At 34.7% G+C, this 144,179-nt stretch overlaps 1 protein-coding gene across 6 annotated transcripts; it reads right to left on the reverse strand.

Moving 5' to 3' along the window:
- Nucleotides 1–33,767: 33,767 nt before the first annotated feature.
- Nucleotides 33,768–78,186, reverse strand: LOC131152060 (uncharacterized). 6 transcript variants are annotated; one of them, XM_058103661.1, is made up of 7 exons: nucleotides 77,254–77,436; nucleotides 76,903–77,083; nucleotides 66,951–67,212; nucleotides 56,876–56,963; nucleotides 34,239–34,305; nucleotides 34,067–34,143; nucleotides 33,768–33,927 (listed from the first exon to the last, which is right to left on the reverse strand). In XM_058103661.1, the coding sequence occupies exons 2-6, from the start codon at nucleotides 77,053–77,055 to the stop codon at nucleotides 34,090–34,092; spliced, it is 624 nt and encodes a 207-aa protein (XP_057959644.1). In that variant the 5' UTR covers nucleotides 77,056–77,083; nucleotides 77,254–77,436; the 3' UTR covers nucleotides 33,768–33,927; nucleotides 34,067–34,089. The 6 variants fall into 6 exon arrangements, with proteins under 6 accessions (XP_057959644.1, XP_057959645.1, XP_057959646.1 ...); XM_058103662.1 differs by lacking the exons at nucleotides 76,903–77,083; nucleotides 77,254–77,436 and adding exons at nucleotides 77,691–77,823; nucleotides 78,050–78,186 and having other exon boundaries at nucleotides 33,768–34,143; nucleotides 66,951–67,207; XM_058103663.1 differs by lacking the exons at nucleotides 76,903–77,083; nucleotides 77,254–77,436 and adding exons at nucleotides 77,691–77,913; nucleotides 78,050–78,167 and having other exon boundaries at nucleotides 33,768–34,143; nucleotides 66,951–67,207.
- Nucleotides 78,187–144,179: the final 65,993 nt, after the last annotated feature.

The raw sequence follows: 144,179 nt of genomic DNA on the forward strand, positions 1-144,179 counted from the left end.
GATTGCAAAGCTTGAATGACCATAGACAGACCTTAGGGAACCTAACCTTTCATGAAAAACCGTTTTCTAAAATAATAAAATCTTACAAAGGTTTTTAAAATGGTTTGAAGTCAAAAAGGGACTTAAACTTAAGTTGTTCAAAGGCCCCAGTCAATGGGCCTCGGTTAAATATAAATGGCTGAATAGACCGGTTTGCCTATTTGGCCAGGCTTGTACGTGCCCAGCTGACCGACATGTTAAAAGGCTTTAAAGTCCAATCAATCGACCATACTTTTAGGCTAGAATTATAAAGATCGGCCGATCGGCTCTATTTTACCCTTTAAACCCCGGACAACCAGTCGTCAAGGCCCAGTCGACCGGATCATTTGGTCGGCAGACCGTTTCTAACGGTTTTGGAAAATCGCCTGAGGCCAACCGACTGAAGCTTTGCCTAGTCAACTAGACCTTTCAAACTTTTGAAGATAAGCCTAAGGTCAGTCGACCGGCGCCTTCCCTAGTCGATCGGACCTCTCAGGTTGGACAAATTTTTAGTGCAAAACGGTCATTAATTTTGAATTAAATAAATTTTAAAATGCCTAGCGTGTCCTTTAATATTTATATGCTCCAAAACTTTATATGTAAGCACAAGATCAACTACATATAGTACAATTATTACATACATCTCATTCTCCTTCATTACATATAAATTTGCATAAGAGGTACTTCCACAAAATCCATAATTGGCGAAAAAAGAATCAATCCTCTGGTACGAAGCTCTGGGGGCTTGTTTCAACCTATACAAGGCTTTCTTCAACCTGCACACTTTGCTGTCTGAATTTGGCAATTCAAATCCAGGTGGTTGCATCAGATAAACCTCCTATTTAAGATGCCATTAAGGAATGCAAACTTCACATCCATTTGAAATAGCACCCAGCTTCTGAGTGCAGTAGTAACAAAAATCAAACGGATTGTTTCCATGCGAGCTGTTAGTGCAAAGGTTTCAGTAACATCAAAACCTTCCACCTAAGAAAATCCTTGTGCAACAAGGCATGCTTTGTACTTCTCTAAAGAACCATCAGCTTTATATTTTACCTTCCATATCCACTTTGCGCCGATTACCTTCCTATGAGGGGGACGATCCACATTCTCCCAAATATTATTTTTCATGTTACTTTCATATTCAGCTTCCATAGCCATTCTCCACTTTGGATCAGCCAACGCTTCATCTAGGCTACTTGATTCCTTAACTATACTGATTATATCAGCCATTAAGGCCATATTTACCAAGTGTTCTTCTGATCGTTGTTGTTCCTCTATTCTCATTGACCTTCAAGGTCCATAAGGTTGTGAACTTTGATTCACAGGTTTTGGATTGCCTTCATCAAAAATTTGTTGTACCCACCTAGGGTGTGGCTTCCGAACAGGTGCTACAGGTACAATAGGCTAGTTTTGAATTTCTTCATCATCCACCTCAATTTGCTACTCTGAGTGACACACATAGTGGGTTACTTTATTGGTTGATGATAAAGTGGGCTGATCTCTATCTCCTACTGAGTGTGGTACTTCATCAAATACCACATCTTGTCTTGTGACAATCTTATTTGCCTCTACATCATACAGACGATATGCCTTTGATTCTGTACTATATCCCAAGAAGACGCACTTGCGACTCTTGTCATCTAACTTCCTTCGACTGTCATCTAAAACATGCACAAAACATCTGTAACCAAATGTTCTAAGATGAGAAACAGAGGGTTTCTTACTAGAGTAAACCTCGTGAGGTGTTTTATTCCTCAAAACTTTAGTGAAGCATCGGTTGAGGATATACACAGTTGTATTAACAGCTTCTGCCCAAAACGATTTTAGAAGGTCTGGTGCCTTCATCATTGCTCTGGCCATCTCCATCACACTGCAATTTCTTCGTTCCACAACGTCATTCTGTTATGGAGTTTTTGGTACTGACAATTGGCGCTTGATGCCAAATGCACTGCAATAATTGTTGAACTCCCATAATGTGAACTCATCTCCTTAATCTGTTCAAATTTCTTTAACTGAAAACTTGTCTCATTTTCAACAAGTTTATGCCACACTTTAAATTTTACAACAGCCTCAGCCTTATCATGAAGAAAGTACACCCACATATTTCTACTATAATCATCGACTAACATCATAAAATAGAAAGATCCTCCTAGTGCAAGAGTAGTCATTTTACCATAAAGATCTGCATGTACCAGTTCTAAAGGAAGCTTTAATTTGTTGTTACTCTCTTGTGGAAATGATATACGATGTTGCTTGCTCAACATGCAAGCTTCACAAGGCTCTATAGTATCAACTACTACAGGCATATCAACCACCATTTCCTTTCTCTACATCTCCTTCAAAACTACATAGGAGATGTTTCCAAACCTTTCATGCCAAAGTTTGCTTGTTGTATCTCTAGTTGTTACGACAAGTGCCACAAACTCATACAGGTTATTCTTTTGAATACCTTCGCCCACAATGCTACCGTTGCTATTAATGATCTCATCTTTTGTTTTCATAAATCATACTTCATAGTCATGGTTAGTGATAGCAGCTACAGTTAAAAGATTCCTCTTAATTTGAGGAACATAAAGGACATCTGAAAGAGTTTTACCTTGGCCATTCATGGTTTTTAAGGAAATGGATCTAATGCCCTCTACTGGACACTATGCATTATTTCTGACAATCACATTCATAGGTTCATGTAGAGGCTTAAGGGAACCATACCCGTCCTTTTTGTTGGTTATGTGTCAGGAAGCTCCACTGTCAAGTACCCATAAGCAATCTCCTAGTACTATTTGAGCGATTGAGCTCATTTCTTCTGTAACCATGAAAAGATCTAATTCTGGTTTAGCACAATTTGCTACCTATTTGACATTCCACGTAGGCTTCAATGTGTTGTTCTTTTCATCATGGATACATTTTCTACAATCATTGGCTATATGCCCTTTTTTGTTGCAGTAGTAGCACGTACCAGAAAATCTGTTCTTGTTCTTTCTCTTTTTCTTTTCAACATTTATTGTCCTTGCCTTTGATTTGCACGGTGAAAGCATTGCAGCTTTCATTTCCTCTGGTTCTCAGCCTCATCTCCTCTAGCAGTAGAGCACAAAATTCCGTAAAGGTTAGTGCAGGAGTTCTAATCTGCATGTTAAGAGTAGTTACCAAACTGTCATATTTTGATGGCAACACTCGAATACATCTTTAAGCTAACTCCTCACTGGTCTTTGCTATGCCCACTGCCGCCATCTGATCATACAAATTTTTTATTCTGGTGATGAATACTTCTGCCAATTCTCCGTCATGTAGCTTTTCTGTAGCAAGTTGATTCTCTAATTTTTGAATGCATGTCTGGTTCCTTGTTTCATATTGATTCTTCAGACCATTCCAAGCATCTGCAGCCTTGGATCTATACTGGATCAACGTAACTACAGAATCAAATACACTTATGACAATTAGGGGTGAGCAAACGGTCGGTTCGGCTAAATTCGGTTAATTAACCGAATTAACCAAAAATTTTGGTTAAAGAATCCTATTAACCAAACTGACCGAACCGTTTGGTCTCACCGAACCGAACTCGACCGAATTTATTTTCGGGTAATTCGGTTAACCGATTTTAACCGTGAAACGAGGAACGGAAGGGGGAAAGGTGTACTGGACTGTGTATCCGTCTTAAACAAGGAAAGTTGGGGGAAGGTTGAAACCTTGAAGTCCTGAGTCACTGAGTGTTGATCCATCGCCATGCCCACGCGAGGGAAGAGCCGATCGAAGAGGGATTCGGGATCAGGACGGGTCACGAACTGGGAAGACTGGAAGAGGGGCTCAGGTGAAGCCGCGAAGCCAGGAAGAGGCGATTCGCGAAGAGGGAGAACCGGAGAACTGAGAAGTGGAGATTGATGTGGAGGAAAGGTGGTTGGTTAGGGAGACGATTGGGCTCAGGCGAGCTTGATGTTAGTGAGGAGGAGCCGCCGAGCCGGGGTGGTTCTCAGTGAACTGCTCTGTGCGCGAGACTGTGAGAGAATAAAAATGAGAATGAGAGGGAGCTTGTGTGCCGGTGATGATGACCAGCGACGATGATGGCGATGGTCGCCGGCGATAGCATCGCGTGAAGATGGTGGTGCGAACTGCGGTGGATTGAGCTCGGGTGAGTGAGAGTAAGGCGGCCTTCTGACTTCTGAGTTTCTGAGAGCACTTAGAGTGAGACGGAGAGTGAGAGCCGAGAGGCGGAGAGGGAATGGAAATATAGAAGATAACAGGAATTTTTCTAATTTAAATTTAAAATTTAATTAATTATTAATTCAGTTAATCGGTTAACCGAATTAATGTTTTCTATTCACCGAACCGAAACCCGATTCCCCGAAATATTGGAATGTAAAACCGAACCGACCGAACTGGTTTTTTTAACCGAACCGAACCGACCAATTTTGGTCGGTTAATTCGGTTAATTCAGTTTTCCCCGAATTATGCTCACCCCTAATGACAATAGCACAAAGTGCATCTGCATTCCGAATTTTCCATGCTTTGACAAGACATCTAGAGGGATGATTACCTTAGGATTGGTGGGATCAGGCATGTCAATCAGTTCTAGATCTATACCTTGAGCTGTATCAAGTAGTTCATATGAATCCAGAATAGCACTCATCTTGAACTTCCACAAAGTGTAGTTCGTGCCATCTATCTTTCTTTCTATGAATGCTGGTGGACGTATTTGAAGTGCTGGTGAAGATGCAGTAGTGGTTGATGAAGTTCCTGCCATTGCAACATCTCAACAATTATAGTTGTTTGTTCTTAGTAGCCTTCAGCTTTGATACCATGTAGAATAACAACACCAAGATCTATTTTGAAGAAACGATTGAAGAGATAACACAATTTTTATTACAAACATCTGTCCAACCATGCACTCACTAAATGAGTTTCAATGGCAATAGGATAACAAATAGAAAAACAAAAGAGGACACAATCATGCAGTCGAGATGTGTGTAGTGCCCTAGTTGGGGGGGGGGGGTCTTATTTATAGCCTCTGGTCCGTGGTAGAAGCACATGGGTGGCTCACCTACCATGGTAGGTGGTGGTAGCTCACCTATCATGGTCGAATTAGACATTAGTGGCTGACTTTGACATTAGTGGCGGTCTTTTACGTACCGTTCCCACCGTTCATACTGGATAGGCCATACCATCTCGGGGGCGTTGCCCCCGAACCCCTATATCTTGGAAGGGAATCTCTTCTATCTTTGTAGTACCATTATGGTCTACCACTTCGACCTCATCTAAACCATATGTCAAGTAAGTGTGCCAATTAATTCGTGGGAGGTGGGCAGTGCACACATATACACCAACAGTAAGTACACTAGGTTCACTCATATAATAAACTCCCTCAATGCCTTAGGGAAAAACTACTTTACATATGAGATAATTCAAAAAATTCTTAGAGGACTTCGACCAATTTGGGAACCTAAAGTCATAGCAATTACGGAAGGAAGAAATTTCAAAAATACCTCCCTAGACGAATTAATTAGATCACTTCTTACCTATGAGATGGCTATGAATGAAAGGAATTTTGAAGATAACAAACAAAAGAAATCAATAGTCCTTAAGGCGGAAAAAGAAAACTCTAGTGAAGAAGAAGATGATAATGAATTAGATGATGATGAAATAGTTTTACTCACTAGAAGACTTGGAAAATTCTTCAAGAAAAATAAGAAATTTTCCATAAAGTTTAGAGGTGCAAAATCTAAAAAAAAAAAAGAAAAAAAAAAAAAGAGAAACAGGTAAAAAAGAAACTAAGAATGAACCTCCTATTTGTTTCAATTACAAAAAAGTTGGACATATTAAATCTGATTGTCCACAACTGAAGAAAGACAAGAAGAAAAAAAAAAGAAGGCAATGAAAGCTACATGGGATGAAACAAGCTCAAGTGAATCGGAGAACGAATCAAGTGAACAAATGGCAAACATATGCTTCATGGCTCACAATGCTGAGGTAAACTCCTACTATAGTTCATCTGAAGAATCTAGTGATGAGTCATGTAGTGATTCATGTGATAGTATGCCTTCATACAAAGAAATCCAGACTGAATTATTTGCCTTACACAATAGGTTTATAAAAGTAACTAAAAGGAATATAGCTTTGAAAGAACAAAATGAAACACTCAAAAATCAACTAGAAACTTCAAAATTAGTTGAAAAAGAAAAGGAATCATTCATTGATGAACTCATGAAGAAAATCAACAAAATGTCTCAAGAGTTGGTAAAACTTCAAGTAAATGGTGAAGGCAAGAAAGAGTTAGAAATAAAAGATCTTAAAAGTAAAATTGAGGATAAGGATAAAATCATCTACAATTTTACAAAAAGAAAAGAGAATTTTGAAAAGTTGATTGGAACCCAAAGAATATCATTAGACAAAGAAGGAATTGGATATAATGGAATTCAGAACAAAAAGAAAAAGAATCTATATATGGGATACTTTGTAAAGAAATCAAAGTATTACGCAAGCACATCTTCCACAAATATGTATGAACACACTACGTGCTTCTTGTGTAAGAAAAAGGGACATGTAAAATTTAAATGACCATTTAAAAGAAAAAAAATGTTAAAGTCAAGAAAGTATGGAAAGTCAAAGAAAATAAATTTGAAATAAAAAGACCTAAGAAGGTTTGGGTACCTAAAAAAAATAACACATTAAATCATTCTTGTAGGTATGCTTTAGGACCACTCCATCAAAGGACAAGTGGTACTTGGACAGCGGGTGCTCAAGACACATGACTGGGGATAGAACAAAATTCACCACCCTAATGCAAAAAGATGGAGGGCATGTCACCTTTGGCCACAACGCTAAAGGTAAAATCATCGGAATCGGAAAAATAGGTAAAGAACCTTCCTTAACTATAGACGATGTTTTGTAAGTAGATGGATTAAAACATAATGTTTTAAGTATAAGTTAACTAAGTGATAAGAGGTTTGACATAATCTATAAACAAGATATTGCATAGTTGAAAATCCGGGAAAACATGAAGTCTTATTCACTACTTATAAAGTTAATAATGTATATTATATAAATTTCAAAAATTTAATTTCTCAAGAAGTTACATGCTTAGTTGCCATGATCAAAGCCAGTTGGCTTTGGTATAGAAAGACCCTTAGGGATCACCCTTCGGTTGACTGACACCAGATATTTGGGTCTAGGTAAAAAGACCTTAGAAAGACCCTAGGATCTTGCACAGACACTTAGAGTAAGTCCCCATTTTCATATATGCTATCAGGGAAATTAATATTCAAAATCTGGAGTTAAATGCACAATTTTAATATGCTCAGTCGACCGAACCCAAACCTACAGAGACTATTCGGTTGACCGAACCTCCTATGGTCAACTGTTGACCATTTGGTCGACCACTTTTAAAATGAACTTGCACCGCACGGTCGATCGAATTAGCACATGGCTGATTCCCAGCGCCCTGGTCGACTGAACTTCTAGTTGAAAAATGACCTGGTTGACTGAACCTATGAATTTGGTCAATCAAACATATCCAGATCGGCTGAAACTCGGAGGGTCCAAAATTGCCTAAATATGATCGACCAAAATCTTAGTTCATAAATGCCATGGTTGATTAAACTTAGTGATTTTGTCGACCGAACCTCAAATATGGTCGATCGAAACTCTCGGGTTGCTCGATTTTTACCGAGGTTAAAACGAGGTTATTTTTATTAAACTCGTTTAAAACAATTTTAATAATCCTTGTGGTATCCTCAACGGTTATAATTTTGGATCTGTCTATAAATATAGGTTCATTTGCTCAATTAAGAGGCGATTAGAATTTTGATTAACAAAGAAATCCTCTGAAATTTTCCATACAAAGCCTATACCATCACATACTACTACTCTTTTGTAAAATCAAGCCTTGTGAGAGTATCTTGAGTGATTTTATATTATTCCTAGTTGCTAAAAACTCTCAATGAGTGATTGCTTGGTTATTTTTTATTGAGAGTTATAGCTAAAGTTTTCCTCTGGTTTAACTCAATAAATTCATTGTGAGGAAAATTTTAAAGCTTGTGGGTCTTAGCATTTGAATTGCAAGACTCCTTAGCTTGTTTTTTTTTTTTTTTGGTTGAGCAAAACCTTTTTCATAAGCATATTTTTCAAATATCTCTTGTGCTTGAATCTTGAGAAAATTATTTTAGAGATATTTTGATTACTCTTGTTGGAAATCTTTGAAATTCTAAACTGTGATTGAGATTTACATCTATACGTAGTTTCAAAGATTAGCTTGTTAATACACTAATTGCACTTGATTGATCATAGGTAGTATTTTGAGTGTTGTTGCACACATATAGAACTGAGCTTATAGTTCATATATTATTGATGTGCATTGATTGATACTGGTACAAATCTGCTTGTTGAAGAAGCATATATTTTGTACACATCTTATATTGTGAATTGGTTGTATTCCAGGCATGGCCTAAGGGGGCGTTAATCTAGTATGGAAGGATCGGTTGTAAAGGTTGATGTCAGCCCTGTGTTAACTTGACCTGATTGTATTAGGTGCCGCTCAACCCGTTAAGTGAGCCGTAGTGGAATCCTTATGCTTGTGAGCCAAGGCGGATACATAGGCAGTATTGGCCAAACCCCGATAACATATTTTGTGTCGGCTCTCTATTCATTTTTCTGCACTTTCAATTCCACACATATATGCTAGTACTTGAACTGCTGTGAATGTTTTAATTGCTTTAAATATTCGCATACACACTTGCTTGGGGAATTGAGTTTATCTTAAAAAGACCCTAGTTTATGTAATATTGTTGCTGGACTAGTTGAACTTATGGGAGAAATTTTAAAATCTCCAATTCACCTCCCTCTTGGGATTGCACCAAAGTCAACACAAGCTTTAAAAAGAAGAAACGTATTTCTACTATTAGACCCTTAGAACTTATTCATTTAGACTTATTTGGTCCTACTAGAATACAAAGCATAGGAGGAAAGCAATATGCTTTTGTCATAGTTGATGACTACTCCACGTTTACTTGAGTACTTTTCTTAGCCTCCAAAGATGAAGCATGCAAGGTGAGAGTTATGGTGTGATCCCAAGAGGGGGGTGAATTGAGATTTTAAAAAAATATTTTTCTAATTTAAACTTCGCCGATTCACCACATTAAATCTCATTTAAAAATTAAAGCGTGTATGGAAAATAAGAATGACAATAAATAAACATTCATACACATGTAAAAATTAAAGTGCGGAATTTAAATGAGAGAGAGAGAGAGAGAGAGAGAAGACCTGTTATCCAAGTTCGACCAATCCTACGTACGCCAATTGGTGCGAGCTTGAAGTGCATTTACAACTTCCATTTTGCATCCTTCACTTGTGCTTCCAGAATTGTAAACCTATATATTCACTAAGTACAAAAGTGAGATGCTATTGTTTGCCATAATCAAAACAGGGACCATGTTAGCTTTGGTGTATTCCCAAGAGGGGTGGTGAATTGGGTATTTAAAAAATTTGTCCCTAGGTTAACCAATCTAGCAGTAGCATTACACAAACTTAGGGTCTTTCTATTTAATTATAAACTCAATCAACACATGTATTGCATATAATGAATCAAGCATACAACATACATGTGCTGCAAAATAAAAGCACGGAAAATAAATGTGGAAATATAAAGAATACACACGATATGTTATTTGGGTTCAGCCAACTATGCCTATGTCCCCCCCTCTAACTTGCAAGCCCGAGGATTCCACTAATGCTCACTTAACGGGTAGAGCGGAACCTAAGACAACCAGGTTAATTAGCATAGGGCTGACCTCAACCTTTATAAATTCTCCTTGTGGGGCGGAGAAGGCCTTAACAATCCTTACGGGCTGGATTACCACCCCCTTAGGCCACGCCTGAAATACAATAGTATTTTTCACAACATAACTGGTATAGTGATTATGCTTCTCAAGTAAATCATATATGTACCCAATATAATATATCACATGTACATCAACAGTATAGGTAATGTAAGCTTAGTGATGTGAATATATGTGCAAATAACACTCAACAAGATAGGATCACAATAGTGTTCAAGAGTGTTCTAAGCAAGTTGTATCTTTGAAACAAGATAAATGAAATCTCAATAGCAAATCAGGGTTTCAAAGATGTTAATCAAATATTCAAACTTAACTCAAAATATTTTCGTTCAATGTAATGAGCACAATAGTAGTTTGAAAATAGTTTAGCTTGTAGAAAAATATTTTGCACAACAAAATCAAAGTTATATGAATCTTGCAATGACAATGCAAAGATCCTTAACCTTGTTAGTTTATCTCAACACAAGATTTATGATGTTTAAATCTGTGGGATAAACCTAACTAAACTCTCCAAAGCAATATCAAACAATCAACCAAACAAATGAGAGTATTGGCACTATCTAATAAACAAAAGAAAAATCAATAAATTCTCACAATATCAAAATGTATCTAGGGAATGAATATTTGAGAGTATTTTGGACAAAATGAGATTATGAGATAGAGAGGATTTTTGCTAATGATTTTGGCTAATCTCCACTTAATCTTCACAAATGAACCCATATTTATAGACAAGGTAAAAAAAATAACCGTTTGGGACCTACTAGGTATTCTTAGAAAGTCTAAAGACACTTAAGAGTAATTAACCCTTATTTACCTCGCGTAAAATAAATTTAACCCGAGAAGGTTCGGGTGGCTGAACCGAGGTTCGGTCGCCCGAATAGAATCATTTTAAAAAATGTTTTAAAATATTTTGGTAGCCCGAATATTAGCTCGGTAGCCGGAACCAAAGTCAATAGCATCGTAGGTTCGGGTGCCTAGTTCCAAGTTCGGTTAACCGAACCAGCCAATTCGGTCGCCCAAGCCCATTTTGAATGTGATTGTTCGGGCGCCCAAGTAATTGAAAAGGAACCTGACACCGGTTTGGGTGCCCAAGGGAGCTACACTCAATATAGGTTCAGGTGCCTAAAACATGAAGTCAACAGGTTGATTTGTTTGGTCGTCCGAGCCGTTTTACATAACTTGGGTTCGGTCGCCCGAACCCACTCAACCTTTTCAATTACGTCTAAATTTTTTTCTTATTTAATTCCCCTGATATAATGAGTGATGTTGGAGACTATTTTACGTGTAAGTGCTGGGACCTAAGGTCTTTCTAAGGTCTTTGAGGACACTAAAAAAATCCGGCGTTAATCGACCGAAGGTTGACCGAAGGGTGCCCTAATGACATTTGGTACCCTATGGTCAGTCTATGGTCATGTTGAGGTTACAAAACCTACATGTATGACATGTAGAGATTATTAAAGACCAATATAAATTATTACAGACCCAAATAATATAAATTACAAAAAAAAAATAATTTTCAGGGTCTTCAAGCTTTACTTCATGTGTCATTAATTGATTTGCTAATATAAACCTACACACAAATTTGAAAGCTATCAAATACTAGAGTATTTGTCAATATCAAAATTGGGTGAGACCTATAAGGTCAACATACCAGACTCAAAAAGTCAACAATCTCCCCCTTTTTGATGATAACAAACACAAGAGCAAAATTGGGTTCGCCTGACAAGGCTCCCCCTGACACTGTGCATAATTTAAAAGATATTCAATAAAGTTCTTTTTCATAGATGAAGACTTTACAAATTTCCAAGTTATACATTTAAGCTCAGTGGTTCAATGTGCAATATATGTTTGAAGCTTACGTAAAAAATATTCAATTAAGCACATTTATCAATTTCCATTTTTGTACAATAAAAGCAGGAGAATAAATGAATTTTAATTTTGCTCATAGATCTTTGTCCCCTTTTGTCATCAGCAAAAGGGCCCAAAAAAAAATATCTTCTTTGAAAAGAAGACCATTTAAAACTGTAAAGCCCTTAAAATGTAAAATTTCATGACACAAACAAATTTTAGTAAAAGATGTCATGAATGCATTTAAGCTCACAAGCAAGAGATAAAATTTAGAAATTATAAAATCATTCTTTCCATAAAAATTTAAAAATGAATTCCCCCTTGGATATTACTAATAAGTTATGGGGACAATGCTTGTTGAAAAAGAAACTTTAACCTAAGGACTCAAACAAGCAAAGAATTTTATGGTATATATTTAAGAACAGTCCATAATATAACCAAAAAACTCAACCATATAGATCTAAAATTTTTTTTTGAAATTTTAGATTAAGATCATATGGAAAATTTTAAAAGATTGTCCCAAGCAACAAGTTGTCACTTAAGTTTTTCAATAAAATCATCATGCTTTAAAGTACACAAACCACATAGAATTTCAAAATAGATCTAAGCCAAAAATGTTGGTGAGCATAATAAGATAGAAAATTATTTTTAGATGCTCCCCCTTTCGATTTGAATCCTAACTTAGATGCTTTTATCTACTTATACTGATACCAATGGTGCAAAATTCATTATGACAGTATAAGCAACAATTTTTTAAAAAAATTACTGGATAAAGATTTGGCATTTCATCCAACTAGTAAAATCATTCCATAGAATTTACATGCATCAGAAAATTGAAATTTAGTCCTAGAATGATGTTCATATATTCAAGAATGATCCATATCATAGTATAATTCTATAATGAACTGGATATGATGTTCATGGATCCATAAAAGATTAGGACTCAAACACAAAAGCAATGATACATATGCTACAATAAAGCTCTATTTTAATTTCTAATGATGGGGCACAACTCCCCTTTATACTCTCAAGCATACATAAGCGCATTTATAGTTAAGGATGAATTTCATTTAAAAACATTCATCATATGTTCATCCTTTATAATAAAACTTAGCATGCGAGAGATTATAGGCATTTAGCACACAAGGTATTCCAGAATACCATCAGAACTCAAAGATAAAAATAATGGAAGAACAGTGCATATGAATCCATAATGTAGGTGCTTTTAAATTCTTTTTCATAAGGATAGGGCTTAAGCTCCCCTGTATTTTTTTTTGGATTACGCACTGGGTATCCACGTGTCTGTTTTTACGGTCCACATGACTAATCATGTGCCCCTTGAGCTCCCCTGTATATTTGCATGCATACATGAATGCAACTAGTTCAAGGATGATATTCATTTACACGCACTCATCGTATATTCATCCTTTCAAAGGTTTTCGGCATGCAACAAATAGTAGACTTTTATCATATAGGCATGACATATTGCATTTCAATTAGCGCTTGATAACCAATCAAGGCCATACTCAAAAATTATGCAATAGGAGTTCAATATAAAGATGGCACAACTCAAAATACATAATGAGTGTGTTACAAATGAAAAATCCCCCTATGTCATGCATTTGATCTAATTTATGGACCATCATCAAAATATGTGTCGTTTAAATACAAGGAAGATGTTTTCCATTTAGGTCCTAAGTGAAAGTATATAACCCAAAGATTTGGATCAAATGGTGTTCATGAACTAGAATTTCCTACCTAAGATTATAGCATGTGTACATGTTTTCAATTTATATAGCATTTTGGATTTAACATGTACTAATCTATTCAATTAATTTGCATGCATTAAATATATTATTTTTGTCCAACCAGCATGTAGTGGATTTCAAGCCATGATAATTCAGCATGCATCAATAGTGAATATTCAATAATGGAAAAACACATATAACATTGTAAATGACCACTTAAGATAAAATATTATGTTCAACATGGTCACAAATTTTAAACTGCATAAGACTTGTGAAACTATTTAGAATTCAAAAATAAGTCTTATGAAGTCATGATTTCAGTTAACTAGATGGCATGTGATTATATGATAATTTAATTCAACATGCAAGATCCTAACTAACTACCAGCATGCAATTCACAATACTGCATCAGCCATGCAGTTGGCATTCAGAACAAGCATGTATACCAATATGGTTTAAATAACAATTTTTGTTATAAATTATCCATCGATCAGATAATATAATCATTAAGTAAAGAATGGATAGTAATTCAGTTCATGCAAATCATCTAAATAACTATATATTCACTTAGCAATATTTGACATAGCTAATATTTTCTACTAGGGGATGAGTTTTAAATGCATTTGAATATGATTGATCATTTAAGCTCAATGAAGAGTTTAGGGATATATGATACTTAGCATTAATTGATTCCTTAAAACTCAATTTAATGTGATGGACAACAATTAGGACTTTAAGCATATATATAGCTTTAAGAAAATAAGAACACATATGTCCACTTGAGAAGAGTTTCACTTAAGCATGCTTCTAAGATTTCAAGAAATGATAATTTATTTAAGCATGCTATAGCCAATATAATCAAATACTAACCAATCATCATGATATATATATTAAGTTATTAGATTGGATATTTCACTAAAATTCTTTTATTGGCATGCTCTTCTATGGTTCTTAATAAAACAATAGTGTATATTAAAATTTAAAATTTTAAGCATAAAACACTACTTAAGCATTTAAAGTATTATAACCCCTTTTATATTATTTCCTAAAATCTTATGAGTATATAAAATATTCCTATGTAGCATCTCATAAGATGGTATACTAATATCATATGTGTAACGCTCCAAACTCGCCAAGTGGGGCCCAGGATGTTATGAGACTAATTAGGTGTCTCTGATACCATTCACACAACAAAACTAATTAAACAACCTTAAACAATATACTAGAGTTCTATATACATATATAAACAAACCCTTAAAAGAGTATAACCAAATCCTCCATATTACATAGCTAGGAAAATTTAACATAAAACTGTATATAAACCTATTCTTTTAACCACTCACAACCAAACCCCGCCCTAGATCTGTCTAAGCTCGATCAACTGAAGGACCTGAAAAGAATAATAATTCAACGAGGTGAGACACCTCTCAGTAAGGTAGAAAAATCTATAACAGTGTGTGACAGAGAGTTTAATACATACCAAGAATAATTATATGATAATAAATAACATAAAAAGCTGAGAAATCACTTCATCAATAACAACACTGTCATATGATATTATACACACAATCAAAGTTATTTTTAATTATAATTCCTGAGAATAAGGAAGTTTACCTGCCTATACAAGTAGCTTCCCTCTGCTCTAACACTAATGTTAGGGCACTCACCTTACTTAGTAAGTCATCGGGTTATGTATCCAGGAAAAGTCTCCGAGAATAGAGAAGATTACCCGCCTATACAAGTAGCTTCCCTCTGCACTGGTACCACAGAAAATTACCAGGGCACTCGCCTTTCTCAGCAAGCCTTCGGGTGGAGAATTCTACTTGACCATAAATATTTATGTAATTATAATTACATGCATCTAATGCCATCATTTCACAGAGTTTTACGTATATACGCATACCACAACCAATCCACATAGAATATACACATACTTCATTCACACCCACACAGGGTTCATATCTACGCAGAAAATACAATCCACACAAGGCTCTTATTCAGACGAAACACACTGTCACACAAGACTGGTCCACATAGCACTAGCACCATCAGAGAATACACGGTCCACACAGGACTAACACCATCACAGAATACACAGTCCACATAGGACTGGTCCGTACAACATTAACACTTTCACAGAATACACGGTCCACATAGGACTAACATCTTCACAGAATGCATCGTGGCCCACATAGGCACCACAACCACACAGGTTACAAATCCACACACATAACCCCGTTCATAGTAAATCGATAAAACAAATTCCTCATTATACTGGTAATGTTTTACCCCCTTAATATAAATGGCCATATAACGATCTTCTTATACCACTGCCAACGTTATATGGCGATTTATATCAGGTATGATATAAAGGCCTCCTCATACCACTGCCAACGTTATATTGTAATTTACATGAACCATAGCACAAAACACATCCATAGCATAACCAATCATCCAGGCACATCAACACATTCACCACAATATTTACAATCCAACAATTTTCACAGCTAAACAGTATTCACAACCAGGCAGAATTTATAACTTAATCAGTAACCACATGTGAACAACAGTCATAATCAAGCAGTACTTGCAAACATTTAATTATAAGAGTTATCTTTATACCATACAAATTTTTTATAAATACAATATACATTATAAAAATCATTTTTGTTCCAACAACCTACCCATTCAGATAATTATACCTAAATATGTATGATTTTATACTCATATTTAACCAGTTTAAAATTAATTAAAAAGCTGCTATAACGTTTTGCCCTTACCTACTCCTCAAATTTCTGCCTAAGCCAAGCGGAAAACGAGACCCTGTATTCCAAAAATCTCAACTTACTCAAATCTCAAAACAATATTTATTTAATACTTCCTAGGTTCCATATACTTCAATATAATAATAAAACTTTAAAATATCTCACTTACCCTGATTTTAGGATGGTGCCCTAAGATCCCAAATCAATGCTTTGCTTCGGTAGCTTTGCAGAGAATGATCCCACAAACCTCATGGTGGTTCCAAATCATCAAAATAAGTTTTAATGGAGCATGAAATAGAAGAAAATAAAGGGAAGAGCTGTAGGATTTAGGAGAGGAAGAAAAAGAAATTTTGATTTCCTTGAGGAATGCTCGTAGGAATTTCTTTATAGCCACCTCTACGCAGAAAACCGCCACTGGTTTCCCCAGGCCTCCAGAAAACCATTGCCGATTTTCTCTTTAACCGACCCAAATTTACCATTTACTAGTTACCATCCCGTAGTAAATTCCAAAAACTGTCGCCAATTTTCTCTCCTCTCTAGAAAATCGTCGTCGATTTTCTCCTGAATCGGCCAAAATCCATTTTTTTTCCAAATTATATTTTTCATTTATTTCTTTCTTTTATATTTATTTTTGATTTTTGGATTCAGGTTATTACATTCTCCCATCCTAAAGAATTCTGTCCTCGAAATTCGTCAATTTCATATTTTCACAATTTTAAGAACTAGCTAACCACACTCATACATTTTAATTAATTCTAACATATGGAGCATCAAATCACTCAAAGTCAAACAAGATTATTACTTATGCAAACATAAACATATTACCTACGCTCTTAGCATTGTCTCCCTCTGTTGTGCCAAGCATATAAACATGTGTCGGGTCGTCGCCGCCACGAGGCACCTGGTTGTTCCTCTAATTCTGATGTGGAGTAGTTGCATTGTTCGGCAATTTTTGACACTCCCGGGCTATATGGACATACTTTCCACATCTATAGCACACGACACCCCTATCCCCGCATTCTCCCCAATACCTTTGATTACATTTGGAATAGTGGGGGTGTGACGATTCTCCTTATCATCCTCGATCATTCCTTTCTGATTTCTAACCTGTAGTATCCCTGTCTCTTCTCCATGACCCCTGTCTAACATTTTCTTGGGGTCTAGGAGAAACGGGTCTCCTCCTTCGTTCTGACGCCTCTACACCTCTTTGCAGACTCAACTCTGCAACGGTGGCTTTATCCACCAGTTCTGTGAAGTCTTGTATCTGCAAACACACCATATGCTCATGAATCCTTTTATTTATGCCCCTTTCAAACCATCTTACCTTTTGATATTTATCTGGGACCATGAAAGGTGCAAAATAGGAGAGGTCCAGGAACCTAGCAGCATATTGCTAAACAGTGAGACGCCCCTGAGTAAAGTTGAAAAATTCTCCGCCTTCTTATTTCTGGTGTGGCGGGAAAATATCGGTCGTAGAAGACCTACATGAAATGACCCCAGGTCATCGCTATAAGTATTGCTCGCTGCTCTTCCAACAGCTTCACTGCTTGCAACGACCGTTCAGCTTCTCCGGTCAGCTTAAAGGTGGCAAAAAGAACTTTTTGCTCCTCGGTGTAATTCAGCATTGCTAATATCTTCTCCATCTCTTGCATCCAAGTCTCAGCCTTGATCAGATTAGTGTCACTCTCAAAATATGAGGGTTTTAGGCAGGTGAATTGATCAATCGTACAACCCTAGTTCACTGGTGGGTAGTTCGATCCCCCAAAATCTCGTCTCATCTCTTCCTTGACCTAACGAGCTATACCTCGCAATAGTCGCTAGGTTTCAATCTCATCACCGCTGGAAGCTCCCAACTCATTTCCTCCTTCATCGTCCATGCTTTTAGCTCTAAAATCCATCCTAAACATATATAACAAAGGCAATTTTAAAATTTCTACATCTTAACATATCTAACATAATCATAAAATAGGTAACGAAATTAATATCCAAATCCTCAATTAAACATCCAACACCCAATTATCCACAATCATCTTAACCTTCAAGTTAAAATTCCAAGTTTCAGTCTCTCTTCTTGGAAACATCACCATCGATGGATTTACCGTGGTTTTCTAAAACCGTCGACTGATTCGAAAAATCACAAAAGTCTGTCAAGGGATTTCTGCCTCCAAGCTACGAAACAAAACTCAAATCCCTATCAATATCCTAATCTACCCATTCATATCCTTATTCAACTCAAACCTATACTCTGGTATTAATCCTTATAAATTCTGCAGAATCTATAACCTAAAACCCTGATACCAACTGTAACGCCCTGAACTCGCCAAGTGGGGCCCAGGGTGTTATGAGACTAATCAGGTGTCTCTGATACCATTTACATAGCAGAACTAATTAAAAAAACCTTAAACAAAATACCAGAGTTTTATATACATATATAAACAAACCCTTAAAAGAGTATGACCAAATCCTCCATATTGCATAGTTAGGAAAATTTAACATAAAACTATATATAAACATGTTCTTTTAACCACTCACAACTAAACTCCGCCCCAAAGCTATCTAAGCTCGATCACCTAAAGGACCTGAAAAGAATAATAATTCAACGGGGTGAGACACCTCTCAGTAAGGTAGAAAAAGCCATAACAGTGTGTGGCAGAGAGTTTAATACATACCAAAAATAATTATCTGATAATCAATAACATAAAAGCTGAGAAATCACTTCATCAATAACAACACCGTCATCTAATATTATACACACAATCATAGTTATTTTTAACTATAATTCTCAAGAATAAGGAAGTTTACCCACTCATACAAGTAGCTTCCCTCTACTTTAACACTAATGCTAGGGCACTCACCTTACTCAGTAAGTCATTGGGTTATGTATCCAGGCAAAGTCTCCAAGAATAGGGAAGATTACCCTCCCATACAAGTAGCTTCCCTCTATTCTAGCACCACAGAAAATTATTAGGGCACTCCCCTTTCTTAGCAAGCCCTCAAGTGGCTACTTTACCATAAATACTTATGTAATTATAGTTACACACATCTAATGCCATCATTCCACAGAGATTCACGTATATACGCATACCATAACCAATCCACACAAAATACACACATACTTCATTCACATCGACACATAGTCTATATCCACATAGAAAATACAGTCCACACAGGACTCCCATTCATACAAAACACATGAACACATATGACTGGTTCGCACAGAACTAGCACCATCACAGAATACACGATCCACACAGGACTAACCATTCACAAAATATACGGTCCACACAGGATTGGTCTACACAAGACTAACATCTTCACAGAATACATCCTAGCCCACACAAGCACCACAACCACACAGGTTACAAATCCACACAAACAACCCCGTTCATAGTAAATCGGTAAAACAAACTCCTCATTCCACTACCAATGTTTTACCCCTTAATATAAATGCCCATATAAGAATCTCTTTATACCACTGCCAATGTTATATGAAGATTTATATCAAGTACGATATAATGACCTCCTTATACCACTATCAACACTATATCGCAATTTTCATGAACCATAGCACAAAACACATCCATAGCATAACCAATCATCCAGGTACATCAACGCATTCACCACAGTATTTGTAATCCAACAATTTTCATAGCTAAACAGTATTCACAACCAAGTAGAATTTATAACTCAATCAGTAGCCACATGCAAACAACAGTCGCATCTTGCAACCATTTAATTATAAAAGTTATCTTCATACCACACGAATTTTTCCTAAATACAATATATATTATAAAAATCATTTTTGTTCCAACAGTCTACCCATTCAGATAATTATACCTAAATATGTATAATTTTATACTCAAATTTAATAGGTTTAAAATTAATTAAAAAGCTGCTATAACGTTTTCCCCTTACCTACTCCTCAAATTTCTACCTAAACTGAACGGAACATGAGACCCTGTATTTCGAAAATCCCAACTTACTCAAATCTCAAAACAATATTCATTTAATACTTCCTAGGTTCCATATACTTCAATATAATAATAAAACTTTAAAATATCTCGCTTACCCTAATTTTAGGATGGTGCCCCAAAATCCCGAATCAACGATCTGCTCCGATAGCTTTGCAGAGAATGATCCCACGAACCTTGTGGTGGTTCCGAATCTTCAAAATAAGCCTTAGTGGAGCGAGAAATCAAAGAAAATAAAGGGAAGAGTCATAGGTTTTTGGAGAGGAAGAAAAAGAAATTTTGATTTCCTTGAGGAATGCTCGCAGAACTTTCTTTATAGCCACCTCTATGAAGAAAATCGTCGTCACTTTCCCCAGGCCTATAGAAAACAGTCGTCGATTTTCTTTTTAATCGGCCCAAATTTACCGTTAACTAGTTACCATCCCACAGTAAATTCCGAAAACTATCGCCGATTTTCTTTTGTCTCCAGAAAATTGTTGCCGATTTTCTCCTGAACCGACCAAAATCCATTTTTTTTTCCAAATTATATTTTCCCTTTATTTCTTTCTTTTATATTTATTTTTAGTTTTTGGATTCGGGTTATTACAACATGATTCATAAAAAAATTAACGCAAAAATATCACATGAATCATGGCATAGAATATTTAATAAAGTTGGAGGAGGAAGATGTACCTATTTTGATTTAACTCCTTTGTCATTCAAGCCCAAAATCCTTGAAGTGGTGTTCTCCTCTCTCTCGGTTTTTCCACGCTTCTTAATGTTCCCAAAATACCTTAGCACTACTAGTACAAGATATAAACCTCTTTAAAAAACATTAGTAGCATAAAGCACAATAAATAATGCATGACATGCAAATGATATGTGTTAAAACCAATGTCATGCTCATTCATTTCACATTCAAACTTGGAAACTATGAATTTTTAAAATCATTTTTATTGAGATAAAAATCCTTTGACAAACACTTTCCAAAACTTCCAATCAATTGATTTTACAAAAATCATTTTCAATATTCAAATGGTAAAATCTATAAAATAAAAGTAGTGGAGGATTTGCAAAGGTTCGACCCTCAAAAGAGGGATACACCAAATATGAGTCTTTGCAATCTTTATGCAAAAACGGTTAAACTTATTGTAACCGGGTTCTGATATCAATTGAGAGTTATGGTGTGATCCTAAGAAGGGGGTGAATTGAGATTTAAAAAATATTTTACTAATTTAAACTTCACTGATTCACCACATTAAATCTCATTTTGAAATTAAAGCGTGCATGAAAAATAAGAATGACAATAAATAAACATTTATACACATGCGGAAATTAAAGTGCGAAATTTAAATGAGAGAGTGTTGACCTGATTGGTCACACCTAATTTTGATTATGACAAATACTCTTGGTACTGATGGTTGTACTAAGACTTGCATGCAGGTTCACTAGGCACGTGTATTTGGACTAAAAGACATACTATGATGGCGTGCGGTGTTCGTGCCGATGAATGAAGAATTTTGTGTTGTATTTGTATTTATGATTCTGTTTCTTCATTCTGAGATATAATTTTATTATAGACTGTACACTAATATGGCTTGTAATAATTTGCATCATGCATGATTGGTAGGTTTGCTCAAATCGACCTTAGTTGGACTTTAGGTACCTACACAGACTATAGAAAGACCTTAGGGAACACCATTCGGTCGACCAACACCGGATTTTTTTGGTGCACTCAAAAAGGCTTAGAAATGACCCTGGGACATTCACTATTGCACATGTATGGATTAGACTCTTGAATAGGGTGTTTGGTGCATGAAATAGGACCGAATTGTACAAAATGTGCACACTTGGTCGACCAACCCTTTATGTTTATTTTGCCCCCGATCGACTGAACCTGGTTCGGGTCAACTAGTTGACCACAGCCCAGTCGACCAAACCCTGATAGTTCATTTGACCTCAGTCGACCGAAACCCCTTGAAGTCAACAGTTTGACTTCCTAGTCGACCGAGACAAATTTGTACTGCACCAACCTGGTCGACCAAGTTCCCACGTGTGGGATCCAACGGTCTGGTCGACCGACCAACTTAGTTCATTCTAGCACTAGTCGACTGAACCGCGCTAATTTGTAAAAATCGCCTCGGACATACCTATCTGGTTGACTGACCCTGAAGTTCAAATTTGGCCCAATTAACCGAGCCATAAGAACTTCGGTCGACCGAATCCATCCTAGTCGACCGGTGCTCTTGGGTTGCCCCTTATTTTTTACCGCGGTTATCCTTTTTAAATGGGGTTAATTTTTGTAAAATTGTTTAAAACTTTTTTAATTATTTCCATTGGGTCCCCAACGGTCAAAAATTCCTCTTTGCCTATATATACTTATTCATTTGTCATAATTAGCAAGGATTAGCAAACTTGATTAGACAAAAATTCTCTCAACACCCAAAATCCTTTATTAGCCAAATAATACTTCCAAACACTCACATACTCCTCATTCTTGATTTCTGCAAGCATTGTGAGTATTTTCTAAGGCTATTGTGCTTGATCTCTATAGCTAGAACTCTTATTTACATTATTGTTTAATTGATTTTTTGTGAGAATTTAGCATTAAGGTTTTTCCACCAATTTCATTTGATAAATTTAGTGTGGAAAAACTTTGAGGGTTGTGGTTCTTGCATTGTTGTTGCAAGTTACCTAAACCTAGATTTTTTTTATGTGCAAAAACTTGTTTCAAAAGCTAGTGCTTCAAACAACTCTAGTGTGCTTTGAATATTAGAATATTGTATTGAGTTTGTTTGTTTAAACTTGCTTAGCACAATTTGAAACACTGATATGATATTATATTAGTCACATAGTGTGTTTTAAATATTGCTTGGGTATACACTCTAAATCTGAACAGAAAACTTATACGTGACTGAGTGTTTAGCACACATTAGAGCACTGAGCATATTTACATATCATTTGTGCTTACATTATTGATTGAGCTGTATTGGTGCACACATCTACTTTTCTAGAAGCACATTTCTGTATACAAACATTTTATAACAATTGGTTGTATTTCAGGCATGGGCCTGAAGAGGGAGACTAGCCCTGTGGAATAGTCACGGATTGGCTTAGGCCCGGTTAGGAAAGTTAGGAGCACCATCCTGTTAAGGCATGTTGGTTGAGGTCAACCCCTTAAATTAACCTGGTTTATATAGGTGCCGCTCCACCCGTTTAAGTGAGCATTATAGTGGTAACCCAGTTGTATTTCTTATTGTTCTTTCTCCTTTGATTTCGTAGGTTGTACATTATAGAGTATATAGTGTTTAGGGTCCTTAGAGTAGGTCATATGTAAGTTGGAGGTGCTATTGACTTAGATTAGGCCAAGGCTAGTTCTTGAGATTTTCTTTTGATGCACTCTCTGTGTATATATTGTCTTCTTCTTCTTCTTCTTTTTTTCATTTCTTTTCGCTTATTTATTTATTTATTTATTTTGTCTTGCACATCACCATGCTTTTGGAAGGGTTGTACTTGTTCTCTTGATGATCTATATACATTGTACTGCCTATGAATATAAATGAAAATACATGGTGTTTTTGGTATCTCCATGTCTTTTGTGTTTCAGTGTATTATTGCATGCGATGTCTGGATTTAATGTTTCTTACTTATGCAGGTACTCTAGTTGATTTTTATTGCCCCATGTCGTGTTTTCTCTCCCATAATTCCTAGGTTCTTTCTTTCCACACTTCAATGAAGACACTGAAGTTTTAAGTTAGGGGTAGGGGGTAGGAAACCACTACATGACACATTTCAAAGCACAAAAAATGACACCTTTTCTAAAATATTTTTGTGAACACTAGGTATTTAATGACATGTTAACATCTATTATTATCTTTACATACGCTTATATTACCTAGACATTACATGCATAGGCTTATTAGTTATATGACCTTATTATGCTTACTAACAAAGTAGTGAGTTATTTATGCGTAGTTTCACATAACATAGCCTATGTGCAAATATAACAATTTATGTGGGTTCACTAGTGATGCATTTGTGTTAATGTGGTTATGTAAACTCTTGTATTCACATGGTACGTCACGAGGCTAAAAAGGCATTTACACGTGATTTGTAGCACTTAGGGTTCCTTGAAAGCATTGAGAGAACAACTTTGGAGACTATGACACCTTGTGAAGCACTTTTGAACCATTCATTCATTTCTTGAGTTGTTGACGTCAAACTTTGAGTTTATGGAACTCAACTTTCCCTTTCTTTTTGGATTTTATTTACTCGTTAGTCTCGGTTCTTGCATTTGCTAGCCTAGAGGTGATGTATAGTGGGAAGATATAAACCTAGGTCTTGTAACCTACTCAAGACGTGAAAATTGAGCCACCCCAAGAAACAGAATTAATTCATGGACCCCTTTTCGAGCTTAACATCCCATTGGTGATATAAAGACATAAAAAGTTGTGAAAAATGTCAGAAGAAAAAGAAAAAGAAAAAGAAATAAAAAAAACTATGTAGAATACAAGCTAGAGACATAACACATAATTCTACAAGACTCTTCAGTTGTCCGATGCATAAGTTGTATTCACGCCTGATATATGAATAAGTCAATCTAGGGTGGCCTTGATTGGACGTGGAGAGTAGGTGAGAAGATGTTAGGGTGAAGGACCCGACACCTCGTGTTTCCCTGGATCCCATTCTGATGAGACTAGTTTACTCCATGTTTAACATCGGTTCTTCAAAATATGTGGTATGTTTGATCATGACATTCTTCCTCACATATAAGAGAAAACCTATCTTTCTTGAGTATTTTTTAGGGTATACTAGTGAGGCTAAGTCAAGACAACCATTTTGTAGGTGTCTAAGGGTATCCTAAGTGTGGCAGATCATACATTTTACACATGCCTTGCGATGTAACCTATCTATGCTTGAATTTACATAATAATATTAGCTTTGAATTGCAATTGCTAGATGATTCTCTATGAGTGTATTGTTTTTTATGGCTAGGTATTGTAGAGACTTGCATAAGTTAATTGCTACGGAGTGTGTGTATAATGGAGTCATGTATGAAAAGGCCTATATGTAACTAGGTTATATTCTTGTATGTAAAATGGTATGACTGTGTTGCATGCAATATTATCTGATGTTCACTAAGTTGGTGTTTGTAGGTATTGCCTTGGAAACCCTCACGAGACTACAACTTGTCCACTAGGTTCAACGTAGGGGTTTAAAGTTTTATTGCATATAGCAAATGCAACTGTGTTTCCCATGAAAGAGGAGGTAGATGGGATTTCCTTAGTTTTCTTAGTTTTTGCTTTGCTCGAGGGCTAGAAAAGTGTAAGTTGGGGGTTGTGATGAGTCCCTAAAATGCATGATTTTAGGCCCTCATTTACCTTTGCTTTGTCTTCATTTATTATGTATATGCCCTTCGTTATCATATTTCGGAGTTATGTAATGTTTGTTCGTGTTTCAAGAAAAATAGGTTAAAACCGAGGAGTTAAGCAATACGAGAAGCCAATGGAGTATTTAGGATACTTAAAGCTCAAATCAACTGTCTAGTCAAGCTCCTAATGCCTCAACACACATAAAAGAGAAAAATACTCTGTTTGACCATGTGATCCTCAAGGGTGACCAAGTCGAGATACTGAAACTTATTGAGCCCAAAAATACCAAGAGTCTCGACCAAGTGCTCGACCAAGAAGACCTTGAGGGGCGATCAGGTCGAGTTCCTGAGCTGAACTAAAGATTGAAATACTAAGAGTCTCGACCGAGTGCTCGACCAGCAAGACCTTAAGGGGCAACCAAGTCTAGATCTCAACCAGCATCTTGACCAACAGCTCGACTAGAAAAAATAGGGGTGCGACCTGGTCTCCAATGACGATCTTCTGCGCGAGATTTTGTGCTAAAATTTCCTATTTCGAAATTCAAACGTTGTAAACCCTAATGGGTATAAATATTAGCTACAAATATGTTCTAGGGTTTCCTCTTTGGCTGATTTTAGGTTAGTGACAGACTTAGAACACCATTGAGATCCAATGTACATTAGTTGGATTAGATTTCAATATCAGTTCTGGATTGTGCAAGAGGTGTTCGATGGCCTGTGACAATCAGCGGCACTCTCGTATTTTTCGAGTAGATTAGATGGTCATTCCATTGCAGGGACAGTTGTTTGTGAGAGACAACTCGAATACCAAGGGATGATTTTTACATGCTTTCACTTTACTTCTTTCATTTATATGCTTTCTTTTAATCGCTTTCATTACTGCTTTCAATCTACTGCTCTGATTCTAACAAAAGATTGCAGATAAGGATAAGCACTACTACAGTCTCTACCAAATAAAAATAGTTGGCTACGGAACCGTGGAGGTGTTCGTGATCTTTGAGACAGGGTATACTTCGGTTCCCGACCATGATCCAGATGGTTGGTGCACTCTTGCTACCTTGTGCTCTCGAATGACCCTCTCCCTCTTGGCTTGAGATTCTTGGGTTAGTACTTCTATGGATAGCTAGTGGAGTGTAGTCAGAGGCAAGGCGTCTAACGTCTGATTCAAGTCGAAGCATCACTTTGTAGGAGTAGGGCACTTTAGATTTTATATGCTTTCCATTAGTTATTAGAAACACCACAAAAATCCCACCTTTACACTTCTTTTTATACAAAGCTTTAATAAACTAATCTGGAAAAAGGTTGATAACTGCACTCTAATCCCCATTGATTGACATCCGACTTCTCCACTTTCTACTGAACTTGGGATTAAGTTAAGTTTTATAAACATTATTTTTGGTACTTAAGGACCCAAGCCTTGGCGAGCCTACCAATAGATTTGTAGGTATCTCAAACTGCTTATTGATAATGTCATCTGTTGGAGCATATAGTTCATTTTCTTTCCAAACCATATAACTATGGTATCTTAGGGGGAGTTTTTTTTTTATGTCTAATACCCTATTATCTGCAATGCTCATCAAATAACCCAGAATACTCACCATTTTTGTTAGTACAAATGTATTTAAGATTTTTTCAATATCTATCTTTCAACTAAAGCTTGAAATTATTTTAAACTTATCAAGCACTTGGTCCTTTGTCATCAAAGCATCTACTGGGGTTCTATTTTCTACCTTCCAAACTCAATGACAAATGAGTTAAACAAAAGACTTAAATCTCTCTTGTGGCAAGTCAATGATTGGAAAACTTCTGGCTATAAGGTGAAATAAGCTAATGTTTTTAAATGCTACTCAAAAGGTGGTTTGAATATATATGATATCTCTGAATGGAACACTGTTTATCCTCTAAAGTTGTTGTGGAAGCTAATTATCAGAAAAGATTCTATTTGGTGTTCTTGGATTCACGCTTATAAACTCAATGATAGAAATATTTGGGCTATCAAACCCCCTTGATCCACTCAGTACCTCTACTTGAAAATCTCTCTTAAAAGTGAGAGAAGTTATATTTGTTGACTTTTTGAGCCTGATCCATATTTTGATGCTAACAAGGCACTGGTATCTCATCTGTGTGTTGAGTGTTTGAACAGGTTTATATCTTAGCACACACATAAGGATGAAGAGAAATGGAAACCACGTGGAACTAACAGATCATACAGTCTGGCGTATTCCATGGAAAATAGAAAAGTAAAGAAGAAAGAAGACATATATTATTTCATTTGTAATTGCATTTAGTATTTTGATTTGTAATAATGCATTTCATGCATGATGGGAATTGAAAACTCAAACACGGAACCATAAACTGACTTTAGGGAACCCAACCTTTCATGAAAAATCCCCTAACTAAAAGGTCATACTCATACATATAGGGGTAAAATTTTTTAAGGGCATATCTTGGTTTTTCAAAGACCTCGGTCAACCGACCTTTAAGCGTTATAAACACCTTAGTCGACCGACCCTTCATATCTAACATGTTTACAATGCCTCAGTCGACCAACCCAAAATGAACATAACTTCCTCAGTCAACCGACCATTATACTCAACCATTTTTTGCATGTTCAGTCGACTGGCCAAAATAAACTAATTTAAGCCTTAGCCAACCCAACCTACGAAAGTTCGGAAATTGCCTTTGGTTCAGCTGACCGGCCACTTCCTCAGTCGACCGAGCCTCTCATAATATTTTGAAAATTACAAGGGTTAGTCGACCGGCGCTTTGGTTAGCCAACCGACCCTCTTTGAAAGGCTTGAATTTTTGTGTGGTTGGCAGATCGACGCCTTCGTCAATCGACCGAACCTCTCATGTTGCCTAATTTTTCAGTGCTTAAACATAATTAATTTTTGTTTAAACATTTCTAAAATACTCTTTGTATCCCTAATGGTCATATTTTGTCAAGACTCTATAAATACCCCTTCATAACTCACTTTTTAACTAATGCTTAGATCATGAATCCTCCCAAAAAATAATTTTTGTGATTCATTCAGTTTTACTCTCCTTCTCTCAATTCCTTTGAAAAATTATTTTGAAAGAGAGCTTTTCTTGTTCTTTTACTTCTTTCACTTGCAAAGTTATTGCATTTGAGAGTTGTTTAAGAAGCATTCATTTGGGCACATATATATTTTAAAAAGCACTTACTCTCTTAAGCCTTTACTTTTGAAAATCATCTTTGAAAGTAAGATTAAAGGTTCTTCACATAGTGTTTCTTTGATGAATATTTTTGTGAATAATTTATTTATAGGGTGTGAATCATTGCACATTCATTGTAAGATTCATAAGTTCACTTGTGTTTATTTGTAAAAATATTTTTTAGCTAAATACACTAGACTTCTCTTACATTTGTTTTGAAATTTTTTTTTTTTTAAAGATCTTTAAGAGTACCTTGAGCATATTTTCATATACACAATCTTTGCTTGAAAGGTCTCTTATATTTATTCGGGCAAAACTTATTTGAAGGCAAAACCCTAAGTTCTCCTATTATTCTTTTAAAAAAAGGATTGGAGAAATATTTATTAGGATTCAAATCTTTGAAGCACTTTATCATTTACATCATTTTCAAAGATTACAAAATTATTGTGAGAAAATACCTATACTCACTTGAGCTTTAATTCATATCTTGTGTGAGTGCATTTTAAAGTTTCAATTTGTACATCTTTGCTTTTGTAGAAGCATTTTATTTGTACGCAAATTTTAATTTCTTTGTATTCCAAGCATGGCCTAAAGAAGGAGACTCACCCTGTAAGAAGTCCCGATTTGGCTTGAACCCGGTTACATACACTAGGAGGTGCATCATCCTGTAAAGTGTGTATGACTTGGTTAAGCCCGAAAAGTGAACCAAGGTGTCTCCGCCTCGTAAGGAGAACTGGTTGTAGCTCAACCCTGTAATTGAGTTGAGGTGACTCAAATTCGTAAGGAGTACTTGTTGTGGCTTAACCCCATAATTGAGCTAAGGAGACTATGCCTCGTAAGGAGTATTGTAAACAGCGTCACTCCGCCCGATTAAGTGAGCACTTAGTGGAATCCTTGAGTTGTTGACCTAAGGCGGGGATGTAGGTACGATTGGCCGAACTTCGATAACAAATATTGTGTCTTTCTCTCTCCCTACGCTATTTAATTTCCATACATGTATGTTTATTTATTGTGATTGATTATTTTACATACATGCTTTATATATTTCTAGGATTTGAGATTATGTAGAAAAGACCCTAAGTTGTGTAATACTGGCTGTAGTTTCAAATTGAACACACATAACCTAGAAAAAATTTTTTAAGTATCCAATTCACCCCTCCCTCCCTCTTGGGAATACACCATTCACATCACTATACTCATGTATTAAACATATAATAGTTAATGGAAGATCTACATCCCTATTATATGATAATTGGCATGTTCATAACCCATTAATCAGACATTATGGATATTCTTTTCAATATGATATAGGAGCCCAATTAAATGCAAAGGTAAATGAAATAATTGAAGGAAGGGGCCTGAAATGGCCAAGGAAAGGCTTAGGAAGAGCGGATAATTTAGAACATTCTATAACTTTTACTCCTAACTCAGAAAGACAAGATATTATAAAGTGGATTCCTACTTCAAATGGTATTTTTACTTTGAATTCAGCTTGGAATCACACAAGGAAGTAGAATCCTACAGAAAGTTGGGCTAGTATCATGTGGTTCAAAGGTAACATTCCCAAGCACTTCGTGATAAGCTGGTTGGCTGTCTATAATAGACTCAATAATCTAGAAAGCCTTCTTTTTTGGGGGAAAATACAAGATAATACTTACAAATTATGCAACAAAGTAAAGGAAGATAGAGATCACTTATTTTTTATATGTAAAATTTCAGAGCTTGTTTACTTTAAGACTTTCTCTTTAATGAACCTACCTAAAAGGTGCTCAAACTGGAATGAAGAGTTACTCTCAATCTCATCACCAACTAATAAGAAAAATGTCTCCAAACTCATCTGGAATTCAGCCATTTATCAAATTTGGAGGAATCAAACCAATTTTCTTTTTTAACCTATCTCTATGAATGTAGATAGTATATAGTAAACAAAATTTTATTTGATGTAAAAGGGAAGCATTATTGTAATCAACCATAAAGTTTCTGTTTGAACTTTTTGTAATGTTTCCCTCTGAGCTAATATACATTCTCACCTTTAAAAAAAAAAAAATTAGTAATAATCACTTTAATGGAAAAGAAGCAAATACTAGATGAGGAAAATGAGAAAAGAAAAAATTTTCCAAATTATTGTTTTCACGAACATAAATGACCGACCTAGAGGTGTCCAAATAAAAAAAGTCACACCCTTCAAAATTGAGAACTAGTCGTCCTTTACCTTTTATTTAAATTTTAGTCAAATCAATCAATGAATGACTATCCATTACTTCTCAAAATTTTACTCAAAAAGCATTTCTAGAAACGTACTTTTTACAAATAAAACAAGTCAAAGATCACTTTTTTTTTTTTGTAAAAGTATTTATTTAAGTGGCAAGTATAAACACTTTTTAAGCTCTCTTAAGTGAAGGCTTAGACCCTTCTCCACATAAAAAGAGAATCGAAACCCAATAGTTTTTAATGGTGAAAAAAAAGGAACAAGCATCTCACTAAAATTGTTCTTTTTTTTTTTTTTTATTTGTTTCTAAGTTTTTTTTTACCCTATATATGTATGGCCACGAGCTTAAGATCATCCTAAAGAGGAGGCACAAGTTTGGGCAAACCCACAAGTTGCACCTATCCAAAAATTTACATTTGTCTATCCAGAAGATTGTGTTTTTTAAATTATTCTTTGCATTATTCATGTTCTTTGCCTATAATGATCCGTAACAATACTTTATTAACTAATAATAATGTGTTTGGAAACTTAAATTTAAAATCTTAGTGTAATTTGTATAAATTTTTTTTTTAAAAGTAATATATTTTTATATTATAAGGTTTATATTTAATTAAAAACCTCAGTAGTGATACACTTTAACATCATAATATTTTCATACACAACTCGTCCCAAGTTTGGATAAAGGAGGAGGGTTGTGTTAAGGAGCTAAAAACAAACTTCAATCTTATCATATCTATGATATGACTTCTTACAATTATTCGATGGGCTCGATCATCACCTCAAAGTTATGTGCAGTGTCGCCACCCTGAGCATGGTATCAAATATACAAGGATTTCCGCATCATTCTAGACGTGGGTGGATAAAAAAAATAAAAAATAAAAAAATAATTCAATAGACTAGGATTAGATTAGCAACATATAATATAAAAACACTTATAGGTAAAAGCATGGAGATTATGAATACATTGATTAGAATAAAAATTATTCCAATATGCCTTCAAGAAACTAAGTTAGTAAGGGAGAAAGAAAGAAAAAATTGAAAAAATTTAGGATTCAAACTTTGATACACTAGAAAAGTAAAACATAAGAATTGGGTAGGAATTACTGTTAACAAAACTTAAAAGATAGTGTTGTAGATGCCAAAGAGTAGATGATAAAATTATAAAAATTAAGATGATATTTGGCCAAGAGATAATAAACATCATTAGTGCTTATGCTCCTAAAATAGGCTTAGCATAAAACTTTGAGTGACAATTGTGGGAAGATATTATTATCCAAGAGGTATTAGGGACTCAGAAATATTCATAGAAGCATATTTGAATGGGCATATTGGAACGGATAATAAAGGTTTTGAGATGATACAAGAAGGATATGAATATGGAAATTAAAATGAGTTTGGGGAGATGATCTTTTATACTTCGCCATATCATATGATTTTATTACATAGAGTACTTGCTTTAAGAAGACAGGAGAACACTTACTAGCCCTCACAAGTGGATAAAATAAAAACCAAATAGATTTTTTCTTAACTGGGAAGGTAAATTGTTTTATAAGAATAACTACACGCCATAAAGTTTAAGTGTTATATATAAATATTAAAAAATAAAAAAAAAATGATAAAATAAACCAGTCTAAGGAACTAGGTGGTTAAACCTGAAAAGATAAGATATAATAAAATTTAATGATCAAATGTTCAAAGATGTCCATTGAATAACAAAGGATGGTGCAGACACAAACACTCTTTGAAGTAGGATAGCTAGTTCTATTAAAAAGATAAACGAGATTTTAGATGAATCAAAAGGAAAATTCTAGAATATCAAAGAAAATTGGTGGTGAAATCAAGATATGCCCAAAAAGTTGTATATGCCAAATATATATATATACAAAACATGGCAAAAAAGTAGAAACATGGAAAACTTTGAAAAGTACAAAGAGGCAAGATGCAAAAAAGGCTGTAGTGAAGTTAAACAAAAATCATATAATAATTTATATATTAGATTAGATATAAAAAACCAAAAAAATAAAAAGGAAATGAGACATTTAGAGTAAGAGAAAAAAATAGGCAATGTAAAATGTATACAAAGTGAGGAAGATACAAAAGAAGATGATGAAGTTACTTAGTAATATAATAAAAACAAAGTAGAATGCTAAAACTTAGAATTGGCAAAGGAGAAAAAGGTTAAAAATATAAGATTTATAACAAAATTGGAGTTAAGGAAGTTAAGACCTAATTTATTATTGTTGCTATTATTTGTATACTCACATAAATTCAAACTCAAATTTAAGTCAATCACAACCTTCCTGATACTCCAAATTGGAGATACATTTTCAAGGGGAAAAAATTATGAATAGCCGGCTTGACTTCTTATAGCAGCATCATGGCACGTTAGACACTTTTTCGTTCTCAAGGACTAATAATATGGTTGAACTGTAAAATACCATCTATAGAAAGACTATACAGCCCCTCATTGCCTTGAAAAGAACAACATCACTGAGCCAAAGAAAATCCTATAAGCGTTGAGCCAATTGGGGTCCGGCAAGCTAGGACTTCTGATTAATAGATTATCCCAGATATTGCCCTAGGAATGGAATAAAATCAAGTGGAATAAATAAAAAAAAAAAATTTATTATTTTAATTCTTTATACTCTTCCGATTTTCATTGTATTTCACTCGGCAAACATTATGTGGCGGGGACTTTGAATTAAGAATTGCAAGAAGTAACACAGCTCGGCTTCCAGGAGCAAGGGGAGTACAAGAGTAGAGTTTTTGTCTGACTAACCCAATTTCAAACTCAAGCACAAGGCCCCCAAATGTGAAAATAAACATATCCTCAATTTTGACTTCCTGGAGAGTGGTTATATTGCTACTCAACAACAAATGCAACATTTAGTATTAGGCCGTCCAGGAGTTTTGGACGATTAAAGAATCGAAGCATGCAGGGTAATGTTACCTTGTGCTCGTGCTCGTCCCTGTATTGGAATTGGAATTCCAAATAAAATTAACAATGATGGGCGAAGAGTCTGCAGAAAATACATTCTCTGGTGGGTCAAAGACTCGGAGAAAGAAACCAATCAGACAAATCAAAACACAAGAATATTAAAGTTGATAACACAAACAGACTGCTCTAATCATTTTTTTCAGGGCCAAAGCGAGATATACATGTTACACTCCCCCTTGATTGGTCAGTCATACAATCCCTCCTGCTCCCAAACATCAACGAGAAAATCCACCATTTCCTGTCATTTGGGATATCACAAGCAATGACAAACAAACTATTAGGAAGGGTTAACAGTATCAGTAACCAAACCACCTAAAACATGAGAAGACTTACAGGGAGAGGAATGCGCTGCGGAAAATGCTTGCTGGTCCCAAGCAGACTCTCATAAGTTGCATTCCAACTACCAAAACAAAATGGATGAATCATACATTGAAATTAGCCATGAAGACAGATGCATGAACAAAATCACAAAAATTAAGGCTTAGAGCCCTGTTTAGTAGAACCTTTGCCTAGTCAATGTCTGTTGCACGTGTGCATACACATGAGAAAAAAAAAAATGATTTGCAAAGGATGATGTGTAATTTTTGAGCCATGGGATCCTTCAAGGAGGCCACTTGGCAACTTCTACATTTCATGTATCAAAAGTGATTGCTTGGGAGCTTGGATAATTAGTTATCTTGAATAAAAGATTAGACACAGGGCAGCTCCCAGTGACAAGGACATCCCCCACCCCTGCCCCCTACCTTCCGCCCCACACAAATCACATGGACCAAAGAAAAAAGGGTTTTCTAATGTCATGCTTGACCTAAAAGCTTAAGCTGTTACTAGGTTCAGCACACTCCCTCACATGTGACCCTCTTGTAGACATGGAGGAATGAACACATTCAATTTGAGCATGCAGACAAAAATCATATGACACTACAAATATATCAAAGAAACTTAGGACCTCATGGAACCAGGGAAATAATACCATCATGTTAGATCACTCATTACCCCAAAAGCTCAGGGTAATAAGTTGTAGGCCAACAATTAATTTAAGAGTTTCAGCATTCCCCGAGCATGCAGCCGCAATACTTGAAGAGATATAAACAATGAGTAACACTGATATTAATCAGTAGTTTATGGCATAACAGCTGTTAGGTAATGAAATTGGATGCAAATGATGCATTTGAATGTGAAGAAAAAAAAAACCAACCAGTGCACAAGGATGGGCTGAGAGAAGGGTTGCACCATCAATTTTCATGCAAGCATCGAAAATAGGATGGCCTGAGAGATGGGTCGCACCATAACACAAGTGGTGACGTAAGAGGATGATCAAATTCATGAAGAGAATACAATCAAATAATACGGTGGTGGCATTAACAAAAGCTTTATATTATAGACGAGCAAGCTATTATGACTTGTTTGCAAGTAGACTAAGAATCAAATTTTGACCATGAAAAATAGAAAAGCTGCTAATTAGTTTGCAATCATCTGAGAAACCCACCAACATCAGAGGGCCGTAAAGAATGTGTGTCAGGCTTGGCAATAAATAGCCCACAACCACAAGGAACAGCATTTCACATATCTAAGCAAGTGTTTTACACAGCCAGTCAATGAATGCCCACTGGGGAATACAGTTTTTTTCACAATGAGTAAAGATAAATGCAAGTCCCAGTTGGGTTAGCATGGAATATTGTAAGGCACCCACAGTACAGCAATAGACATGCAGATCCTGCAAAGGAGCACCATGAAAAGCTACGAGAAAAGGGGTGGTTTCGTGGTGGCCATAGTTGTTTTGATGAGCTTGGCGCCATGTGAGGGTGTATAAAAGTCCATCAAGCCTGCTTGTGAGCCACTCGGACTCGACTCGTCCTCTAACTTGACTTGACTTCATTCTACTCAAGTTCGAGTTGAGTTTGAACTACTCGAGTATTTTAACAAGTTGAGTTCAACTTGATAATAGTACTCAAGTTGAGTTTCAAACCTAATCGAGCTTTTTAATTTTATTATTTTTATATAATACAAGTCATTAAATATATTTTTCATAAATATATATAATATTACATGTACATTATATACATTTATATATGTATTTAATATTAATTTATAATTAAGTCAAGTTTGAGTTTTAATAACTTTTAGTCAAGTCAAGTTCAAGTACAACAATTTTGATTTTCAAGTCGAGTTGAGTCAAGTTCAAGTATTTCATTGTGTCGACCTGACTCAACTCAAGCACACCCCTAGCGCCATCCGTTCTAGGTTCATTGATGCAGTCTATGGAGATATTTATGCTGAAAAGGTTGAGTCCTTGGGGATGAGGAAAGACAAAAACAGTGAAGAGGGCTCAGATCACAAATGGAAAAGGCAGCAGCCAAGGACTGAATTAGACTGACCAATCATAGTGGAGCAATAGCTGGTAATAATGTTATTGTCCATGCACACCAGAATATAAATCAAAACCTAAGAGCAAGGTCCAAATTTCAAGTTCGAATCAGATTTTGAAGCTCTAAAAGTACGAAAATTTTGACCAAAAATTTGGATTTTGATGTCAATTTTGATTTCGATTTGAAAATAATGGAAATCAGTAGAAGAACATGAAATTCTTTTATGAAACTTTAGAAATGGTTAATAGATGTAATAATATAAGTTCTAGAATTTATATATTACAAGTTAAGTACATTTATGTGGTATGAGCTAGAAAAGTAGTAATATAATTTTTGTATAAAATATATTTGTAAGATAATGTGCATTAGGCATATTCAATTAATACAAATGAAATATCTAAATCATTTTTACATACAAATAATAATAATTTAGACATGAATGGTTAGATAAAAAATGTTGTAAGTTATTTTTTTCATACAATTTTAAAAGCCCTTGTAATAATCCTTTTGTTTCAATAAAAATAAATAAATTAAAAGAGAAATTTCTTTTTGCTCCTAAACCTTTCATTTGCATTCCGAGCAAATTTTGTTCTATAATTGAAATTTTTGACAAGTTTTGCTAAAATTTTGAGATTTCAATAAATTTTCGACAACTCATTGAAATTTTGATGGAAATTATGTAAAACAGAAATCGACTGCCATTTCAATTTCGAGGGAGATGAAATTGGAAATTTCGAAAATTTTGTGTAAATTTAAGGCCATGCCTAGGAGATAAATAAGGAGGGATTCATTTGAGAACAAAGAAAACCAAGAGGAGATAAGAAGTTGCTCAAGCATTGGAAAAAAGCACAAGAGGCCTATTTAAAGCCATATAAGGACTGTTGCAATACAGAAAAAGAGAGGGTATTGAGAGTCAACAAAAATTTCGGGTTGATGAATGTAGAAGCACTGATGGAAGATCGCTTGTAGATAATTCTCGCAGTCATATTTTTTTTGAAGATTTAAAAATTAGGAAATTTGTTTTGAATTAGTAAATGTTGATATTTTATAAGTTCAGATGATTTAAATTTATTTTATGTACTTTAAGTGCTTAAGAGTTGTTATGTAATTATTTAAGTTGTCATGTAGATAAGTACTTTCTTTTGTATTAGACAATTATATATTTGAATTCAGAACTGGTTCCCTCTTTCTCTCTCTCTGTTCTATTCCTCTCCCTCTTCCACCTCCTTCCCTCTGTTTCTCTCTCTCCACTAATTCTATTTCATGTTATGTCCTGCATCAGTCTCTTTTACTTTCTATCTTCTTCTTCATTGTTTCACTATCTTAATTCACTTTCTCTGTTTCTGTTCCTCACCATGCTAAATCATCAACTTTGTTAGATTCCCATGAAGGGATACAACGCTATCTCCAGCTAACTAAGAGGCGTATCTCTGGAGACAGCAATAACAAGCACAGTCCAGGCTTTAACACCGAGGCTGAAGGTGATAGTATAATTAAATCCTAGATTGTTGAGTGTAATCTCTGGCAATGAGGCAAGCCTTATTATGGTGGTTGTTGTCACACCCATTTATTGACCACAATGCTTGTATTTTTTGAGGGCAGGCACAAGAACCCATATTCCATTTTTTTTAGGGTCTAAAGTTTCTCAGCCATGGCAGATTGCCACACAGCACACTTATTTGCCTGTGGGAAGGATGTATGGCAGCAATGTGACACGTTTGGTTTGAGTTAAGAGTAGATAGTCATAGTTGCATAGGACAGGTATGTTTGGGTGGAGAAGAATTAGGTTGGATGACCAGATGGAGTGGGAGAGCTAAGGTCCATAATAAGTTGGATTCTGCAGAGTTCCCCAACAGCATAGAGCTTGGAATCTCAGACCTGGTCAAGATCAGAAGCAGCACTCAAATACTAGTCTAGTCCAGTAGTAGTGTTTTTCTATTAGTTGCAACACAAACAGGTGTTTACTCATGAGATTAGTTGAGTAGGTATGCATTAGTTGTCTACTATACAATACCTAGTTTTGGGGCTTCCGACCGAAAAAAGCCTATCCAGCTTTGCTGCTCATGACTAGCATTACAGTCGCATTTCTAATCCCATTTGTCCCCTAGCTGTGTCATTCAGCATAGGTGTTGATGTCAGCCCAGTAAAGAGATTGTGCCATTGGTATGTAATATAGCCGTGGTTCGAGAGACAGCAGGGGAAGAAGGGGGACACTGGGTGAGAACTGTCAACCACGAATTCTCCATACAAATAAGGTTGCCTATAAAAAGGATACTATGAAGGCTTCGGGATCGAAGTATAATAAGGTAAAGAAGACCATAGCCAAATCCACACATGGCCTGCTTGACAAACGTCAACAATGAAGACACTCTAAATTGTTCCACAGGCATCACAATAAGTCCTCTGTCCTACTGCCACAATAACCTTTACCAAGCTTGAACAATTGTAAAAACCAGATCTGGTTTCTCATATTCACCCCAGCTCACAAGCACAAATCTGCCCATTTAAATTTTGAACATGAAAGGAATAGGATTTGTTGCATGCTGAGTGACAAGGAGAGTGAAGGAGGTAGAGTTGGAATTAACTTTATCCAAAGAGAATCTGAACAGAAGTTTGACTTGGAGTGTGCTGGAATATTAAGTGCTGCTATAAGGGAAGAGATTAGGTGGTTGCATGCAAGTAGTGTTTTAAAAGGCGTTCGTGAGGCGTGCCTCATGATGCATTTTGAGTATAAAACACCCTAAGGTGTAACTTAAAAGGCGTAAACCCTAAAATGTGTACGCCTCAAGGGAGAATGCGTATGCCTCAGGAAAAAAGGCGCGCCTTTTATGCCTCAGATGGGAAGGCGTATGCCTTTTGGGAGCAGACTGACTTAAAATATCAAAAAAAAAAAAAAACAAAAAAACAAAAAAACAAAACTGATTGGGCTTTGACGAGCATCAAAACCCCCCTCTCTCGATGAAGTCTTCTTTATTTCAAGCTTCCGTCCATTTCCGACGACTCCTCCAACTTCTCGTCTCTCTTTGACGAGTCGACAACCCCTTCTGACATCTCGTCTCTCTTCAACGACCCCTTCAGTCCTCTCGTCTCTTTCCAAGCTTGTGCCTGGCTTCAAAGACTCCTCTAGCTTCTCATCTCTCTCCGACGAGTCGATGATCCCTTCCAACCTCTCATCTGCCTCCGACGACCCCTTCCAACGTCTCTCTCCAACAACCCATTTGGACCTCTCGTCTCTCTCCAGCGACCCTCTACAGCCTCTCATCTCTCTCCAAGACCCCCTATAGCCTCTCTGCTTCAAGGTCTCTTCTCAGTCTAAGGTCTCTCCTCGAATTAATTCAAGTATTCAACTCTCTCTCCAATGCTATTCGTCGCAGACTCCCAGGAGACTCTCTGCTAGTGTCTTTAAAAATTATGTTTTTATTATTTTTTTCTCCATTATTCGAAAATTTTTCTCATTTTTATACTATATATAAATTTATTTTAATGATGAATTATTTAAAAAAAAATACAATCCCAAAATGCTTACGCCTCACCTTACGCCTTCGCCTTTTAAAACAATGCATGCAAGTGGGTAGACAACAAAGATGGTTAGGCGATAAGGATAAGTAGGAATTTGCATTGGAGTGGGAATATGTATGTCAAAAGTGGATAGGAGATAAGGATGGCGGAGAATTTTCATGGGAGTTGGGGTGTGGACATGGTGTATAGTGTCTGTGGGAGTCGGTGTATGCTCATAAAGTTGCATGTGAGTCCCATATATGGTAGATGTCTTCAAAATGGGCCCAACCACGTATAAGAGCATGGTACTAACCATTAGCCATACGCAATTATTTGGCATTGTAGGCAGGCAACCAAAATTTAAGCAAACATGGAGGAATAATATGAGGAGCAATATACGAAAGTACTATATTTTTGTGGTGAGATCCATACCCTTAATGACGAGGAGAATCCAAGGAAACATATCAATGAATGCAAAAATAAAATTTGTGAGTATTATACGATCAAAGAAGGGGGATAAACTACCCACCCAAAAACCTTAAGAATGATTGGCCACTCAATTGACTAATGTTAAAAGGGAGATTGATGAAATGAATTGGGAGATGGGAGACAATGAATAAGGAAATAACAATTTGAAAGGAACTTGGGCATAAGCTAGATGGGCTAGACTAGTATTAACAAGACAATGAATTTTACATTCAGATATACCATTTTCGCTCATGGTCTAGGGGCATGAGAAACAACTAATAATCCCACACATTCAGAAATGGGAAGTCAAGTTAAGATATTTGCCTCCCAAATCTGAGTGAACTATTCTATCTGTGGAATTAAATTGGTGTTCCAACATAGCTTCAAATTTTAAGAAAATAATAAGGACATCGTTCATGTAAGATAGAGAAAACAACCAATAAAATTTGAGAAATCATCAATAAATAGCACAAAATAATTCTGTCTACTAGATGAAGGGATAGCAGCAGGGTTCCAAACATTGGGTTGAGATACATCAAGTGGGGCAAAACTTATCTAACTTGTTAAAGCAAGACAATAAGTTGAACATTTAATTTGAGGAACACAACTACTATAAGAACAAGAGAAAAGAAAATTTTTAACAATAATTTCTAAAATTCAGATGACCAAGCCATGCATGTCAATATTCTATGGAGATGTTCTCACTAAATAAGGCAAATAGGTGGTCATCATGACTTGGCAACACAATTCCTAGAAGAAGCTTGTATAGACCATTGAAGAAGTGGCTCCTTTGTTGCCTAGCCCTCACAAAAAATGAGAATGATGGAATTCAAAGAGACAACGATTATCTTTTGTAAATTGTTGAACAAAACGTTAGATATTTACTAATCGATGCCACATGCCAAACATTCGATAAACTAAAAGTTGAGGGCTTAAACACGCAAATACCAATATAGATAAGGTTGTGAGTGCTAGAAAAAAATTTATGGCCCACTTTCCATTATATAACATCCACTGATCCTGCTTTCTGCTACACTAGATAACATTACACTACATTAGCCACTACCACTATATAAAAGCATGATGCGAAGAAGATTATTTCTTTTATTTTATTTTATTCCTTTTAAGGGTGCGATGTAGGACAAGAAGCGAGTATTTGGATGGATCATTTTGAGTCAATGTGGAGGCCTATGTCAAAGAATAGGGTCAATGGATTATTGGGTTCTAAACCTAGATGTGCTTAGTTAGTTAGTTGTAGACCTAGCAAAGCAGATCAAGTTGGATAATCTATGGCAAATTAGACAGATTATGGAGTGAGAATATTACAATCCATATCCAACTCAATTAAGATGCAGATTTATGGTGGTTTGAATCAGATAATCCATGGCAGATGGCGGATAATCCATAATTCCCATCTCTAATATTATTTTTTTTATCATCTGATGAACAATTTATTTTGTAACATAATAAATGAAGTTATTTTTAAAATTATAATTTGGTAATTATTAAACATTTAATAACCAATCAAAAAATTATAATTTTTTAATTTTTCAGACCATGAATTTAGGGACTTCTATTTTGATCACGAGAAAATTGAGTATTTGGGCTTGAATTTGAATGTGGGGATGGGGCAGACACAAAGGCACACATAGTAGTGCAAGAGTTTGGAGTGTGGGGCTAGGCCTTGGCCAATAGAACATATGCTAATTGAATTGATGCCTAATAAGCATGGGCATAGGATTATCAATGTATTTAAACATTAATTATTAACGTATAGGCGAATATCCAACTGATAAAATCCTAAATTCACCAACCAACTCATTTAGAGACAGATAAAAATAGTTTAAACCCTATTTGATTCAATTAATATGCGGATTGATTATGATTTGGTTCACACAAGTCGGATTCAGTTCATATTAACAGATTTTTATCCATTTTACCAGGTCTACATTGTTGTTTAATTATGTTTGTTTTGTTTTCTTGTATTAGGATTATGTATTCTAGGGGATTGTCTATAATATTTGAGTATTGTGAGGATATGTTTGTAATTTCATCTAGTTTTAGGGGTAAATGTGTAATTTCATGTATTAGAGGCTTTCTTATAAATAATGTGTGAAAGTCATGCACAAGTTGGTTGCTGGATTCAAATTGAGAAAGTGAATGCATGTTTCCCCTTTGCATCTCCTCTCTTCCCTCTTCTTCCCCTTTCCTCCCATCTACCTCTCAAGGCTGTAGATCATTGATGCTATCCCTGCATCATTTAGTATCAGAGCCCAAATTAATATCCAATCTTCCATTTCCAACCCCCAGATTTACCTCACTCTTCATCTCTTCTGTTCTTCTTCCTCCTCTCTAATTCTTCTCTCTCTCTGTTTTGTTCTCTTTATCTATTTCTGTTTTGTTCTCTAATTATGTTCTCTTCATCAAATTTCTCCCTTTTTCCATCTTCTTCCCTATCTCCTCCATTCCCTGACCCATGTATCTATTTAATTCTGATTTCTTGTTCTCTGCCCTGAAATTTCAGTCCAAAGAAATATCGAAGAGCAGATCTGAACTTTTTTTGAAAATTCGAATCATGTCCCCAAAATTTTGAACACCCCATTCTTGGAAGGTTTTCTCAACACCTCCCACACCATCACAATCAAAACCCACAAAACCACTTCCCCTAAAATTTCATCCCCCGCATGCCAGCCAAACATTTTCCAGCCGTCGACCCCTTCAAAATCCAACCTTGCCGGAGTCGTTTTGACATCCCACCACTACCATTCAACTCAACACCCTTAAATCTAACACTTTCCAGAAAATCATTGCCAGAAGGTCACAGCTGGTGGCACATGCGCCCCACATGCCAGTGACACGAATATGACTGATCCCAGACTATCTGCATTTTCCAGTTCTGTGAGATATTGCCTCCACCCACAATATCTTGGGTTTTCTCCATGCTATTTTGACCTGCAACAAGATATTTTGATCGTGGACATGATATTTTGAAAGCAAGCAGGATAATTTGATTTGAAATGCTAGAAATTTGATTATTAACATCAAGAATCAGACCAAATTGCTGCCGTTTGTAAGTTGTTTATGCGGGTTTGTTTTACTTGAAGATTGTTCTTAAGAAGTTGAGTGTGAAGTTCGTGGTTTGCATGAATAGAATGAGGATTTTTAGCAAATTGTCTACGAATCCTTGGTGATATAAAATTACAACATGGTGACCAATGTTGAATTGTCTGCGAAGGTGGAATTATTGTCCTGTAGGGTACAAAACATGGAAAATGCTTTGTTGGAGACTATTACTAATGCTTTGAATGGGCTAACAACCAATGTTGCAGCCTTAGGTAAAGGCCCATGGATTTTTCCACCAAACAAGAAGGTGAAATAGCTGCTGTCCCTCGTACTTCTGAGTTACGTCAAGGACAAAATGATCATTGGGTAAGAGAATTAACTATAAATCTCAAATTTTAATGGTGATGGTTCTCCAAATGAATTTAATGATCGGGTGCATTCCTTAGAGTACTATTTCGAATGGTATGACATAAATGAGGATAGAAAAATGCATTTGGCTGAATCAAAATTGAAGGGAACTGCTTGAATTTGGTGAATTAAACAATAGGAGATCTTTAGAAGAAAGAGATTTCATGAGATTACAACATGGGATGAGATGAAACAAGCTATGCAGGAGCAAGCAATTTGTACCTCCCAATTATCAGCAGCATATTGATCTCCTACTCTTTGATTTAAAGCTAGAAGAAAAGACAGTGACAAAGTACACTAGCAGATTCTATCATTTGGCTACTCGTGCTAACATAGAATGGAAAGAGGATGTGATGATAGCTTTGTGCAGGAAAGGATATGCAGTATAGGTTGCCACTCAGACCGAGGAGGATATGCAAAATAATCCTCCTAGAGCTACATCAACCCTTCAGTTTGAGAAGAGTACAAGAGAAGACAGTTGAGCAATCAGTAAAGGAGTTCAGACTAATACCCATTGGAAGACTCCTACACATTCCAGAACAACTTTTAAAGGCCAACCATCACTCAAATGCTTTAAATGTCAAGATTTTAGGCATCGAGCTGCACAATGCCCTAAGTCATGGCTGTTGCAATAAAAGAAGATGATGATGATGGCAAATGTAAAATCTGTTTAGTGCTTTGACATATGAACTCTTCTACAAGGTTGAAGAAAAAAATGATTGGATGTGGACCAACATATTTCAAACTCAAGTGACTTGCCGAAAGCAGATTAGTACTTTGGTTATTGATCCTGGAAGTTGTACAAATGTAATTTCTAAAGAAGCTGTGAAAAAATTTAATTTGGATGGTGAACCTCATCATGATCCATACAAAATTGCCTGGGCGAGTGATACCAACTTGAAGGTCCATGATTTTTGCTTACTTGCCTTCAGGATTGGTTCCATTGTAGAGACAGTGCAATGCAATATCCTTCCTCCAAAAATTTGTCATATCCTTCTGGTTCATCTAAACCCAAATGTGCTTAGTTAGGCAATTGTTTAATTATGTTCATTTAGTTTGCTTGTATTAGGATTATGTATTTGGGGGTTTGTTAGTAAGGTTTGAGTAATTTTGGGGGAATGTGTGTGATTTCATCTAGTTTTTAGGGGTAAATGTGCAATTTCATGTTTAGAGGCTTTGTTATAAAAAGTGCATGAAATCGATGTAGAAGTTTGTTGAATTTGAATTGAGAAAGTGAACATGTTCCCTTTTTGAATCTCCTCCCTCCTCTCTTCCCTCTTCCTTCTTCCTCCCCCACCCCCAACCCCCCCCCCCCCCCTCTTCCATCTCTCATGGCTGCAGATCATTGATGCTGTCCTTGCATCAAGGTGACACTCCTCCAACAAGAAAACAAAAAAGAGAGCTCATCCACCTCCCTAACATTTAAATTTCTTCAAAAACAAAAATGCAAATTACAGTTACTATCAATAAAGAAAAATAAAAAATAAAAAAATATGACAGCATTATGGACCAGGAAAATACGATATATATATATATAAGGAAAAATAATAGCTAAGGCAGAATCCCCTAAACATATATCCTTCGAAATGCAGATGTGAGAGCCCTAATCAATTTTTACTCAAGGAATAAATAAAGGGTAAACTTCTGAAATTAACCTACTCTCAAAAAGGACATCTAATACCCTAATTTGCATCCCAATCATTTACTCGCAAGACAAACTTACTTCTTATAACTCTTTGCCACAAAGAGTTCATTGCCAAGGGAAACCACCATAACCATTTATCAAATAGGGTCATGCTTTTGGATGCCAACTATTCCAAGACCCAAGATCCCCCCTCCTCCTTAGACTCACAAAGTACCTCCCAACTAACCAAATGATCCCTCTTCCCCCCTACACTTGGCCAAAGAAAATCACTCATAATTTTCTTAAATCTTATTCGCTACCACAAGAGGAATTCTAAACACAGGAAAATAGAAGGAATAGTAGTGACACATGCCTAAATGAGGGTTAAAAAGACAAACTATTAAGGGTAAAGTGCCCTTGAACCCATCCAAGGACCTACACGCTGTTGGATCCCAAAAGCCTAAATACCTAGGATTACAAACCAAAGGAACTCCTAAGTTATAGGTCAATCTAGTACAGCACATACAACTAACAAAGTCAACTCCAACACCATGTCAAAACTAAGACTAATAGTCTAAATCCCACTTCCCAAATTAATTCTTACCCCAAACATCTACTCAAAAACCTAAATATAGTGAGGATATTCAAAAAAGGACTCATCTATGATCATCCACGACGACAACGATATCATCTGCAAACAGTAAAGGGGACACTTAACACCCCTTATTCCCCACCCCAAAACCCCTATCCACTGCCCTATCTATCATTATACTCAAAGCATCCACAAGACGAATGAACAAAAAATGAGATGACAAACCCTCTAGCCTAACACCCTTTGACGAGCAAAACCATGTGGTGGAGAACCATCAATGGAGAAGTTTAGATGCTCGCATTGAAGCTAAAGCTTTTGAAGAAGGAATTCTATTTTAGTTTGGACAATTTTGGTTATGTTAGAGGTTTAGTTAATTTCAGGGTATTTTGTGTATTTTAAGCATTTTGGGGTTGTTTTTTAATAGTTTACTTCCAGGCATCATTTCTCCACACTTCCATCACCACTGAACACAGAGACCACTAAAAGGCCTTCCCTTGAAATTTCATTGCCATCTGACCATTGCAGAACCTCCACGCACCACCTGAAGCTACACCAGCCGTTTCCCCTTCAAAATTCCTAACTTCCTAGTATTTTCTCTTCACACCGCCATTGCCACAGAAATCACCACCCCTTGATACACCGCCATCTGAAAGTCCAATGCTGAAGGACACTTGCTAGCGGTGCATGGACACCACACGCCAGCAATGCTCATGCAAAAAGAATTCCAGCATCTTCTCCTGCTAGCAGAACTGCGAGAAATTGATCCCAGCATGAGGACTTGAACAACTACAATCAAAGATAAGAGCGGGAACTTTTTCAACTACAAAGTCACTTCCATGCCGCAGCAAGTACATTAAACCTAGTAAATTATAGGGCAAAAGACACTGACCTCCCCCGATGTTTAGCAAAAATGCAATGACCTCCCCTAAGGTTTTAAAAATTCAAAGGATCTACCCTGAGATTCAAGAATTCCATGGCTAAGGTTTGCCAAAAAGACACAAACCTCCCCTTGTATTTTGCGAAAAGACAATTTTTTTTAGGGGAAGCCTGTCTTTTTGGCAAACCTTAGGCAGGAATGTGGTATTTTTGAAATCTCAGGGGAGGTCTCTATCTTTTTGCCAAACCTCAAAGGAGGTGAGTGTCTTTTGCCCAAAATTATAAATTTTACTAAAGGAGGATTTATGCTAATTATATTACTACTTTTTCAGGCTTTTTCTTAATTATTCAATTCCAATATGGTGGCATTACTAGTTTTTCAAATTATTTCTTAAATATTCAATTTTAGTATGGTGGCAAACTTTCACAACACCATGACGTTATGAATAGAGTTAAATCGATGATTACAAGATTGGAACCCAATATGGACACCATGGCTTTAAATCACAATAGGGGGTAGCTTAACATAATGGTAACGGGTGTAATGGGAAGCGGGAGTAGTAGATGTCACATAACGGCAAGCAAAAACTTTATGCATATTAGTGTACTTGCATGTGTTAAGCTTTTAACCCTTCTTAGAAAGAGTTTTAGTGTATTTTGGATCCTTTAGCTCAACTAAGTTGTTTGGTAAGGGCAAGAAGTTTACATTTGTTTTAAACCACCGTTGACGGAAAAAATTGCGTGTGTGCGCGTACTTAAAATTCTCATTATTCTTATGTGTGATAAATTCTTATGAGTGCTAAATTAGTTAATAAAACAAAATACATTATACATTCCATTAATCTATTAAACACATAAGACATATGAATAATACAAATATAAATAACTAGAAAAGAAAGAAGGCTAAAGTTGAAAAATATAGAACATATATATCAAATTACTAATATTATCAAAATAAAATATTTTCCTAACTAGTTAGTATTTTTCAAATTGTTAATTAATGCATCTCTTATAAGCATTTTAAAAAATAGTAAATTTTGTATCATTATCATCCTCATTATAATGTTTTCCTCCTCTAGCCACATAGCATATTGAGAATGATTTATGAAAGGGGAAAAAATGAGAAGAAGAGGTAAAAAAATAATATAATTTTTGTTAAAATCCCAAGTATCATTGTAAATAATAAACAAATTGGGAAAGTGGGTAAATGTGGGGGATTTGATATTATTCGGTAAGGGGATTGTTTCCTTGTTTAGAATAGGTGATTGTATTATATAAGATTGGGATGTACATATGAAAAAATTAATTCAATGTAATTCAAGGCTTCCGTTTACATGGTATCAAAGCTAGGGTTACTTAACCTTAGCTAACAATGGCCAGCAACACAAGCAAAGGGGCAACCTCATCTGGAAAATCCGACAAGGATTCCAAGGTTATGTCCGCTGGGGATTTGAATGGGCTAGACAATACAACCTTTCCACTCTCAGTGGAGAAATTGAACGAGAAAAACTTTCAAGAATGGGCTCAATCCATAAAGTTGGTGATCGAAGGAAAAGGGAAACTAGGTTACCTTACTGGAGAAAGGAAAAAGCCCGACCATACTGATGTTGTCGCCTTGCAAACATGGAGATCCGAAAACTCCATGGTCACGGCTTGGCTCGTTAACTCGATGAAGCCAACAATTGGTAAAATATACTTGTTCTTACCCACGGCGAAGGATGTCTAGGACGCCGTTACAAAACCTACTTCGATGTTGAGAGCTATTCACAAATCTTTGACATCAAATCTCGGTTGTGGCAGATGAGGCAAGGTGATAGGGAATTCAAGGAGTATTTCATGGAGATGACCCATCTCTGGCAGGAGCTCGATCTGAGCATCGACGAGGAGTGGGAGTGCTCCGGCAACAGCACACGATACTGAAGGAGGCTCGAAAACGAAAGGGTCTTCGAGTTTCTTGCCAACCTCAACCGAGATCTGGACGACGTGAGGGAACGCATCCTTGGCCGGCGACCTCTTCCTTCAACCTAAGAGGTCTTCGCAGAAGTTAGGAGGGAGGAGAGTAGGAAGCGTGTGATGCTGAGGCCTCAAGGTGATTAGGTTAGGCTGGACCTATTTGTATCCGACCCAAATTCAAATGGGAACACTAATAGGCCTGATGTCTCAGCCCTTGTATCAAAAGGCCCAGGGGGATCCAGTCAACGATTGCAAAATAGGTCATTCAAAAGATACCTGCTGGGAGATTCATGAAAAACCGGCATATTGGAAGGCCAAGACAATATCAAAAAAATCGTGGGTATCAGGCTAGCACTGACGGGTCAACTGAAAAATTACAAGGAGAAAAAACCAATAATACCTCCCCAAGTAGTGCATTCAGTCCTGAGCAGTTAGGAAGTATTCGCATATCTGACTCTGTAACTTTAAAATCTGTCCTACATGTTCCCAAGTTATCTTGCAACTTGTTATCCATCAGCCAGTTAACAAGACTCAAATTGTTCTACTAAATTTCTTTCATCTCATTGTGTTCTTCAGGACCTATCATCGAGGAAGACGATTGGCACTACTAAGGCATATGAGGGACTCTACTACTTTGAGGAGGCAAGCTTGAGTGAACTATGTAATACTGCAATTTGTGATTCTGCATCTATTTCTAGAGATAGTGAACTTTTGTTATGGTATTCAAGGATGGGTCATCCCAATTTCCAATATTTTAAACGTTTGTTTCCTTCTATTTGTTCAAATAAAATGTCTACTGAGTTTCAATGTGAACTGTGTGAGCTTGCAAAACACCCCTGTACTTCTTTCCCATCATCCACATACAAACCATCTCGCCCATTTACTATGATTCACAGTGATTTTTGGGGTCCCTCACGTTCCCTCAATCGCCCCAATACAAAATGGTTTGTTACTTTTATTAATGATCATACTCGTCTTTGCTGGGTTTACTTGCTGAAAGACAAAACTGAAGTCCGCTCCATTTTCATCAGTTTTCATTCCATGATTCATACACAGTTCTAGACTTATATTCAAATTTTACGTATTGATAATGGTACAGAATATTTTAAGGGGTATCCACACAAGACAATCCCATTTTCTTCAAGATAAGTTCCCAGAATAGTATTAAAATATTAAAGAAAGTAACATCAATACTAACAAATAGCCTTTTTGAGATAGGATCATAGCATTTGTAGCCTTTCTAGGTAGGGGAATAACCAAGGAAGACACATTTAACGGCACGGGGATCCAATTTATCCCGGTAGTGTGCTTGAACATGAACAAAAGCAGTACAACCGAAGATTTTCATCGGGAGACTGGAGGGGAGTCGAGAGGTAGGAAAGTGTTTCTGGAATTTCTGAAGAGGAGTGGCAAAGGAAAGTAATCAATTCGATGTGTCTTCCTTGGTTATTCCCCTACCTAGAAAGGCTACAAATGCTATGATCCTATCTCAAAAAGGCTATTTGTTAGTATTGATGTTACTTTCTTTGAAACCACTCTTTATTTCCCAAAGCCCTCCCTTCAGGGGGAGAAATGGAGTGAAGATCGGTTCTTTGACTTCTTTACTACTGAATCCACGCCATCTAAACCCGTACCAACTATTGAGTCTCCCATTGCTTCATTCCCTAATCCATCTATCAAGCCTTCCATTGCATCACTTCCAGAACTGCCAAACACAACAGAACACTTAACCTCGGGGGGAGATACAGGAAAGCAAAACAACGCAGACATACTTGTTTACTCAAGAAAGTCGAACACAAAGAATAGGGAGAATCTCATACCTGAGGCACCAAGAGCGTTGGACTAGTGATGACTCCGAATAACCATGAGTCCACGCCCAATCTTGATCTGGTAATTGAGCTTTCTTCTGATAATCCTGCACCTGATGATATCAATTTACCTATTGCAATTAGAAAACAAGCCAAGTCATGTACTCAATACCCATGGTCTAAATACATGTCTTATAAAAGATTGTCTATAGGATATCGAGCTTGTCTCTAACCTTGACAGAATGAGAATTCCAAAGAACATTCAGGAAGCTCTAGAAATACCTAAATGGAGAGAGGCAGTCATGGAGGAAATGCGGGCCCTAGATAAAATGGAACTTGGGAGTTGATAAATTTGTCGAGAGGGAAGAAGCTAGTGGGTTGTAAATGGGTCTTCACAATGAAATATAAATCTGATGGGACAGTTGAAAGATATAAAGCCAGACTTGTTGCAAAAGGATTTACACAGACTTACGGCATTGACTATACGGAAACACTTGCACCAGTGGCAAACTAAAATACAATTCGGGTCCTCTTGTCCTTGGCAGCCAACCTAGATTGGCCACTACAACAACTTGATATTAAAAATGCATTTTTAAATGACGAGTTAGAAGAAGAAGTATACATGACTATAACACTAGGATTCAGAGGAAAAGGTGAAGAAAACAGAGTGTGTAAACTCAAGAAGTCCTTGTATGGACTCAAACAATCACCCATTGCAAAAGTAATAAAGAATCAAGGTTATTGACAAAGGCAATCAGATCACACCTTGTTCTTCCAACAGTCTAAAAGAGGTAAGAGAACAATTCTAATAGTATGTGTTGATGATATAATCCTTACTGGTGATGATACAGTAGAGATGGAGAGATTGAAGAAAGTTCTGGCTGCTGAATTTGAAGTTAAAGACTTGGGACAAATGCGGTATTTTTTGGACATGGAAGTTGTGAGAACGAGAAAGGGAATTAGTGTTTCTCAGCGAAAGTATGTTACTGATCTCCTAATTGAAACTGGTATGCTTGGATGCAAACCCAATGAAACCCCGATTGAAGCAATAAAGAGGGTTGAAGACTGTGGAATATCAGTTGAAAAGGAAAGGTATCAAAGATTGGTTGGCAAGCTAATCTACCTATCACATACTAAACCAGATATTGCATTTGTAGTCAGTGTAGTAAGCCAACACATGCATTCACCAAAAGAAGCCCACTTAGATGTCATGTACAAGATCCTTCGATATCTCAAGGGATCCCCGGGAAGAGGACTCTTCTTCAAGAAATGTGAAAGCAAGGAAGTAGAGATCTTTACAGATGCAAATTGGGCAGGATCAGTGGAAGATAGAAGGTACACCACAGGTTATTACACATTCGTCTAGGGAAATCTGGTAACTTGGACAAGCAAAAAACAGAATGTAGTAGCTCGTAGTAGTGCTAAAGTTGAATTCAAGGCAGTTGCTCAAGGGATATGTGAAGGACTGTGGTTACGGAAACTCTTGGAAGAATTACAGGTCCCGATGAAATTTCCTATCAAACTCTATTATGACAATAAGGCAACTATCAGCATCTCTCTCAATCCAGTTCAACATGATAGGACTAAGCATGTGGAAGTGGACAGACACTTTATCAAAGAGAAAATTGAAGAAGGAATTATTTGTATGACTTATGTACCTACCAAGGAACAAACTGCAGATATCTTCACTAAAGGGTTGGGACGACAGAACTTGGATGATCTCATTAGCAAGTTGGAGATGATTAATATTTATGATCCAACTTAAGGGGGAGTGTTAAAATCCCAAGTATCATTGTAAATAATAAACAAATTAGGAAAGTAGGTAAATGTGGGATTTGATATTATTTGGTAAGGGGATTGTGTCCTTGTTTAGAATAGGTGATTGTATTATATAAAATTGGGATGTAAAAATGAAAAAATTAATTCAATGTAATTCAAGGCTTCCGCTTACAATTTTTTTGGTATTATTGTACTATAGCGTTACGTAATGGTCATAGTAGCCTTTACGTAATGGTCGTAGTCTGTAACGGCTGCTACGGCCGTGATTTTTCTTCCCACCAATTTCGCAATGTGTAACAGTATTGGTAACCCAAAAAACCGTTACATAATGTCGTTATGTAACGGTCGCGGCCGTTATTTAAAACCATGTCACAATCAAATTGAGACAATCTACCAAGTAAGAACATGTATTTGATTGCTTAGTTTGAATAATTTATTTTAATAACCATCAAGTTGATGAGCTTAAACTGGATTCTAGTAATTGCATTTTTTACACATGTTGATTTCTAGGATAAGTGCAAGAAAGATTCATTTGAAACCCCATTTGCACAAAGAGTTGGAAGAACAAATCCCAGTTAAGTGGTAACTTTGATTGGTTGGAGGATGAGCCACTAATTGTATATAAATCATTCATAGCTAAAGAATGAAAGATTTTGACAATGCAGCTAAACTGTAGATCCATTACCATCCAGCAGACCTGAACTACACTGCATTGTTGGGAAGTCATTAAGCCAATCAATTTCAAACTATGAGTGTAATTTGAGTGCTCAGCCTTGTTCACACCGACAAAGAAAATAAGCAATAAGTGAAGGCATGCCACTTTAAAAACAGCTCAAAAAATAGAAAACCTTGACACCATCAGCCTTGAATACATTTTTAGGATGATCCATTAAATCCATAGCTAGAAGAAAGGGAGGCTTTTGTGTTAGATGGATTAACAATTTTGATTGGTTAGAGATTGATTATGATGATCATGATGATGATAATGCTAATGTTGGTACTGTAATTCAATTTACTCAAAAAACTTGCGACACGGAAGTCTAAAAGATATAGTCCATCTGTAGCTTAGAGGGATAACAGAGGTGCTCCGCCAGGTGGTGATGATAGTTTTAAACATTGCGCTAGAGGTGGTGGTGGTAAAGGTGAGCAAGCCAAGCTTGGTGGTGCTTTTGGAGGAGATTATGTTCTAGCAACTTTGCCTCATGACTTTGATATAGATGTACCCTCACTTCTACTTCTTAGATCACCTGTTCCTCACAAACCTAAGGTGGTCAATCAAAGCACTGGGCCAGTGCAACAAGTGGTAGTGAACATTGAATAAGTTAGTGAGAACATGAAACTTTTTCAGACTCATATGATATGGGAAAAATCTTTCTAGATTGGTATTGGAGAGTCATTCTCTTATAGCAGTCATAGTCACAACAGGCAAAACTATACAGGCCATATCAACATCCTCCACATCCACAACCCTCACAACATATCCGCCTTATCGTCCAAGCTACATACACTATCCTATCCTTACATATGCTTACTCTAAATCCAATCTTTACACCCTTTCCTGCTTATCCTTCATATCCACATCCTAGTTAACCACCACCATACATAACACAATTCCAAGTAGGGTACGATTAACAACAGTCACTTCCCTACTCTTAATATCCTTCTTCACCAACACGATATTAAGAGCACATCAAGATGAACAAAATGTGCATTCCTTTTATTACCTGTTTGAAGGAATTGAAGGTAGCCCTAGAACTAGGGCTACTAGCTCTCAAACTCAGGTGATGAAAGAGATGAAGGTTATGATAATCATCCACACATTCTGTATTGGAATGGAGAGAGAGAGAGAGAGAGATACATTAAGCTCTTCCGTGATTCTACCATGTTTTATGCACTCTCTTGTTTATGCTTACATGTTCTATGTGTTTATATGATAGTATGAATAATGATGCAAACTCCAGAATACGAAGTTTTGAACCACAAAACATATAAAATCTGTGTTTTCAACATGTTTCCTAATGCAAAACAATGTTCTAAAAGGCAAAGGAGTGATAAGGCATTTTAACCCTTAAGAAGCGAGGCATAAGCCTAAGGGGTTGAGGCTTAAGCCTTTTGACAATTTTATTTTTAGATAAAAATATGCAAATAAATTACATATTTTGAAAATAAAATGTAAATATAAAAATCACATATAATTTGGAAACTACTTGGCCATTCAAAAAATACTAACTTGAATTCATTAAGCAAATCTTGACACATCACAAAGTTCAAATTATTTTCAAGATCCAAGATACAACTCCCAATGACTTTGGAAAGGTTTGAGGTTCAAGAGTTTTAGAAATCAACTTATATTGTGACATTCCTTTTATATAAACATGTAGTAAAAAATTTTCTACGATTCTATCCAAATCTAACTTGAGCTCACACACCTAAAATGCATAATCCTCGTGTAAAAAGGCAGTAAATGGCATGCCTTTTGCAAAAATGCATAAGCCTCACATGTCATGTATTAGACTTTTGGGGTTGCTTAGACTTTGCCTCAAGGCATTTTTAGCATGCCTCTTCAAGACTTGACTGAGCCTTTTCAAATATTGATGAAAAAATGGGAAAAAAAAGAAGCAATAGTGCATTTTCTGCTACCTACTAAACAAAACATCTATGATTGTTGCAACTGTTACATTGCGATTGTCCCCATTATTTAGATCTTCTCTATTCTTTTGAGTCATTGTAACATCATCCACAAGGGGAATAGAAACACGCCTAACTTTGGATCATCTAACAAATAAACATACACACAGCCAACAAGATATACACCTAGAACCCACTGACAAGTAACTACATGGCTCTGATATCATATTGCACATAATGGATAACCAAAAAACCTCTCATACAATGACAGAAACAGGAGAAAAATATTCCATACACAATTGGGCAACATACTAACTGAAGAATTGGAACCTAACCTAAACAATGAAATTATTAGGCGGACATATCCAATTAGTTTATAAACCCATTACAAATCCCATTTCATTCGTGATGTGGATTCAGCAACAGCTCCCTGCAGTTCCAAGAGCAATCCAAACAACACCATCAGGCCTGCTATTTGGAGATCATTACCAATACCACGTGAAATCACCACTTACCCTAAAAGTTTAAATAGTTAGGAACTGACCTCAGCAGAGAAGGGGAATACCTCTTTTTTTTTTGGGTGGGGGGGGGGGGGGGAGGGGATTGGCATGGTCTTAAATTTACACAAAATTTTCGAAATTTCCAATTTCCATCACCCTCGATATCAAAATGGCAGTCAATTCCATTTTATAACTTCCATCAAAATTTCAACAAATCATCCAAAATTCATCGAAGTCTCAAAATTTGTCAAAATTTTAACTATAGAACAAAATTTCCTTGGAATTCAAATGAGGGATTTAGGAGTGAAGTGAAATTTCTCTTAATTTATTTTATATTTTTTATTGAAACAAAAAGATTAATACAAGGGGCTTTTGAAATTATATGAAAATAAACTTACAAGAACATTTTTTTATCTTACCATTCATGTCTAAATTATCATTATTTGTATAATGAATAATATTTAAATTATTTAGGAATTCCGTTCGCATTAATTGAATATGTTTAATGCGCATTATCTTACAAATATGTTTGATACACAAATAATATTACAACTTTTCCACCTCATACACAACATAGATGTATTTAACTTGTAATATATTAGTCCTAAAACTTATGTTATCACATCTATTAACCATTTCTAAAGTTTCATTGAAGAATTCCATGTTTGCTTTATGTACTAGTGAGCTTACCATGTTTTTTGTGCTGTGTTTATGCTTACATGTTTTATGTGTTTATGTGATCGTAGTATGAATTATGACACATGCTCCAAAGCATGAAGTTTTGAACTACAAAACGTGTGAATCTGTGTCGCCAACATGTTTGCTAATGCAAATAATAACAATAATAATAAATAACAAATAAGAGTGTGCTTTCCACAACCTACTAAAAAGTGTCCATGGTTGTCACCAGCTCACCATTATTTAGATCTTCACTGTTTTCTTAAAATATCATAACACGATCCACAAGGGGAATACAAACAAACCTAACTTGAGAATATTTAACAAATAAACACAAACACAACCAAGAAGATATTTACTTGGACCCAATTTACAACACCTCGCCCCACCCTTGCTCAAAATATTAATAAATAAAACTAAACATGTTCTTCAATACAGATGACAATTTACACTTGATTAGACCCAAATAAATTAAATCGCATTTGAATTAACAACAGAGTATTTGAAAATTCAAACAATTTCAATTATTCAAAAGGATGATTAAGTAGCTATTGGAGTTGGTAACCTTGGGCCTATATGCCTGCTTTTTCTATATAGAGGGTCAGGAGGTAAGCAGGTCCAGCACCAAAAGTCTTTAGGACAATCAGACAGCATAGCTGTCCCAACTCCCATTGCCAAGTTTGGGCTCTGTGTATTAATTACTAAACTGTGGATAATTAAGTTATCTACCTTAATCTGGGTTCTTGAACTTGTTTCTGATTTTGCAGCCTTTTGTTTCCAATCCACTGTTGCCTTGTCTGATTCCAGAGATGGAGACCTGCACTTAAAAAAAAAAATCACGATTACAAAGTAATTGTGGTCAATATATTTGAACAGCAGCAACAACAAATGAATGAGGAACTGAAGGCCCACCCATGGTGTAGGAACAAAATTTTAAAAAATCCTTGATTGGCCACTTCTATTTTTTATAAGTTCACTGATATATTGAAGGGCAACAAAGCCATGCTAGCCCAAGTACAAATCTAATCATTTACAATACAAAAATTCAACAAGGTCTAAAATATGCGCACCAGTCATATTCTGTCCACTAGTAAAAAATTCAGAAGGGGCAACTATTTTTTATAAGTTCACTGATATATTGAAGGGCAACAAAGGCATGCTAGCCCATGTACGAATCTAATCATTTACAATACAAAAATTCAACAAGGTCTAAAATATGCACACCAGTCATATTCTGTCCACTAGTAAAAAATTCAGAAGGGGCTTCTGGCTTGGGTTACCTTAAATGCTCTCCTGGCATCACTTTTCTAGGTATTATACCCAATAATGGGATTAGTATTACTACCTCGCAGGAATATTCTTGTTTAACTACCCCATCAGGATTCCTGAACAAGATTGTAGTGTTTGGCATAACAGGGGTATTCTAACGTTATTTCAATAAGATTACCCCACTAAACCTATAGTACTAACATTTTATATAGTCTTGTAATGCACATATGCACAAATAATAAATATTATTATTATTATTATTATTATTATATAGTCTTGTAATGCACATATGCACAAATAATAAATGTTATTATTATTATTACGTTATGCCAATGATGAGATTGATTATTTTGATAAAACTATTCTTTAATAATAGTCATAATTGTTAGCCTCAAGGTTTCTTGACTATCTTGATGATATCAAGACATTGTATTATTGTGCATAATAGAATTAGTACTCTTAGAAATATTTTATTAAAGTCCTTGGAATATTATTGTTCTGCTTAAGCTATTAATAGATACATTGATTTCTGTGTTAAATTACATAACCAACGTTATGGTGATGGTTTTTTATTATTTTCTTTAATTAAATTATGCTTCTTTAAGTTAGTATTGATTAGCCATTGAAATAAAGTAACTAGAAGATCGGTCAATTTTTTGATACTATATTAAGTGCTATATTTAAAATTTTGAGAAAGCATGGATTTATCCTTGTAGCCGCTAAGTTTTTTTTAATAAATAAATATATATATATATATATATATATATTAAGAAATAAAGGCGTTGCAACCAAGAACTAAGATTTCGATTTCAACGGCAGTTTGGAGGGTCTCAAATTATGGAAATTTTGATTTCGATTTAAATAAACACTGGACACTTAAAATAAATTAAGGAAATTATGAAAGGAACTTTGGAAAATATTAAAATATATGATTGTGAGTAATTTACAAACAAAATAAAAATACTAAATTTCTCACCTTTTTTTTTTCGTTCAAATCTCCAAAATTACAACTGAAATTCCCAAAATATCTGGCATTTCTACTGACATTCTGACAATTCCCAAAATTTTGGCCAATTTTTTTCAAAATGGACTCTCAGATCCAAAATTTCAAAAAAATTTCTGAAATTTAAGACTTTGATTACAACCAAGAGATGACAACCAAGGTTCGTACAAGGCAGAAGGTATTGGAAAAGTGAAATCCTTGTGTTGATAGACAAATAGTTTTGATGTGGGAGTAAGTATGTTTTGAAAAGAAATAGTGATGACATTAATTATCGAAGTTCGGACTCAAAAACAAAGGCTAGTGAGGAAAGTCATCCGAAGGAGAAAAAGGAAGGGCATAATGCGTCAGAGGATTAGAGTGTGCTCAATAGATTGGATGGTGATTTAGTTTGTGATGGGAGGCCTAAATTTCATATGGGACTTGCAATCAATTTGTCTATGTATCAAAATCTTCTGATTTAATGGGTGATATTTCTGACGTGCTTCCATTTTCGCTGGATGTTTAGAGGGTCCATATATCTTTGAGGATAAACAAATAGGCAAGGAGAGGGAAAATGAATAAGCAGATGGAGACTCCTGTTTTGCCCATCCCTGTTTCTCATTGTGTGCGCGTGTGGCAGGGGGGAGGGGGCATAACAGGAAAGACTTAGAAGCACAACAACTGATGGACAAGGTGGGCTTGTAGTGGTCCAATCTAGTGGGCAAAGAAGTAAAGTGAAGAAAAGACAGCAGGAATTACCTAAGTTGCATTGTTGCATTGATCAATATTTTGAAGGCAAGACATTTTAACCCTTAAGATGTGAGGCGTAAGTAGGTACATGTTCGAGTCGAGTTGAGTTGAGAGTCAATTCGATACAGTGAGATATTTGAACTCAACTTGACTTGAAAATTTTAAGCTGGAAACTTGACTTGAACTTGATCAATCTTAAAGTTGTTGTAACTCAAACTTGACTTGCCTGCAAATATTTAAAACGCGAGCTCAATTCGATTATAAAGTAATATTAAGTACATGGATAAAATAAATAACATATATCATATTAAATATATGTATAAAATATATATTGTATCACTCGTATGATATCAAAATAATAAAATTACAAAAGTTCAGTCAGGCTCACAAGTAGTATTACAAAACTCAAACTTGAATCGTTAAGCTATTCGAGTAGCTGAGCCCAACTCAAAGTTGAGGAGAATCTAGTCAGGCTATAAACCAAGTCAAGCCCAAGCTTGTGAGTTGGCTTGACTCACACAGTTACATCCGAAGGTGTAAGTCTTAAGGCATTGAGATATAACTCTTTCAAAAAAAAAAATTTGGATAAAAAAATGTAGATAAATTGCATATATTTTAAAATCAAAGAAAAATTTAGGAAAATTACAAATAAAATGTTTAAAAAATCAAATATAATTAGTAAACCATCTGTTGGCCATTCAAAAAATATTAACTTGAATTCAATAAGTAAATCATGCCAAGAGAATGGTAACTTTACAAAGTTCAAATTATTTTCAAGATCTAATAAGCAATTCTCAATTATTCTCAAGATCAAATAATAATAATAATAATAATAATAATAATAATAATTTATTGTTATTGTTATTATAAGTATAGACACAGTCCTTCTCTTTAGAGTAGGATAATTAGTTCTACTGAAAAGATAGCAAAAAAAAAAGTTTTAGGTGAATTTAGAGGAATATTCTCAATTAGTAAAGAGAGTTAGTGGTGGGATCAAGATGTTCAAAAAACCATGAAGACAAAAGGAGTGTAGTTTAAGACATGGCAAAACTATCAAAAGTATAAAGAGGCAAAAAAAAATGAAAAAATAAAAATGTCATTAGCAAAACTATCACAGAGCAAGTAATAACTCATATACTAGACTAGATACAAAAGAAAGGACAAGAGATGTATTTAAATTTGCTAGAGCTAGATGGAGAAAGATCAAGGACTTTGGTAACATTAAATGCAAGGTCTTAAATTTCGATTTTGACTAAAATTTTGAAGCTCCAAAAGTACAGAAATTTCGATTTCAATTTGAAAAAATAACGAAAATCAGTAGTAAAGCATGGAATTCTTTGTGAAACTTTGGAAATGGTTAACATAATAATGTAAGTTTAGGACTAATATATTACAAGTTAAATACATCTATGTTGTGTATGAGGTGGAAAAGTTGTAATATAGCATGTGTATCAAACATATTTGTAAGATAATGTACAGTAAACTTATTCAGCTAACACAAATAAAATTCATAAATCATTCAAAAATTATTTAGATAAATGGTTAAATAAAATGCTGCAGTAAGTTTATTTTTTCATATGATTCCAAAAGCATTAGTAATAATATTTTGTTTCAAAAAAAATATAAAAATAAATTAAGAGAGAAATTTCACTTCAATCCTAAATCTCTTATTTGAATTCCAAGGAAATTTCATTGTATAGTTAAAATTTCGAAAAATTTTGCTGAAATTTACAGATTTCAATAAATTTCGGGATGATTCGTTGAGATTTCGATGGAAATTTTGCCAGACAGAAATCGACTGCCATTTCGATATCGAGGGTGACGAAAACTAGAAATTTCGACAAAAATTTCGGCAATTTTGTAAAAATTTAAGACCATGATTAAATGTATAAAAAATTTAGAAACATAGTGTTTTAGTTAAAGAAAAAGACAGAGAAGAATGATCGCAAAGTTACTTTAGTAAACAATTTAATGAAAAAAAGTAGAAGGCTTAACCTAATAACTCACAAATGAGGATAAGGCTAACAATTTGAATTTTATTCGCAAAATTAGAGTAAATGAGGTTAAGTTTGCTTTAGAAAAGATGAAAAATGGAAAAGCAAGACGAGATGACATCCCAATTGAAGTTTGGAAATGCTTAGACAATAATAGAATTATTTGGTTAACTATTTGTTTAACACAATTATAAGAACTAAGAAATTGTTGTAAAGGAAAAGGACTTTAATGCCTATATATGAGATTAAAGGAGATATTAAAAATTGTAATAGTTATCGTGGACTTAAATTTAAGTCATATTGGGAAAAGGTAATTGACAAAGCCCAAGGCTAGAAATGCGGTTTTCAAAATATCAGTTAGGTTTTATGGCTAGATGATCAACTACAAAGGTATATATCTATTAAGAAGATTAATAAAAAAGTTTAGGGAAAATAAAAGGGACTTGCACATGGGTTTTATTGACCTAGAAAAAGCCTAATGTAAGGTTCTAAAAAAAAAAAAGAGCAAGTATGCAGTAGGTATATTGATGTCATTACAGATATGTATGACAAATTAATAACTTAGGACTACAGGTGGAGAGTCTAGGGATTTCCAATCACAATAGGTGTACACTGGTCTTCGCCGAGTCCTTAACTTTTTGCGTTAGTGATGAATGTAAGAGCATCCAAAAAGAGGGCTCATTGTGCATGTGGTTTGCACATGATATTCTCTAAAATTGATGAAACTAGAGTTGAAGTACAATATAAGTAGAACTCAAGAGAGAAGCTTTAGAATCTAAAGGTATTAAAAAATAGAAATATGACAAAATACATGAAATGTAATTTTAGTCATGGTACGATGATAAAGGAGAAAAGTTTAAACTTGGTAGTTCAAAGAGTTAATAGCACTAGTAGAGTTTGATATCTTGGATCTATTATGCAACTTGAAGAAGAAAGTAAAGAAGATGTAATACATAAAGTTAAAGCAGATAAGGTAAAATGAAAAAGTTCTTTTGGTGTGTTGCATGACAATAAAAGGAAAGCTGGGGAACTAAGAAACGACATTTAAAAAGTAAAAAATAATCGAAATGAGATTGCTAAGGTGGTTGTGCCGTATAACTTTAAAAAGATACATTAAGGGATAAGCACATTCGTGATATGTTAACCATAACAAGTGCAGGCAATAATATAATGGAGGGGTGACAAGACGGTTTGGGCACCTTCGCCAAAATATGCACCAATGACAAGGAGAGATCTAGTTGGTGGCATTACGTAGGGTAGGGATAGACATACAATAACTTGGAATGAGATGGTAAGGATTTGCTGGCCCTCCATTTGGCAAAGTACATTGTCTAAATTGGCAAAAATAAGACTCATGTAGCCAACCCCACCAAGTGGAATTTAAGGTTGGTCATTGTTGTTGGGCATACGCCTTCTCTCACTTTCAAAACCCTAATTCTAATTTTAGGTATTTTGAAATAATAATATTCAATTAAATTTATATACACCAATCACGTCTCATTTTTAATTTTAGTAATTTTTTTAAATATAAGAGGACCATAAATAATTCTTTTCTTTTTGATTTGATAAGATTTTTTGAAAAAAGAAAGAATCATTTACTATGTTCTTTAACCAAAAAAAACTAAGTGCATGTTCTTGTCAAATTACGTTAGTAGCAAATAAAATCCACAAGTATGTGTGTCCTTTGCAAATTATTAAACAATGGTAAATAAAATCCTGTAATATACAACCATTATTATTATTAAGGAAATGTTTATGGGTCTGTGAGATATGAAAATGCTTCACCTAGATTTTATTGCAATTCCCATTTCCCACCATTATTCATGAAACTAACTAAAGTTCTCATCCTTCCCTTTTAATCCCATTCCCTTTTTAGATCCACAAGCCCAACCCACACCTAAATAAGCCTCTCCCAAATTTTGTTGTAACCTAACCCCCACGCCCAACTACGAGCCAAGCCCAAGTTAGCCACAACTAAACAGGACCAGCCTAGCTTCAACATATTTAGGCCCAGTTCAGTTTTAAAAAACAAAACCCCACAGAAAGCAAAATAAATAAACAAAAACAAAAAGCAGTACAAAATCAAAAAAAAAAAAAAAGGTGGAGAAATAAACCATGGTGACCAAGGACCAGTTTGAGCCAGTTCATCACTGACTATAAAGGCTGGAGAGACCATGTCCATTGTCTCATAGAGCAGACTAATACAGCTACCCAACACTCCAACAGCACAAATAAGACATCGCAGACATTCATACAGACGTTGGAGATCTCCACAGTAATCTGTCAACTGCGTTGGCTTACCTTGATACACTGATAAAAGGGGAACCAAAGAGGCGAGTGGTATTTCAGGCTCAACTACAATTATGGTCGAGCAAATTCTGGAGCTCCATTCAAGTAATTTCCAGCATACCTTGGAACATGTCCATTGGAGGTTTCACATACAAAAGTTATGGGAATTAGGGGGTGGAACGACTATAATCCCACAAAAAAATATTCAAGAATCCTTCACCATAAAAACTTTTCTGTATCTCATGGCACAATTTACCACGAGTGAAGAGTGAACTATTCCGGCAGTACCGAGCTAAAAAATCAACCAAATATCACTAAAGCTCATGACAGGATTGACACACAAGAATTTCTTGTTGAAGAAGAGAGGTCAGTTGAGATGTTTCGTGAGTCATTGTCAAAACCCTGCTGCAACCAATTCTATTAGCAACAGAGAGACTGGAGATGGAAACTACAACCATATAATCATAAATGGAGGGTAAATCTATAAAGTTCAAGACTAAAGATGCGAGTGGGATTGCACATTTGGAATTTATCATTCCTGACATATTTGTCTTCAACTCCATCCACTTCCCTCCATATTTATTTGGGAAGCCTACCGATTACTTCATACAACTACAAGTTTGCTTGACTTTTCAGTTCTTCATCCTTCAAATGTTTTGAATTCAGGGCTGAATTTTCTCCAACCAGGGGGAGAATGATGAAGAACATCAAGAGGTCACATATGAGCAAGATTAAGGCACTTGGAGTCAATTATTAAGTTTTAAGCTATGTCAGTAGTTTTTATTCGTATTTTCATGATATCTAGTGCTATTTTTATTGTCCTAAATTAAAAGATTTTACACATCTATATATTAGGATAGTAATTTTTTAGCTTTATTAAGTTTCATTATTTTATTTGCTTTATTCCCTAGCATATTAGGCCTATAAATATATGATCATACAAGTTATTAAGTGGAGTTGAATATTATGAATTGATTTTGAGCAACTAGGTTTATCCCTTTTTGTGAGGATGTATCGCACCTATTCCAATCAGTCCATTCTCAGCTATCCCTTAGTTTTTTTCTGCCAGAAAATCCAGAAAAAAGTCGCCCAAGTATAGCTAGCACCAATCAGCATTAACACACAATAAATGTATTTCTCTTTGCGGTGATTGGATCCTTCTCTAACTTTTATAACTAAAACTTTCTTCTTTTTTTTTTTGGCTTAATCTCTGGTCAAAGGAAGAAGTGTTAAGAGTGTTAGCATTTTAAAAATGAAATATGATTTCACAATAATTTGATGGTTCTACACTTCTACCTGAAGATATTAAAGAAAATAGAGCAACAACCATGAACAATGCTTTGGTTGGCAAAGTTTTAATTGTGCTGCCGTAATTAGAATTTTGACATGAACATTTAAAAAAATAAAGCTGCTGGAATTTTTGGCCAGAAATATTCCCGGCCAAGAAAATTTGGGCCATCAATAAAATTAGCCAAAAACTGAAAATTATGGTGGATAAAAAATAAGTATTTCATTTGGCAGCATTATCTTCAAGCTGGACAAAATTTCTTGTCTAAAATTTGGCCAGGAATATGATCAAATTTAATTATGGCACGTTTTTTTCCCTTTTTATCCAGCATAATCTAAGTATGGCATCATAATCATTTAGCCAAGCTTAGCGGAACTGTCTTCACCTAAAATTTTCTTTTGGCTATATTAGAAATATTCCATTTCTATCCAGCAGTGTTTTTTAGAAAGCACGACTTTTTTCAGTTATACATTAATTTTTAAAAATATATATTTTTAATTAATGGGTTTAAATTATAATTCCTTTCCTTTCAAAGCTCAAAATATCATTCAACTGACAAATGTATGGCTTTCAGCCTTAGGTAAACTGTTCTTATGAGATGAGCTTGATCCAGTCAGTTGTCAACACAACCAATGTTCTTTTGAAATAGTTTATATGCATTTCTTTTATAGGTATTTTCACTCTATGCAATGTTGCAATCAAAACTCACTACATGAGAACAGTAGAAGCTAGATTGAAGAGTTTTAAAAAAGAATTAAAATGTTTTTGTTCGTGCTTAAAATTTTTGGTTCATTGGTATAAAGAGATACCACACAGATTTCTAGGTAATACTAAGTAGATTTGATAGTCTAAATTTCTTAGTAACACAATGTTTTCTACATCCTATTATAGTTACTTTTCTTTTTCTTTTTCGTTCGCTATTTCTTAATATTGTTGTGAACTTTATACTAAATGTACATCTTTTTATAATATTAGACAGGTCAGGAGACTTGCAGACTTTGATTCGTTGCATTTTCCTTGTTCAAGTCTCATTCGCATTATATTTCTAACTTTGAAAATTAGATCATAAGTATGATTTATTTGATTTTTTTTCCCTTTCCTAGTCTCCCAGGATTTACTAATGCTGATTGCATCTACTTTTTTTCATAGGCTGATCAGTGGAGTAATTTCATGGGTGATACGAGATGACCTGTCCAGCAACTTAACTAAAATTGATCTAGACTTGCCTCAACCTTGAATTCCAACAGTGCATCTAAATTACTCCATTGCTCCCTAACTTTCACAAATCACAACTACAAAATCCAAATGTGTATGCAGATAAAAGACTCAAAAATTCATATATCAGACTGTAAGCTTCTATCAACCATCTAACTTCTACAGAAAGAGGATGAATAAAGATCATATATATTACCTTAGTTTGGTGGTTCTTAATGTCATAGTAACAAGGGCAACAAGTGAACATGGTACTGTATGTCGAAACATAGACTGTACATAAGATGAATTAAAATGGAAATAAAGCCTCGCCATGCAATGGCTTTCTAAAGAAAATTCAACAAAGGCTATGAGCTTATAGCCCATATTATCCCAAGGGCCCATACAGGAATCACATGAAGTATGGTTTTTTTTTTTTTTTTTTATCCCTTTTAATTGAAATGTTCATGTCATTCCACATAGTTTACTTATACAGTTTCTTAATTTATAGAGAAATTGAATATGTAGAAGTATGTCTAGCTCAAGATAATTCCATTTCAAGAAACTGTGGCACCAGTTGGACTATTTATTTCACTGATATGGTGGTGTGATGAAATCACCTCTTCTGGTAGATGGATTGGAAGTTGGAACAGGAGTAATTGTTGATTTACATGCAGTAGTGAGTGTGAGTGCATGTAAGACAAGAATATAACTTTTTACAAGGCCCCTAACACACGATTACATCAATCAAACCAACAAATCTAAAACTCATTGGTCCAAGATTTCATCATCCACCCAGTAAAACTGCTTCACAGCAATTGGACTGTAGTTGAGTGAACAGAATGTCTCAAGGAACTTTTTAATTCAAAATAATCAGCTGCAACCAAACAATGTCCCCGAAAACCAGTAATCTATGACTAATATAAAATTAACAAGACACATCGCAATGCATGACTAAAGCAACACATGCAAATAGATTAAAGAATGCAAGCATCAGCATAGAAAGTGATATTGCGGGCACCGGGGGGGAGTTTAACTCACCATGATTTGCAAATTCAGGAGGGTTGCTTGTACTGGCACCATTACCATGATGATCAAAGGTTGGGTTGGATGCGCTCATCGATGAAATGCTTCTTTGGGACTGGACTGCACTATTTTCCATATCACATGTGCTAGTGCTCCAGAAATCTTCTGAAATGCTATGTTTCTTCACTGCACGACCCTGAATTCTCAACCCCTTTGATGGCTCATCAACAGCTATAACTAATGGGGGCTTAGTACAGCATCCAAGACAACTTCTGCTCTGTTGCAAATTAGGTTCAGCCACAGAGACGATTAGCACCGACTCAACCCACAATCCAGCAGGTTCAAAAGACTTCAGCAGAAAATATAAAGAGCACCAAAACACATTCTAGATCAAGACCCTCGCCCCTTTTACTGCTGCAACCTCCCCCCACCACTCCCCAAAAACCAGGGAGAAAAAAAGTAAAGGAAATTCAAAAAAAAAAAAGTCAAGAAAATAAAGAAAAATATGCACAAAATTAAACAAAAAAATAGTTAATCCAATCACTCGTGCACATGCAAGACAATAAAAAAAAAAAAAAATTTAATTAATTAATCCAGTCACGCACATATGTACAAGACTTGAATAAGCATGTTTGTCAAGAAATAACTTGACAAGCATGAAACACATAAAACAGTTCCTAGAGGAAATTATACACATGCTCCCAAATATCTGGTATAAATATTTAGCTGTAATAGTGCTGCTGCTTGTGCACAAGGAAAATTACAAAAGCATCTAAGTATCAAAAAATAAAACTTTGAGAAAAGGTACAATTGAATTCCGATTATTCCAAAAGTCATCAGATTGAAACCATTCATGTACTCATTTAACATAACCAGAATCTATCAGCATCCATCAGATGCAATTATGTAATCCAGACAATATATATTGGACAGCTAATATCCATGAGCCAAGAAACCCACGTAACATAATGTGTCAAAAGTTTCAGCAGAAGGCACAGTCTGGTGTTGAGTTTAATAATGCGAATCAGAAATCAAATGACAATAAGCAGGCTACTTGATATCACAAGCTACACCAAAACTCACCCATAAAGATAAGAAAGATAACCATATCATAAATCATCGAATATATAAATAATGTTTAACACATAAGAGTGGTCCGCATTGAACACAGGTGCTCAACCAACATTATATGGAACTTTTTTTACTGATAAGTAGCATTGTATGAAAGGTTATATAGTTTTTTTCTCATTTAGCTTTAGTTGGTATAAGATTAAAATAGAACCTCCAGCATGGGCTAAAGAAACAATGGAACTGCATATGCAATGTCATATGGAACATACTATTACTTAAGCAAGAAACTATGTTGTTTTGTGCGTGCGGGGATATTTAGTCAATCAATGAAAGCTACATAGATGAGGAAATGGGCTTTAGATTGGGTTGTATGGACAAAACTTCTTCGCATCAAAAGAGTTGGTTTGGATTTGCTGATTTGGATTTGGTGGGAACAACCTGGCTCAAAAAACAATTTTCAATGGGTTGAACAATACAAGCTAAGTGTTGTAGACTTTTTCTACATTTGAATAGATTACCACATTAAAAGGCAATAGATTATCACATTAAAAAGCCAAACCACATAACACCCATAAATGTGTTGCATTGCATTTGGTCTAACCATGTAGGGCAACAAGTTGTCAACCCTTTTTGACTGAACTTCAAAAATAGCTGCACTTTTCTGTTTGGTCAAATTTAAACCAGAGAGGCAAGGACAAGATACTCCCAAATCATTTCCAAAATAGTTCTCAATCATATTTTATCACAACCATTGTTCCACAAATCACTTCAAAGATTTAGTTGAGAATACATCTTGTTGACACATGTTGGAGGGCCATCGCATCCAAACTGCCTCAACTCAAATGGCAAACTTGAGATGAGAATGAGATATGAATCAAAAACACATACCAATGGAGTCGTCACTATCTATTTTATCCTAGGAAAGGTTAGAACTCCTAATAAATTACTTTCAATTGATTGGTCTACTAGCTACATCTAGGGTCCAAGGAACCGATAGTCAAGGTCTACATAATTAAACTAAGGTTCATGAGTACGCTTGTGTGAGGTGAAAGTAATAACGCCCCCTACATACCCGTCCTACAAATGGTATCTAATTAGCCTAAGATTACCTATGAATTTAATCCAACAAGGATTTGGTTCTTTCCTTTTGAATATTTAGCGGTTGTATTGGACAACCCCGAACAGGACAGAAACTGCCTCATCTCGAGATTCACAAGAGCATGCACCAAACACAACTCCCGAATCCATCATCTGATTGATTTTAACACGTGTTGATGTTTTATCTACGAAATTACCCATCCATTAAATATTGGGTGGCCTCGCACAAGGCGGAAGCAACCCTCACCTCAAAATTGAAGAAAGCACACACAAGACACAAACCCCAAATCTGTCTTCATATTGGTATAGTATTTTAAAATTTGTATCCAACATATATGCATAAAGCATACTCATGGAAATATCAATATGATCATGCAAAACATGAGATAAGAACATACTTCATCAAGCACATATACGAGTAGCAACACAATCCACAAAATTCACAAAAGAGCTATGCCAGTAAAGTAATTACCATAGTTCCTTAAAATTATAAGATTCAAGATCCTAAGGGGTGTGCTAAAGGAAAATTATCAAGAGATTAAAAAAAAAAGACTTTCATAATCCAAAGACACCAAATTTGTTAAAGTTAGAATAAGGAAACTAGCAAAGAAATCAACATTCAACCACTACAAAGGAAAAACCTTGATTTTTAAGTGATTTCGATTTTAATATTTTTTGCAAATTAGAAATACTATTTTTAATTGAATTCATGGGAAAAAGACCAAAGAAAACCTTAGGAACCCTAGCAATCACTCGAACATTTTTTAGAATTTACTTACAGTTTCCTGCATTTTAATGGGATTTTTAATAATTGTTAAAGCCATGATTTGAAAATAATAAATAATAACTAAAATTCTACTAACAAAACCCTAAATGATTAAAAACATATGGAAACCCTAACACTTAACCCTACATTTTTTTGGCTATTTTATTTTTTAGAACAATACATATACATAATAACAATAATAGTAATAAGAAAAATAATGATGATGATCACATGAAAAGTTACCCAAATAAATATTCAAAATAAAATAGAATTTTTTTTCTGATTTTTAAGAGGTTTCATGATGTAGGACAAGAAGCAGATATTTGGATGGATCATTTTGACGAAGTCTAGGGGTGGCAAAACGGGTCAACAGGCCAGGTTTGGCCAAGTCATAAATGGGTCGGGATTAAACAGGTTTGGGTTCGGGTTGCCCGTTTAGTAACAGGCGACTAATATGTAAACCCAAACCCACCCATTTAATAAACGGATCATCCGTTTAAAAAACATTATTTATTTATTTATTTTAAAATTTTTTAAACATTTCATATAAAATGACATAATTTTTTTTAAAAAAAATTAGAGTATCTGTAAATTTAATAAGACTTCTTTTAAGTGAGCTAAAATTAGTAGACAAATTAGGTGATGGATCGCACTTAAAAGAAATTGAGATCACTTTGGAGCATATTTGTGGCTACTTGATCATGCAACTAGTGGCTGGAGAGCCAATTGAATCTTGGGATATTGACAAAGGGAAGGATAGAGAATAGGATGTTTATGCCTTCTTGCCCCATTCTTCAATGCAACTGATTTGCAGATTTGAAGGGCGCAGAATAGAAATGTTTTCAAGAAGAGCAAGACAGAGCACAACCAATCATTTTTATAAAAAATAAAAAAAATTTAGTTCTGAAACAACCAGAACAAGAAGTGCAAGACTGAGCAAGTCGCGTAGGGGTACTGCTGCTGCAAACCTGCGACAGGCCAACGTCTGCGTGCCTGCGTACTGGGTGAGAATCGTGAGATCTGGGTAGAATGGGTGTCTGGGCAGAGCACTGTAGCAGGGAGTGAGGCTTCTGCTTCTGCCGCAGCACCGCTTCTCGTTGTGAGGCCGTGAGGGAGACCGTAGCAGGGAGTGAGGCTTCTGCTTCTGCTGCAGTGCCGCTTCTCGTTGTGCAGTTCTGCTTCTGCCGCAATGCCGCTTCTAGATGTGAGGCTGTGACGAAGATGGTTAAGGCCATAAGAGTTAGGTTTCAATGTTTCATATTATATATATATATATATATATATAAGAAGATAAACGGGTCGCCCGGCAGGTACCCCGATCCAAACCCGCCTAACCCGTTTAATACATGGGTCGGGTCCAAGTTAACTCTTTTATAAACAAGTCAACTTGTGTTAAACCCAAACTCAGTTTAAACGGGCGGGTAACAGGTCACCTGTCAAGTTTCGACCCGTTTTGCCACCCCTAGCAAAGGCCTATTTCACAAAATAGGGTCAATAAACTATTGAGTCCTAAATCCAAATGTGCTTAGTTAATTAGTCGTTTTTTATGTGTGTTTAGTTTGCTTGTAGTATGACTCTGTGATTCGGGGTCCTGTTTGTAATACTTCTATACTTTAGATGTGTAATTTCTTGTATCATAGGCTTTCTTACTTAATAGTGCATGAAAGCCATTTGAATTGAGAAGTGATTGTGAGTTCTCCTCCAATTGTATCTCTTTCTCTCCTCTCTTCTTCCTCCTTCCTTCTTCTTGTTCTTCCCCTCCCCTTTTGTCCTCAATTTCTTATAATTTCACCCTTGGCAGCAAATCCATGATGCTGCCCTGCATCATTTGGTATCCGAGCCGAACCATGCTCTATTCCCCCATTTTGAAACTCCCATTTCTGATCTTCAGATCTTTCTCTGATGTTTCTATGTCTTGTTCTGCTGTCTCTAATTTCTGTTATGTAACTCCTCTCTCTCTAATTTCTGACCTGAAACTACTGATCCACTGTCCTTCTCTTAATAATCTCTTTCTTTCCTTAGTTCTCTTTCCTCCTAACTCATACTTCTTCTTCCTTTTTTTTTTCCCCCTGCTCATATCAGCCCTGTAATTTTTCCCTCTGCAGCCAGCAAAATCCTGCAGAAACTAAAGACCAGTGCATTTGCACTGTTCTGCAAATTTTTCAAAAATGCACTCCTCGAATTCAAACCCTAATATCACAAGTGCACCAATTCCATTGAAGAAAGAAATTTCACCACCATCTGATCCCATAGAAGTCTCACACGAACAGCCAAAAAATTTATAGTCATCACCCCTCTTTAATCACTAGCTTCTTCTGGTTTTCTCATCGCACCACCGCTACAATTGCAATCATCTCCCCCTGATCTACCTTCTCCTGAAGGTTCTTCATCCCCAGAAGCTCACTGCCAGCTACTCACGTGTGGGGATGTGTGTGTGGAGTTTTCTTCCCCCAGTTTTGCAACTTCCAAAACCATAAAATATTGCTTCCAGCCACTGTATTTTGAATTTTTCTTGCAAAAACCTGCAATTTTTGTGAAGTTATTTGATGGAAAGGTTGATTGCTTGAGTTTGGCACACATTTTGAAGGATATGCCAGTGCTGCTAACACCAGAATCAGACCAAGTTGCTACCTTTTGTAAGTTGTTTATGAGGGTTTATTTTACTTGAAGATTGCTCTTGAGATAATTACGAGTGAAGTTTGGGGTCTGCTCAAATAGATTGAGGATTCTTAGCAATTTGTCTAAAGGATCCTTGGTGCTAAATAATTACAGTATACAAATATAGCGGTGACTACTGTTGAATTGTGTGCAAAAGTGGAACTGTTGTCCAATAGAGTATAAAACATGGAGATTGCCTCTGAGACTATTACTAATGCTTTGAATAGGCTAACAACTGAAGTCGCAGCCTAAGGTAAGAGCCATATGGATTTTCCTACCAACCCAGGCAAGTGGTAACTGTGGTATATCATCTGTCCATCATACTTTTGAGTTGCAAGAAGGCTGAAATGATCATTTGAGTAAGGGAATTAAACTAGAACATTTCATATTTTAATGGTGAAGATTCTCTTGATGAAATTTGACAATTGGGTGTATTCTTTGAAGTACCATTTTTTACGGTATGACATGAATGAAGCTAGAAAATCATATTTGGCTGAATCAAAATTGAAGGGAACTGCTTGAAGTTGGAGGATTAAACAATAGGAGATATTTGGAAGAAGGAGATTTGGTGAGAGGGATGAGATGAAATGAGCCATGCAAGAGCAATTTGTACCTCCAATTACCAGCAGCGTGTTCATCTGCAACTCTTTGATTTAGAGCAATAAGAGAAGACACTGACATACACACAGGACACTAGTAAATTTTATCATTTGGCTACTCATGCCTACATAGAGTGGAAAGAGGATGTCATGATGGCTTCAAACATGTAAAAGTTGAAGCCAGCTATTGCCTCCAAGCTGGCTGCATGTCATCTCATCCCAGATATCCCAGTTAGGCAAGGAGTACTAGTTGCCACTCAGATCGAGGAGGATATGCAGCGTAATCCTCCTAGAGCTAAATCAACCATTCAGTTTGAGAAGAGTATTAGTGGGTTGTGCAAGAGAAATTAGTTTAGCAACTGGGTAAAGGAGTTTAGACTAATACCACTCAAAAGACTCATAAGCATTCCCGAACAAATTCTATGGTCCAACCATCAATCAAGTGCTCCAAATGTCAAGGTTTTGGGCATCTAGTTGCACAGTGTCCTAACCAAGTCAGGGTTGTTGTTAGAAGAGAAGAAGATGATGATGATGGCATTCAAGTCACTGAAGCTGAAACAGAAATACCAAGTGGCTTAAATGATGATGGCAACTTGAAAATCTGTTTAGTACTTCACATATGCTCTCTTCCAACAAGGTTGAAGAAAAATAAGATTCAAATTTGGAGGTGAATTAGCATCTTTTCAGACTCAAGGTGATTTGTTGTCATAAGCAACTTTATACTTTGGTTGTTGATCCCAATAGTTGTACCAATGTAGAGTTTCTAAAGAAGTTGTCAAGAAGTTTAATTTGGAAGTCAAACCGCATCCCAAACCATGCAAAATTTCTTGGGTGAAAAATAACAACTTGAAGGTCCATGATCGTTGTCTTACCTTCAAGATTGGTTCAATCATGGAGACAGTCCAATGTGATATCCTTATTCTCAAGATTTGTCATATCCCTTTTGCGCCATCCATGGTTATTTGATAGGAGGGTTAAGCATGGTGATATGAAAATTATTATTCCCTCAACATCAACAAAAAGAAGTATAAGTTGATGTCATCTCAAGCTCTTCCAATCACCAAATTGAAGTGTACTATTGGTTCCTTTGCTATGAAGCAATATGATTTTATATTTCTATTCATGATGATGGACTCCTTGATACCTTCCCCAACTCAATGAAGTCGAGTTCTTTCTTAAAGGGGGGGATTAATGTAGCAGGAAGCAGGTATTTGGATGAATCATTTTGACCCAATTTGGAGACCTATTTCAAAGAATAGGGTTAATGGATTATTGGGTCCAAAACACAAATGTGCTTAGTTAATTAGTGGGGTTTATTTCAATGTTTAGTTTGCTTGTAGTAGGTTCATGAGTTTTGAGGGCTTGTTTGTAATATATGTGTATTTCAAAAGCTTTCAAGTATCTTTAGGGGTATATGTGTAATTTCTTGCATATAGGCTTACTTATAAATAGTGTGTGAAAACCATACAGGAGATGGTTGTAGATGAATTAAAAATTGAGAAGTGAACGTGAGTTTTCCCCCAATTATATCTCTTTTCCCTCCTCTCTTCTTCCACCTTTCTCTTTCTTCTTCTTCTTCTTCCCCTCCCCTTCTCTCCTCAATTTCTTCTAATTTCTCCCTTGGCAGCAAATCCATGATGATGTCCTGCATCATTGCACTCGAGGTCCCTCTCAAGAGTCAATAAGCTTCACCCTGGCAGTGGTACAGGTATTGCTGGTCTGAGAGATCAATGGATTCACCTAATTTGTTGCAATCTTCAGTGTCTGCTGTTGGAATTGATGTGTGCACACAATGCTTTGCTGTCTCCGTTTCAGACAGGAGGTCCCTCTCAAGTCAATAAGCTTCTTCCCAGCAGCTGTACAAATAGGGGTACTTGTGGTAATTGCTTGGCTGATGCAAGACCAGGTCCCAAGGTTTGTTGCATATCATGGTGGGAAATTATAGTGGTTGTATTGTATGTAACAAGAATCATAATCATATCCTGCCTTGGGTTATTTCTGTGAACTGCGATTGTTTTAGGCTGATGAATTTGTTGTTTACGGGCTTGTCAGGCAGGTGGAAATACTAGTCACGTCTCCAAGCAGATGGAGTTGAATGGTGCTGCAACTGGGATTCTATGTCTGAGCTAGAGCAAATTCAAGCCAAAGGTGGAAACTTGCTGAGTTTTGCGCTGTTTTTGAGTTTGAACATATAGAGCTTGAGCATGGCAATGAGAACCATAGTTTTGAGAGCTTTGGTCCAATTTGGAGAGCTGAATGGGTCAAAGGCTTCTGCCACTACTAGACAACCAGTCCTAGTATACTCCATCAACCATTCTGACAGGAGATCTCACATTCCTATTTCATATTTGGTATTTTTCTAGGGTCTTAAGACTTTTACTATGGCAGGCCTTCTTAGTATAAGTGTAGGGACATTTTTAGGGTTTATTAGCAGCATAAAGCAACTTGTGTATGCATTTAAAGGGCATCCTGATGCTAAAAACACCTTGGGACTGCATAGAGGCTTGAGAGTTAGTAATGTAAGAGTTCTGTGAGGGTGAACAAAGGGCTTTGACCTTATGTTATGGTGACCTATGCATGTGATACTGTGATTTAGCTTGTGGTTGTACTTGCATAGTGATCTAACATAATGAATAAGGAATCTCCTTTGTGTACATAAGCAAACTGCATAAGAAAAGTTAAATATTGGAGTCTTAAACATGCTTATGATCCTGTTGAGCTTGGTGCGATTGCGTTTCTCAAGTCTCTACCATAATGTTTGTTCGGTTGTTAATTTGGCATTCAAGACCACATCAAATGGGTACCTTAGGTTCCACCAGCATGACATTATTTATTTCCATGGCTCTAACATCCACATCAGTATATGACTCCAAAACATTGCTTAAATCTGTTACTTCCATCCTCCTTTTGTAGCCTCCTACCCACATAAGTGAATATTTTCTGTACACTAAACTGAAAATGAATACTTCCAATTTTATCACAAGCTTGTTATATCACTTCTAAAATATGATGAATTCATCTCTAATAACTTGTAATCTAACTACACCTGAAACGACCTATGCTATTGCTACATGAATTATTATATTCCTTGAATACAGATCACAAAAATAATAGCACATTAAAAAAAAAAAAAAAAACACAGTAATAACTGCATGACAAACTCATATTTAAAAAAAAAAAAATGTTCACTGTCAGGATACTTGTTCATATGTTGCATCAAAGTGATCTCTTCAAGTTGCCAGAAGAGGGCGCTAGAAAATAAAATAAAGTAAAATAAAATAAAATACGCATGGGTCAATGTAGTTAGAAAATGCATGATTGCCAAGCATATAACCAAGGACAAGGCCATCATAGAGCAAATGATGAAAGAATTCACACAGCCAACCCATAGTTTAACTCATAGAGAGAAATAAGGTGCATGTGGGCAGGCATACATGCACATGTCTGATGTGTCTACAAAAGCTCATTTATCATGAAGGTATTTCACCCCCAGCCCAGAGAAAGTTAACCAAAATAATCCAGAAACATTTAAAAAGAGAAGCCAAGATAAAATTCTCTCCCAAAAGAATTTTCATAGGATCAAAGTCACTAATAAGACTAAATCTTCTGAAATTACACCTCCACTGCCAAAACTTTGCATAGATCACAATGAATGTTAAGCACGACTAACTGAAACAAGCCCTTTATAATGTGAAGCCTAATGAAAAAACAACTAGAAAACAAGCCACTGTGTCAAACACATTACAGGCAGGAATAAGAGTTTGCTTTTCCTTACGATGAAAAGATCCTTGCATTTATTTTTGAACTTTTCCCTTATCATACATATAAGGGCATGAAAATAAACACCAGAAAACCCTAAAATAGAACAACACTGCCTCCTCCCATAGCATTTCTCTGCCTGCACCAACAAACAACACCTAGAATACATAGCTCCTATAGCATCTGCAAAGGGACTTCTACACGCAGGAAAAAAATAAGTAAGATATCAAGTAAAGAATGCCCAATAAAAAAGCAAGAGCAGATCTCTCTGTTCTCTCACTGCCAAGCTCGCTTATACAGCAAGCAAAAAGAAGATTCTAAACCCAAAAATAAAAAATAAAAAGAAGGTTACAGTACACAAACAAACCCTAAAAAATCCCTTGATTGGTTGCTGAGAAAACGAACGATAATAAAATAGAGAAGTTCACATCAAAGTCATCTGTCTTCTTGGTCCCAAACTCAAATTCAAACTCACTAGAATAAAAGTTTTTTTTTTTTTCAATTATTCGACTTCTTCTCAGCAAAAGATTACTCCATAAAACGAAAGAAGGAACCCTCTGTTTGATTACCGAGAAAACAACAGAAAACAAGTGAAATAATGGTATATTTCTATGTTTTCCATAAAACGAATATTTTCAACTGAGCTAAGCCACGTACTTTTAGTACCCACAACAAAAGCTAACAGTCCTTAGAACTAAAAATTTCAGTTCAATTTCTTTCCCTTCCTTTTCGCCACACGTCACAGGAACCAATCAGGCATTAAGGAAAAAAAATAAAATAGATTTCTCGAATCGAATAACTCACCCCATGCGCGCGAAGATGTAACAAACCCAAGGCGGTACGAATCTACAGAATTGCATTTACGAGAGAAGACCGGGGTCAAAGTAGGGATTTGATAAGCCACACGGTGAACCGAGGAAGAAGAGAGCCCGAGATTCTGAGCACAGTAGATAGAGAAGGGAAGCGTCCAGATAATTTATTAGAAAGAGAGACTAATTAGCACGACTCCTTTTGCTCGCTCGAAAAACTGCGGAAAAGAAAAGAAATGAGAACTGAGTTTTTACGAATTTTTTTTATCATTCATTCTCTTCCTTTTTCTTTTCCTGCAATTTCTCAGCGACCAAACAGAACGCATTAAGGAAATATTGCAAGGGCTTTGAGACCTTGGAAACAACACCATGTCGAAGAGACGACCCTCAAGCTCAGACCGGGTTGGAGCTGTTCTTCAACGCCTCCGTAGTAGTTGAGCAGAAGTGAACTGCACGGTTCTCGTAAATTTCGTTTAAATGCTATGCATTGGTCATGGTCCTAAACAAAATTGTGGGGGATAAATTTTAATTTCTGTTTTATATAATTTTCATTAAATTCCAAGGAAATTTATCAAATTCTCAAAATTTTGATAAAATTCGTTAAAATTTTAACTATAAAATAAAATTTTTTATAAATTTAAATCAGAGATTTAGGAGCCAAGTAAAAGTATTTTTTAATTTTTTATTTTTTTATTAAAAATAAAAAAATTTATTACAAGGACTTTTGAAATTATATTAAAAAATAAACTTACACCAACATTTTCATCTAAGTTATCATTATTTGTATAATAAATAATATTTAAATAATTTAAAAGTTTTATTTATACTAATTGAATATATTTAACACATATTGTCTTACAAATATGTCTTTTATACAAATTATATTACAACTTTTCTACTTCACAGCATAGATGTATTTAACTTGTAATACATTAGTCCTAAAATTTATATTATTACATCTATTACTCATTTTTAAAATTTCATAAAAGAATTTCATGCTTTATAATTATTTTTCATTATTATTTCAAATCAAAATAAAAATTTCTATCAAAAATTCCATACTTTTGAAGTTTTAAAATTCAAGTCAAAATCAATATTTAAGACTTAGCTATGTATATGCTACTTGTTCAAGATTCGAGCGACAAGTGTGCCTTTCTTTTGAAAATATAGTACTATAGTTTAAAAGGGTAGCTTTCTTTTATCAATGAGTCAAATATTATACAACAGGGACTTGGAGTGATTGATTTTTTTTGCCTACATAGCACTTCAATGACACAATCGGTATCGAGACCCAAATAAATAGGAAAATGTTGAATGACGTTGGCTAGTGATGACACGGGCTAACATGACAGGTGCATAGTGGGTATAGTAGTGTGAGTCCATATCATCAAGAGTCTGCATTGCATAACATTATTTAAATTAAAATGAACCTTCGAAATTTTTCATTTTTCTTTTCTAGGTAAGCAAACCTTTGACTTAAATGAGAGAACTTGGAGTAATTCTCAATGCCCAACTTATATTTTTTTTTTTTTTCTTTCCCTCTTAAAATGTGTACTACCTAACAAGACATGTTTTAATTACTTACTAACAAAGATTGCGTGTTACGTATGAGTTAATTTTAATAATTTTTAAAAGTGTAAAATTAAATTTAAATTATGAATCAAATTATCAAATAATTGATAATATTGACAAAATTAGTGTACATGTATTTATAATTTTATCATTTTGTTCATATACAAAAAATTTTATGAGTATGACATGGTAGAAATCTCATGTGATTATATAAAATTACATAAATATAAGCAATTCAAAACCAAATAAAAAATGTCTATCAAATATCTTACAAATACATCAAATATTTTATAATTCATATACAATAAAAAAAATAAAAAGTATCTTTGAGTCATGTTTGTTAGATTGTCCACTCTATAATATAATAATTCAATTATAAGTATAATAGTAATATGTATAAATATTTTGAGTTTGACATAAATAAAAAAAACTCACTAAATGCTAATAATTACACCTTATCTCTATTAATCTTCTCAATCAACATATGCAATTAAGGATGAAACATATTCAATGTTGATTAAATAATTACTATTTAAAACTTTTCCACAAATTAATAAATTTAATTTTCATAATATCAAACAATAATTAGATTAACTAGTATTTATTAACTGAATAGATTGGTTTAGTTTTACTTGTTGGAGTTATAAATGACAGTAGATATCATTATTATTATTTTTTGATTTTTTGAGAATTACATGTTTAGGGAATAATATGAAATACTAAAAGTACTTATGAATTTACGCATAAAAAACACTCTATATGAACAATTCAATTAATAATGTACATACCAATAACAATTGAATTGAACATTTTGTGATATTAATTTGTAGTTTAAATTTTTTTAACTATTATTCTTAACCGAATTGATGAAAAAATTGAAGTAATAATTTTTTGTTAATGAATAAATAAATTTATTAAAATTAAATAAAATAAATAATATTTTGAAAACACTCATAAATTACTATTTTAAAACCTTCACATAAGTTTAAAATATAACTTTTCTAACCTCTAATAGCAATAAAATTAATATTTTTGTAATTATAAATAATAATTGAATTTATTGATTTTCTTCACCGATGCCTCAAATGTCATTAAATATTATTCTTATTGTTTTTTTCAAATCCTTAGAATTTATGATTTAGGCAATTATATCCAATTCTAAGAGTGCTCATGTGTTTACATGCATTAAAATATATTTTATTTATAATTAAACAAAAAATTTGACAATCACTAATAATTAAAGTAAATTTTTTTTGTAATTTAAATCTCAAATTTCATTTTGATATGCTATTAATAATTAAACTTGTTAGACTCAGTGGACACATGATCTTTATTATCATGTTTTGATGATAACAACTCATTTGTGATTCTAAGTAAACTAATATTTATATATCAAGTTATGATAAGTGCAAACTCAAAGATAAAGATTAAGTAAATTCTTAATAGGTTAGACATTATAAAAATGGGAAAGATTGTTAACCTTGGTGACTACATAATCATGTTTAATGTGTTTTGATGATATTAACCTATTTGTTGTTTCTAGTGTATTCCTATCTTTGCAGATCATTTTAAGTACAGATACAAGTGACAAATACATGAAGTACTGGATTAAAGACAAAGATCGGACCAAGTAGACGTTCGAGTAGGAAAGATCAAGAAGGACACTCACTTGGATAACTCAAGCACATCCAAAGGAAGTTTAATGTAGAATCATATATAATGGGGAGTGTTTGATATAGTATTTGTTGTAACTTATGCAGTTTTGTTTCACGCATGATTACTGAGCAAAAGTTGAGTAAATTGCACATGCATATTAGTACATAGAAGTATATAGGATATCACCAAATCTTAAGTTCAGTACTTATGAATTTTCAAAGTAAAAACAAGAGTTTTATAAAAAATATCCTTTACTTAAATATATTTTTATATGAGACAAGTTTTAAATCATATTAGTATTATAATTTTTTAAAAACTTGGTCATAGTTGGGTTTAAAACCTCACTTGTGCACCTTTCAAATTTCTTGAACATTTTTCAGTATTTGGAGCATAACTTTTGGGAGAAAACTCCAAAAAGGGCAATCTTCATGTCTACGGAAAGTTAAGAAGAAATCCCACAACTTTCATGTTAAACACCTTTAGGGAAAACTAGTCGACTGTTTCAGAAAACTGTCGACGGTTTTGAGATGGAAACAGAACACCAACGAGCGAAAAATGACTAGTTTTCAAAATAACTTTTTATATTAAATTCCCAACGGCCATATAATATCTAGTTTGCCCATTTGCCTATATATAAAATCCAAATGCTTGTTTAAAGATTGATCAAAAATAGTTACACATCATTTGCAAGCACATTTCAATTTGTTCATCATATTTGTGCTCAAAATCTCTCTTGCTCTCTAAACCTTGTGTTGATTTATTACTTGAGAGATTTGTGTGAGGACTTTTGTTGTATTTAATATCCGCTCATTCAAGGAACTTTGTTTGTAATTCATTTTCTTGTTGCAAAGGGTTCTTGGTGAACCGAATTGTGAAGGGTTCTTGGGGAACCGAATTGCAAGGATTCTTGGTGAACCTTGCGGCTCTTAGTGAGCAAAAGAAATTGGTTCTCGTGTGAAGGTTCTTGGTGAACCTTGCGGCTCTTGGTGAGCGATAGGGATTTGTTCCCGTTTGTAAAGGCTTCTCCGTCAGTGAAGGAGGCTTATAATGGATTGGGGAATCCTTAAGTGTGTCTCAAGGTGTGGATGTAGGCTTGGTGTCGAACCATGTTAAAATATCGGTGTTGACCTTTCTCTTCTCTATACTCTTAAATTTATGTCTTGTGCATGATTTACATTTTATATATTGTGATATAATTTCTTGTATCTTATCAAGAATTTTATTTTGTAGAGAAAAGTGAAAAATACGCAAAAGAGTCCATTCACCCCCCTCTAGACTCTAGACCCGGGCCAACAAGTGGTATCCAAGCGAGGCACTTATTTTTTGGAGTAAAATCTAGAGCGGAAAGATCAAATGGAGTATTTGGTGAACACCTCTTCCCAAGGACAATATGTGACCAAACCATCGATGTTTAACGACTCCAACTACCCAATTTGGAGAAATCGAATGACCATCTTCATCTGAGCACATGATCTTAAAATGTGGTGAGTCATCACAAAGAGAGATTATGAATTCAAAAATGACAAAGGTGAACCTAAACAACTTGAGGAGATGCCAAACACCAAAATAAGGTTAGTAGAACTTAATTTTAAAACGAAGAATTTTCTTTATTACGCTTTAATTGACAATGAATACAATCGTATTTGCGAATGTGAAATCGAAAAAGAAATATGGGATAAGTTTGAAGTCACATATGAAGGTACATCCCAAGTTAAGAAATCCAAAATATATATATATGCTAGTTAATGAATATGAAATGTTTAAAATGGATGAAGAAGAATCTATCACATCCATGTTCACTCGGTTCACACACATCACAAATGGTTTAAAAGCACCCGGTAGAACTTATTCTATGGAGGATAATGTTCGAAAGGTTCTCCGATCTTTACCCGAGTCATGGCATGCTAAATCAATCGCCATTGAGGAAGCAACGTATCTAACCAAAGTCACACTCGATGAGTTAACTGGGTCACTTATGACATATGAAAGTATGAAAGTATGAAAAACACGACTTTGGATCTTGAGAAGCCTAAGAAGAATACAGGTATTGCATTAAAATCATCTAGCTCAAAATACAAAGAAATACTAGAAGAGGATGAGGATAGTGAGGATGATATAGAATCACTCACAAGAGACTTTAAGAAATTTCTAGTAAGAAGACAACAATTTTGTAAGAACACTGGTTGACCTTTTTGAGTCCGATCCCAGTTTTGATGCTAACAAAGTACAAGTATCTTATCAGTGTGTTGAGTGCTTGAACAAGTCTACAATTTAGCACGCATATGTGATAAGGGATAAATGGATTCTAGAAAGACTTAAAGCTCATATAATATGGTGTACTACATGGAAGACAGAAGAGCAAAGGAGAATAAAGACATTTATTTGGTTTTAATTTGTAAATGCATTGGTCTGTAATAGTGCATATCATGCATGATGTGAATGAAAAGCTCAAACTAACTATAAACAGACCATAGGTGACCCAACATTTTCAGGAAAAACCTTTTCTAAAATGCTAAAATCATACAGGGTTTTTATAATGAATTTTGGGTTAAAAACAAGGACAAACCTAGGTCTTATACAGACCTCAGTCGACCAACCACCTTAGGCTGAAAACACCTCAGTTGACCGACCTATTTTCAAAGACTCAACCTAGCCGATTAACCTTCGTTCTTGACCTGTTTTCAATACCTAGGTCGACCGGTCCTTTTAGTTCAAAATGCGCTCAGCCTATCAGACCTTAAGCCCGGCAGATCGGCCCTTGCGCACGGCCAACCGAACCTACGAAGGTTCAGAATCGCCTTTTGGCCAACCAACCGACACCTCCCTAGGTCAATTGAACCTCATTTGAAATTCAAATTTTCTGTGAGTCGTTAGCCGAGCAAAGAAACCCTAGATCGATCGAACCTCTTGGGTTGCGATAATTTTAAGCACTAAATAGGTTTAATTTTTTAATTAAATAGCTTTAAAAATACCAAGCGTGTCCCTAACAGTCATATTTTTCCCAAAGTCTATAAATACCCCCTTCATAAACATAATTAGTAAGATGATTAGCCCCAAAATTCTCTAAAAATAATTTTTCTATTTTTCATCTTGAAAGCCTTGATTTATAGTCTCTTACTCCCATTTATTTAAAAATCATTTTTTAAGAGAACATTTCATTTTGGGCAATCATTCTTCCCTTTCAAATTCATTTACTCTCATTTATTCTTTTATTTCAAAATCATTTTCTTGAGAGTAAAAGGTTGTGTTTCTCCACATATCCTTTATTGATAAATATTTTTAGAGAAACTTTTATAGGTTGTGAATCTTTGCATATTCATTGCAAGATTCATAAGCTCATATTCTTTATTTTCAAAAATATTTTTTGAGCACAAGCCCTTGCTTCCCTTAAGCTTCACTTTGAAAAATCATTTTTGCGAAAATTCATGGGTTATTGAAAGAGTCTTGAGCATATGTTTAAACTATTAAATCTTTGCTTGAAAGGTCTTTTAATCTTTGGTATTGAGAAAATTATTTTTCACACTCTCAACTTAATGTGAAAAATCTTTTTGAGTGAAAAATACACATACTCACATTGAGTTTAATTTCATATCATACATGAGTGCACCTTGTGCTTCATTGTTGTACACATATGCTTTTGAGAAGCATTTACTTGTATGCAAAATTTTATATTTGTTGTATTCCCGACGTGTGATCAGAAGAGGATTGCATTGGCCTGTAACGTGCACCGAATTGCCGCAGACCCGGTTAGGAGAGTCTCGGATAGACTTAGACCTACTTAAGAAAGTCCCAGACTGGTTCAAACCCGGTTAGGAGAACTACCGTCCTGTAAGGTGTGGCTAGGTTGGGGTCAGCCCTGTAATGTTACCTGGGATATTCCTCGCCTAGTAAGGAGAGGAGATTGTAATCAGTGATGCTTCACCCATTAAGTGAGCATTAGTGGAATTGTCTTACTTGTGAGCTTGAGGCGGGTCAGTAGGCAGTATTGGCCAAACCCCGATATCATATCGTGTTGTGCTTTTTCTTCCCTATGCTATTTAAATTTTCGCACTTGAATGTTTATATCTTAAGTTTTGTGAATGATTGGGAAGTACTGAGCATGCTTGATCTGTTTTATTTATCTGCTCAGTTTTATATTGTTGGGTAATTCGTATTTGCTTAGACAGACCTTAAGTTGCGAATTACTGATTGTGGATTTGAACCTAACCTAGGAGAAAATTTTTTAAATCTCCAATTTACACCCTCCTCTTAGGATTACACCAATTACATCAATTGGTATCAGAGCCTCGTTGCACTACACTTAAATACTTTTTCAAAAGATTGCAATGGCTTATATTAGTATATCCCCATTTGGTGAGGGACAGTTATTTACTAGGCCTCTAATATTTTGTGGTGTTAATTACACCACCTGAAAAATAAGGATGAACGTATTTATAAAATCAATGGATTGGAGGGCTTGGCAAATAACTGTTAAAGGAAATTGTATGCAATTAAAAGAAAATGATACTACTTTTGTGCATGCAAATTCATATGCCATGGAATTATTATATTGTGCTTTAGATTCTCATATTTTTCATGAAATTGTGGTATGTAAAAATGCAAGGGAAATCTGGGAGAAGCTAGAAAGGAAATATGGAGAGACCTCAGAAATGGGTACCACCACTTCGGAAATGTCAAGCTCAAATGATCAGGAGATGGCAAATTATGAGCTAATTGCATTAGTTGACGAAGAGGTATATGTACTTAACTCCACCTCAATTGATGATTCTTTTGTTGAATCTCGTAATACATCATGTGTTGAATCATCTGTCGAATTTTGTGATAATGCTGTTAATGATTCATGCGATGTTTATTGTGAAAAACCTTGTGATGAATCATATGTTGAATTATATGATGAAAGCATACCAGTATATAGAAAACTAGAAAAAAGACTTCATCAAAACTATGTAAGTTTCTAGTTAGGTTGCCTAAACATAAAATCTTCTTGATAAATGAAAGTAGAAGGTTGGTAAAATAATTAGAAAGTATAAAAGAATATCATGCCACCTTAGAAAAGAAAAAGGTCAAGAAGATATTGAAAATCACTTGCTTGGAATGAACAATGAAACATTATCCTGAAATAATATCAAAGGTTGCAAGTGAAAAGAATAATCATGTTAAACCCTTAGGAGTAAAAAAAAATATTTCTTTCAAAAAGGGTTCAAAAACATTTGTTAAATCCCATAACAATCTTTATTCCTCATCTAGTAAAATAGGGTGAATAAGCATAATAATTCACGTATACATGCTTATTTGATGAAGGAAAAAGGCACCTTCGATTCACATGCCCATTTAGAGGTGCCCTAGGCAAGGATAGGAAAACGATATGGGTAGTCATGATAGATGACCCCTTAGGACCAAAGGAAGAATGGGTTCTTATAGAAATTACATGATTAATCATTTCTTCCTTAGAGCTTAGGATTAGCCATAGTGGGTAGTGATGACTAAAGGCTTGGGAAATGGTTTGGGATTAAAATGTCAAACCTTAGTATATGCATTGTCTATACACTATATTGTATACTAAGATCATTAGGAAATCAAGTCAATACAAATATTCCAGCTATATATCCAATCTGAACTTAATGCATCTATATCATGATGATTGGCAAAAATTTGAAATTATTGGTTGTAGCATGTCAACTTTGAATTGAAAAGGAATGAGCAAATTTTTGCTTGACTGTATGTCAATTTCTGCTTAATTCATATCATTCCTTCAATTTGTTCAAAGTAAAGGTTGAGGGCTAAACTGACTATATTCCCTGAAACCTTAGGATTTTGAGTTGAAAAGCATATATCATATCTTGAATAGAATCCCAAACACATGTTGAAATAAATCCATTTCCAATTGGACAAGGCATCTTTTCCTGGTAAATAATTCTTAGATGCTTAACCTATGCTTAAATAAAAACATCTAAAGTTAAGCACCTTTTGTCCATTACACAGAAGTGAGCTTTAGGGATCTGTCTTATTCTATACATCATTTTACCCTAAACTCATTTTTGAATATAAAAGCCTTGATAAAAAATTAGTCATCATGCTGGCTTGAGCACTAACGATCATAAAGTTCCTATTATAAGTGCTTATTTAAAGGTCATCCTTCATAACCAAATTAGGGGACACTCTCTAAGGGATTTAATTGTTTCAATTCAAAACCAAAATTTTCCCTCTATGCATAAAATATATAAACCCTCTAAGGTTGGTTCACCTTCTCCTCCATAGGACCTCTTTATCAAATCATGATCGTATCTGGTAAAGATCCTACCTATTCCTTGGTTTGTATCCTTAATGAAAATTTTATTATTTACGAGTATTTATCCTACTTCTCCCACGAAGCTTTCAAATTTCACTCAAATCATTTAGAGCTTTATATCCTTTGAATGTGTTGAATGGCTAACCTAGTTACGCAGGTCTTAATATAGATGAATGCATATATTTCAAGGAGACCTATGAACATGTAATTAAAATTGGAAGTCATTCAATATTGTGCCTCTTACGCATTGAGACTTATAAGAAAAGAGGCGAGGTAGGCTTATGACCTGAAGAAATATTGATTGTGATTTTTTGGTCCTTTAAGCCAAAGCATGTAAAGCTAAGTTTAAATCATTGAAAATCTTACAACACTTGGCTAAAGAATTTGATAAATTAGAAAAGGCATAAGTTGGATAAGTATATAACTCAGGGGGAGCATCATTTTAAATTAAATGCTCTCTTAATTTTATTTCTCTTATGCTTATATGCCTTCAGCACCGCCAATTACTATCCATAATGTACTATATGATTAAATCTCTCTGATGAATAGTATATATCTTTATTTTTAGCATGAACAGTCAATTGAGCTATATTGAAAATCCTAAGTTGATTGTCTACTGAAATGCATGCCTGTATTGAATTCCTCCTAAATGGCAAATGCAGTGATGTGAATTATACGCTGGTAGTGTATTATAGGTTGTTGCATGCTTCATATGGTTTATTTGCTAAAAACAACAAAATCTTAGGTACATGTTTTATGGGAAAATGTCAAATTTACTGACGGCATGCTGCCGAAATTTCATTAAAATTTTCCCAAAATAAAACCTTGAACAAAGATGATTATGATAAATTAAATGCTTAAATATTTTTGAAAGGATAAGTGAAAATTAAAAGAACATTAAACTCCATCCTTGCATAATCATTGAATATTTAGGAGAACTGAGCTTCATCCCTAATGAAAAGATCACAAAGGACTCATATGCATCATGTTACACTTTTTAAATATTGAGGCTCTTTTGGAAAACCATGAACATCACATCCAGCTCTTAAAGCTCTATGAATAGAGATGGATTGTTCTTGGTTATGAGTACTATTTCATGCCTGAATATATATTTTCAAATGCTTGTGTGATCTATAGGGAATACTATACTGGTCATGTGATAAAAATGGTTTATTGAATACCCAGTATAGTTGCTCTATATGTTTCAAAATGATTGCTTATACTACTTGGGATATGTAATTAGATCATTCGTTGATAAGTATAAGCCCTTGAGAGTTATGGTGTATTCCCAAGAGGGGAGGTTGGTGAATTTGGTATTTAAAAAATTCTTCCTAAGTCAATTTATCCCTATTTTAATTCCACAATCAGTATAACACAACCTAGAGTCTTTCTAAACAAGCATGAATCTCACAAATAATAATGTATGCAAGTATTTAAAATAATTATAACATTCAGCACAAATTGAACATAAGCATACAAGTGCATAAAGTAAAGTGTGGAAATTAAAGAGAGCAGGGAAGAGGGAGCACAAACACAAAGTTTTTACCGAGGTTCGACAACTCCCACTTACATCCTCGCTTTGGGCAAACCACCCAAGGATTCCACTATCCACTCCTTAAAACTGGGACGAAGCATCCCATTACAATCCGCTTCTTACTAAGGCGAAACTTCCCTTTACAATCCATTGTTTACATGAGGCGTGACTACCTCTTTACAATCTGCTACTTACACGAGGCATAGCTACCTCTTCCCAGTTCACAACCCGAACCGTAAATACAAATAATCTAAAATTTTGCGTACAAGTAAAATACTTCTCAAATAAGCTGATTTGTACAAATAAAATTCTTAATGTACTCTTAAATGATTTTCAAATGAAGCTCAGTAAAGTATGATAAAACCTCCTAAAAATATTTTTCATTTAATTGAGTGAGAGAATGGAAAATGATTTTATTTTCAAATATCCTTTGATAAATCAATAATCCTCTCAAGCAATTAATATATGAGTTAAAATATGCTCAAGGATTTTTGTAACACTCAACAAGAATTTTCTCCAAAAACGATATTTCAAAGAAAGAGTAGGAGAGTGAATTTCTTCAAGATTGACCTTTGAAAAGCATCAAATGGTAAGAAGGCTTTCAAGCAATATATATTGGTATAAATATATGTTCAAGCTCAAACCTTGCTTGTAGACCCCAAAAATAATTCCCCCAAAAAGATTTTAAAGAAGAAGAGTAGGAGAAATAAGCTTTGATCTTCAAAAATGAAGTATAAAATATGTTTGGGAAAGAGAGAATATACAAGAATGCTCCCAAATGGTTTTTCTAACATTTTTCAAGTGGTTTAGGCTTGTATTTAGAGGTAAAACCTATTACTAGCCGTTTTATGGTTGTTGGGGTATTAAAATACAATTTAATTTGAAAACTAGCCATTTTTCGGCTGTTGGGATGCTTTTAGCACAGACACCTTTCAATTTTTCAGACATAACTTTTTTTATACAACTCCAAATTGGACGAATTTTGTATCAACAGAAAGTTAAAAGAAAATTACATAACTTTTATGTTGAACACTATTTAAGATAAAAAGTTTTCGATAGAGAAAATTTCTTATCCATGAGACAAACGAAACATGAAGGGAATTTTTCTGTTGCGGATACCCTTCAGAATTTTAAACATAACTTTTTCTATACAACTCTCAATTGAACTTACTTGGTATCAATAGAAATTTGATAGAAAATCCCACAACTTTTATGTTGAACACTTGTTAAGGGAAGGAGCTATTGATAGAGAAAGGTGCTTATCAATGCGACAAAAGAAACATGAAGGGGTTTGTTTTTTTTTTTGTTGAAAAAAATTGTTTTGGAAAAATGTTTTCATGAGAAGTTTTTGCCCCTAAGGTCAATCTAAGGTTTTGGTCATTTTGATAAAGCTTCAATTCAAGTCATATGATTATGCATGCACAATATGAAACCTAATTACTATTACAACTTAAAGAATAAATAAAATCTTTATGCTTCTGCTCCTTAATACTCCATGAAATACGCCAAAATATGTGCTCGATTATGTACTCCTTGACTTTCATTTTGCATCCCTTATTTGCGTCTTTTGCATCATAAATATGTTCAAAGACTAAATGCACAAATGAGATGCCGTGGTTTGTCATAATCAAAATAATAATCGGACTCAAAAAGTTAACAATCTCCCCCTTTTTGATGATGACAAATACAGGAGCAAAATTGGGATTGCCCGACAAAGCTTCCCCTTACAAAATGCATAATTTAAAATAATATTCAATAAAGTTCATATTCACACATGAAGACTTTATAAATTTCTAAGTTGAGCATTTGAGATTAGTTTAGTTTAATGTGCAGTTTATGTTGAATCTGATTTAAAAAAATATTCAGTTAAGCACATTTATCATTTTCCATTTTGTAATTAACAAAAGAAGGAGAATAAATGAATTTAATTTTTGCTCGTAGATCTTCTCCCCCTTTTTGTCATTAGCAAAAGGGTAAAAAATATTTTTTTGAAAAAGAGAACATGTAAACTTACTCCCCCTTTGCCCTTAACTTTTAGAAATATCATGACAAAACAAATTGAAGAAGATTACAAAATATATGTCATGAATGCTTTTAAGTTCAAGGCAAGAGATAAGATATATCTTTTATAAAATTGGTTCTTGTCATAAAAAATTCCCCCTTAATATTAACAATAAGTAATGGGGACAATGCTTGCAATATAATAATTTTAATCACTAAAGTTCAAGCAAGCAAAATTTTTTTGGTAGTCTTTAAGCACTTACATTTCATAAATTAACCAGAGAACTTCAACCATATAGATCCAAAAAGGTAAGTTAGACAATTTAATCCTACATCATATGGTTGGAAAATAAGGTTGTGGCAAAACAACATATTTCAATGTAAGATTTTTAATAAAATCATCATACTCTAATGCACATGCCACATGAGATTTCTAATCTAAGGTATAATGTTGATGAGCATAACAAGATAGAAATTTAATATTTAGAGCTCCCCCTTTCCATTTGAGTATGTGCTTAGATGTTTTCAACTACTTATACTGATACTGATTGTGAGAATTTCATTTCCACAGTATAAGCAACCAGCTTAAATGTAATGATTCGGGAAATTTTAATGATAAAATAATTAGGAAAAATAATAGATGAAAAAGATAAATAAGGAATAAAGGAAACGAGGGGAAAAGAAATTGTGAAAGGATATTAAGTAGGTGCTCGTCGACGAACAAGATTTTCTCGTTGATGAGAGATCTTTAGAAACTCATCGCCGAGTATGTATGTCTCGTTAACGAGGATTAACCGAGAGGATTTGGGCTATTCTGAGACTCGTCGACAAGCTCACGACCTTGTTGACGAGTGTTCTTCAATGGTTTGTCGATGAGTTCTATCTTCTCATCGATGAGTCCACGTGGCAAGGACGAGTATATAAAGGCCTAAGGTTGCTTTCTTGGGAAAGAAATTAATTTTCCTTTGTTTCTTGTCCTTAAATATCCATTTCGTTATGATAATTGACTTATCCTCAGGTCTAGGAACTAATGTCCAGACTTTATTTCTCTCAAACTAATTTAACTCTTCTTGCATGAATATCACCCAAGATTCATCCTCTATTGCATCACTCACATTCTTAGGTTCTTCTTGAGATAGGAATGCAGAATGACTAACCTTATTTCTAAGTGAGGATTGAGTGGTTACTCCACGTGATGGTTCGCCTATGATTTGATATATCAGGTGATTATTTATGTACTTCCATTCTTTAGGTGGTTCATTAACCTCATTTTCAACTTGATTATCTTTAGAAGATGTTTCTTTAATTTCATTTCTCTTATCTGAATTATCTTCAATGGATAATTTTTCAATTCCATTATTTATCTCAATTTCATCCACATCAGTCTTTTTGGAGAAAAGATTTGACTCATCGAATACTACATGGATAGATTCTGCAACAGTTAAAGTCCATTTATTATATATCATGTAGGCTTTACTATCTAAGGAATATCTTAGAAAAATTCCTTCATCAGATTTCATGTCAAACTTTCCTAAATGTTCATTGTCTCTAAGTACAAAACATTTGCAGCCAAAGACATGAAAATACGATATGTTTGGTCTATAACTATTCCACAATTCATATGGAGTTTTATTTAAGGATGGTCTAATTAAAACTCTATTTAGAACATAACAGACGATATTCACTACCTCAACCCAGAAGTACTTAGGTAATTTATGTTCGTTAAACATAGTTCTGGCCATTTCTTATATATACCTATTCTTTCTTTCAACTATACCATTTTGTTGTGGTGTTCTAGGAGCCGAAAAATTATGAGCTATTTCTAATGAATTGCAGTAGTCTTCCATGCCTTGATTTTTAAATTCTCTACCCCTATCACTTTGAATTTTAGTGATAGTATATCCCTTTTCATTTTGGATTTTCTTGCACAGGTTTATGAATTGTTCACACGCTTAATCTTTGTGACCTAAGAATAACACCGATGTATATTTTGAATAATCATCAACTATAACGAATGCGTATGATTTTCCTCCTAAACTTTGAATTGGGTTTGGACTAAATAGATCTAAGTGTAGCAACTGGAGTGGCCTAGTAGTGGGAATTACTTTCTTCTTCTTAAAACTAGATCTTGCTTGTTTTCCTAGTTGACAAGCATCACAGATTTTATCTTTGACGATTTTTGTCTTAGGCAATCCCTTAACTAAGTCTCCCTTAACTAGATTAGATATTAAGTCCATGTTTGCGTGTCCTAGTCTTCTATGCCAAATCCAACTAATTTCATTCATAGCAGAGAAAAATGTCACACTTTGTGAGGTTAAGTTATCAAATTTGGTGTTGTATACATTTTCATGATGCTCAACATACACACATATAAGATAAGTAATGAGATGCGATGCGGAAATTAACAAGAGTAAGGGAAGAGAGAAACAAACTCAACTTTTATGAGGTTCGGCCTACCCCAGCCTACGTTCTCACCTTGAGTAACCCACCCAAGGATTCCACTAAAAAATAATTCGCTCCTCTAACTAGGACGGAGCTTCCCTTACAACCTGCTACTTACTAGAGGCGTAGCTTCCTCCTCAATCCCGGTTCACAACCCGAACCATGTAAACAAAAATAGCGAATACAATTTCTGCAAAAACACTCAAATATTGCTTCTAATAAAGCTAGTGAGTACAATGAGTCCTAATACATAATCATATGATAACAACTTGAAGCTCAGTATGTATGCGAAAATATGATCTTTATGCTATGAATGAAACAGTTCATAGAACTATCCTTTTATCAATGTCTCCCAAAAAAATGATAATAAATCAAAGCTTTGGAGAACTTAGGGTTTATTTTTAAAACACTTTATACAAAGATATCAGATAGGATCTTTAAAGAAATATAATCTTGAATATTTCACAGTTCTAAGTTCTAGCTATCGAAACACTTATAAGATTAAATCTTTGAATAAAAGTGTAACTTTAAGTGTATCAAAATATTTCAACAAAAATATTATTTTTCTTAAAAATACTTTTTGCACTAATACAATAATTCTCTTTGAATAAAACTATAACTTTGAATGTAGCAAGAGTTCAAACCTTAGAAAACAATTCTCAATAGATTTTTCAAATAAACAACTATAAGAAAATCAGTTGCTTGTTCCCAAAAACGATTTTTCTTTATACTCAATGAAAAGTTATTCAAACCTCAAGATCAACCTTAGATTTATCAAGAGTGTGCTTGAATCTTGAAGACGCAAATGCCTAGACAAGTATCAATTCTTTGGAGTATGTAGGCAATGACGTTAGCAATAGAATTCACAGCTCTCACAAGATTGCCAAAATACGTTCAATGCTCCCAATGCTATGCAAAAAGTAGTGCTCTAGGGTTTAGAAAGTATATTTATATGTGTTCTCAGCCCTAGGATGAATCCTGACCGTTGGATCTATTAAAAACTCGATTTTTCGTACATGTCTACGCTGGAACGTGAGTCAGCGCCCCGACATTCGTCGATGAATGGGTACGTTCATCGACGAGTGTACAACACTCGTTCGTCGACGAGAGCCCTGTCTGAAATTTTAGTGCTCTCGGTATTTTTTTGTCGATGAGACAATGTGTTCATCGCTGAGTGGCCTTCATATGTTCGTCGACGAGACCAAGGGGTTTGTCGACGAGGCCTCTAATAATTTGCCTCGAAAATTTCATTTCAACTTAGAACTATTTCAAATAAATTTTTCATGAGATGCATGAGCCCTAAGGTCAGTCTAAGATGTAATTGAGCTTCAAAATATATCATATGACATGTAAATACATCAAATCTAGATACCAATTCCCATTAAAGTATTCAACTAGAAGCTTGTTTCTTCATCCTTCTTCACTTTTAGTTCCATGGGTTGTGCTAGGTGTATATGCTTTACTCCTCGTGGCTTCCATGGCTCATTCACCTTTCATGCATGCTAAATAATATTCCTGCTCACAATCTCAATGCATAAATCAAATACCAAGTGATTTGTCATTATCGAAATAGGATTGGACTCATAGAGTCAACATAATGGTTTGCAAATGATATTAAAATGTTGATCATAACCTTATGTTGACCACACGCTATTTTTAATATGTATTGTTTCTTTCCCTTACTGAGATGTGTCTCACCTAATTATAAAATTATTCTTTTCAGGACCACCACGTAAACTATCTTAGAGAAACTCGAAGTTGATAGCATTTTTGGGGTTATAGAAAGAGGAAAGGATATAACATTTTGATGATAGTTTAGGATGCATATAAGTTATAATTTATATCTTATGTTTTAAGTCTTCTGGATTTTTATGAATGGTTGTGAAACATACTGGTGTTGTGAATATAGAAATGTTTTGGAGATATGTGTATATATGGAAATGCAGGTGATGGATGGTTATTATGGACTATGGATAGAATTAGAAAACTCTAGTATTATTTGTATAATTGAGGATCATAGTTTTGTTTTCCGTTGCGTATGTATGATTTAATTATGGATTATCAGGATTTAATTAGGTATAACACACCAGATTGAGTTTAAGGGTTAAGGGTGTTACATTAAAAAATTTACTGGATATTGTTTTGGCATTTCATCCAACCAATAAAATCCTTATAGAATACACATGCATCAAAAATTTGAAATTAAGCCTATAATGGTGTTCATATAACCCAAGAGCAATCCATATCAAATTATAGATCCATAAAAGCGGGATATGATGTTCATGGTTCCTATAAAAGTTTAGGACTCAAAAATAAAAAAAATAATGCATATGAATCCATAAGAATGCTCGATAAAGCTCTATTTTATTTTCTAATGATGGGGCCTAATTCCCTTGTATACTTACATACATGCATGCTTGCATTTTTAGTTCAAGGATGATGTTCATTTTTCACGCATTCATCATATATTCATCCTTCAAAAGATTTCAACGTACAGCAAATATTAATCATTTAGTACATATGCATGACGTCTTGCATTTCAATCAACACTCAATAGACAATCAAGGCTACATGCAAATATTATGCAATAACTGTGTAGTTGGGGTTCAAGAAGGTAACACGACTCAAAAGACTCAATGAGCGTGTGACAAAAAAAAAAGTTACCCCAATATCATGCAGTTTCTCCAAGTTTATGGACTTTAATCAAGGCATATGATTTTGAACTTAAAACAGTCTGATTAACCATTTGGGTCTTACATGAAGTTCATAACCCAAAGATTTGGACCAAATGGTTTCCATGATCTTAAACTATCCTAGGAACATAGAATATGCATAATTTAGAGCATCCTAGGAGAGTTTCATGAAAAGTGTACACGTCTTTCAATTTAGCACATAGCATACAGGCTTCAACATGTACCAATCAATTAGATTAATTAACATGTTATTTAATATATTTCTAAAATCCAATCAGCATGCACTAAATTTTAAACCATGATAATTCTATATGCAAAGGCTTATAATTACCATTAAATCAACATGCAAATGATCTTTTTATCATGCATCAGTTATAATTATTTAATAATGACATAATGCATGTAATAGACTAAGTGATCTCTTAAGTTTAAAAATGCTGAGTTCAACATGGTCACTATATGATACTACATAAGACTTGTAAAATAATTTTGTATTTAAAATCGATCTTATGGAGTTATATCCTCGGTCAACTAGTTGGCATGTATGACTGTATATGATCATTCAAGACCACATGCAGGATCCTAGTTAACTACCAGCATGCAATTCACAAGCATTTGCATTAGCTATGCAGATGACATTCAACACAAGCATGCAAGTACCCTAATTATCTCTATAGTATGCAATTCAGTACATCTCAATAATAGTTCATGCTGTAAACAGTATTAACTATCTATCAAATATATTTAAATATTTAGTAGGATATGGATAGTGATATGCAGTTCTCACAAAGGCATAAAGTATAAAGATATTTCCAAAATAAGCACAATGCCTTATAGTGTTTATTCAATGAATTTCAAAATTGATGCTGCTCGTCCTTAATAATGCATCCAACTCTTTATTATCTTATGCCCTCAATTTTCAATAATTTTATATTTAACCTTAAATGTATAGGCTTAAGGAACCAAAGGGTCACAATCAATATTCATTTAGTTAATTAAGCCTATTTTCACATTTTTGCAACATGTGAGGGGCACTAGTGCGAATGGCCTTCCATTTCAATTATTTGTGCATAGGTTTCTTAGACATTTTAACCTTCTTTTAGATTGAAACCTAGTGTAGCCATCCTAGCCATTCAACATTATTCAAAAGCTCTAATTAATTTAATTTAAGGACGAGAGCTTATGAGGGGAGAATGCATAAATACTTTTACACAAGATAAATCAATTATGAATTCAGAAGAGTATTCATATTAACTTTTCTTTCTGTTTAACTCAACCGTATGATCTGAATAATAAAAATCATATTGCATTTCACAAATACTTTGAGGTTCAAGGTTGAGTGAGGGCTCTTGAATTAGTATTAGAATTTATTTTCGGAGAACCCATCTTTGATAACATCATCCAAACTTTCCACTAAAGATGTTTATTAAAAAAAACATGAAAATCTAGCAACTCTAGCATTATGATCTTTTTTGAAAGCTCTTGGATGAGTTTAGGGATAAAAGATAAATAGTACTATGATCAAATCCCTAAAGCTCAAGCTTGTGTAATGGACAAAATATGCTGTAATTAAGATAATCACATTTAAGCATTCATATAGCATTAAACTCATTTAACAAATGAAGACATGTCTGTCCATTTGGAAGTGGATTTATTTGAGCAAGCTATAACCAATATTATCATATTTTGTCCAAACATTATGATATGTTAACGTTAAACGAATAGATTGGACTTATCACACAAATTTTTCATATTAGCTTGCTTTTCAATGGTTCTTAGTATAACAGTGAATGTGTATAGTAAGACTAGACATTTAAGCACTATTCACTAATTAATTATCACTGCCCCTTTTAGACAAATTCTAAAAACTAAGGAAAAAACAATTTATGTAATTCCTTTTGGAACCCATTTTTCTTTGGTTTCTAAGGGGTTGATTTTTTTAATAACCCATTTTTCTTTGAGTCTTGGTGGGTTAAAACCCGACGTTTCTTTGACTCTCCGGACTTGTTTGGGTTTCACACCTTTTTTTTTTTGAAAGGGCAATCAAATTTGATATGACCTTTCTTTTTGCATAAAAAGCACGTGGTGTGAGCATATAGACTAGAGGAGATATTAGCATAATGTTTAGATGCTCTTACAAAGTACCCCATGTATAGGTTATTTTGCTTCCTATTTTCAATGTCATTAAAACCTATACCTTCCTTATTTAAGGTCATCTTTTAAGAACCTAAGAGCTTGTCAAAATTTTCTTTACCCTAGTAAATGTGTGAATGATCTTAGATTGGTCCTCTACTTTTCTTTCTAGGCTTATCATTTTTTAATCTTTTAAGCTTTTGCAATCTGTTTGCAATTTTATGAACTCTGTGGTCATGGTGTTTGCTTTACACTCAAGTTCAGAAATAAGAAGATCCTTTGTACTATCACTAGAAATTTGGGATCTTAAGATTTTTAGCTCTTTTTCCAAATTTTCATTCTTATTTTCTAATATCATGATTTTTAAATCTTTTTCCTTATTAACAAGAATTTTAGATTCTAGTTCTTTCAATGATGCCTTATTATTGTTTTCTAATTCCTTAATTCCTACTTCCTTTTCAATCTTCTCATTCTCTAGGATAGTATAAGATTCTTTTAAATCAACTATTTGTTTTGCTAAAATTTTATTTTCATTTTTCAAAAATGCTTTCTTTATAGACAACTTTATTAGAAGCTTATGAGCCTTAATAAATCCCTTTTGTAATTCTTTATAAGATGGCATGCTATCATCACTACCAGATTCATCACATGATTCAATAGAATTTTCACAAGATAAATTGCAGGAATGAGTACATGAATTATTTAAAGAAATAGAAGGAGAGGAATGTACCTCTTTGTCGGTTAGAGCAATAAAGCAAGCATTTTCTCCTTCTTGATATTTTAAGCTTGAAGCATTCGGAGTGGTAGTTACATTCTCCTTGGTCTCTCTATATCTCCTATTGAGTTCATCCCATATCTCCTTTGCACTTGAGCATGCCATGATTTCCTTAAAGATGTTAGCATCTAAAGTACAATAAATCATGTTCAAAGCACTTGAATTAATTTGCAATAAATTCATATTAGGCTCATTTAACTTGTTCTCTAATTTAGGAATTTCAATATTATCAACAATTTTCATAGGCACAAAATTCCCTTGATTATTATTCTCCAAGCCCCCAATCCATAGATTTGATAAAAACACTCGTTTTTAATTTCCAAATATTAAAATTTTCTCCACAAAAAATCGGAGGCCTAGAACAAGATTGTCCCTCACAAAATAGGGATACGCCAATGTGAGCCATCGTGATCTTTAACAAATGTGTTTAAGCTTTTTTTTAACAAGGCTTTGACACCAATTGAGAGTTATGGTGTATTCCCAAGAGGGGGGTGAATTGGGTTTTTAAAAAATTATTCTTAGATCAATTTATCCTTATTTTAATTCCACAATCAGTATAACACAACTTAAGGTCATTATAAACAAGCAAGAATCCCACAAATAATAATGTATGCAAATATTTAAAATAATTATCACATTCAGCACAAATTGAACATAAGCATACAAGTGCGGAAAGTAAAGTGCGGAAATTAAATAGAGTAAGGAAGAGGGAGCACAAACACAAAGTTTTTAACGAGGTTTGGCAACTCCCGCCTACGTCCTCGCCTTGGGCAAACCACCCAAGGATTCCACTATCCACTCCTTAAAACAGGGATGGAGCTTCCCGTTACAATTCCTTTCTTACCAGGGCAAAAGTTCCCTTTACAATCCACTGCTTACACAAGGCGTAGCTACGTCTTCCTGGTTCACAACCCGAACTGTAAATACAAATGATATGGAATTTTGCGTACAAGTAAAATGCTTCTCAAATAAGTTGATTTGTATAAATAAAAATCTTAATGCACTCTCAAATGATTTTCAAATGAAATTCGGTAAAGTAAGATAAAACCTCTCAAAAATATTTTTCAATTAATTGAGTGAGAGAATGGAAAATGATTTTTTTTTCAAATGACCTTTGATAAATTAATAAGCCTCTCAAGTAATTAATATATGAGTTAAACTATGCTCAAGGCTTTTTGTAACACTCATCACAAATTTTCTCCAAAAATGATATTTCAAAGAAAGAGTAGGAGAGTGAATTTCTTCAAGATTGACCTTTGAAAAGCATCAAATGGCAAGATTTAAACTATGGTCAAGGCTTTTTGTAATACTTATCAAGAATTTTCTCCAAAAATGATATTTCAAAGAAAGTGTAGGAGAGTGAATTTCTTCAAGATTTACCTTTGAAAAGCATCAAATGGCAAGAAGGCTTTCAAGCAACATATATTGGTATAAATATATGCTCAAACTCAAACCTTGCTTGTAAACCCCAAAAATAATTCGGCCAAAAAGATTTTCAAGAAGAAGAGTAGGAGAAATAAGCTTTGATCTTTAAAAATGGAGTATAAAATATGTTTGGAAAAGAGAGAATATGCAAGAATGCCCCAAATGGTTTTTCTAATATTTTTCAAGTGGTTTAGGCTTGTATTTACAGGGAAAACCCATTACTAGCCGTTTTATGGTCGTTGGGGTATTAAAATATAATTTAATTTGAAAACTAGTCAATTTTCAGCTGTTGGGGCGCTTTCTTCACAAACCCCTTTTAGTTTTTTAGACATAACTTTTTTTATACAACTCAAAATTAGACGAATTTTGTATTAACAGAAAGTTAAGAGAAAATTCCACAACTTTTATGTTGAACACCTTTTAAGATAAGGAGTTTTCGATTGAGAAAATTGTTCATCAATGAGACAAAAGAAACATGAAGGGAATTTTTCTACTAGGGACACTTTCAATATTTTGAACATAACTTTTTTTATACAACTCCCAATTGAACTTACTTAGTATCAACAGAAAGATGAGAGAATATCCCACAACTTTCATATTGAACACTTGTTAAGATAAGGAGCTATTTTGGAAAAATGTTTTCATGAGATGTTTATGCCCCTAAGATCAATCTAAGGTTTTGGTCATTGTGATAAAGCTTCAATTCTAGTCTTATGATTATGCATGCACAATTTGAAACCTAATTACTATTACAAATTAAAGAATAAATAAAATCTTCATGCTTCCGCTCCATAATACTCCATGGAATATACCAAAATTTGTACTCAATTAGGTACTCCTTGACTTCCATTTTGCATCCCTTATTTACACCTTCTGCATATTAAATATGTTCAAAGACTAAACGCACAAATGAGATGCTGTGATTTGTTATAATCAAAATAGGAATCAAACTCAAAAAGTCAGCAGCCCTCATTTCACCTAAGCTTGCTTTCAGATTGAAAGGGGGAGATTTTATAAAATGCCATTTCTTATGCTCACCCTATATTTGGCTTAGGCTTGTCGTTTACTGTGGCCCAGCTTAGTAGAATCAATCTTTTTTTTTTCCCACAGTAAATCGTTATTTCATAGCATCTAAGCTTGCATTTAAATTCAAATTCAAATTGCTTACCGATATTCTTAGGCTTAGATGTGCATTGAATTCATGGTGGCAAATGCTTAAATGTGATATGTTCATCGCAAATCAAAATATGTTGTTTTGCCACAATCACATGTGTTTCCATATGATCTTGATTTAATTTGTTATATCCTTAGGATCTATATTATAGTATTTTTCTGGTTATGTCTTGTTTCTGTGCTTAAATGACCACCAGAAAAATTGTGCTTGCATGATCTCTAAAGTTTATTTTTTAGCAAGCACACCCCCATTACCTTTTTGCAAACATCAAAAGGGGTTATATTTTTTTTTGTGGCAAGAAATACTTTCAAAGCTTAAGTTCCGTATATCTTGTCTTATATGTATATATTTTCATATTTTAATTGGATAACTGGTTCATTGATCATTCATAGATATAAATGCGAACTAGTTAGACCGAATTGATACTCAAACCTACACTTGCCTTCATATGTTGTGTGCTTTGAACTTATACCCTTTCACTGGTCTTATGAAATATTTTAATTGCAAAGGTTTGTGGATATTTTTGGTTCAACAATGTTTAACATGTGTTTTTATTTTTTGACCAGTAATACTATTGTATATGTTTTTTTTGCAAATTTTTCAAACCAATAGTAACATTTTTTAATGCTCAACTTTTAACTTAAAAAAAGGGGGAGAATTTTTATGCTCAAATGATTTTATAACTTAACCCTTTTGCTGATGACAAAAGGGAGAGAATTTGTCTGAGCAAAATGTTTGATAATATTTTTTAAGGGGGATGAAAAAGTGGTTAAAATATCTGAACTACATGTATCATGTATTTGTACTTTATTGCTAAAACAAAATGCATGTTATTTTTTAATGTCTTCTTTCTTGAATATGCTTGAGCTATATTGATTTTAAGTTAAGCACATTCTTAGGGGGAGTCTTTTTAGGCTAAACCCCATTTTGCTCTAATATGTTTGTCATAAAAAAAAAATGGGGAGATTGTTGAATTTTTGAGTCCGATCCCTGTTTTAATGCTGACAAAGTACAAGTATCTTATTAATGCGTTGAGTGCTTGACCAGATCTATAATTTAGCACGCACATGTGGTAAGGGATAAATGGATGCCAGAATGACTTAAAGCTTATATAATATGGCATACTCCATGGAAGATAGAAGAGCAAAGAAGAATGAAGACATTTGCTTGGTTTTAATTTGTAAATGCATTGGTCTATAATAATGCATGTCATGCATGATGTGAATGAAAAACTCAAACTGACCATAGACAGACCATAGGTAACCCAACAATTTCAAAAAAAACCTTTTCTAAAATGCTAAAATCATACAGGGTTTTTATAATGAATTTTGGGTTCAAAACAGGGCCAAACCTAGGTTTTATACAGACCTCGGTCGACCGGACACCATAGGCTGAAAATACCTCGGTCGATCGACCTCAGTCGATTGACCTATTTTCAAAGACTCAAAGCTAACTGTCTGACCTTTGTTCTTGACCTGTTTTCAATAATCCGGCCGACCGGTCCTTTTAGTTCAAAATGCGCTCAGCAAACCGAACCTTAAGCCTGATAGACCATCCTTTGCGCATAGCCGACCAAACCTATGAAGGTTCAGAATCGCCTTTTGGCTAACTAACCGACACCTCCCTAGGTCGACCGAACCTTGCTTGGAATTCAAATTTTCTATGAGTAGTCAGCCGACTGAAGAAACCCTGGGCTGACCAAACCTCTTGGGTTGCGATAATTTTAAGTGCTAAATAGGTTTAATTTTTTTATTAAACAAATTTAAAAATACCAAGCCTGTCCCTAACAGTTATATTTTTCCCAAAGTATATAAATACGCCCTTCATAAACATAATTAGTAAGATGATTAGCCCCAAAAAATTCTAAAAATATTTTTGCTATTTCTCATCTTCAAAGCCTTGATTTATACTCTCTTACTCCCATTTATTTAAAAATCATTTTTAAGAGGGCATTTTATTTTGGGCAATCATTCTTCCCTAGCAAATTCATTTACTCTCATTTATTATTTTCTTTCAAAATCATTTTCTTGAGAGTAAAAGGTTGTGCTTCTCCACATTTATTTTATTGATAAATATTTTTGGAGAAACTTTTATAGGTTATGAGTCTTTGCATATTCATTGCAAGATTCATGAGCTCATATTCTTTATTTTCAAAAATCCTTTTTGAGCACAAGCCATCGCTTCCCTTAAGCTTCACTTTGAAAAATCATTTTTGGGAAAATTCATGGGTTATTGAAAAGAGCCCTGTGTAGAGACTGGAAGAATTATAGTAATTAAATAATAAAATAAAAAAAAAAGGAAGGAAAGGAAAATTCCAAAAAAAAAAAAAAATTCATAAGTTCTCATTGACGAATATAGGGATTTTCTAGGGATCATTGATGTGGACATGTGTCTCGTTGACAAGAATTTACCGAGAGGGGGTTTTGCAGAGCCTGAAATTCGTCGACAAGGGATTCGTGTTTGGCGACGAATTCCCTTTATGGACTCATCGACGAGGTGACATGTCTCATCGACAAATCAGTTTTATAAGTAAGCCTAAATCGGATTTTTTAGCAAGAAATTACACAGGAAATTCTCTCTCTTTCTCTTTCTAAAAACCGACCCTCTCCCCTTCTCTCTATGATTCCGGCTTTGTTTTTCACGAGTTCGATGAACGAAAGCTGCCATGCTACTCCTAGGACGATTCTATTCAAGTCTTCTGGAGTAGATCGTTGGTTAGGCCAACTTGACTACTATTCCAAAATTTGGGTAAGTTGAATAATTGGGTATTTTTAATTGTATTGGGCTTATTTGAGTTTAGATTTTAAGTTATATAGGAATATACTGGTGTTTTGTGGAATAAAATTAGGATGTTATAATTCCAGGACTAGGGTGTTTTTGGGACCCTGTAGGCATGGGTTAAGGACCCAGTGAATAGTTTTAGGAGCTCAGGTAAATTATAATTCATAAAATTTACTAGTATGTAGGTTCGGGAAAATATAGTTGATTTATTGGAAATATGTATGTATGTATGTATTATTTTAGGATTTTGGGGAAAGTACGTTGTGAGCGTAAGGATAAAGTTGGAGGCGAGCCTCCCAGCCAGCTAGGTAAGGGAAATATGCTATACTAGGAAATTCAGAAATATTATTAGAAAAATTATAGCATTTGTTTATTAAGGTATAGAGTATAAAATTATATAGTTTTACAGATTTCAGAATATGAGTTGTATTAATTGTGTGGCCTGAGTAGATATTTGCCTAATACAGAATTTATGTAGTTTTTCAAAATATCATGATTTACAGTGCATATATATAGACAAATATGTTTACTAGACATATATTTTATAGAAATTATACAGACCAATATATTACAACAATTACAGAATGTCATGCTTTCCAAAAACCATAACACTCAGACATTACAGATTATTCATTTAGATATTACAGTTATAACAATCAGATACTACATTTATTTTAGTCAGATATTATAGTATTTTTAGATTAGATTTATAGTGTTATGGTTATTTTGGAAACATGATGAAAACAGTAGGATTATTATAGAAATAGTATATACAATATCAGATCCTGATGAATCAAGTTATGTTCAGTTAGCAAAACACGGTACCGTTGCTATTTTCATATTAGAGTGCAACCACATATTTCAGATAGTATGTGGATTCCATCAACTAGGCCAATGAAGAGATTGCAGTCTCCCCAGTATTCTAGGTTGAGGAGGCCGATTTGACGAGGTAGCTACTAGTTTTGTGCCTAGGAGAGGACGCAGTTTGGCCGGGCTAAGGATTGGTAGAGTTACAATTGACTTATCTAGTGGGCCAATGTCATGAGGGGTTAAATCATGACATACAAATTTTCAGGGTAAAATTTCAGTTCTGTATATGTATACAATTTTACAAAATATTAGTCATATCGTATGATACTAGAAGTATGAAAAGTAGAAAACTCAGATATTACAATTATACTTTAAACTATGATAAATGCGATTTATACCGTATATCGATTTGCTATTTTGTATAGTTTCAGATATTGTCATTATTATATTTATGAAACTTAGTCGCTACACACTAGAAATAGCATATTTCCTCTTACTGAGCATTGTTTCATTTGAGTGGTTTAACATTTTTCAGGTAATCCAGTTAGGTGAGCAGATCAGGCTTGCAGATAGAGAGATCTTTTATTTTGCCTTGTTTATAGAGTAAGTGTATTCAGGTGATTATATTTTTGAGCAGATGATATTGGGATGATGTGTAAAAATGTATATATATGGTTTGGAAACATTGAATTCTGGTATTGTAAATATGGGTTTATGACTTTATGTTTTTTGCTGCGTAGGTGTGTCAATTTGTGTACAGGGATACCTCAGTGCCCATTAGGGACCTGAGATGTTATAGCAGGTATAACAGGGGTATCAGAGTAATTTATATTTTATATGGAGAAAAAATGGTGTAATTTTTGGGCGTTACACTTTGAGCATATGTTTAAACTATAAAATCTTTGCTTGAAAGGTATCTTACTCTTTGGTATTGAGAAAATTATTTTTCACACTCTCAACTTAGTGTGAAAAATCATTTTGAGTGAAAAATAGACATACTCACATCGAGTTTAATTTCATATCATACGTGAGTGCACCTTGTGCTTTATTATTGTACACATCTTCTTTTGAGAAGCATTTACTTGTACGCAAAATTTTATATTTGTTATATTCTCGACTTGTGGTCGGAAAATGATTGCACTAGCTTGTAATGTACACCAGATTGGCTCAGACCTGGTTAGGAGAGTCCCGCATAGACTTCGACCCGGTTAGGAGAACTAAGAGCACTGTCCTATAAGGTGTGGTTAGGTTGGGGTCAGCCTTATAATGTGACCTGGGGTATTCCTCGCCCAATAAAGAGAGGAGGTTGTAATCGGTGACGCTCCACCCATTAAGTGAGCATTAGTGGATCCTCTTACTTGTGAGCTTGAGGCAGGACATAGGTAGTATTGGCCGAATCTTGATATCATATCGTGTTGTGCTTTTTCTTCCCTATGCTATTTAAATTTCCACACTTGAATGTTTATATCTTAAGTATTGTGAATTATTGGGAAGTACTGAGCATGCTTGATCTATTTTATTTATCTGCACAGTTTTATATTGTTGGGTAATTAGTATTTGCTTAGACAGACGCTAGGTTGCAAATTACTGATTGTGGATTTGAACCTAACCTAGGAGAAAATTTTTTAAATCTCCAATTCATCCCCCTCTTGGGATTACACCAATTACATCAAAACTAGAAAAGAGGAAACAAGAAAAAATGATAGCATTAGATGCTACAATTGCAAAAAAGTTGGGTATATAATTAGAAATTGTGCCTTGATCAAACATAAAGGAAAATTTCAAAAAGTAGATTGTAATGCCATGGATGCTACTATTTGAAATGAAATTGATGGACCTTCCACCAATGATGAAGTAGAGGAAGAAGCACACTTGTGCTCCATGCCTAACAAATAAAAGGAAGTAAGTTTTGATGACGGTGATTATACTCCTTCTTATGATGAAAGTAGTAAATAATTGTACTAAATTGTTTGATGAATTAGTTTAAGTAAAAAGGAGGAACAAAATTTTTGAGAAAGAGCTTGCTATGTTTAAACAAGGGGAATCTTCATTGAAATAAGAAATTGATTCTTTTAAAAAGAAGAATGGGGAGCTTATTTTAAATTCTCAAAAAGAGCAAGTAAAAATAGAAAATTTAGAAAATAAATTATCAAAATGCAAAGGAAATGAACCTTGTCTTTGTTCCACCTTAATAGAGAAAAATATTTCCCTAAAAAAGGAAAATGAGGAGCTTATTGAAAAAGCTCAAAAAGACCATGAAATTTTTCAAGAAGTAGGAAATTTGAAAAATCAAATTGTAAATGTTTTAAAAGAAAATACACTTTTGAAAATGAATGTTGAAGATCATGAAAAACCAAGAGGAAAAGAAAACTCAAATAAAGTTTTGGGAGTTAAGAGAAATAATCTTTCCAAAAACAATTTGAAGTCCTCTTTTAAATCACATGGTTATGCCTCATCAAGCAAAAATAATGCTAGTAAGTCAAAACCCTTACGCATGAACAAAATTTGTTTATATTGTGAAAGAAAGGGTCACATACAATATTTTTGCCCTTAGAGGAGCTAGGGGCAAAGAAAGGAAGATTGAATGGGTAGTCAAGAAAACCAACCCATTGGGACTTAAAGAAGAATGGGTACCTAAACAAACTACTTAGTCTTGTTAAGCTATTGCTTCCTTAGAACCTAAGATTAGGAAATAGGATTTAGGTAGACTTTCTTACACCTAGGTAAAAAAGAATTTGATGACTAGTTATTGCTCAAATTATAAAATCCTAGATTTTGAACTTTTGAAGACCATGACAATATTGATGAGTTCAAATTGATTAAACCAATATGATTATTTAAATTGTATATATCTTTATAATTGGTTTATTTCCCCTTAAAGTATTGGCTAGTGTTTATGAGATGAAATAGCATGCACTCAAAGCTTATTATTTTAGAAATAAATTTTATGAGTGACAAATGGAAAAACCTTGTTTTTCTCATGTGAAGGTCTTGAATAAAGGATCAAAAGCATGTTATGATAGGTAAGTCCCTCTCTTACGGAAAAGAGATGTGTTCCTTAGTTACATAATTTTTTTTGATGATATACGCTTAGTTTGGATACATAGTTAGAATATCTAAAACATAGCATTCATGAAGTTGAATTTTAGTGGAGATAATCATAACAGTAAGTGGTATTAAAAAATGAAGCATTCTATTTGTAATATCATTGTGAGCAAATATTTTGTTTAGAAGAGTACATTCCCATTAGTGGCATATTGGGAAAATATATCTCTTAGAGCATTGCAAAATTAAATCTAGTATACTTCTAAATGCTCATTGCCAAGTAGTAAGGACATATTTACCATGCTTACATTACAAGTATGAAATCTTTATGAAAAATGAACTCACTCGAAAAATGAGCAGGTCGAAAGTTATTCTAAGTATAAGAGTTTAGTCATGTAATAATTAGCCCAAGGGCCAGATCATCCCCTTAGGGAATGCAGTTTAATTTCAAATTTTGTATAATTCCAAAAAAAATTAAGAAAAGACAAATTACTGAACATAGTTCAGATTCGGGTTTCTATAATTTTTTTTTGAGATTTGTGCAATGAAATTTAAACTTTAACTAAAAATTTAACATGCATAAAATAACTAAATAAACGCCAGATTCAATACCAAAATGATCAAAAAATTAAACCCTGCAATCATCCAACTAACTAAAAACCGACTAAGCTAAACAATAGATAAAAGCCACTAAATGAAAATACCAAATTCCAGACTGGGATAGATAATATAAGCGGAATAAAAACACTAACTTTATTAATAAAACGACCAAGAAAATTGTTAATCCTAAAACAATATTTAAGGAAGAAGAGAAAAAAAATGACTTAGCAATCCCCAATAAACTTAAGCATCTTAACTATTTTAATGCAAGAAATAAAAAAAATAAACTTAAACAGTAGAAGTTAAAGATTAAATAAACTTAAATAGTAAAGTTTAGTAACCTAGAATTAATGATATTCTAGAAAAAAAAAATTAAACTTTTGAAATAACTTAAAGCAGAAAAGAGAAATAAAAGAGAAAGAGAGAGAAGTAAGTAGCTAGCCATGTGGGTTGAGTTTGGTCGTGTAGGAGAACTGCTGTGGGAACAACACAATAGGATGTGTGCTCAGGTCTTCCTCCAACAGCAGCTGCAACTCTTGGGTCAAGAGGGGCAGCAAGAGCCTTGGGTTGCAGCAGAACAAAGCAGTAGCGGCAGTGGAGACAGTAGTAGGGGCATGTAGTAGGAGGGACAAGGAAGAGCAACAGCAGATAAAGGAGACTAGGGAACAAATAACAAAGAAAGAGAGAAAATGAGAGAGACAGAGATGCTGAAAAAAATAAAAAAGAAGAGAGGGAGAAAAGGAGAGAGAGGACGAGACAGAGAAAAGAAAAGAATAAAGAGAGAGAGAAAGAGAGGAAACCAAGAAGGAGAGATTGAGAGGAAGAGAATAAAAGAATGAGGAGAGAAGAGGGGTGAGGCCCTCGAAAACCCAGCAGAAGAAAAGAAAATAAAAGAACTAAGACTCCCTTGAAGCCCTACCCAATGCATACACACACGACTGCATGGCCGGGTCACATCAAGACCCGGTCCACTTTTTTTTTTTTTACAATTTGATTATCACTCACACACACAACCCAATCTTTCAAGCCCTTCTCGCAGTCCCTCTATACATGAAATCACCCCACGACTTTTGGATTTTTTTTCTTTATTTTTCTTTTGAAACCCACGTTAATTTGCACGCATGGCTTGCAACTTACACACATGCACATGCCTCATTTGATTCCATGCAAGGCGTCATGCACACACGCTTCATTCTTGTGCATGTGGCTCTTCCAAATTTCTATGTGGCTTGACTTCTAAAAATTATTAGACTGCACGGCTTCTTCTCATACTCGAGCTCACGCATGACCCACGTACACTTTAATTTTTGATTTTAATTTTCAAAAATTGTCCTACAATAATAGAATATGAATATCTGTAAATTATCGAATAAAATTCCAATTATTACAAATTGAGCTCAATATTAAAATATTGAACATAATTAAGTATTTAATTAAAAATATAATCATTAATGCATGATTTTAAATACCGAATTACGCAATTTAGGCGCGTAATAAAAAATGTCCATTTATGATTACATTGGAATAATACATAGAATTGGAAAAATAACTCTCCAACTATACTCAAATTTAGAAAGAAATACCGAAGTAATTCTAAGAGAGGTTATCTTGACATAAGAACTACCTACATAGAATTAACATTGAATGATTGAACAAATGACAAGTAGTACCATTCTAATCATCACTTATTGGTTAGTAAGGAAGCCAATCTAGGCATTTCAGTTGTTATGGTTTAGCACTGACAATCGGTATATATGTTTTGCATATACTCACCTTACCAACATGAAAACTAGTCTTAATAAACTTTTAGGTCATTTTAAGCTAAATGAATAGTACCTCTTTTTTTTTTTTTTATGATGATCAAAGGGGGAGAAGATATGTGGTATTATATATGTGGGGGAGAAATGTATGTGGTGTCATGAAATTTTAGTTTTCTTATTATTTTATCTTATATGAACTTTCTACTATTGTATTGCATGTTAAAGCTCCAAGGATATGAAATATCTAGTTAAATATTTTTATTACACTTTATATGCATATAATTAGGGGGAGCAAATGTTAGTCTTATTTAACAATATGCATAAATTGAGAGGGAGCTTTGAATTATACCATATAAAGAACACCAATGCTTTCCCATCATCAAAAAGGGGGAAATTGTTAGCTGTGGTGGCTACATGAACTTTATTGTTATATTTTGATGATAACAACCCATTAGTAGTTTTAGGCAAACTAATCTTTGTATATCAAGCTATAAAAAGTACAAATATAAATGCAAAGATTAAGTAAATTCTTAATAGGTTAGACATCATAAAAAAGGGAGAGATTGTTAGTCTTAGTGACTACATAATCATGTTTAATGTGTTTTGATGATATTAACCTATTTTTTGTTGCTAATGTATTCCTATCTTTGCAGATCATGTTAAGTACAGGTACAAGTGACAAATACATGAAGTAATGGATCAAAAGCAAAGATCGAACTGAGTAGACGTTTGAGCAAGAAAGATCAAGAAGGACACTCACTCGGAAGAACTCAAGCACATCCAAAGGTAGCTTAATGTAGAATCATATGTAATGGGGAGTGTTTGAGGTAGTTTTGTTGTAACTTATGTAGTTTTGTTTCAAGCATGATTAGTGAGCAAGAGTTGAGAAAATTGCATATACATATTAGTACATAAGAGTATATAGGCTATCACCAAATCATAAGTTCAGTACTTATGAATTTTCAAAGTAAAAACAAGAGTTTTATAAAAATATCATTTGGTAGAAAACTCCAAAAATGACGATCTAGGTGTAAAAGAAAAAATCCCACAACTTTTATGTTGAGTTTAGGGAAAAATAGTTGAAGGTTTCAGAAAATCGTCGACGGTTTGAGGCGAAAATAGAACACCAACGAGTGAAAAATGGCCAGTTTTCAAAATAACTTTTTATATTAAATGCCAAATGGCCATATAATGGCTAGTTTGCCCATTTTCCTATATATACAAGCCACAAGCTTGTTTAAAGACTGATTAAAAATAGTTATATATAATTTTCAAGCACATTTCAATTTGTTGATCATATTTGTGCTCAAAATCTCTCTTGCTCTCTAAATCTCGTGTTAATTCATTACTTGAGAGATTTGTGTGAGGATTTTTGTTGTATCCAATATCCACTCATTCAATGAGTTTTGTTTGTAATTCATTTTCTTTTTGCAAAGGGTTCTTGGAAAACCAAGTTGTGAAGGGTTCTTGGTGAACCGAATTGCTAGGATTCTTGGGGAACCTTGCGGCTCTTGGTGAGTGAAGGGATTCGTTCCCGTGTGAAGGTTCTTTGTGAATCTTGCGGATCTTGGTGAGCGATAGGGATTTGTTCCCGTTTGTAAAGGCTTCTTCTCCAGTGAGGGAGGCTTATAGTGGATTGGGGAGTCCGTGAGTGTGTCTCAAGGTGTGGACGTAGGATTGGTGCCGAATCACACTAAAATACCGGTGTTGAACTTTATCTTCTTTATACTCTTAAATTTGTGTCTTGTGCATGATTTACATTTTATATATTGTGATATAATTTCTTGTATCTTGCCAAGAATTTTATTTTGTAGAGAAGAGTGAAAATATGTGAAAAAGTCCATTCACCCCTCCTCTTGACTCCACACCTGGGCCAACAAGTGGTATTAGAGGGAGACGCTTATTTTTCAGAGTAAAATATAGAGTGGAAAGATCAAATGGAGTATTTGGTGAACACCTCTTCCCAAGGACAATCCGTGACCAAACCACCGATATTCAACAGCTCCAACTACCCGGCTTGGAAAAATCGAATGACCATCTTCATCCAAGCACACGATCTTAAAATGTGGCGAGTCATCATAAAGGGAGATTATGAATTCAAAAATGACAAAGGTGAACAAAAAAAACTTGAGGGGATGTTGGACATTGAAATAAGGTCAGTAGAACTTAATTTTAAACTGAAGAATTTTCTTTACTATGCTTTAAGTGACAATAAATTCAATCATATTTATGGATGTGAAACCAGAAAAGAAATATGGGATAAGCTTGAAGTCATATATGAAGGTACATCCCAAGTTAAGAAATCCAAAATATATATATGCTATTTAATGAATATGAAAGTTGAAAATGGATGAGGGAGAATCTATCACATCCATGTTCACTCGGTTCACACACATCACAAATGATTTAAAAGCACTCGGTAGAACTTATTTTATGGAGGATATTGTTCAAAAAGTTCTCTGATCTTTACTCGAGTCATGGCACGGTAAATCAACTGCCATTGAGGAAGCAAAGGATCTAACCAAAGTCACACTCGATGAGTTAATTGGGTCACTTATTGTAACGACCTATTTATCTTAATATAAAATGAAACATAATAAATAAAATAATCAACTCGAACCCGTGGGTAGCGGGGACACTTGTCATACATAGCGAAACCAAAGCAGCAGTAAATATAAATCACAACCATCAACCAATAATTCATAATACCAGAGTCTACTATATTCCCAAAAATACTGTATTTATATATATACAATCTCCAAAATATTAAAACAAACCTAGGATCTTACAACAAAATATCCTGATCCTAGATCAGAACTTACCCTTCTAGCAGGGAAGCTCAACTCACTCAGTGGCGGCCTTGACCCACCGGTCTCTCCGGGTTTCCTGAAATAATTTAAACTTGGGGTGAAACACCTCTCAGTAAGGGTAGATAAATTAAAATCAACTGTGTGGCAACATGAATATTTATATTGTAATACATATATTATACATTTCATATAGCATAAAGCATAAATTGTAATATGATTAGTTAAACATATAATTTCATACTTCTAAGTAATAATACTAATAATGTATTATCAGATATAATCTATAATACCAAAAACTACCCAGGATGAATAGCTAGCCGATGTCATGTATTACCCTCCATGACGGGTTGTGCAGCCCAAAGGTGGGACTCGACAATGGCTAGTCGACCACTGCTGAGTCAAAAATGTCTATAAGTATGATGGGCCTGCCACAGCTTGGTCCGGACTGCCAGGTGGACGTCTACACTCTACAATGAAAGCCACATCAACTATCCATCTCTCACTCCCTCGTAGGGTGGTTAGCACCAATTTGATCATAGATATTTGATCTATAAGCTATGGTACCGTGCTCCTAAAACTAAACTAAACTAACATCCAGGTTCTGATAACATATAGTACATAAATATATACTGTTTATCGCAAATCAAATAATAGCATTTTTCTAAATCATACATTAACATAATAATTACGGCGTCACGCCGAAAACATGAATAAATACAGCCTTGCGCTGAATAACATGAGTAAATACAGCCTTACACCAAACATCAATTACGGCCTTGCGCTGAACATATCATTTATTCTAAAATCATAATTTACTGCGTTTATCATGTTATTCCCGAAAATATTTGTAAACATGCTTATTTTGTAAATTTAACTTAACATGGTATAATATATATATAAAATAATATTCATGCTACACGAATTGAATGAAACCGTATATTCCATTCTGAAATCACATTTCCTATACAATTGCAGTATTTTCCCAAACTTACATTTTCTCAATTATACTCATATATAATCACATGCTTTCCAAAAATTATTCTACTATTAAATAATAGTAATTTCAATGGAAAATAACTGTTTTAATTTATCCCCTTACCTGGCAACTGAAAAAGCCCCTCTATAATACTGGTCTTACTCCTGTAGGAGACCCTAAGCAGTGCCTTGAAACCAACAACTCACAGAACTAAACTTCAATATTTTCACATAAGTATCATTTTCTATAACTGCGAAAAGATCAAATTTGGCATAAAAAGCCTTACCTTAACCCAGAGATGAATTTCAACTCGCTTCCACCAACAATCCGCCCCAGCATATTTGGAGAGAACTTCCCCAAGAGCGTCGTGGTGGCCTCGGATCGTCGATCCGGGGAACAACGAAGCCGAAATCGAAGAGAGTGGAGAGAGAAACTGAAGGGAGAGAGAGAAGGAGTGATTTTTCTTAATTTATGCATTTAAATATGGGTTTTGGGTTATTTATAGGGCTGGATTCGTCGACGAGACATGTCACCTCGTCGATGAGCCCTACAGAAAGTTCATCGACGAACCTACGCTTTCATCGAAAAATTTTAGATTTCCTCAAAATCCTCTCTCAGTATTTTCTCATTGATGAAACTTGTCTTCATCGACGAGGACCTGATAAATTTTCTTGGTCATTGCATCCCAAAGTGCATTGTCGTCGACAAATGCGAAGCATTCGTCAATGAAGTCTGCTGCCTCCTTTTGTTTCTGTTTCCATTTCCCTTCCTCTCTATTATTTAAATATCATTATTCTTCGGGTCATTACACTTATGACACATGAAAGTAAGAAAAACACAACTTTGGATCCTGAGTAGCCCAGGAAGGATATAGGTATTGCATTAAAATTATCTAACTCAAAATACAAAGAAATGCTATAAGATGACGGGGATAGTGAGGATGATATAGAATCACTCATAAGAGACTTTAAGAAATTCCTAGTAAGAAGACAACAATTTTGTAAGAAAACTAGAAAAGAGTAAATAAGCAAAAGTGATAGCATTAGGTGCTGCAATTGCAAGAAAGTTGGGTATATAATTGCAAATTATCCCTTGATCAAACATAAAGGGAAATTTGGAAAATAAGATTATAATGCCATGAATGCTACTATTTGGAATGAAATCGATGGATCTTCCACCAATAATGAAGTAGAGGAAGAAGCACAATTTTACTTTATGGCTAACAAACATAAGGAAGTAAGTTCCGATGACGATGATTATATTCCTTCTTATGATAAAGTAGAAGTTATTGACTTTTTGAATCCGATCCCTATTTTGATGCTGACAAAGCACCAGTATCTTATGTGTGCTTTTTGTGTGTGAATAGGTTTTCATTTCAGCACGAACATAAGATACTGAAAAATGATGCCAGCAAGAACATAAAGCTCACATTCTCCTGGTGTTTTCCATGAAGATTTAAGAGTAAAGACGATAAAGAAGACATTTGTTTTTAATTTGTATATGCATTTAATTTTTATCTTTGGTCTGTAATAATGCATGCTTTGCATGATATGTTTTAAATACTCAGATGACCATAGGGACCGAATGACCTTAGGGCTACCAACGCCGGATTTTTTCGGTTGGCTCTCAAAGACCTTAAACTAGCCATAGGACACTCACACATGCATATATAGATATGACTAAGTGGAATGAGTGATTATATAAGTGAAAAGGACCGAAATGCACTAAATATGCATGTTCGGTCAACCATACTTGAATGTACAAATCCCTCCCGGTCGACCAAATTGGGACTCGGTCAATGGTTTGACCACTGCCCGATCGACTGAGCCATGACAGTTCATTTCCTTCCGATCGACCGAACTCCCTCCGAGTCAACTATTTGACCGTACGTTCGACCGAGCCCAAATTGTATGCCAATGCCCTAGTTGACCGAACTTCATAGTTCAAAATGAAAAATTGCCTTTGGGAACCATAGTCCGGTCGACCGAACTTTCAGTTTAAATTTTTCTCGATCAACCAAACTCAGTCACTTGGTCAACCGAACCTTGCATCCAGTCGACTGAGTCTCTCGGGTTGGTGAATTTTTTACTGCAGTAAAATGAGGTTATTTTTAATTAAAGATCATTAATCTTTTTCTAAAATGACCTCCGTATCCCCAACGGTCATAATTTTCACAAACTCTATAAATACCCCCTCATTACTCCAGATTAGGAACTTTGATTAACCCAAATTTTTCTTTAATCCATTGTTAATCAAAGTTCCCCCAAAATATTTTTTATTGTTTAATCATTCTTTTGGGGCCAAATTTTTGCACAAAACTCCCCAACTCTCTTCCACTCTTTCATTTCAAAATTACTCTTGAAGAGAGTATATTTATTTTTGGGCATTTATTTTTATGTGCTTACTCTGACTTATTCTTTATTTTTGAAAATATTTTTGAGAGTATAGCTCTAGTTTCTCCTGATTATTTTTATGATAAATATTCTTGGGAGAATTTATTATTGCATAAATATTTTATTGAGTTTAAATTCCTAGATTTCCCAATGTTCTTTATTTTGCAAAAATATTTATAGGAGGACATAATACTCATTTTTCATACACATTTTATTTGTGCATTGACTTTTTTAGATAAGCACCCTTTACTCTACTGAGCTCAAATCATATCATAAGAGAGTGCATACCTTTTTATGAGCTTAATGTGTACATCCATGCTTGTATTTAGAAGTTTTTTCATATGTACAAAAATGCTTTTATATTAATGGTTGGGTTTAGCCCGTTAATTGAACTGGGGAGTCTCAGCCCTGTAAGTGAGATCGGTTCGGCTCAGCCTAGTAGGGGTTTTCCTTGCCCCATAAGGAGAGGATGTAAAAGGCTTCTGCTCCGCCTGGTTAAGTGAGCAGGTATAGTGGAATCCTTGGGGGGTATGCCCAAGGCGGGGACGTAGGCAGTATTTGTAACGACCTGCTTAATTTCCACATATAATTTTTTTTATAATACAATAAAACCAGTATAACACATCATGCAGATCATGATCAACCTAAACTGTGGATACCAGGGATATAACAGACACACAAAACAGAAGCCTAAGTAGCAGGAAACATAAAATCATAATATCATAAACACAAAACCATCCATCTCAACACCAGAGTTATTACATCCATTGTATTTAAGTATATACATCCCAAAAAGAAAGTCCTAGGGGCATTTCCCACAAAATCCATCTGTCCCCACCAAAACTTACCCTTTAAAGAGGGAAAATCAACAATACTATCTCAGCGGAGCTTTATTCGCTCTCCTATCAGGGGCTCTTGAAATATTCATATAATTCGGGGTGAGACACCTCTCAGTAAGGGAAATAAACTAATACTAGTGTGTGACATCATGAGTTTATCCATGTTATACATAAATCATGCGTAAAAAAATATAGGAACTGTTGTATCATATCTGGGAAAACATATATTATCATAGCATGGCCGAACATACTGCACTATCATAAACATTATTCATCTCATATAATAATAATACGAAAACAACCCTGGTAGGTTAGCTGTCTGTTGACCTGTATTATCCCCACATGATTGGGTTGTGTGGCCCGAAGGCGGGACTTGACAATGGTTGGCCGACCACTGCCAAGTTAAAAGTACAGTCTATAAGTCTGATGGGTATGCCAGACCTGATTCATACACCAAGGGCGCTCACACTTGTTAAAATCACATCGACTATCCATCCTTATGCTACTCCGTACAGCAACGTTAACACAATATCGTGATGATCATGAACACATAGCAGTGGTACTGTGCAAGTGCTAGCCTAAACCAAGCCAACCAGGTTTTGATAACATATAGCATATAATCAAACTGTATTACATGGATATTTCATACTAATATTTGCCAAGTTAATATCATCACATCATTTTGCATATATATACATCATGAAAAATCATCGGCTCGTACGCCGACATTTCATATTTTACCATAGCTAGGCCCGTACGCCGGCAAAACATATCCATAGCTCGACCTGTACGCCAACAAATCATAACCATAGCTCGGTGATTACGCGTCAAAACTGTGTAATTGGATGCTTAACCCGGGCTTTACCGTTTATATTTTTAATTAAATGTCCAAAATTGTCCAATATTTTAATAAAGTGCCAAAATCATCATTCTTGAACTTTATTGCACTATTTATGAAGTTTTGGTAAATTTTTGTCGCAGGAAAATTCCCAGGAACCAAAACCAACACCTGTTCGTATTTCATGCATAACTTTTCTGTCCGAGCTTCGATTGAGACAATTAAAATTTCTAGAGAAAGAGGAAAGGATCATCTACAACTTTTGTGTTTTGAGTTTTGTGAGATACGGGCTCCAAAAGAGCAGAATTTGCAATGAACAGAGAACAAAAAAATATAATAATTCGGGTCCTCTAAATGGGTCAAATCTCTAATCCGGGTCTAGGGCTTTCTTCCTCAATCTCTATTTATTCTTCTCTTCCCCTCTTTCCCAGCGTGTGCCCTGCGCACTAAGCTCTCCTCTCCTCTCCTCTCCTCTTCCTCTTCTTCTTCTTCTTCTTCTTCTTCTTTAATTGGCTTTGTTTTTTTTCATCTTGCTCTCTTCTCTTCCCTTTACTTTTGCTCCCTCAAACTCTCCTCTCTTCCCTTGTTTTCCCCTCTCTCACTCTCTGCTTCTCAGTTCTTTTCTCCCCTTCTCCGGCCACCCACAGCAGCCGTCTGCTGCACAACACAGTAGCCACGGCCGAACACAACATTCCTTGTTCACAGCAACTTCTCTGTAGCCTCTGCAACCTTCTCCAGCAGCAGCAGCTTCTTCCAGCCACCAGAGCACACCACACTAGATCAGCAGCACAGCCCTTGTTCTGGTATGGCAGCAACAATACCAGCAGTTACCCGAAGCTCTCATGCATAACAGCAGTCACCACCGAGGCTACCTCCACGCTGCAACACAGCCGAGTCCTTCAGAGGTTGTAGCTGCTCAACACTGCAAACACCCGAAGACCCTCAAGCTCTGTTTTTTATTTGTTCTCTCTCTCTCTCTCTCTCTCTCTCTCTCTCTCTCTCTCTCTCTCTCTCTCTCAACTTTTCTTTATGATTATTTTATTAGTATTAATTGTTGAGCATTGAATTAAATTGGTTTGAATTTTATTTTAGACTTTGATTGTTTTTTAGACTTTTTATTAAAGTATGAATTTTCATTAGGATATTTATTTAGGCTTTTTATTCTTCTTATAGTATTTATTACTTATTTTCTTTTTCTTTTAATTGAGTATGTGTTAGGATCGGTAATGCTCGATTTAGTACCTTAATTTGGTGATGTCCATTCTAGTTCTTAAATAAAAATAAAAAAAAGGAGAAAGGTGTTATTGTGTTTCGTTAAATTTAGATCTTTGTTTGTGTTTTGTTCCTTCGGTTCGAGTTCTTGGATCGTATTAAAAGTTCAGCTTTTAGTCTACGTTTAAATTGTGATTTTGATTCGTAATTTTTAGTTCATGTTAAAGATTTGATTTTTATTGCACACATATGTGTTGATTGAGTTTCCATTCCTGCGTGTTTTAATTCCGTGTCCAAAGTTGCCATTTTTAATTAGTGCGTGTTTCGATGTTTCCTTAGGTTGATTAGAGTTTCCATTCTTGCATGTTTTAGTTTCATGTTCTAGGTTTCCAATTTTTATTAACGTGTGTCCCAATGTTTCCTTAAGTAAACGTAAGGTTTCTATTCCTGTTTTCTTTTATTTAGTGCATGTTAGTTTAGAGTTTTAAATTACGTGTCATTTAATTCATCAAAAGTAAAATTGAACAACTTTGAAAATCCCGAATCTGAACTGAGTTCAGTACCTTTTTAATTTCGATTGGAAAAACGTAAAATCTGATATTAAACGCATTCCCTGAGGAGACGATCTAGCCCTTGGGCTTAATATTACACGACAGAACTCCTATACTTGGGATAGGTTCCGAGCTGCTCATTTTTCGAGTGAGTCACTCGGCCCGTACGTCAGCAAATCATACACATAGCTTAGCCCATATGCTAGCAAATCATATACATAGCTCGACTTGTATGCCGGCAAAACATATGTATATATAAAATTTTTGGCCCGTACGCCGATTTTTCATTATAATAATCCATATCATTATCATATTCCCAGAAAATAGTAATTCATCATAAATTCTACTCATGCCACACAAAATAGGTATTATGTATATTTAGAACATATCATCTTTTTCATTAGTATTTTCCAACATAATACATATATATATATATTTATAAATATATATTTTCTGAAATCAAATGCTAAAAGATTATACTTATTTTTCGTAAAACATCTAGCTTAGTTTATCCCCTTACCTGATTCCTAAAGAGCCCTAAGAAAACAATCCTGCACCCGCAGGATTCCCTATTCAACACTCTGAAAATGATATTTCCCAAAACTAAACATCAGTATTTCTACGCGTACTACGCTTTCTACAATTGTCAGGAAGTCAAATATTGAGTAGAAAGCCTTACGCTGAATCTAGGATGAATTCTGAACTCGACCCACCGACGATCCACTCCAACAGATATGCAGAGAACTTCCCCAGGAGTGTCGTGGTGGCTTCAGATTGTCAATCCGGTGGCAGATGGACCCAGAAATTAAGAGAGAAGTGTAGGGAACCAAAAAGGAGATAGAAGAGAGAATCTGCACTAAAATTTCGGCCAAAAATGACGTTTTTACCCATTTATACACTGGCCCTCGTTGACGAGCCACATCACCTCGTCGACGAGGTCATGAAGACAACTCGTCGGTGAACTCTCTCCTCATCGGCGAAATTCAGAATCACCCAAAACCCCCTCTCGGTATTTTCTCATCGACAAAGAGCACCCTCGTCGACGAGCCCAACATGTTGCGTCGTCGATGAACGCGCCTGCTGTGCCCCCTTTTTATTTCCTTTTCTCCCTCTTTAGATTCTATAATTTCTCTGGGTCTCTACAGTATTGGTCAAACCTTGTTAACAAATCTGTGTGTCATTCTCTCTCTATCTTATTTAAATTCCTACACTTAAAATTTCAGCATGTGTATGAATGCTTGTTTAATGTCATAATTATTTGCATACATGCATTTGATTTAAATAAGATATACTGCACACATGTATGTTTACTTTCACTGTTAAAATTATTTTACATACACGCGTGTGCATTGAATGAGACATGATACGTGGTGAATCAACATAAATGCTTAATTTAGTCGAAAATTTTTTTAAAACCCATTTCACCCCCCTCTTGGAAACACACCAATTCCAACAGTAGTATATCTCTCAAAGCATTGCTAAATTAAATCTAGTATACTTCTAAATGCTCATTGCCAAGTAGTAAAGACATCACAAGCATGAAATTTTTATGAAAAATATCCATTTATGATTACTTTGGAATAATTTACAAAATTGGAAAAATAACTCTCGATCTATACTCAAATCTAGAAAGAAATACCAAAGTAATTCTAAGAGAGGTTATCTTGACATAAGAACTATCTACCTAGAATTAACATTGAATGATTGATCAAACGATAAGTAGTATCATTCTAATCATCATTTATTGTTTAGTAAGGAAGCCAATCTAGGCATTTTAGTTGTTATGGCTTAGCACCGACAATTGGTATATATGTTTTGCATATACTCACCTTACCAACATGATAACTAGTCTTAGTAAACTTTTAGGTCATTTTAGGCTAAATGATTAGTACCTCTCTTTTTTATGATGATCAAAGGGGAAGAAGATATGTGGTGTTATATATATGTGGGGGAGAAGTGTATGTGGTGTCATGAAAGTTCAGTTTAATTTGCTTGTTATTTTATCTTACAAGAACTTTCTACTATTGTATTGCATGTTAAAGCTCCAATGGATATGAATTATACCCTATGTAGACACCCCAATTTAACCAGGCCTTAGTGAGAAAACCTGGTGTACTTAAAGCTGACTTTATATCCCAAGTGTATTAAAATGAGTCCCGACATGTTAAATTGAGTCCCTGCTCTTAAATTGAGTCCCAAGTATTTTAAATTGATTCCCAATATTTTTCAAATTTTAATATTTTATCTTTAGGGTCCCTATATTTTTTAAATTGAGTCTAGACGATTTAGATTGAGTCTTTCAAAATTTTGATTGAGTCCCGAAATTTTTAAATCGAGTCTTTGTTTTTATTTTTATTTTTAGGCTTTATGTTGGCAAGAAAATAAAAAGAAAATAAAAAATAATAAAAAAGAAAAAAGAGGGGGAGCTTAGGGTTTTAGATATTTAGGGTTTGTTTTTTTATAAACAGGAAGGAATACAAGGCAGAAAATGGGCTACGGGGTCTAGGGCTCTCCACTCTTCATCTTCTCTCACTCTCAGGCCATACATCATCTCTCCATATTTGTCTCTCTTCCCTCTCCCCATCTCTCCCTCACTTTGCAAAAACACAATGCGGGAAGTCTGAAAGTCTAGCACCATTCTCATTATTATCACCGCAACACCAACCTCTATTTCCATCTCCATCTCGTCGAGCCACCATGGTGAACTCCACACCTCCTCTCCGTCACTTTTCATCTCTCTCACTTACCCACGCATTCACGCCGCTGGAGGACCCGAACCGACTATCAATCCTTACTGTCACTGTCGCTCTCTTTCACCATTTGCAGCAACCATGTCCCACAACAGCAGCCAGCCTCCGGCCACGCACAGCAACCATCGTCACAGCTGCCTGGCCATTTGCTCTGTCGTTGCCCCCAGCCATCACTGTCGCTGTCAATTCCTCACGGCCTCACTGCAGCATCGTAACAGCTGCCTTGCCCCATCTCCAACAAACATCACCATCACCAACCTAACCGCTACTCACGGCCACGATACCAGCACAACCTCACTCCGGTAACATACGCACCCCACACATGCACAACACACACACACACACACACACACTTGCTTATATATTTAAAGATGTCCTTTATTTATTTATTTATATATTATTATTATCGTCTTGTTTTGTTTTTTTTATTAGAGTAAATATTAATTGGTTTGTTCTCATTATTGTAGGATTTTTTTTTTATTGTGGAGGTAAGAATTTTATTGTTTAATATTTAAATGTAATAATTTTTGTTGTCGTAGATTATTATGTAATATTCAAGTTGTAAATTTAATATTTGGGGTTTCAGATTATCATTATGTAGGTTTCTCATTATTAATATGGTAATTTATTATTAAGGTATTATTATTATTTATTATGGTAGTTTATTATTAGGGTATCATTATTATGTAGAAAGATAGTTTATGATTATGGCATTTTATTAAGTATTATGGCAGATTATTATTATGGTATAATTCTTATTATGGTAGTATATATGATATTATGACATTTCAGTATTGCTATTATATTTATATTTAGTATTACATATTATATTATTTTTAGTATTTTAGTACATTATGGTGTTCTTATTATGGTATGTTTAGTATTACACATTATTATATTAGTTTATTTCTGTAGTAGTTTATTATGTAGTTTATTATCATGATATTTTATTATGTATTATTATGGTAATTGTTATATTATTAAGTAGTTTACTATTATGATATTGTACTATGTATAATAGTATGGTGCAATTATGATATTATATACTACTATTAAAGTATTGCGTTGTGTTATGAACATAATATTATTAGTACAAGGTTGTTAATATATTAATATGTTTTTGTTGTTGTTACTATTATTTCTGCTTTATTATTATTAATATTAAATATGTTTAGTATTTTTATTTCTTTGGTATATTTATATTTTGTATTATATATTATTTATTTTAGTGTGTGTATATCCTAATGATTTCAAAAAAAGGTATGAGCTTTTCAAGCTTCCCGTATCCTAGTTCTGAAGGAATATTTATTTTATAGTATTATTTATTTTCATGTGTGTATATCCCTATGATTTCAAAAAGGGGTATGAGCTTTTTAAAGCTTCTCGTACCCCAGTTCTGAGGGAATATATATATTATGTACATTATTGTGTGATTTATTTCTTTGTGTGTGCATTTCATAAATTCATAAAATGGAGTAATTTTAAAGACTTATTAAATTTAATTGATGGACTAATTTTTGATTAATTAGGTACCATTCGTAAGAACGGACGTGTAGGGGGTGCTCACACCTTCTCCTTGCGTAACCGAACTCCTGATCCCTACTTTGGTAACATAGACCGATTCTACCCTTAATTGGGTAGTAATCAAGTGTTCTAACCACACTAAAAGGTTAGTGGCGACTCTATTCTTATTTTTCTCGAAAATCAAACATTACATAATATTTTTCATTCGCCTCACGCCCAGGACGTCGTGATAGCTTGGCGACTCCGTTGGGGGACTTTAGAGAGTCGAGTCAGTAATTAATTATAAATTATCCCGAATTCGAATTTAATAAATCTTTTAATTACTCCTTATTTTGTGATCATTTTAATTGTGAATATTTTGTTTCCATAATTTTTGAATAATCACATTAATTGTGAATATTTTTCCATAATTTGTGAATAACCTTGATTAGTTGTGAATATCTTATTTCCATGATTTTTGAATAAACATATTAATTGTTAATAATTTTTTTTCCATAATTCCTGAATAACCTTGATTAATTGTGAATATTTTATTTCCATAAATTGTAGACAACCTTAATTAATTGTGAATATTTTGTTTTCCTAATTTGTAAATAACCTTAATTGTTAATATGTTTTTTTCCATAATTTGTGAATAACCTTAATTACTTTGTGAATATTTTGTTTCATTAATTTTTGAATAATCTAATTAATTGTGAATATTTTGTTTTCATAAACATGTTTGACTAAATTATGTGAGCATGTGAATATAATATATTTGTTTATATAGTTTTGAAGATCTAATTGTATATATATGTTTAGAGATGTAATTATGAATATGAGATCAAGTGTGAATATTTGAATATTGTGTGACATGTGGGGTAGAGGGCATAGGCTAAAATGGATGGATTCACATACTTGAGCACACCCTATATCCAAGTTTTCCTGATAGGACTAGATAGGGGTGTAATAACATTTGTCTCTTCATAACTTATGCTTGATGAGACCTTTGAACCACCCCCCTTAGTGCGAGCTTTATCCATACCCCTATGGGGGAGGATTGAAGTTTAATCTGAGAACCTTGTCATCAATAAGGAATAGAGCCTAACCACACATAACTATCCAGAATCCCTTGCCTAAGATAGAGCCCTAAAGAGCCCTGTATATTCAATCCTACCTCGGGTCAGAACAGGAGCCTCATACTTGTCCATGTGACTTAATCCCGTCCTTTGTATATGTTTTTGAAATAGCTCGTGTTGAGTCAAACATTTTACATCCATTTTAGGCATGCATACCACTTAGCCAATATTTTAGAATAGCCCGATAGTGAGACCACGACCCATTCTTCCCAAAAATAAAACACTTGGCCTAAGTATTTTAAAAGATGGGTTGGTCCAATCCTTTTCAAATAATTTGAGCCCAACTCTTTTTAAAACAAACTCGGGCCCAACCTTTTTCTAAGAAAACAACCCGGCCTAGGACCAATTTTGTTTTAAAAAAAAAACAACCCAAACCCAATTCTTTTTAGATAAAAACAAGGCCCAACCCTTTTTAAAACAAACTCAGGCCAAACCTTTTTCTAAGCCAAAAACCTAGCCCAAGCCTGATTTTCAAAAAGCCAAACCTAGATTTCAAAAAGTGGGCTTCGGCTTTATTACCTAAAAATCCAGGCTAATATTTTTAAACAACTTGAGCCCAACTATTTTTAAACAAACCTGGGCCCAAACCCATTAAAAAAAAAAAAAAAAACAGCCTAGACCCAATTATTTTTAGATAAAATCAGGCCCAACTTTTTTTAAACAAACCCGAGTACATGGGCCATCACTAGGGAAGTGAATGATTGAGGAAAGAATTGAATTCTCGGCAGAAAAGGTCAACTTTTTGGGGGTCATCAGAGAAAGAAAATGTCCATCAAGGTTTGGTTTAATTTTGAAGTCTTTCATTAGTTGATAAGGCTTTTCTATGAATTCTGGTAAAGTGGTTGTTTAGGTTGCATTGCAGTCATGCATTCATACACGGTTTCACGTATAGCCATGCATGCATAGTCATCTCCAATGGTTAGTAATCACATTGCAATTGTCTGTAAAACCATGGGCCAAGGTGGTAGAATTGAGATCCAGGATTCTAGCATTGAGCAGAGTAAGACGATCTCTCTACGTCCTTGTAATTCCAAAAGAAAGGTTAGGATCATGGGAACCCGTTGCGTGATCACAATCGGGTTGGTATTCGACTATAGAAGTAAGCTCATATGATACATGAGTGATGGTGGAAAGTCAATCATGTCTTTGATTACCTAAGGGTAATAATGAGAGGAATACATTCATGAATCCTTTTTGTTTAAATTATTTTGAATTTGAATAAAGTAAAAGTGCATATTAGTCTTATCTTATCCCATCCTCCTTGGATCATCACCCTTTGCCAAAATTTGTCTATTTTTGCTTGCATTTTGTGTAAGTGACATAGGAAATGGTTTTGCTAGTACAAAGGAGTCGGAACTAGTAGCTGGTTTTGGGAATCTATTCAATGTGGCAGCTAAAAAAAAAAAAAAATGAAGGAAAAGCCTCCAAACTAGAGTTTAGTAAGAACCCCACTTCAAGATGTTGTTAAGGAGCCTGGTTGGGATGTGGATTTCAAAATGATGAAGAGTCATAGGAGAAGTAAACAGAAATGACTTCTCAAGCTTTGCCATATGTTTTCTTGATGAAATCGATGAACAAAATCTCTTATCTTTATTATCTAAATTATGATTGGTGTCTTAAAAGTATAATGATTATATTCTGATCAAATTAGGGTTGGCCACCTTTGGTTGACCAGTATCCCTAAAAAGAACCAAATATTGATTTACCATTTGCTAACCCATTTGAGTCTGAATGTTAAACCAGTTTTTTTTAAACATCAATTCACCAGAAATTTAACCTAGGTTTGGGTCTCCTAGTGTTTGACAAGTCATTTGAGGCAATGGTTACTACCAAAAGGATGAAAAACCATTTTTCTTCTACCCAAAAGAAATTCAAAAGAAGTAAGTCCCTTTCTAGCCCTTTTGAGTTTGAAACATTCTATTCTTGATACAGCCGTTAAAGGATCACACCCAATACTAAGGCAATTTTAAAAAGATTAGTCCCTAATGGATTCTAAATGAAAATGAAGTTAAGATTCCTTCATAAAAGGAAAAAGCAAAAGGTGCAGTAAAAGAAGAAAAAGAAGAAGAAAGAAAAAGAAAAAGAAGAAAAGGAAGAAGAAAGAAAAATAAGGGACATGATTCATATGTGATCTTTGACTAACGAATACCCGTGATGAGAATGATAAATTTTGAGTCTTATTTAAATCTTTCTTCCTTTAACCCATACCCCTAGCCTACATTACGGTCCAAATAAAAGTTCTGAGCAGATTGGTATACATCGTTGTCTTAAATGATTTGTCAGACTCAATGTTGAGTTTGAATTATGTAATGACCTGATTTTGAAAAGGTGCGTAGGCAGCTTGTTCAAATAACAAGTTTGGTCAATACTTTGCGAATACTTTGCGGCAAACTGGGGCAGAAAACATTATCAAGGGATGAGATTTTTAAAACTTAGTTTCCCTTTTCTTCTGGAAACACCTTAAGCCTACATTTTGTCCTGTTAGAATTGGTGTATTCCCAAGAGGGAGGGGGGTGAATTGGAATTTAAAACATTTTCTCCTAGTTTAATCTATCCAACAACAGTATATTCTCAACCTAGGGTCAGTCTATGCAATTTCTAAATGCGTAGATAAATATAATGTGGAAATTAAGTTATATGCATCATTCACTCATAACATACATGTGCGGTAAATATAAAGTGCGAAAATGTAAATGAACACACGATATGTTATCGGGGTTCGGCCAACTATGCCTACATCCCTGCCTCTAGCTCGCAAGCCGGAGGATTCTACTAATAGCTCACTTAAGGGTGGAGCGGCACCGTTTACAACTAGGTCAAATTAACACAGGGCTGACCTCAACCTTGACCAGGTCAATTAGCGGGGCTGACCTCAACCTTAACTAGGTCAATTAGCGGGGCTGACCTCAACCTACACGTCTTAATAGGACGAAGCACCTAGCTTTCCTAACTGGGTCTAAGCCAATTCGGGACTATTCTAGGGCTAGTCTCCCTCTTCAGGCCCGTGCCTGGAATACAACAGGTTTGCTTAATAAAACAAGCGGTACAGTGATTGTGCTTTCAAGTAAAGCAGATTTGTACCCAGTTACGTTCAATCACATACACCACAATATGAAATAATATGTAAGCTCAATGTGGTCTAAATGGTTCAATTCTCAAAGGTATTTTCTATTAGTGTAATGCGTACGTGAGAGTGACAAATAAACAGTCTTTGTATCATAAGATATGTTCAATTAATAAGTTCACACAAAGATGTCTAGTCTCAAGTATTTCAATCAGTAGGATATTTCAAGCATGTGAGTATCAAATGAAGTATATGCTCGGTTTGCAAAAGATGCGTAATCTTTGTGCTCAGCAATTAATATATGAGTGAGTGAATATTGCAACAAAGATCACAATCAAAAACACAAATATCTTTTCATAAATATATCAATATAAATCTCACAAGATATTTGAGTATGTTTTGAAAATGATTTTGCAACCTAAAGACAAATACAAGCTTCCAAAGAAATCGCAACACAAATGCAATACTTAGAAGCTTTAACAAGTCTTCTTAAGATAGGCTTATTAGTAAAAGCCCCCTAAGAACACTTAGGTTTAGTTCTCGTAAAAATTGAATCAATCAATCAAGAGTGGGAGAGCAAACCTATTTAGACTAACACTCAATCAACTTACAAAGGGTTTGATTAGTATGAGAAGGTAAGTATGAGTGTAGGAGGCTCAAGAATGAGTAGTATGGGCTTTTGGATTTTTTAGAGAATTTTCACTTAATCAAAGTGGCTAATCCATATTAATTTTCTCAAATGAACTCATATATATAGGCAAGGGAGAAAATATGACCATTGGGGACCTATTGGGTATTATTAGAAAAGTTTAATGATGTTTAAGGTATTTTAACCCTGTTTAAAAATATTAACTGTGGTAAAAAAATCAAGGCAACCCGAGAGGTTCGGTCGACCAGAAATGTTTCGGTTGACCAAGTTTCAAATGGTCCGGTTGACCAGGGAAATATTGAACTAAGGTCTTGGTCGACTAGGAGAGAGCGATTTCCCAATTTTCCAAGTTTCGACCGACCAGGGCATTTTGAATTGCCTGGTTCGGTTGACCAGACCGCAGGGAATTCTCCCGAGGACCCTTCGGTCGACCAGGTAGTTGGAGAACAAATGTTCTCGATCGACCAGATGGTCAAACTTTTGACTCCAGGGAGTTTCGGTCGACCAGGGCTTTTTGAACTACCTTGGCTAGTCGACCGGGTGGTCAAACTTTGACCCAAGGGAGTTTCAGTCGACCAGGGCCTTTTGAACTACCTTGGCTAGTCGACCGGGTGGTCAAACTTTGACCCAAGGTGTCTCAGTCGACCAAGCCAAAATGAATTGGATTGGCTGGTCGACTGAAAGTGCATCGTGTGTGCATTTTGGTCCCGTATTGAAGCAAACAAGCCCTATTCAAGTGCTTAACAAATATATGTGAAAGTATGTGTGTCCTAGGGTCACTTGGGGTCCAATTTTAAGACACCCTAGGATCTTTCTAAGGTCCTTTCTTATTCATGGTTTGGTTTGAGCTTACGTAGTAAATCATACATGTGATGTGTGTGAGCTTATTATAAACCAAATACCTACTTACCGTTACAGACCAATATGAATATTTTGCAATGCTGAATTATAAATTGGTCTTCAAGCTTTTCTTGCTTTGTGCACATCTTGATCTTATTACCCTTAGTTCCTCCACAAAACCTCAAACGCTCATTAGATACAATGAGTATTTGTCATAATCAAAACTAGGTGTGACTAATAAGGTCAACACGTCCTATGTCTTAAAGTCCACCCTGAGATTGGAATATTGATCAGATTATTTAATAAAACACTAGTTATGACTCAAGATAGAAAATTCGAAATAAGTCGTGGAATACCAAGCAAGAAGGTATCTTGGAGTAGAGGAGTTATGTTTTGTTTCCAAAGGAGGTTAATAAAAAAAAAAAAAAGAATAAAGAAAAGGGAGAAAAAGAAGATGGTTGCTCATTGATATGATTCTCCTAGCTATTAGCAAAGCTACAAAGTACTGGTAAAGTTGTTTCCTGCTAAGCAAGCCTAAAAAATAAAGCAAAGACAAGTAAGTTTGAGCATTCCATTCATGTCCCTAATGAGATTGAGTTATCTGATTGCATGTTTATTTATTTAAATTTCAAAGTTATTTTAAAACATTAAGGATGCAATCCAAAGAAGGTCCTTGTTGAGAAAATAAGATGGAAAGGATTAGCCACAAATGCATCTATTAGGGCAAATGTCATGCCGAGTTTCAAGGGAACCAATTCAATGGCATCCATGACCAAGATTAGAGTGGTGTGTTGATTACAGGCATATTGGAGAAAGAATTTTCGCACATCATTACGTACTTCACACATTGCAGAAAAAAAAAAAAAAAAAAACCTTCTTACCTTTCAAAATTTTAAAAGAGGATGGACGGTCAAAGGGTTTTAGAATCACTAGTGGTTTCCTGTAAAGAATGTCTTTAAGGAGAAAGAGCAGTCTAACTAGGGCAGATGTCATGTCAGATTTCACAGATTTTCTTGTTCAAGTAGAATTTAACAACATGGTAGTAAGCGGCTACAGATGCATTTAACTAGGGTGGGTCCCATGTTCAAACTGAAAATGGAAAACAAGGCCAAGATCAATTACAGATCCATTTAGTTGGGGCAAATTTCATGTTGAGCTTCATTGGAACCCATTTAGGTGCCTTCCTTACAAATTGGAATTTGAAAACAGGGTGAGAATAAAAAAATGGGGTTATTAATCATAGGTGCACTGGGAGAGAAGATTCATGCATTCTCATGCATTTCATGCATTGCATAGAAAAATAAATGCATACATAAAGCAATATATCCTTGCATTCTAGCGTCACAAGTTAGCAACATGCATACATATAGCAATATATCCCCGCATTCTAGCATCACAAGTTAGCAACATGCATACATATAGCAACATATCCCTGCATTCTGGCATCACAAGTTAACAACATGCATACATATAGCCGCATATCCCTGCATTCTGGTATCACAAGTTAGCAATATGCATACATACAACAATAGAGCACCCTTCACACTTGTCTTGTTGAATAAACTTTTGAATGATCATTTGGCATCCTTGACTAAGCAATTTTTGTTGTGCTAATATCTGAAACTGGGGTAGCTGACCCCAGACAAACATTGATTTACTTGGAAATCGGGATAACTGACCCTAGACACACATTGATTTATTTTGAAACTGGGACAGTAAACCCCAGGGACAAGTGGATCCATTCATCTAAATCAGGACCCTACACCCAAGTGAATTTCCCCAAATAGAGTAACCATTTTCCAAACTTTGACTTCACACCTTAACATTGCTTGAAGTGGCTCAGACCATTGTATTCGCCTTGTCTCGGATTCTTACATTCATAGCAAGCCATCATTGTGACATGTGGCTCGATTCCTCATATCTGCTATGGCTTGGATTCTTACATTCGAAGTAAACCATCATTGTGTCACGTGGCTCGGATCCTCGTATTTACTACGACTCAAATTCTTACATTCGCAGCAAGCCATCATTGTGTCACGTGACTCAGATCCTTGTATCTGTTACGGCTCGAATTCTTACATTCACAACAAGCCATCATTGTGTTGTGTGGCTTAGATCCTTGTATCCGCTATGGCTCGGATTCTTACATTCAAAACAAGCCATCATTGTGTCATGTGGCTCGGATCCTCGTATCCTTTACGGCTTGAATTCCTACATTCGCAGCAAGCCATCATTGTATCGTGTGACTCGGATCCTCGTATCCGCTACGACTCGAATTCTTACATTCGCAGCAAGTTAAACTTACATACTTCCATCTGAATTCTTACATTCAGCGCAAGCCATCCCTCATATCCACTACGATTTGGATTCTTACATTCGCTGCAAGCCATCTGTGTGTCATTTCACTTAGATCCTTGTATCCGTTATAGCTTGGATTCTTACATTTGAAGCAAGCCATCATCGTGTCATGTGGCTCGGATCCTTATATCCGCCACGACTCGAATTCTTATATTTACAGCAAGCCATCATTGTGTTGTATGGCTCAAATCCTCGTATCCACTATGGCTTGGATTTTTACATTCACAGCAAGCCATCCTTGTGTTGTGTGGCCGGATCCTCATATCCGCAATGGCTCAAATTCTTACATTTGAAGCAAGCCATCATTATGTCATGTGGTTCGGATCCTCGTATTCACTACGACTCAAATTTTTACATTTGTAGCAAGCCATCATCGTATTATGTGGTTCGGATCTTCGTATCCGCTATGGCTCATATTCTTACATTTGCAGCAAGCTATCCTTGTGTTGTGTGGCTTAGATGCTCATATCCGCTACGACTTGAATTCTTACATTTGCAGCAAGCCATCATTGTGTCATATGGCTCGGATCCTCGTATCCGCTACGACTCGAATTCTTACATTCGCAGCAAACCATATGATGACCCAAAATATATATATGATTAAAGCATAATAATAATAATAATAATAATAATAATAATAATAATAATAATAATAATAATAATAATAATAATAATAATAATAATGGTCATTAAGTTAATATCAATATAGAAGTGCTTTCTGTAGGATCCTTAATTTCATGTTTCATGCCTAAGAAATACCTTATCTTAGCGAGTGCTCAGAAACTATTGCGGCTTAGTCGCTTCTTGGAGGTCGGCCTAGTCAAAATGGAATTTCATAAGATAAACAAGATAGACACTGTTTATATACATAAATAAGTACATAAACATAAAATAGTGTTTTGACAGACATAATTTGTAGAAATACATGGTAAAATAATAGCAATAATATAGGTATCTTATGTGGGGCCCACATGAGTCCCAAAGTCGTGTGAGGTCCACATGAGTCCCGAAGTTATGTAAGGCTCATAAAATCGCGTGAGGACTATTAGAGTTACGTATGACCCACTTGAGTCTCGAAGTTGTGTGAGGCCCATAAGACCAAGTGGGGCCCACATGAGTTTTCGAAATTTGAATTTAATTCTTTAAAAAAAAAAATACTAAAACATAACTTGATAATAATAATAATAATAATAATAATAATAATAATAATAATAATAATAATTCAAAAAAAGTAAAAAATAAAAAAATAAAAAAAAATAAAAAAATAAAAAAATTAAGTAATTAATTAAAAGTTAATTAAAGGGACGTGGTGGCAAGCACTCCTATATGGCCTCCATCCCTATCCCATACCTAACCCATGCCTAACCTATCCTATGCCCATTCTTTAATTTAAAAAAAATTGTAGTTTCACCCCTCTCGTTACACTTTTACAAATTCTATTTTCTTTCCCAAAATTTTCCTATAAATAGGAAGCTCTCAACTTTCATTTTTCATAAAAAATTTTCAAAGGAAGAGAAGGATTAGTGAGTGAAAGAATTAGTGGTGGAGAGAGAATTTTTGAGTAAGTTCTCACTCACTCACTCTTTTCGATCTCATTTCTTAGAGATAGTCATTGTGTTCATAGCACAAGGTAAAAGAATAGGTAAGTAAATTTGATTATGTTAGATTTTTATTTAAAATTCATACCCAAGTTTATTTGTAAGTAAATTTCGATTATGTTAGTTAGTTTCATAAAATTCTCTTGAGTTTATTTTTACTCATATTTAATTATACTAGTTTTATCTTTAATATACTTGCATTTATTTTTGAGTTAAGAAACGTTCTAAACCCCTCAGGTATTTTACATCATTAATTTCTACTCAAGAAAATATTTTTTACACGAAAATTGTGTAGCATGAGTTTATTTATACGTTGCATATTTCACGAAAATATGAGCAAAGATTACATGAGTTGATTTTTTTTACGCTGCGTATTTCATGAAAATATGAGTAAAAATGAGATTTTCATAATATTATTTTAATTTTTGAAACCCTTTATGATAAAGAAAGTTCAAAGTTATAGATGTTCGGTATTGCAACTTAAAGTTTAAACGGATTAGAGTGCACCCACACTGTTTATAGAGTGGTTTTATACCGTAGTTGATTTCTCCTGAGTGCATACCTGGGTCGGACTAGGGTTTAATAGGGAAAATCTCACTTAATGATGATGTACGTTGATTTAGTTTGGTCGGCCAGCCAGCTAAGTCCAGTCTTCGAACCGCACAACTCAGTCATGGGGATAAACATGACTTACGATTAACAAGCCTAAGAGTGATTTTTATAGTGTATGTATATACATATTTAATTACGTATACATAGTTATTGATGTTTTGAAGGTAAAATATAAGTTTATATGAACATGACCATTATTGTGCTTAAATGATGATCTAAAGGAAACGTATAAGGAAAAATATATATATGTATATAATTAAAAATTATAATTACATTTTTTAAAGTTAAAAGTTTAATTGAATAGTTATAGTTTTAAAAGTTAAAAAGTTCAGTTTAACAGTTACAGTATATGATTATAAAATTTTACTATTGTAGTTGATGACAAAAGTTTTTATGCAGAAATTTTTAAATTTAAATTTATTTTAAAAGCATTTTTGAAGTTATAGTATTAAAAATTATTTTACGAATTTATGAAAGCTTATTTTGGCCACACACTAATAATAATCTTATTTACTTACTGAGCATCGTCTCACCCCAATCATTATTCTATATTTCAGATCATTTTGAGGAGCGTACTAGAAATCTGGAGTAGCAAGTGCATGAGTGGGAGTAGAAAGAGTAGAGTAAAATAAAAATTTAGCATAATACAATTTAGAATACATTTGGGTATTTTAAAATTTTAGAATTTTTCATTTTAATAATTGAGACATATTTGTAATAAAGCTAATTAGTGCTCTAGTAATATAAATAATTTAGATTTATTTGCGTCCACTGAAAAATTTATATGTAGGAACCCACTCGGGTTCGGGTCCTTAAAAGCCATCATTGTGTTGTGTGGCTCAGATCCTCGTATCTGCTATGGCTCAGATTCTTACATTCGTAGGAAGCCATCCTTGTGTTGTGTAGCTTGGATCCTCATATCCGCCATGACTCAGATTCTTACATTCGAAGCAAGCCATTATTGTGTCATGTGGCTCGAATCCTCGTATCCGCTATGGCTCGAATTCATACATTTGCAGCAAGCCATCATTGTGTCGTGTGGCTCAAATCCTCGTATCCACTATGACCCGAATTCTTACATTCACAGCAAACTATCCTTGTGTTATGTACCTCGGCCTGGATTCTTACATCCAATGCAAATCATCCTTGTGTAACTCGGCCTGGATTCTTACATTCAGTGCAAGTCAACCCTACATAATACCGCCTGGATTCTTACATCTAGTGCAAGTCATCCCTGTGTACCTCGGCCTAGATTCTTACATTCAGTGCAAGTCACCCTTCATACTTCCACTTGGATTCTTACATTCAGTGCAAGTCATCCCTACGTACCTTGGCTTGGATTCTTACATTGAGTGCAAGTCAACCCTGCATACTTCTGCCTGGATTCTTACATTCAGTGCAAGTCATCCTTGTGTAGCTCGGTTTGGATTCTTACATCTAGTGCAAGTCAACCTTGTATACTTCTACCTGGATTCTTACATTCAGTGCAAGTCATCCCTGTGTACCTCGGCCTGGATTCTTATATTCAGTGTAAGTCAACCCTGTATACTTCCGCCTGGATTCTTACATTCAGTACAAGTCAACCTTGCATACTTCCACCTGAATTCTTACATTAAGTGGAAGTCATCCCTGTGTACCTTTGTCTAGATTCTTACATTCAGTGCAAGTCAATGCTATATACTCCCACCTGAATTCTTACATTTTGTGCAAATCATCGCTAGTTGGTAGAAGCAAACAACACTTGATTAACTTGAAAGCCATAGGTAGTTGTATGACCTAACTAAAATAGGTGTCTTTTACCTTTGTAGGCTTGTTGCTAAAAATAACTTAGGAGAGTCCCTACTACTACATTGAAGAAACAAAGCCTACAAAGAGGGGCAGTTATAGACACCTCAATTTTAACCAGGCCTACGTGAGAAAACCCGATATACTTAAAGCTGACTTTATATCCCGAGTGTATTAAAATGAGTCTTGACATGTTAAATTGAGTCTCTATTCTTAAATCGAGTCCCGAGTACTTTAAATTGATTCCCAACATTTTTCAAATTAGAATCTTTTATCTTTAGGGTCCCTATATTTTTCTAAATTAAGTCCGGATGATTTATACCGAGTCTTTCAAAATTTTAATTGAGTCCCGAAATTTTTAGATCGAGTCTTTGTTTTTATTTTTATTTTTGGGCTTTACGTTGGCAAGAAAAAAGAAAAGAAAAGAAGAGGGGGAGCTTAGGGTTCTAGATATTTAGGGTTTGTTTTTTTATAAATAGGAATGAGGACAAGGTAGAAAATGGGCCGTGGGGTCTATGGCTCTCCACTGTTCATCTTCTCTCACCCTCAAGCCATACATCATCTCTCCATATCTCTCTCTCTTCCCTCTCCTTATCTCTCTCTCACTTTGCAAAAACACACCGTGAAAAGTCTGAAAGTCCAGAACCATTCTCACCATTATCACAGCAACACCAACCTCTATTCCCATTTCCATCTTGCCAAACCACCATGGCAAGCTCCACACCTCCTCTCCGTCACTCTTCATCTCTCTCGCTCACCCACGCCCTCATGTTGCTGGAGGACCCAAACCGACCATTAATCCTTACCCTGGCTGTTGCGTTTTGTCACCATTTGCAGTAGCCACGCCCCACAACAGCAGCTAGCCTCCAACCACGCACAACAACCATTGTCATGGCCATCTAGATGTCTGCTCTATCATCGCCCCCAGCCATCACTGTCGTTGTCGATTCCTCACGGCCTCACTGCACCATTGTAATAGCTGCCCTGCTCCATCTCCAACCAACATCATTGTCAACAACTCGACTGATGCTCATGGCCACGACACCAGCACAACCTCACTCCGGTAACACACGCACCCCACACACGCACAACACACACACACACACTTGCTTATATATTTAAAGATGCCCTTTATTTATTTATTTATATATTATTATTATTATCATCTTGTTTTGTTTTTTTATTATTGTAAATATTAATTGGTTTGTTCTCATTATTGTAGGATTTTTCTTTTTATTGCGGAGGTAAGAATTTAATAGTTTAATATTTAAATGTATAAATTTTTGTTGTCGTATATTATTAAGTACGTAATATTCAAGTTGTATATTTAATATTTAGGGTTTTGGATTATCATTATGTAGGTTTCTCATTATTAATATGGTAGGTTATTATTAATGTATTATTATTATTATTATTTTTTATGGTAGTTTATTATTAGGGTATCATTATTATGTAGAAAGGTAGTTTACTATTATGGCATTTTATTAAGTATTGTGGTAGATTATTATTATGGTATAATTCTTATTATGGTAGTATATATGATATTATGACATTTCAGTATTGTTATTATGTTTATATTTAGTATTACATATTGTATTATTTTAGTATTTTAGTACATTATGGTTTTCTTATTATGGTATGTTTAGTATTACACATTATTACATTAGTTTATTTCTATAGTAGTTTATTATGTAGTTTGTTATCATGATATTTTATTATGTATTATTATGGTAATTGTTATGTTATTAAGTATTTTACTATTATGATATTGTACTATGTATATTAGTATGGTATTATTATGATATTATATACTACTATTAAAGTATTGTAGTGTGTTATCAACATAATATTATTAGTACAAGGTTGTTAATATATTAATATGTTTTTATTGTTGTTAACTATTATTTCTGTTTTATTATTACTAATATTAAATATGTTTAGTATTTTTTTTTTCTTTGGTATATTTATATTTTGTATTATGTATTATTTATTTTAGTGTGTGTATATCCTGATGATTTTAAAAAAAGGTATGAGCTTTTCAAGCTTCCCGTACCCTAGTTATGAGGGAATATTTATTTTATAATATTATTTATTTTCATGTGTGTATATCTATATGATTTCAAAAAGGGGTATGAGCTTTTTAAAGCTTCTCGTACCCCAATTATGAGGGAATATATATATTATGTACATTTTTTTGTGATTTATTTCTTCGTGTGTGCATTTCATAAATTCACAAGAGGGAGTAATTTTAAAGACTTATTAAATTTAATTGATGGGATAATTTTTGATTAATTAGATAGCATTTGTAAGAACAGACGCGTAGGGGGTGCTCACACCTTTTTTTTGTGTAATCGAACTCCTCATCCCTGCTTTAGTAATGTAGACCAATTCTACCCTTAATTGGGTAGTAATAAAGTGTTCTAACCACACTAAAAGGTTAGTGGCGACTCCATTCATATTTTTCCTCAAAAACTAAACATTACATTATATTTTTCATTCGCCTCGCGCCTGGGACGTCACGACACCCTATAAAGAACACCAATGGTTTGCCATCATAAAAAAGGGGGAGATTGTTAGTCTTGGTGGCTACATGATCTTTATTGTCATATTTTGATGATAACAACCCATTAGTGGTTCTAGGTAAACTAATCTTTGCATATCAAGCTATGATAAGTACAAATTCAAATGCAAAGATTAAGTAAATTCTTTATAAGTTAGACATCATTAAAAAGGGAGATTTTGTTAGCCTTGGTGGATACATAATCATGTTTAATGTGTTTCGATGATATTAACCTTTTTGTTGTTTTTAGTGTATTCCTATCTTTGCAGATCATGTTAAGTACAGATACGAGTGACAAATACATGAAATACTGGATCAAAGGCAAAGATTGGACCGAATAGACATTCAAGTAGTAAAGATCAAGAAGGACTCTCACTTGGATAACTCAAGCACATCCAAAGGAAGGTTAACGTAGAATCATATGTAATGGGGAGTGTTTGATATAGTATTTGTTGTAACTTATTTTTTTTTGTTTCACGCATGATTACTAAGTAAGAGTTGAGCAAATTGCATATGCATATTAGTACATAAGAGTATACAGGATATCACCAAATCATGAGTTCAATACTCATGAATATTCAAAGTAAAAACAACAGTTTTATTAAAATATCATTTGCTCAAATATATTTTTATGTGGGACAAGTTTTAAATCATATTAGTGTTATAACTGTAATGCCCCAACCTGGGTGAAATTAGGAATAGCTTCCCAAGAGGTAGGGGTGAATTATATTCTTTTTGGTTTAATAATTTTTGAGCTTTTGCTTAAGATACTAAGAAAAACATAACTGATAACTGATAATCACACTTGAGAATACTGAAATTTAAATTAACAAGCCAATCAATGAAATCAAAGCACATCAATCAATCAACCAAGAATATTAGTGCTTTTTTTAATTTACTTGTAAATGTTTACCACCTTGTTTGAATGAGCCCTTAGTATGCACTTCTCTTGATCAAGATTTCCGCAAATTAACCAACGTACTCCCTTTTGGGTTTCCGCAAACAGTTAATCAAAACGTACTTTCTAAATATCAAGAATCTTTGTTTCTTTCTCACTTTAAGACCTGCAACCTGCACTTTTAAATCATACAACAACAGCAAGTACAAAATATAAAGTAAAGAAGAGAGAAAGACACAAGATTTTTTATGAGGTTCGGCTTCAACACACCCTACATCCTCGCCTTTGGCAAAACACCGAAGGGTTCCACTATAGCAGTTTCGTTACCGGGTGGAACAACGCCTGTTTGCAACCACTCCTTGGCCAAGGCTAGAACCCGCTTTCTCCAAACAATATACCCTTGTTTGGTCAATGATCCAACAACCTGGAATCGTCCAGAATCTACAAGAGAGATATCAAAACGCTGGTGTACAAAAGAGGCTCACACAAAGAGAAAATTAGTACAAATTGAAACTATGTACTTCAAAAGATAAATATCAAGAAAGAAATACACTTTTGAAGCTTTGCAAGAATTTCACCAAATTCCTTTTCTCCAGATGAGAAATCAGTAATCTTTCTTCAGGAATTGATGAGCAAGAGTATCAAAACAACAATACTTTTAGCTTGCAAGAGATTGATCAAAGTGAGATTTTGAGAGTAAGAGAGCTTGAGAGATTTTCAATGCTTGGTGTAATTTTGATTTACAAGAACCATGTATTTATAGGCTTCCAAGCAAGTTTCCTTGTTGCAAGAGTTTCCTTAAAGAGTTTCCCAAGTTAGAAAATTTGAGGTTCAAACGGCTATAATTTAAAAAATAAGATGTTAAGATGTTTGAGGATTCGAGGTCAGACATCTGAAGTTCCTAAAACCCTTTAAAAATTGAACTAGATACAGGGTCAGATGTCCGAAGACAGGGTTCAGACGTCTGAGGTTCCAGGTTCAAATGTCTGAAGTTGTGAGTTTAGACGTCTGAACTGTTATTGCCTCTTTCTGTTTTGATCCATAAAATCTTCAAACTTCTGCACTTAATCTTCAGATGTCTGAAGTAATTCTTCAGATGTATGAACATGAAGTTCAGTCATCTGAACTGCCAAGAACCTGTTTTATAAAATATTTTTCTTTAAAAACTGATTTGCTCTCTTATGATTTTTACAAGACTTATTTCAGAAATCTTAAATAGGTCTTTAAAACTTCATAATCTCTTGGAAGAGCTTCAAAACATATTTCAAATGATATTTTAACTTTTGAAATACTTACAAATATGTTTTCTAAGCCTTTATAGGACATGCTTGAATTCTTTCTCATTCTTTGCTCTCGAGGTTCTTTGAAAAATTTGCTTGAGCTTCAAATATATTAGATTCTCTTTGGATCATTGAATAGTTATCCCATACTTGATTCATACTTGATCTTCTCTTGAACCATACTTGAACTTTTTTTAAACCATACTTGAGCTATACTTGAACTTTGCTTGAACCATACTTGATCCATATTTCCTGAAACACAAAACTCAACCTTTCCAAGTTAAATAGTCCTTTGTTTGTTATCACCAAAACCAATTGAAAGACATTGTTAGGCCAACAATCTCCCCCTTTTTTATGATGATAAACAAGGAGTAAAGATAAAGGTTTTATGTGAAATGAAGTACTCCCCCTTACTATAAGCCATAGAAAATTTATCATGTGTTCCATATATGCTGCAAGCCATAGAAAGTTCATCATATATCCATGTCAATTTAAGCTCACATGTGTCATATATTCATCCATTCATTTAATAGCCATGTTAGTTCATATGGAAATGATTTATTTACTCATATGTGATTCATCGAGTTCTTTCATTTGTTCACATGTAGTGGTTCATCAAGTTCTCATGTAGTCTCATGTAGTTCATAGTTCATCAACTCTTTATTTATTTTATATTTACTAAACACTCTCTCCCCCTTTGTCATTAGTCAAAAAGAGTAACAAGATTATGAAAAACCATAAAAAATTCATTCATATAACAATATGTAATCAGTACACTGAAGCAATACATAGAAATGTCATATGTACCCTTACAAAAACACAAAAAGCTACATGATTACAAACATTTGAGGTACATAAGTCTTGTCAAACAAAAATTTTCATAGTGACCTAAATTAGGTAGTTCCTAACTATCCTAATCTTCTTCTTCAGAACCATCTCCTTGCTCTTCTTCTTCTTCTCCTTCTTCTTGAGTTCTTTCTTCTTCAGTATTCCCTTCATCACCTTCTTCTTCTTCTTCTTCAGAATTTCCTTCTTTTTCTGTAGAGTCATCATCAGCATCAGCATCATCATCATCATCATCATCATCATCATCATCATCTCCACTCTGAGGAGTAGAGCTAATGTCCATGGGATCACTTCCCTTAGAAGATTTTGCATGATATTGTTCTATATGAGTGACCCTCTTGTCAAGTGATGTGACTTTTTCTTTAATATTCTGAAGTCCAATGCGTACTTTAGAAGAAAAATTGGAGAAATCCTTTTGAAAGGATAAGAACCATGAAGGTGTGTCTTGAGATGAGCCAAGATCCTGTGTAGAAGAAGATTGTGCAGCTGTTGATACAGGTACAGAGGCTGAGGCTGAGGCTGCTGCAGATGCAGGTGGTGCATGTGTAGTCCTTCCCGTTTTCAAATACCATCCTGAACTTCCCTTGTCATACCCCATTTGCTTGAGGGATGTCTCATTGAAGAGATCATATCGGGTTCTCTTGATGAAAAACTCAAAGATATTGGTAATATTAAGATGAGTAAAGAGAAGAGTAAGAATTCCTCCATAAGGAAGAATAACTCGATTAGATTCCAGCTTGGTCCACATCCACCTAACGATTAAACTAGCCAAGTCTAGTTTCTTTCCTTTTAGCAGACACCAAAGAACAAAGCATTCAATATAAGAAAGATGATCAAAAGAGCCTTCTTTTGGTATGATATTGTTAGAAACAAGTTTATGGAGAACCTGGCCTTTTAAGTTTAGTTGCTTGTATAGCGGAGGATGTGCAAAATGGACTGGTTCTTTTTCCATGATCAGTGGAAGGAAAGTTGCAAGAGTGAATCCTTGTTCTAGGATCCAAGATTGAGCAAACATAGGATAATTAAAATTTCCAGGAGTAATTTTGAAAATGGGAGACAATATTTCAGAATTCAGTAGTATTTTCTTTCCTTTAACTTCTGAAGAAAAAATTCCATCTTCATATGTCATATTTGCATAGAAAATTTTGACCAAATGAGGAAAACAACCTTTGGGTTGTTGAGTGATGAAATCAAGCCAACCTATGTCATGAAATAATGAAAGGATATTTGGAAATTAAGTAGGCAAGAATGTTACATCCAAGATTTTACCTAAGATTGGTTCTAAAGAACTCAGTGAATTTCGATAACAGAGTTGAGCTCGAGGAGGAGCAACCAACCATTTGTCAATATTTTGAGTATCCTTTCCTGATGAAGAACCCTTGTTTGCAGTCTGCTTGATTCGAGGCATGAAGACACGAGATTTTGAATGTCTTAGGGTTCGTGAGGTAAATCTTTGAAGAGTATAAGTTTCAGATCGAAGTGAGAATGAGAGAAAATGAAAAAGCGAGTGTTCGGATGAGTGAAGCAAATAACTTCAGAAGTATGAGATTAGGGTTTAGTATGCTAATAGTATTTAAACCCCATGACTTCAGATGTCTAAAGATTGTCTTTAGATGTCTGAAGATTTTAAAGCTTGTAATTTGAAAAGTCAGTAGGCGTTCAGATGTCTGAAGTCCCAGGTTCAATCATCTGAACCTTTCTGCTACAGTGCTCAGACGTCTGGGGTGTAAAGTTCAGACGTCTGAAGTGCATAAAAATTTTGAAATTTCACTTCTAATAAACTTCTCTGCTATGGATTAACCCAAGTTCTCTCCTTATATGTATAAATCTTTCTTCACTTAGGGGTTTTGTAATTATGTCAGCTCATTGATCACTTGTATTTATTAATTCTAGAATTATATCCTTTTTTGAACATGATCTCTTAAAAAATGATGTCTTATGTCTATATGCTTAGTTCTTGAGTGTGAAATTGGATTTTTCGATATATTTATAGCACTTGTGTTATCACACTTTATTGGTATTGTTTTATACTCTAGATTGAAATCTTTTAATTGTTGTTTCATATATAAGATTTTTGCACAACAATTTCCCGCTTCTACATATTCAGCTTCGGCGGTTGATAAAGCTATAAAGTTTTGTTTCTTTGAGAACCATGACACTAACGATTGTCCTAAAAAGTGACATATGTCACTTGTACTTTTTCTATCAATTTTACATCCGGCATAATCAGCATTGGAGTAACTTATCATATTGAAATCCATGTCCTTTGGATACCATAAACCTAGATCAAGTG

Source organism: Malania oleifera, chromosome 3 (genome assembly GCF_029873635.1).
Source record: "Malania oleifera isolate guangnan ecotype guangnan chromosome 3, ASM2987363v1, whole genome shotgun sequence".
NCBI lineage: Eukaryota > Viridiplantae > Streptophyta > Magnoliopsida > Santalales > Ximeniaceae > Malania > Malania oleifera.

What these genes read in the sequence shown, in the direction of transcription:
- LOC131152060 (XM_058103661.1), bottom strand. Translation starts at nt 77,055, where the DNA reads ATGTATTCTAGGTGTTGTTTGTTGGTGCAGGCAGAGAAATGCTATGGG. An exon ending in TCCTGAATTTGCAAATCATG is followed by an intron (nt 56,964 to 66,950) that starts GTGAGTTAAACT and finishes TTTTAAGTGCAG; the next exon opens with GTCTCCATCTCTGGAATCAG. An exon ending in GTTCAAGAACCCAGATTAAG is followed by an intron (nt 34,306 to 56,875) that starts GTAGATAACTTA and finishes TTGTTTTGGTAG; the next exon opens with TTGGAATGCAACTTATGAGA.